General features: G+C 38.7%; 2 protein-coding genes and 1 long non-coding RNA gene across 6 annotated transcripts; 1 reads left to right on the forward strand and 2 right to left on the reverse strand.

Moving 5' to 3' along the window:
- Window positions 1-2,995: 2,995 nt before the first annotated feature.
- LOC125692778 (uncharacterized) lies at window positions 2,996-38,934 on the reverse strand. Its single transcript, XR_007376828.1, has 3 exons — window positions 36,456-38,934; window positions 3,843-4,053; window positions 2,996-3,719 (listed from the first exon to the last, which is right to left on the reverse strand). It is a non-coding gene; the product is annotated as an uncharacterized LOC125692778 (long non-coding RNA).
- LRPAP1 (LDL receptor related protein associated protein 1) lies at window positions 34,289-43,837 on the forward strand. The gene is made up of 8 exons (XM_048943711.1): window positions 34,289-34,498; window positions 38,957-39,101; window positions 39,437-39,561; window positions 40,850-40,970; window positions 41,844-42,002; window positions 42,396-42,478; window positions 42,657-42,833; window positions 43,161-43,837. Exons 1-8 carry the CDS (start codon window positions 34,331-34,333, stop codon window positions 43,224-43,226), a joined length of 1,044 nt encoding a protein of 347 aa, XP_048799668.1. The 5' UTR covers window positions 34,289-34,330; the 3' UTR covers window positions 43,227-43,837.
- Window positions 43,838-47,742: 3,905 nt separating this feature from the next.
- Window positions 47,743-114,454, reverse strand: DOK7 (docking protein 7). 4 transcript variants are annotated; one of them, XM_048942438.1, is made up of 12 exons: window positions 114,255-114,454; window positions 114,065-114,110; window positions 111,640-111,885; window positions 107,961-108,161; window positions 99,109-99,228; window positions 91,772-91,879; window positions 89,725-90,596; window positions 68,292-68,334; window positions 62,934-62,999; window positions 61,832-61,903; window positions 57,794-57,943; window positions 47,743-56,370 (listed from the first exon to the last, which is right to left on the reverse strand). In XM_048942438.1, exons 1-12 carry the CDS (start codon window positions 114,306-114,308, stop codon window positions 56,234-56,236), a joined length of 2,115 nt encoding a protein of 704 aa, XP_048798395.1. In that variant the 5' UTR covers window positions 114,309-114,454; the 3' UTR covers window positions 47,743-56,233. The 4 variants fall into 4 exon arrangements, with proteins under 4 accessions (XP_048798395.1, XP_048798396.1, XP_048798394.1 ...); XM_048942439.1 differs by having other exon boundaries at window positions 57,794-57,946; window positions 111,640-111,870; window positions 114,255-114,453; XM_048942437.1 differs by having other exon boundaries at window positions 57,794-57,946; window positions 114,255-114,453.
- Window positions 114,455-116,671: the final 2,217 nt, after the last annotated feature.

The raw sequence follows: 116,671 nt of genomic DNA on the forward strand, positions 1-116,671 counted from the left end.
CATTATTGCATTATATCTGCAACAATATTATCTTTGCAGGAAGAAAAACAGAAAGGAAGTCAGGAATATCTTTTGGCCATTCATGCGAAGCTTTAATAATTTTCTCTAATTTTTGCTCAGTGTCACCATTAAGAGTGTAGTTTCCTGGGTGTAAGTTTTTTTCCAGAAAACAAAGCTATACTTTATTACAATATGAGATTACAATTTATTTTCTGCTGTAAGTCAGGGCACATAAAATATTAAAAACATTTTTCCAATCTAAGCACTGAGGTCTTGTTAATCTTCTGCAGTTTTAGAGTGATTTTAAAAGGTCACAGTCTTCTTTGTAAACTTTATAATACACTGCACTGGCATCTTTCCATCATCCAACAGAAAGCAGCTCTCTCTGAAGTCGAGTGGAGTAACACCTATTTCTAGAGAGCTTTAGGGTTTCTTCCCCATGAGTGTTGCTGTTTTTATCACTCTCATTTGGGATGTTTGGGATCTCATTTTATTTCCTGCCTGATTTTAATGGAACAGTAAAGGAAGAGATACTGTCCATGCAGAATATTTCTCTACTAATAAAGAGAAAGCATTTGTCATTTTGGTTACTTTTTATACCTTGTTATTTCTGTGCCGAGGGAGTAATACCAATCTTTCCATATGGCCAAAGTAGATCCTTAAAAGAGATTTCTAAAGAAGAGAGCTTTGTCTTTCTCACTGGGATTATATTGCATTTGAGATTTGTTTTCTCTTTTGGTTTCATTCCAAGAACTTTTAAAGTCAGAGAAAAAAAAAATTAAGTGTATCTAACACACCCTCCATTCTAATATAAAGATATTTACAACAACAAACAACGTATTCAAGTAAAATGAAACTGTGTATGACAAGAGCATATGCCACAAATTAAGGCCTAATAGGTGAATTATTATGTTATTTAAATGCTGCACTGTCCGCCAGGGCTTTAGCACCTTTGTAGTGTGTGCACAACACCTAAGAGTAGCTCTAAAACCCTGCAAATGTTACATCAGCTTCAGTGGAAGAAGCAAGTAGACTTCTGGCCACATGACAAACAGGGCTATGCAGCTTGCTAGACCACACACATTTGGGTAAAGAGGAAGGAAGACTGTTTCGTTGCCTTCACGACAGCTTCTGATCTGCAGGAAAACTATTCACAGCTCCTACAGTCATAGGATCCCATGTGTTAGATGGGGCATCAAAAGAAGCTTAGTCAGCAGGGCAAGAGAGGTGATTTACTCTGCTTTGCTCTTATGAGGGCTCACTTGCAGTACTGCATTCAGATCTGGAGCCGCCATTATAAGGATATGGAGCTGCTGGATTGGGTCCAGAAGAAATCATGAGGATGATCAGAGCACTTCTCCTGTGGAGTCTGAGAGAGTTGGGGTTGTTCAGCCTGGAGAAGAGAAGGCTCTGAGGAGACCTTATAGTAGCCTTTCAGAACCTAACAATCTACAGGAAAGATGGAGAGGGACACATCATCAGGGAGTGCAGTGATAGAACAAGGGGCAATGGTTTAAAGACAATTGAGGGTAGATTTAGATTAGATATCAGAAAGAAATCCGTCATGATGAAGGTGGGGAGGCACTTAACAGGCTGCCCAGAGAAGCTGTGGATGTCCCATTCCTAGAAGTGTTCAAGGCCAGGCTGGATGGACTAGTGGAAGGTGTCTCTGCCCACGGAGGGATCCAAACGGTCTTTAAGGACATTTTCAACCCATACTATTCTATGATTTTGTGTCTGGTGGTCTTACTGATGTTCTGGGACTCCTCTTTTCCAGGCCTTCCATAAAAAGGGAAAGATGGTCACTGCTACAGAAATTTAGAACTGATGTGTTAGATAAGAGATGAGAAACAGACACAACCCTGCTACCTCAGCCTAACAGTGGTCCAACTATCATCAGCATTCAGGTACGTGCAGTTGAGATGTGTTCTTGAGAGGTCTCTTACTACTGCTTAGCTCAGCATAAGCAATGAATTCTGAACACCGTGTTAGAAACACTGTGAGGAAACTACCAGGCTGGCAAACACATGGCAATCAATGAGAAAAGAGTTTGCATGCCAGGCTTATGTAAATGTCTACAAAACATGTTTTCTGTGAAAACATTAATTAATTTTGGGGTACACTTCTCTGAAATGGCAGAAGGAATTGCAGAGGCTGCATTTCATCAACAAAACTTTTGCTTGTCCTTTCTAATCAGTAGATAAGAGAGGGGCAATGAGCCACATGAAAAAATATATATATTTGGGGATTATATACTCTTATAGTTAAATGTTTTGCTTATTGAATGAAATACTCTGACACAGAAAAGATGAAGTTGTTAGGATCAGTGCATGAAAGCAGGAATGAGGGAATTAGCATAGCTATTCCCTGACATTTTGCTTACTGCAAATTCTTAGTGCCACAGAAGGTAATGGCATTTTAAAGACTTCAACTGCAAATCTGAAAGAAAAAGCTATGCAGCAGCTTCCAGAAACAGCTGAATGAGATGTTTTGTGGGTGATGTGTGAATTCTGTCCCTCTGGATCTGTTGATTAATCTGAAAGATAAACTGCAGAACAGAATGAATCCTACAGAATAAGTTCCCGAAGAGCCTAATCAAAGCTTATCGAGGTGGCTATGAAAGACTGCTGTTTCCTTTAGCAGCCTTGCCATGTGGCACTAATTTCTTCTGTAGGCTTGTTTCTATGTTTGTCTGCTACAAACATTCTAGCTATTCTAGGACTGAAAAATGGGGTAAGTTCATATTCAGAGAAAGTAAATTGTGAACTTATTATAATATGGCTCCGTAAGTACTTAATTTTAGTATTAAGAATTATTTTCCTTATCACTGAGGAATGTGGAGATATTTCTGATAACTAGAAATTGTAGTAAGAAAATCAGAGAACATTTATTAGCTGCTTCTGGGTAAGACAATATTCAGCAAATTGTTTTGTATTTATATCAAGGCCAATTACATGTTCATGTACTATCCATATACACAAAATGAATTCCTGCTCACTCTGACCTACTTTCCTTCTTTACATAATTATCTGACCTGTATCTAGCATTTCAGTTTGTCCAGTATGACTCATACTAAATTTCCATGGTTAGAGCAATTTCAGATGTTGCTGTTGACACTTCTGGCCTTCCAATTCACACATACCCATTTTAAGACTTTCTTGCTGCAGCTGAAAAATAAAGGATTTACCACACCATGTGATTATGAACCCAAATAAAAATATACTACATGGTATTCCTTGTGAAAAGGGCACAGTAGAGATAATATACATTTAATGATAAAGAATGAGAAGGTGTTGGAATCTGATATTGAATAGCTTTTCTCTGATAAATACCTGTGGCAGTGGAAAGTCATTTTCAGTGTTACTGGCTGTAGAGTTTCACAAGTTCCTGTGTTAACATACAGTCAGAGAAAAAAAAAGAAAAAAAAATAGTGTGCCTTCTAGAATATTAGTGTTTATCCCTGCAAGAAATATGTGCCCAAATGCCAACATAAGTGTTCTCAGCTGATAGAAAAAGCACACTTACATTTCTATTCCAGTGTTACTGGCTAGGTGAGGGATGAAAGTTTGATCCATTCTTTTTCTATGGCAAAAACATTTGCATCACTATGTAAGTCCAATGGCCAATAGATCAGAGAACAGTTGTACGTATAGAAATAGCCTCTGTTAACTATTTGACTTCAGCACCATTCTCCATCCAGTTGGTTATTTCTGTGTTACCTGCAACATCATAATTCATTTGATCAGATCTTATTTTTGTTATTATGGAAATAATATTGGAAAATAATACTGAACATTTCCACTGCTTTGAGGAAAGCTTTGTGTAATACTGAAGATACCTACCAAGAACCTTGACATGATGTCCCATGGAGAACAGACTCTCTTCCCTAAGTCCCACAGTGCAACATGTACTGAAAAAGGATTTTCCAGACCATGGGGAAGGATGCTGAGTGTTGTTCATGTGCCTTTCCTCCTCCGCCTACCACACAGACACTGTTGACTGCATCCCATTGCACGCTTGGGTGAAAGGGAAGATTACTCATGTCCGCACCCACTTTGAAGTAATGAAAACATGAAAGAAGAAGGGAATTAGACACTTGGAAGCAAATTCTGTTAAGAAAATAGAAGCACCACATTTAATGAAATTGTATTATCATTGGAACTCTCAGAAAAGACATGAGGAGTCAGAGACTGTGCACTACTGCAGACTGCTGGAAGCAGTGAATGACAGTGAACAACATGCAAGAAGAAATCTTATGTCAGCTCAATCAGGAATAAAAAGCTATGTACAGAGGCCATATGCAAATACATTTTAATCTGGCTGTTCTTTATCTAGAAGCAAAGCAGTGGGGAAGCTTATCTACAAAATGAGAAAAAAATAGTAATAATAAAAAAGCCAACCAGAAAAATTGTCTTCTCTTTCATTTTGGTGTGAAAACCTTCTCCTAGAGAAGAGTCCACAGAATGGAGTGCGTCTATTTTAAGTACCTGCAGTGTTAAGGTTTGAAACTTGTGACATTTGAAAAGAAAAAAAAAAAGAAAGAAGGAAAAATTTCACTGGTTTGGAAAAGCATATTACATCTATCTATGCATTATTCATTATCAAGTGCTTGCCTTTCTTTGTGCTGCAGTGGTTTTAAGTGGGATGCTAATCCCATGCCTGCTACTATTTGTCAGCAAAATCAAAGGTCACCAGATGAGAAGAACAAATTAAATATCCTGAGTTGTCCAGGCAGAAGTAGAGGCTTTGGCAAAGGCAGGACCTCATTATCCCAGGAAGGTCTGGTACACTGGGTCCCATCTGCACTCTGGGTCCACAGCCATATTTCAGTTTCCCAAATGAACAGGCACCTGGTGGATGCCCCATCCCTGGAGACATTCAGGGTCAGACTGAACAGGTCTCTGAGCAAACTGTTTGAGCTGTAAGTGTCCCCCTTCACTGCAGAGAAGCTTGACTAGATAATTTTTAAGGTTCCCTTCCAACTCAAACAGTTCTATGATTCTAACTATATAAAACCAAAAAATTACTCTGCTCTGCAAAAAGCTCCTCCTTCTGGAATGCCCCAATCATGCACCTACTTTCCACAGCAGAACAAAATCCTTCTCACCACCTGCATAATTTTATCATGACATCAAGGTTTGGTGCCTGTTCAAACCATTGTGTAAGTGGTACCCTTCAGTCAGGCTGTCCTCAAGGATCTAGGTAAGCCAACTGCAGCTGCCACTTCACTTCTGTCATCCTTCATGTCTTAATTCTTCCTCCCATCTACATTCTTCTTCCAGAAAAAAATGCAGAAAGTTCTCTACAGGAAGAGTTCTCAAGGGATAGGATTGAGTGCAGGAGAACTGCTCCACTTGTAGCTTCCTGAGCAGACAAGTTACTGAGGCAAAAACAGTTTTCATTAAGGTTTTGCTAACCACCCCCGTAAAGTGCATTGCACTCAAAAGCACTGGATAAAATATAGGTGCCATTGCTACTATTTTCTGTTAGCTGTCTCAAGGTGAGTAAAAATGTGGCCCTAAATTTGTCAGGCACAACTTTATACCCTCAATATACCTTCAGTTGATGATACCTAATTTTTATACCTAAATACCTAATCTTTAGCAATTCCACCCTATGAGAGAACTTATATGAAGGTAGGAATTAAGAATGAAGAATAGTGCAGAGAGATACGCAACACATCACTGGCATAGACACAGATATGCATAAGAAAGAACTTGGTGCCTCTTATGAAAAGTGAAATGAATGAAACTCATACAGTTTTAACCCTACCAGCTGTAACATTCCTTTTAAACAGAATGTGTTAGCATGAAGAAGTGGAATCTTTGTGAGTCTCATCACTTTTTTATGGGGGTGGCTGACTGCAAGGCACTGCTACTCTACAACAGTGAAGTCTGAACACCTCTTCACAGTTACTAAAGAAAAAAATGCATTGCATTCAAGTACGATTTTACCACATTATACTTCAATATCTAGATATAACATGATATACTGAAATATAGCCTGCGGGCAGATATCTATCTTCAGCAAGTAGATAGCCAGCCCCAACGGATTATCTCCTCCTAGACATTTGTATAATCTCCTACTGTATGATGCTTCATTGCAGACTTCAGCAGGAAAATAGTAAGGAAAGAAGGAAGACTGATTATTCTAATTAGTAGACAGCCACTGTAGTGCCAAACCTTAAGATTTCTATCAGGATATCCAATATGGGAAAGAATTGGTCAGAATCTATGGCAAACAGAAAGAACAAAGCTTTGAATAATGGAGCAGCAGTGATGTCCTCTGCTGCATGGAAAATAGAATGGGAGTATTCAGAACTGCTGATCCACTTGCAGTGCTTTGGTAGCCATGGCCATAGGGTGAGCCTCTTCCCTACTACATTTCTACACATTAACTACATGATCTCAAGACATGTAACCATGAAGAACAGTACCAACCACCAATGCTTTGTGACAGTGTCACTCCTTGTCTCCTCATCTACATCTACCTTACCTCTGCCATTGTGTTCTGATCACAGTTTACTAATTAAGGCCAGTTCACTCCCTCCCTCAGTATATACATACTCAAAGAGCTGTGTTCTAAAGCATCCATCTTACTTATCCATACTCTGGATCTTGCTTACCACTATTTGTACTTGGCAGCTGTGTGTACATTTTCAAAATTAGTAACAAAGACCAATAGCTGAGACAGGTAAGTATCCTGGCAAGATTAAATAGGAAGAGTTTAGAACAAAGATGACATTGTCACAGGCTTAAAATTTTACTATGTTTTAAATATAATACAAAGAACAATCTGCAATTAAATCTAAGACAAAATCTTGGATCTTGTTATACTTTTCCCTGCAAGATTAAAGAATCACCTACAATTGGACTGCTTCTTACAAGGGTCCATCCAGACACTAATTAAGGCTTGAACCTTCTCCTGGATAAACTGAGAAGACTGAACTTTTGCATCGCTTCACAGTCATCTGCTATGAACCAGTATAATGTGAAACTGGAGAAGAAGATGAGTAAATGTGATTGCTGAAAATCATTGATCAGAGATTTCTAAGGAAACAAGAGCTGCCCCTTATCATCATATTTTCCTAATCTAGTGTAATATAGTCCCAGATCACTGACATGGCTTTAGCCGCGTAGATCTTTTTTGCCCCATTCCCACTAAAGCTGGCTTTGGCTGTAACCTATTTCCAAACACAGACTGACAAGCCCCACTCTTTTTTTCATAAACTGCTGACACATCACTATAGCAAAGCATTCCTTGCTTGTGATAAATGAGTGATAAAATCCTACAGGAGATGTCAGGCTTATTAATATACAGAAGCATCTGCAGTATTGGAAAAAATGTCAAAGGACTGTCAGTCTGTGCCACGCCTGCACATAGAATGCCTTGTATGAAAGGAGCATCACCTTGGTTGCTTAGCAGTCACAGAACCATGTATCACACCATTTCTTCAAGTTTCTATGTAAAGCACACCTATATGGACAATACGTGTCAGTGTGCCATATATCACTGATTCATCTCCCACTAACGTCAAAAGAAAGAATGCTTTAGGCTTGGCAGATCTCATAAAAGTATTAGCATTTGTGCACTTTGACCTGGATTCACATTCACTTGAATTCATATTAACAGAAACCAAAATTACACTGTGTAGTTCTGACAAAACTAAACAAAAATCTAGAACATGAATCTCTTTGAGAAACTGAAAATGATACCAAATGTAACGGAAGGCAGATGATTGTATGTACCTGAAAGCAGAATTCCCAGCCTTCCTAATATTGCTAAAATATTGCTAAGCAATTTAAAGAAAGCTTTTCTTTTACTAGCATTTCCATTTCTTTCAAAACATTTCAGCAAAAAATAGATGAACTATTTTTTTAACTGATTTTGCTTTATTTTAAAAGGATAACTAAATTTATAAAACACAAAAATAGAGGAATTTGTTCTCATGTATTCATTGGAAAATACTGTTTGCCAAGTAGTCAGGATTCCTGCTACTCGTGTCTAGAGTGCATCTAATACACCAGGCCCTGTTCCTTGACTGTATTACTAAGTGCTGCTATAGAACAAGCAATAAATAATAGCTGTAGCTCACTTTGCATATCTCTGTATGTTTTCATTTTACTCCTTTAACTATATAAATCATAGCTTTATGATACTGTGTAGAGGATTAACTGGAAAATTAAATTCCCACTCCGAGCACTCAAACACTCCTACATTTTCTTTTGATGCCAAAGCCCTATTTGGAAATTGATGTGATCTCATTACGATTCCATAAATTTTAGATTTTTACTGCAGTTGAGTCAGTGCTTTCTCCTATTTAGTGCCATTTGTGACATTTCACAGAATTTTGTACAGTATTTGCTCCCCAGCAATAAACCTACAGGAGGGAGAGGTAGTGTTTCGGTTGTATGTGAATTCTGTATCTCCCTTAGAGGGAAACTTGGTTAAGGCTCTGCTGGATATCATAGCTGAAACTGCAGTGATCAGTGTCAGAATCAGAACAAACATATGAAACTGTCCCACCTCAGAAACAGGGAAAGGGCTTTTAAAGCAAAATAAAGTGGAGCTTCTAATTGAGTTTCCCTGTACATAACACCATCTTATTTTCCCCAGTAAAACAATTAGCAGGGCAGCAGTGTCAGCTCTCTGAAAATAATTTCCAGAATCAACCGTCATTCTCTGCCCTAAACCTTTCACTTTTGACTCGAGTTGTGTGAAACTATTCCATGTGGCCTAATTCAAACCAGGAATAAGACAAAATTACCATGGCATGGCCATTTTATTTTCTGAAAAATGTTATTTCCAGAATGAAGTTTCTGGGCTCTCAGGAGAAAGTGTAAAACCTCCAAGTTCAAGAATGACAAATCATAACATTACTTTAGTTAAGTCCTTCCCTCTGACTGTCATTAGTCTGCTTGTTTGTTCTGAGCATTTGAGATAATCCAACTAACATTGTGTTGTATCTTGAAGTTTGCATTATCCTGGCAGGCTTCTCTGTTACAGTGTTTGCTTTGAGGACAATTTATTGCGGCTGAAAGTCCTGGAATGAAATGTCTATCTATTAATGTCAAGGAGTAAGTTGCTATAAAGAACTTCATACTGAAGAAGAAATATTGGTTGCACATGTAAAAAAAAAATAAAGCAGTATTTAGAAAGAAAAGTAGTTTTGGTTGACATCAAATTCCATGTGCCCCAGCATGCTGTCTCCACAGCAGCTAAAAGCAAAATTTGGTACAAGGATGCTTTCCCCTCACTTACCAGCTTCCAGCTATATTCAGTTCAGGGGATTCCTGGGCTGTATGTGCTTTTCTGTATATTTCATAGAATCATAGAATCATTTAAGTTGGAAGTCCTCTTTTAAGAGAGACCATCCAATCCAACTCCCCTACAATGAGCAAGGACAGCTCAATCAGGTGCTCAGAGTCCAGTCCAGCCTGACCTTGAACATGTCCACAGACAGGGCAACCACCATCCCTCTGAGAAGCCTGTGCCAGCGCTTCACTATCTTCTAGACTCAGTGAAGTTCTCTTTCATGAAACCGTCCAGTACTGCCCTGAGTCCATGGCAAATTCAAGCCCAAACTTCTGCTAAAGCAGCCACATCGTGGTCAATCATGTTCAAAGTTCTTCAACCAGCCCTGGGAAGAACTCTGCTTCCTTCTGTCTGATTGGAGTACAGTTCCCATAATTTTTGTTCAGTCTCCCTGCTTCCTTTTCATGGAGAGACAGAGAACAGTCCCCATCTAACTTCTCCAAATCTTCTGTGATCTTATGGCTTTCACCCCTATCCTGTTCTTTTATATTCAGAAGATTCCCAAATTATACCATTATTTTTCATACAGGACCCATTTCATGCCTTTGACTCTTGCTTGCCTTCTCTGAATTCTATCATGCCAAACTCTGACCTTCCCAATGAGTGCCAATGTTAGTTTGGAGCCCATTATGTGAAGTTCACACAACTTTTTTCTATGTTCATCAATTTATCTGCACTCATTCCATCTGACATTCTCTGACTGAATGACTTATTTGTTCTTTCTGCTGTTCCTCACTCAGCTAGCACTTCAATATTCACGATCATGAATAACTTAGTACCTCTGCAAACTTTGTGCCAGTATTGTTCTTGACCTTTTGGAGGTGATAATACCTCAGTGGCATTATGGTGAGAATGCAGAAACAATGGCATTTTTTCTGTCTGTGAATTTTAACATCCAAACCTTAAAGGCAAATCACAAAATTTCTCCTAGGAATTCCATGCACTGGATTTCTTTGCCTGCTGCCACCATATTGGCAAACATGCCATTAAGAAAATGTCATGTTGCATAAAGAAGAGAGTTGTGTATAAGGTGTGAAAAAGAAAACCTGAAAGGATTGGGGTGGTTATGTACACAGAAGACAAGAGTGAAAAAATATAATGGTCTTCTGGCACGTTAAAGACTGCAACAAAGAGAAAATAGCAAAATGCTACTCAAGTACACTGAGGATAGGATGGGTAGTAATGAGCCTAAATTGCTGCAGAGGAGAAAATGCTTTATCATTCAGGATAATTAAACACTAGAAGAGGCTGCCTGGAAAACTGTGGATTTTACATCACTGGAGGTTTTTTAAAAAAATTAGACAAGCATCTGCTAGGAAAAATGCATTTTTCATCTCAGCTTGGGACTGTAGATAGAATGGGTTTAAACAAACAGGCTTCCTAGGGATGAAATACAACAAAAGTGTTCAAATTTCCCTGGTTAACAGAAGAACTTAGGCTCTCTGTAAACATGATCTGGTTCTCAGAGCTGCTGAACTCCTTCAGCTCTCAATAGCTCATAAATAATGAAGGTATTCCCATCCTTTGCCATCCTAAACTTTTTCTGCTGTCTCTAGGTCTACCTAGACTTGATTCTACCATCAGCTACACAGGAATTAATTACTGTCTTTTACTTAACTGGAGCCAGGGTTTAGATTCAATACCCCCTGTGGGTCCCTTCATCCAGTTTGGGATGTTCTATGATTTTATTCTTTGAAACAAGGAACTCATTTTACCTGTGAGAGGACAACAAAAGCATTTCAACCTTTGCCTCATACAGTGCTTGGGGTTAGGAAAGAAAGAAGTATTTTCCACAGTGTCATTTCTGAGAGAGGACGAGGTTGCGGTGAGTTTTTGTCTCTTCCATTGTTTGGGAGAGGTATTTTTGTTATGTTTTTATCCTGTCTGAAATGTAGAGTATGAAGTTCCTTAAGAAGAGAAAGTAGCCTTTTTCTTATTAATCTTTACTGTCTGTGGTGTGGGAAAGCAGACAGCAAGGATATATCTGCTTTTGCTGGCAAATTACATAAATAATGCTAAACGGAAAATATGCTGATTGCACTGAACACTAACTAAACAAGGACTGAAAACCTCTGTGCCACCCAAGCACTTATTAGTACAAAGACAGGAAAACACAATTTCTTCTGCACTGAATATCCCAGAGAAATGCAGACACTCAACGTGGATATTTGTATGTTTATGCAATAATGATGAGTAAAAATTCACCTATAAATTTCAGACATTGCCATAAACAAAATGCAGCATAGTGTCCCCGCAGGGCACGTGGGGCACCAGGAGACACAGCGAGTTCTGCTCAGAGATTAGAATTCAATTTAAAGAAGAAAACATCTAAATGTAATTGCTACTTTTGAACACCTGCAGTTTCAGAGATGGAGGGAAATTTTTTAGATGAGGGGTTGAGATGAGGAAATAAATAAATAAATAAATAGAAGAAGTGCAATCAGAAGCAGAGCTAAATCAGTTGAATCATTGGAACAATGCTGCAGGAGTCACTGACGCTTTGACAACTCACAAAAGCCAAGATGCTGGTCTAGAATATTCTCTGAACATGAAGCCCCTTTTTTATTGTGCTGACTCCCATTATCAATGCAGAAATTGCTCCTACAGTCAGAAAACTTATTTGTTCTGAAACAGACGTGCTTCAGTCAGCTTTGGGAATCAGGCAAGTTCATGCCCTACAACTCTGAAATCCAGCAGGCTGCTCTTGATCCAGGAATATTTTATTTTTTTTCTGAAGCTGTCTTCATTGAGTATTAAAATTAAAACTTCTGACAGGTGTGTATGAGAGTTTGTGACAGCCCTCTGCATCAGTGAGAAAATTTGATGGTCCTATTGCTGTGATATAACTAAAGCATGTGAAATGAAATGTAACTTCCAGTTCATCTGCAGGCAGAATAGGAAAGGACTAAGCTCATACTGTAAACAAATGTGCTGTGGACACAGAAATTAAAGCCTGCCTTTTGGAAAGAATGAGTTAATCTTTAAGTTGACTTCAAGCATTAAACAGAAATGCTGTCTTGATATTTTTTCCTCTTTGCTGAGACTAGAAGCTGTAAATATAACAGAAGACAGGGTCCCTGACAAGATTTCAATCTTGTATAAACAAAATACATTCAGATTTCTAATAAGCATTTTGCAGCCTGATTTGAAAATTTTGGCACTATCTAAAAATTAATGTTGTCTTTATCAAACAGATTGAAAGCATTCAAATTATGGTTAATGGAGCCACCAGCACTTAAGGATGTTTGCAGGAAAGAGCCAAAAAAATAAATCCTGGACCATGCTGTTACTCATTGTAACAGCATAGAAAATCAGTAATAAGTAATAAGAAAGTGGCAGGGTTTATTATACACCAAGCCAAAGCAATTAACATTATAAACAATTACTTCATTACTGACGCAAAAATGGTTTAGCTTTTAACAATGAAGAAAGAAAGATGTTCCTACCTACCCTGAAAACTAGAAATGACATCCGTGAAATCCATTACTAACTTCCTGAGTAAGGCAGATTATCAAGCTTACTTCAGTATAATCATACCTGAAGCAGAGTACACGCTTTAGGTAATCTACATCCTTGGCTTACAATTGCCAGTGATAGAAAATCTATCAAACACTTCATAATTTGCTCTACTAATTGTTTTAATTTGTTTTAGTAAAAAACTAATATATATTCATTCAAATACAGCAATAGTTCTTTCATCTAGACTAAACGGAATTAGGTTCAGACCTCTAAGTTTCAGGTTTGGCAGCATTATTTGCCTACTTGACATAGGTTTCCTGGCTACAATTAATGGTGCTTCAGCAGAAGTGATAGAATAAGTAGAAAGCAGTGCACATCAGCCAGCATGATTCTCAGAAAAAGCGTCCTTTCCACTCTTACTGCCTTTTGGAAGACAAAATGGAATGGGGATGGGTCAATTCTACACTGTGGAGCTATGACACGTTTTCTAGAGAGGTGAGAGTGGCGTTACAGAAAACATCCACCACTGTGCTTTCCTCTGATGCAGAAGAACTAAAGGAATGAGAGTCAAAATACATGTTCACTCTTTGTAGAGTAGCATGTGCCAAAACAGTGTAAGCTTCTTAACTGCTTAAATTGTATGAATACTTCATCTGAAAGCATTGTGTAAGCCACAAAAAACCAAAATCTATATACTCATCTCAGAAAAGACATGCTTTGCCATAAGCCATCCTTTTTAGGCAAGGAAATAACAAATAACTGACAATTAAATACATTAAGCATATAGCAATGCTCACTGGGAATTTACTTACTGAATCTCAAGTTGGCAAAAAGAATACCTGCATTATAGGTTAAAAAATCTAAGATAAAGAGTAAACAGAATTACATTGTAAGTATTAACAGGAGTGAAGAATTTTATATTGCACATATGGATTTCCTGATTTGTTAACTCTGCCTAGTAGAACTGACAAAAATCATATTACTAACAGCGCCATCTCATGAAATTTCTGTGTTGCTTTGACCATTCTGCACTTGACAATTGCATTCAGTCTAACAACGAAAGGACTATTTATTTAAAACTCAAAATAACATTTTGACCTTCATCATACCAAGCTAAAAGAAAAAAATTACATATTTGTGAAGTATCATATTTGCGTATTTATTAATGGAAATACATAAGCACTCAGCATTTTTCTTTCCAAATTAGTTGAAAGCAACTATAACATATAATTTAAGCATTAAAGCACATTTCTGTGAAATATATTTAACTCTTAATGATAAAAAACCCTTTCATTGAGCACAGAACAGCCCTTGTTATCTAATGTGCTATTGCTGTGACTTTTCTATTGAAATCTTTAAACATTCCCAAAGGTCAAAATCTTTGACATAAATCAAGAGCACATTTTTTTATTAACTTGATTAAAGATCGTTCTTTTCTGTGATATGCAGTAAAGCCTGCTGTCTACTACAGAATACAGCATAAAACCTTATGAAGAGTTGAAATGTATATATTGAGTGGCAAAACAGTCATAAAATAAATTGTAATGGTCATTCCCTTTCTGGAACTGTGATGCATTTAGAATTGTACAGGTTGGTTTCTAAAGCTCAGATGAATTTAATAGACCCCATTTCTCCGAGTTGTAAAACCTCTGTCTCAGCTGATTATTGGCATGCTGTTCTGGAATGGTAACGGTTTGGCTGAGACCGAATACAATAAATGAGAAAATGCAGGACGTACCAGGAAGGTAATTGCTCATAACAGGTTAATGGATTCACTTAATATTTCCATAAACTCAACATCTCTTCAGTGCATACAAAGTGTCAGCAACCTATTTTTGCCACGCGGGATACAGGCTATGAAACTTGCTGTGGAAACAGGTTCAGCCTCGCTGCGGAAGCTTCGGCTGTATGAGCAGGGGATATTAACACATACACCTGCATCTCTCCTCAAGGGACTTTTAGATACAGAAAGGCAGAGGTGATTCAACGGTAGGCAGCACAGTGTGCCATGAAATACCTGCAATTGCCCATTCAATCAGTGGCTTGCATTTCTATCTGACTATACTGAAATCTTTAGGATCTTTTTCATGTGTTGTTTCATAAATCTGCCAAATAGCCTTTTTAAAGAACGTCTGACAGAGACATAGCCCTGACAAGAAGCAAAATGATTGCAGGTTTGTTTCTGTCAAAGGATTGAAAATTGTATCCTTGAAGCATCACAGGAAAAGCAATACATTCACATATCTCATTTTCAACACAGTTGAATCCTCTTTAAAAAGTCAATATGCTGTTTTAAAAGCTATCTTTATGACATTTTTACCTTCCTGAAGGAAACCTCCCTGCAGCTTCATGGTATCAGCGTGTCTTTTGGTCCTCCCCTCTAAAATTCATGGAGGTCACTCCTGACAGAAGGGTTCTTATGGGTGGATTTGCTATGTTTGATTAAGAAACACCATTCTTAGAATAACAGAATCATTAAGGTTGGAAAAAAACACTAAGATCATCTGTCCAACTGTCAGCTCATCCCCAGTATCCCCACTAACCACGTCCCTCAGTGCCACACCTACACATTTCTTGAACGCCTTCAAGGACAGTGACTCCACCACCTCCCTGGGCAGCCTGTTCCAATGCTTCACTACTCCTTCTGAGAAGAATTTTTTCCTAATATCCAAGCTGAAAATCCCATAGTGCTACTTCTCAAAAATATTGCTGATGCCTTTCCAAATTTTGGCATTTTCAAAACTGTGGCACACACAGAACAATTATCTTTAGGTGCTAACCATTCTGAAATAATGCCACTTACTACTAACTACTGCTCCGAAGTAAACTGAAGAAAACACACAGTCTGCGAGGAACTAAAAAGGTAATTTCTTGAGAATCAGATTTGTTTGATGGCCTTAAGCCAAACTCCTTATTTCACAACATCTTGGTGTGTTTCCTCACTCAACATTCATGCTGAAGTACAGGCATTGAAATTTGTTGTTTTCATATACAAGATTATTGCAATAAAGAGGCATTCATATAAACAGGTGGGGAAAGAAGCAGGAAAGCACTTAAATTAGTTGAATGCCAGCATACAACAAATAGCTGCAAAAGGATGAGATCAATTTGAATCTATTAAAGCAATCTTATAATAAGAGTCTCTAAATCACATTATGTTTCCTCTCAGTTTGGAGTTCTTTAGGACAATATGAGTCCTTTTGGAGGCGTTCATTGAAAGTTTTGCCTGGAGGCAGTCTTCAGACAAATAGGCTGTAACCCTCCATATTCTGAGCATTCAACTAACAATACTTACAAGAAGCTTTGAGATTTTTAAACAACAGAGGAAATCTAAATTCATAACAAGGGCCAACTTTCTTTTATGCTGTCTTTGTGAGAATCAGGAAGTGAGTACCCCTGAGTTCTTACTCACCAGCCCTCAGGAAAAGAATTAACAATCAGCCCAGTTTTGAAGATGAGAAAAAGAAAAAGGTGAGGCTTGGTTTATAATTCACTGATACCAGTGTACAAGCAGTTTACTAGCAAGACAAGAGCTTGCACAGAACTAGGATGGCTCTTTGTCAATGCTGTTATACAAGTACACGTTCAGATGAAATATAATCACAGCAGAAACAACAAGACATTTAAGCCTGAATTTCTCTTCTCAAATTTCAGAAAAAAATATATCCTCAAATTAGCTGAGTGAAATTAGAAACAATTGATTTTGTAATACATGCAAACAATTATTTCTTCCCGAATCTGAAAAATCTGGATTCATTTGTTGCTACATGAAACTAATTCTTCCGTGTTACCATTCTTGTACTGTATTTTAAATTCCACCTGTGCCTGCTTGTGTTTTCTCTCTTGTTTCTTAGCTTTCTCTGGCTTAGATTCTTATTATTACGCTGAAAGAAGCTTGGATTTCAGGAAAGAGGGCATTTTCAGCTATACCCATCATCTAGCATAGTTAATACCCCAAATCCACAGCTGGAACAGTTCCAGCTGGCTAAGCAGTTAAAACTAAATAATGTATCCTACATTATTCTCTCATCACAGAAAAGCAAAACTGTGTGATACTCATGTAGGACAAGGCCAATATTAATGTAATACAATTATTCATAGAGCTCACAGTTTTTTTGTCCAGCTTATTTTGCAGCTTTTTATGGACACAGTGTGCAGATTTTGTCACCCAGTTGATTAGAGAAACTGCAGTATTTGCTATGACAAATCATTAAGGCTACAGTTCCTGATTTTTTCACTGGGGTTGATTGAAGAGTGTAAAAAGCACACATTTCCTATCAGATTTGCACAGCTGTGGGACAATAACATATCTGAAAACTAGATGAAAAACAAACTCAGAATTGGTGTCGCCCTGGGAATTTCAAAAACATTGCCTATCATCTCAATTGGAGCACTTTCTTAGGAAAGCATTCTTCTCAAATGAAGTAAAAAGTATGAAAGTAGTTTCTACGAAACTACTTGCAAGACATGAACCATCACATGTCACTGTAAAATCTGTGACTGCAATTTAGGTTGAAGGGTTCTTTGATTGTAATTAAACTCCAGCTTCAAGACAGGGAAAGCAAATTGTGTTCTCCACATGGCATTTCATTTTCAGATGCTGTTTCTTTACCTTTTTCCTCTGGAGGCATGGCTTTGGAGTTCAAATTATCAAAAGTGAGCTATAATTTTGAATCTGATAGAAAAAAAAACTATGGGTGACTCACAAACGCTATGCATCTGTTATCGTAACCCTAAACACGTGATTATCTGGTGGATTGAACTTGCAGTTTCCACGTGAAAAAGATGTAATTTCTCCTTTGAAGAACACTTTGGCTACAATAAATAATCACAGGTGTTCTTTTTCAGCTTATGACTATAATCACAGTAAACCAAAAGTGGCAGGTGTTTTTTAAGGAATAAAGATGATATAGGCTTAAGAGCTAAGACCCAACAATTTTGCAATAAGATATAGAATAGATCCAATTTTTCAGCAAAGCACTGAGTGCTGCTCAAAGCCAGTAACACTGTCTTAAAAATCAAGTTGTAGAGATCCAGGCAACAATTCTAAGAAAAAGAACTGTTGACAAGGATGTGTGTTGACAAGGATGGCAGGTCTCTACTTTTGGAATTTTTAAAGAATCAGTCTTGGGACTGATATCAGATCAAGTTTTCATAAATTATATGATGGAAAAGAAAGCATGCCAATGAAATTTCCTACTGACACAAAATTTGGACACTATAACGAAGAGTACAACATCACATGAGAAGAAGAATAACATGACCCCAAGCAAATCAAGTAAAGCAATGAAATCAGTCAAAATACCAATTTAATTTTACAGAGAAAGGGATCTTAATTTTATCAACGGTGACAAAAACATAAAATTTTCTGAGATGCAGACAAAATAAAAGCAAATGACAGTTTGAAACTGATTAGTATAAATGTTGTGAAAGCAAAAACTTTCTAACGGTCTAGTAATTATTATTGAAATAATTTAATAATTTTATGCTGTGAATTGGTTGCCATAGCTTCATACACATGCACTGATTAGTGTTTTTATCCAGTTTTATAACAAGAAATTGTAACTTAAGTATTCTTAAGCACACTTCTTATCTATTTTTAGACTGATTTCCCCTGGAAATAAGACGTATCTGATCATATCATTTTATTTGCTTCCCAAAGAAACTCCAGTAAATTTAATTATTTTTTCTATTCAGAAAGTATTAGTTGATACTTCAAAGATGATAATGTTCTTACTCACAATATACATGGATAGAAAAAGAGCAAAGCTTCTGCAAGTATGAAACCATGATCTCACCCTGCAAGGCAGAAAATCTGCAAAGCAGCTGATAAAAATTCTCCATCTGTAGGAAAAGCTTCAGGTAGTACTTGCTACCAAAGCACCTAAGATGCTAATACTGGAGAAACTATGATGTAAGTACCCTACCTTCCTTCCTCAACCCTGCATGAAGATCCTAATGCACAACTCACCTAAAATCTGTATGGAAAGGAAAGGTGTTCTTACTAAATCAAGGCTTTTCAAGGAATCATTTAGAATTTAGAAGGAAACCATTTCCCCAGCACATGCTCTCAGTATTTTCTATTAGGCACTCAGCAACTGGAGTCTAGAATTGACCTTTCTCAGGGAAACACCACTGCTAGTAAGCTATAAAATCATTCTCATACTTATTTGCCATGGCCTAGTAAGCATTTCATTATTTTAAATGCAGTGGAAGTGCGACAGGAGGAATTTAGAACTGTGCCCTGTATTGGGGCCAGGACGGCTCTGCAAAGTGAACACTTCTGTTCTCACAAACTGCCTTTTCTATGTACTACAGCTTGAAGGAAACCTTCCAGCACAGTGAAAAATAGCTGTAGAAAAGTCACACATTACTCTGCACAGACTGCCAGTGACTCCAGCTGACTGGGCCATAGGTAAATGTTCCTATATTTGTTACTGCTAGCAATATATGCAGTATAGGTATTAGCCTCACAGGTAATGTCAGACTCTACTGGTCAACTATATAAGTTATGGAAATCGCACTTTGCACCAGAAATTTTTGGCTGGTGAAAGAAGTAAACTCCTTAATTCTGTCTTGATACATTCCCTAAGGATTCATGGTTGTTATTTTTCCTTCCTTGTTCAGCACAAGTGCAATGAATAGGCACCAGGCTGCCAAAAACCCTTCAACGCCTTCAGTAATTGAGTGTTATCTCTTAGGAACCTCGGTACCAGTCACCTTGGGATTATAACACCTATGCCACAACAAAGTAGCTGAACTTTAATTCCCTGGCTCATGTGTGTAAAGCCCCTGAGTCCATGATTAAATCAACCTGTTTTCAAATGCTCCAGAGCTGTGAAGCACATGTTCTGTAACAGCAGCCAACCAAACTATGCAAAGCTTTAATCTTTGGTTAAAGCCTCTGCAATTCACTTTTTCCCTGTGGGGGACTGAATTGCTAGTAATCCTAATGAAACTTTTCCATCTCTACGTAACTATGTCAAACAATATTTCTTTCAATTTAAAAACAATTGCAGTTGTGACAAATTTGGCAAATCTAATGACCATCCTGTACGTACCTCCTAGATGCAAGCTAACTAATTATTTCCTTTTTTTCCTAATGAAATACATCTATTACAAAAAGATAATTCCAACAATGCGAACTTACTGATAGATTTTTCTGTACTTGTAGATTCACTATAAGGCATATTCTTGCAAAATAATACTATATACTTGGTTGTGTCTTTCTATTTCACAAGGATCTATACAAACTGATTTCTGATAAATCAGAAAGACAAAACTGGAACTTGAAATGTATGGAGAGTTAATCACCTGTAATTGTAATCCTCTTCTACAGTGAATGTTTCCATTTATCACCGAAACCATATCCATTTCTACAACTCTAAACAAGCCATTCTTTTAACCAAAAATGCATAAAATGAAGTGTTCAGGAACTGCTATATTTGCAACGTGAAATTAGAGGATTTTCCAGGTATAAACAAAACTTGGTTCTTGGTCTTTCCGTTAATAACTCATAGCAGCAATTCAGATTTCAATAAAGCCAAACAGAATCTTTGCAAATGATGCAGACCTCTTCCCTAAAATGTTTGTGTTGGGATGCCTTTGTGTTTTCCTAATATAAGCTTCTAAAAGTTCTGCTTGTCTGCTCAAAAGCAAAACTTTAATGGTCTCAGAGATCCTCTGGCACATTCAATAGCTGAAATATGTTCTTATACTACGTTCTTCAGAAGACCTAATTTGTCCCTTTGTTTATTTTCAATAAGCAAAAATGAATAGCTTCTACTCCTTGTCTGCAGTTGCAACCCATATGCAGAGCAAGTACAGGAATTTCTTATCCATATCTTGCTGAAATTCATAGAAAAGCTATAAAGTGAATTTTACTGACTATCTCATACAAGGAATTTCACCAGTGTCTTTGGGTCTTCATTTTTAATGCATGTTCTGGAACTGTTTTTGGCAAAAACCTAATATATGAAACAGTTCATTATTTCCTTTTATGGAAAAAAAAAAAGACTGTGTTTCCCTAATGTTATATTTACCTACACAGTAAATTTCTGATACAGAGGAATCTTCTATAGGAAAAATAAAGAATAGCAAGGGAGTTCAAGCAATTAATTAGCTTTATTAGCCTGGACATTGTTTGGCATCTTATTGTTTCTTTTATTGTTTACAGAGAATACACAGCATGTGTTTCTGTGTACCTGCTTCTCCAGGGTCCCAAACTAATTGGGCTAGTGTCTCACAAATTGCCTAATTGGCTGAACATTCCTATCCCTCTGATTTTAATCAGTGACACATGGTGCATATCAATAGCCTGCTTCATTATGCCTGAAGAAGATCCAGGCGACTGTCCATTTTCAATTAAATTGTATTTAAAAAGAAAAGCAACTTGACCTTTTAGAATACTGCATAATAGGTTTAAAAACTTAAGCTGCTTTTTTCTTCTTTTTTTTTTTTCCCCCTTCCTGGAACAACTATCCAACAAAGAGAAATAAGCATCCCTTATTGCAGTATATCACCAAGGAACTGCCTTTGACGCAGCATTGCATCCATTAGCTACATTTTGTGACGATAATAACACCTGAAAAAAAAAATCAATTGCAAAAGAGTTCTGTCTCTCCACAGCCTGAGCGCACCCTGTTAGCATTTACTGTATAAACAGAACTAGAAGATGCAAAGAGTAGACTCAATCGAATCACAACTGGGAGAGCTCCATACCAAAAAGTTCATCCTTTAAAAAGAAACACTGAGAGAGAGAAGAACTTATGAAAGGCTTTGCTAAAGGTAAAGAGCAGCTCAGTGACAGAGATAGTAACAGAACACGCATCTTTTAATTTCTACAATGACAATCAAATGGCCAACTATATTTATTTCTCCTTAACTCTGACTCAGATTGAAGTATCCTTTATTCTAAGACGCTGGTGGCATCCCTGAAAGGCTGTGAGATAGCCAACAAGATTTTATCATCAAAATAATTTTCCTCCACTTCAGATTTTAGGAGGTTGTTTTTTTTCCTACCATGGGTGGCAGCTGTTGTCAATGTAGCTCTGCATATGATACAAAAAGAAAACTGAATTAAAGAGCTGTACATTAGATAGTCAAAGACATCGGCGCTGTGAAATACCTAGCTACTACATAAGATTTAAAAAGCATCCTGTTAAACAATGAATAGAAGACATGAGAAGTGTTTACTGTAAAACATCACTAGTCCTGCAAAGGTTGGAAACAAAAGAAAAATCGTGACCTTCCATTATGCACTGGCCATGTTGTTGAAAAGCTCTCTGCTTTTTTAAACTGTTGGGTTGTGTTGAACAACTGACTAACTAAAGCACTCTTTTCTTTGTAACAATAAAAATCTTTAATTCATGTGCCCCAATGTTCAGGAATAATATTCTTCTTCAGTTTGAATGTCACAATGGTTTGTATGAGTGAAAAGTGCCAAAGTGCCAGGAACAGTCCCACACATATTGTGCTTTTTCAACATTAAATGAGATGAAAGCAAGGCAAAAACAAACAACAATACAACTGAAAAAAGATAAAATTACTAACTAAGAACAATTGCCTTACTAAAGAGTGCATCACATCTTTCCAGATTGAGGTCAGAGGTGAGTTCATTTTATTTAATTGGCTACAGGAAACTTTCAGTGTCTCAACACAACTATTCTCTTAGGTAGAATATTCAAAAAGTACCTATTTATCCTCATCTAGAAATTTATCTGGCAAAGACAAGAAAGCTACCAAAAAACTGTACAATGTGGACACTACGGGACATTTATAGAGGATCTTCCAGGGCCCTGGACAAGGAAAAACCACTCTTCATTGCATGGATTGTCTCGGATAAAGTTGCCTTGGTGAATTCTGCCACCTCCCACTCTTCTTCCAACTCTAGAAACACAGACATCCAAACACCAGTGGATATAGTCAAGTGTGGTTTCTCCAAGCTTAGGTGAGAAATATTTGTGGGCAGTTTTGCTAGATTGATAAAGGCATCAGGACCCCAGGAGCAACAAGACAAGCTATTCTGTGCTGACATTCACAGGTATCCTCTTCTAAGCAACTAATCAGACACATCCAAAATCCATAGCAGCCAGCTGATTCAGGCTACATTCGGAATGGACAGAAGATGCAGTTTTTATCTGAAACTAATTAGGCATTCCAAAGACTGGTCAGATAATATAATGAATCCTAATATAATCAATATAATGTCACTAAAAGTCTAGAAACAAAGTGTGGCATCTTTCTAAAAGCTGTGCTCTTTGTCTCAAGAAAAGTGATACTGGGATTAGAGAGTTCTGTTCTCTGGTCTTGCTTACAGAATAGGTCAGGTGAGACTATCTTAATGGTCTCTTCTAGCCTTTGAGTCAATAAATATTTCCATGATTAGCCAGAAAAAAAAGGTTGATGCTATTAAAGCAAAAGAATAAAAGGAATGAAAGAAATTGATTTTGCTGCATTGCAAAGAACCGAACCATTTTCATAAGGTTCCTTATTGCTTTTTACCTCAAAAATGTTAATTTTGCTTCAGTTCCTCTTAGACAAGATAAAACTAAAAGCAATAAGACTTACTCTCCCTTGCAAAACAAAATACTATGTTCTGGGTATGAAAACACTTTAAAACACAAAACAAAGAAACTGGAATTTGAGACACCTGACACAAATGCTCCTTCTTTCCTTAAAAACACTGGAAGGATGTACAGCAACTTTTAAAGAGAAGCTAAAGACAGCTTTTGCAGGCCTATCAGAATTACTGTGTGAAGAGCATAGCTGTCTGAAAACAGCACTCAGAACTGTCTTTCACTAGAGGACCTCCTTGAGCCTTTGTACAGAAACAAGATAAAAGGGCAGCAGATTAGTAGCATTCGTTCTCTGAAACGTTTTCATTTCCAGATAGCCTAAAATGTTAGCTTAGAATCTAAAAATTTAGCTTTTATAAATATGCTTTTCTAACTTCTAATATGATTTCAACTTTTCTTGAATATCGTTACTGACAAATTAATAACACAGATCAGAGAGTTGGTCCTAAGAAGCCTTCCTGTTCTTCTCTATCACTTTAGGAATTTGGCTGTCTTCAAACTCAAGAGACACCCAGACTCAACAAATTACTTTCATTTTAATGTTTAACTTCTTGAGTAATGTATGGGACTTCAATATGTAAGTAACATTTTAAACATTTACTCACAGAAATGTTTAATTTCTAACTGTGATAAATGCTATTCTCACACTAAACTCTCAGACTGTGTAAATTAGTTGTTCCTATCACTTTAAAGGTTAAATCCACTAGTCTCAAAGCACAGATGACAGATTAACCTTCATTGAAAACAAAGTGGCAGATTCCATTTTCTTTCATAATACCCCGCAGTCATACCTCCTATTCATCTAAGAGCCACAGAAGGAGTGTTCAGCTCTCTTATCTGCTTTGGGGATTTAAAACCTGCAGCACTTTCTTCTCTGGAGAGTCCTCTAACTAATAAGCCTAGAGAACTTTCTAGGAAAGATTTATCTGGCCAGCTAAGAGAGAGTGAATCAGTAACCTATAATATTAAAGAGTCCTTTCGTATGTCTGGATTCTAATTAAGAAAAACATGCCCTCAGTCTCTGCTGAACACACTGAAAGTTCAAACTTTCTTAAGCAAGGGAAGAAAAATAAGACCTACCCTTTCCAGCTACGTACTCCAATCAGCATTAGCAAGAATCACACTCTCAAGCTCTCAGTATTTTCAGCTAAACACTCTCTGGGCAGATTGAAACAGGTGTAAACAAGGGGCAAAGAACCCTCCAGCAGCACCATGATGGGCTGCAGTACTCACTGCTGCTTGTGTCACCTCCTGATTCTGGCTTCCATTTCAGAGTGTGATACAAAGGAAGGCACACACCCATAGCAATCTCAGCCAAGGATGGAGAAGCAGCACTTCTTTAAAACTCATTGTAGCTCTCTAATTTCTGTGCTGCCATTTTCTCTTCTGAAAGAGGATGATATATTCACAGAAGAATTGGGCAGACTAGCTGGTCACCACCTGCAAAACATAGCTTAAGGCATAAATCCACGTGCTGATCAATATGGCTTCAATCACTGTTAAACACAGTCAGTTCCATTCTCCCCTCAGGTATCTGCTTGCAAACCAGATTTGCAGAGGATAGAGCATGCCAAATTTATTATAGAACAGTATTGCCCTCCTGTGGCCAAAGACTATTCTGAAGAAATGAATCTCATGAGATTTACTTCCCTTTTATTTATTTGCTTGCTTATTATGCAATACTTCAAATACACTGGCCAATCTTTCTGAAAAGAACTCAGAACTGGGAGACTTATCTCTGAACTACTACAAAATTTAGATTCAGAGCTGTGTTTGTTATGCTAGGGCACCACAGCTGAACAGAAAAAGTAAGAAGTAGATATTATGTGAGGCCCTCTGGCTCTTTACATTTCTCCAAATGATGTCATTCATATCAGAAATAATTATTATCTTTGCTTATCGTCAATGGGCATGTTTAACAGTCACACCTTTTCTTTCTGTGCACCATCAATTATTCCATCTTCTTCTACATTAGACTTGCTTTTTTATTGATCCAAAGTAGAAGCATATCCAGCCCTTTTCCAAATAAAGAGACAGCACTTTACCCATTCTCTTCTCCAGAGACCTTCCAGGCCTTACCCAAAGTCCATGTAAGCAAAGGGGTTCTCTTCAATTTTAATGTCGTTGGATTAGGTCCTTAGTGACTATGAGTCAGATGTAATCTATGAGTTTGCAGGCACACAAAACTGTGAATACCAAAAACACTCTGAAATCCCTGTGATTAGGGACAGTATAGTTTAACAAACACAAATAGCACTTTTCACAAGTAAAAAAACTTGGACATAGGAATTGGACTTCTAAAGTGCTGGATCAGCCATACAACTGGAGAGAAATTTGATGTGAGAAAAAAACTTATTTATGCAAGTGACAGTATGAATGTAGAATAAAGCAGACTAAAATTTTCACCATTAAGTCCAAGCACTGATGAAAGTTAAGTTACAGTGTCTGTGAAGACAAATTGCATTTGATGTATCCCATAACCTGATCTATTTTACTTGCCAATAGTCAGTTATTATGACTCAGCTTTTCTGTCCAGCTGTCAAGGCTGGAGAAATACAGATAAGCATCTCTATCCTTCTTTTACAACTGCCAGCAATGCTATGCAAAAATGATTTACCTTCTCTTTCTCACAGATGGTCATTTTCTGACAATCTAATCACTGACAATCTCACTGCCACAACGAATTTAAAGAGAGTATTGCAAGTAATTATGGTGATTTAATTCTACACTTTAAAATATGACTGTTCATGCTTGACCCTCGTGGCTCTTCTATGACATGGAATAGAAATAATTCCATGTGATCAAATACCGATATAGAAGAAACAATCTTATCACTACGCCTAATTTTAAAAAGTACATGGCTCAGATTGATTTTCTAAAACTGATTTACGACATTTTTAGGGTATGATGATAAGGAAGCAGTCTACTATGAACTTCAATAGACCAGAAAATTCTTTATGTTCTTTACAGAGAGAATGGCAAGGTGCTGGAACAAGCTGCCCAGAGAGGTTGTGGATGCCCTGTCCCTGGAGGTGTTCAAGGACAGATTGGATGGGGCCCTGAGCAGCCTGGTCTAGTATTAAATGGGGAGGCTGGTGGCCCTGCATGTGGCAGGGGGGTTGGAAATTCATGATCCTTGAGGTCCCTTCCAACCCTGGCCATGCTGTGATTCTGTGAGAAACAACTCCAAAACATCAATTTACAAGTGTTTCAGTATCTCCTCTCTCAGGATTTTTGTGTACTGCATTCAAGTTAGAAATCCACTTGCAAATAATCCACGCAGCCAGAGAAAGTCGGTGAATACGTCTGTATTTAAAACAAAAAATAAAAAATAAAAAAGGTTTTAAAACTTTTTTCTTGAAAACATACAATCAAAAACAGTATGAACAGGACATACTTACTCTGCCCCGGCTGTGAATTGCTTAACAATGCACAACCTATAAAAATTTTCTTCTGATTAAAATAAAAAACACTTTTCTTCTGGATAAGAATTGACTGCAAATTTTCCAGGCAACTCAATATTTATTTCTGATCAATGAATTTTAATGATCACCTCAAGAGAAACAGTATATGCCCAGCATGATAGTCCAGATGGGTACAAAGTATATGATGGGAAGATAAGGTTTACATACCCAGCTGTGTACATAGAGACAGAGGGCAGAATAACAAATAACTCTTACTCTGCCAAAAAGATCTGAAAAGGATTTTTACCTATGCTTCCCATCCAAAAATATTTTGTGCAGACCAAGCATGCAGAACAGCAGCCTGGAAGGAAAACATTTGAAAAGATTTGTCAAGGCCACATTGAACACTGCCCACTTATTCATTAATAAATGTTTTGTAGATATGTGCCACTGAGGACAACACTAGAGAAATTTGGTTTGTTAGCATTTGGTTTAATTGGGAAGATAACTAATGCATTTTGAATGAAGGTATAAAAACAACAGCATTTTTCCAGCTGCTGCTGTTTCAATCTGTTGCTGTGTTGCAGCAAGAATGGCCAGCAGCCACGTCTTTTTGTAAAACGTTCTGTATCACACGTGAAAATAGACAGACATTCATTCAGATTTTGTTCTGATAACCCTGAAGACTTCATCCATTTCCCTTTGTGCACATTCTTTCTAACATTAAGGCAACAAGGAAACAGCCATGTTTGGATCTTTTTACTCCTTCCCTAAGACAGCAGATTTTGGATTGTTCACTTTACATTTTGGTCTTTCCCATTATTTTATTTTAACTTTGGATACTATCTAGGAAAAAAAAAAAAAAAAAAAAAAAGAAATGGTTAAGTGGCCTGCATTTAGATTTCAATTTATTTCAATGTTTGGCTGGCAGATTTGTTAATTGAGAGCTCAGTGTTCGTTATTCCACATTTAACACTATGCAGAACAATTCTTTTTAATTAACCACTTTTCCACCAAAAATAATTTTCGCAACAGTACACTGATTTTGTTTCTTTGTTGATAGCTCATCTTGCAGAAGCAACAGAATCCAACTGAAACAACAGGGTGCAACAGCAGGATGCCTCCAGCTTGTGTAGTTTTGCCTGCCTCTCTGCCTTCTTTTTGATCAAGTCTATAGCGAAGAAACTCACTTCATCTCCCTCCCGTAGCTCACGCTCACCAGTTATCATGTACTTGTTAGCTTAGTACCTCTTAGTCTGTTCTGCAACCCCACCTGCACTCCTGCCAGCATTCTCCGCTTGGACTATGTATGTTTCAGACAAGGAATGAGTCTTTTTCTCTGTCTCAAAAGTTATTTTTTGGACTGCCATAGCACTATAACAAAATGAGGAGAACTGCTCTCAGTCTTCGGATTGGTGCAACTTCATCTCCCTTTACAATTATTGTCCTGCTGAGTTCACTCTTCCTGAGAGAATGTCCAGCCACGGCTACTTGGATACTTTTCCTTTGAATGCCTCATAGACAATAATGATAACAAAACACTCTGAAATCAGTGTTTGGCTTGTGGAATCTTTCTAGCTGAACTGCGGTTTCTCCCTCCTTGCATTATCTGTCCTTGACACCCATTGGGATTTGCTAAGATCTCAAACACAGCAGTGATTTATTAATTCTAGAATCCTTCCTTTGCGTCTTTAAGAGTAAGAAGACTTCTGTAGAAGATGCCATCTGTTTATTTGGCTCAGTTTTCTATAGCTCCCATAACCCCTCTTCCTCCTAAACAGCTGAAATCTCAGGAACAGTAATTAGAAAGAAAAACTACTCCTTTTACATTCTTGCAATGTTCATGCCAGTGCTTGTGACAGTATGAGATGCCAAGCCTGCTTTGAAGGCCACTCGCTAAAAATTCAATCCCGATGTAACAGTAAGTTGAAAATTACTGCTGCTCCACTTCAAGACAACAACTGTCTGACAACAAATATGCTACAATACAAAATGTTTATCATATGGCTAAACAGATACAAAAAAGATGCTGAGCTACATCTGAATAACAGAACTATGACATGTAACACTTTCTTCTGCATCTAGAAGAGTGTTGGCAGTTCAGATAAATTTTGAAAGGCAGTTATTGCTTGCTAAAGTTCAAAAAGTACATAGGCAATGAAGGGGAAATTGAAGGAAAATAAAGGGATGAATATAGGCATTATATGATTATAGTTTAAAAGTAATGATAAAAGAGAAAATAATGGAAGCTTCTGAATATATCTAAACAAGGAAATGACACAGCTGAAATTATATGGGAACAGGAATTAAAAAGAGAAACAGAGAAGCAAGATGTAGAAATGATCTGAGAAGGCACAACAGCCAAATATGAACACAAATATACATTTGCTCAAAATTGAAGACCTCCTGTTGTCACACCTCATAGTGTGAATGCGCACTACAGGATTAATCAGGGTTGTTGTCCTATATTTTCTGCAGGAAAAAAAAGAGATTTGGTTAAACTGCAGAGCTTTTAAGGAATCCCTAACAAAGTTCCAGACAAAAAAAAAAAAAAAAGACACTGTTGCTCTGACAGAAATCTGAATAAAGGAGCACATCTGTCAGGTTTGTTTCCACACTGCACTGCTGAATTCCCTAAAGGATCATTCAGGAGGAGCAGAGTTACAGTCAATTATTTGTTATAGCTTTATGAGAGAATAACACAGCACTTGGTATTCAAGGACATGACATTTGGCATTTTTCAGAGTCCTTTTGGTATTACACGTTCTGTTTCATTAAACTTTTCTTGCATTTTCTATTGAAGTAGACCAAAACATGAGTTGCAATGATGAGCTTCAACTCACAGAGCAGTTGCATTTCACTGGCAGGTGAGACACCTGCTAGCAATTATTTTAATTGTTTTTTTTTTTTTTTGCACTCATTATTTATTTCCATACTAATAATTTAAAAGAATCGCAGAATCACAACAACTAGAAAGACATCTGGAGACCTACGAAGTCCCTATTGTCCCATCAGCAGTTATCAAGAAAGAGCCTTTAATGCACTCACTGGGAAATGGATCAAAAGGAAATTTGGATCCACCAGAGCAGCTAGACATTCCCTAAGCAGGTGCACTAAAACAGCTAGGAATTTCAACAAGTAGTTTATTTCTTCCCAAAATAAATCAAATTTTCTAGAAGAACAGAATTTGTGACCTGGTTTTGATATACTCATCTTTAGTATCTACCCTGAACAGTTTAGCTAAGGAAGCAATTTCAGCAAGATAATTTCAATAGAAAACTGTTAACATGTATGAGAATCAACCGCTCCACAGAGATGTTGTACAATATTACCCCAATACTTGCTTCTTTTTTCACTCTAATTAAATTCATAAAATAAAGGATCCATTTTATGAGAATGCCCATTTAAAATAAATTCCAACCTGGTTAGTTTTCTCTGATGTTCCATTAATTCACAGGAAGGCTATAGGTAAGAAGTTACTGTAATAATACATTTTCCCAACTTACATTTTCTGCTCATTATGTGATTCATTTTCTTCACTTTGACATTGTTTAACTTCCCGCTTGAATGCACAGAATTAAATCCAATGAATAAAATAAAGAAGTCGTTTCAGAAAAAAAGTTACAAAGTTTAATTTAATTTAAATGAGCTGTGAGGCAAAAAAAATAGCTTCATCCACACTACAACAGAGTGGTTTTCCTATGATTCGAAACTGGAACAAAGCAAGATTAAAGCTTCAAAGACCGAACAAGGACACCTTATCTGGGTTTGCCTTTACAGGGAGTTGAGAGACATCTGCACAGAGAATCACAGAGGCAGATGCTGTGATGAGGACTGTTCATCTAATGGTTTTTGCAGAGAGAAGGAAGGCTTACAACACTCTAAGAGGTAAGAGCTATGAGGTTCCAGAGCTTCTGTAGATTGAACACAATGTGTTTTTAATACCACCATGACTTCCTATCACTGTCAGCTATTGCAGACTCTTGATGGGAACATCAGAAGAATCCTGTTTCTGGTGGGCCAGCTGAAGGAGTCAAAATGTCTGGTTGACTCTGACCCTGGTCACAGATTTGCAGAACAGCAGACAGTGAAGAAACCAGGCTTAATCTCGTCAAACAGGATTGTGCCTTTGATGAGAGATTTCTGCTCAGTTAGTCCACAAACTTATCTATGACTGCTTTTCCCTGGAAAACACGAGCATATCTGCGCAAATGCACTTTAAGGTGAATTAGAATATAAGGAACTAGACACTTCCATGAGAATGCACAAGAAGCAAGCATCTGGCACAAAGAATATCTTGGGTCACTGACTGAGCAAAGACCACAGGGAAACTCCAAAGCCATCCTGATTTGAAAGGTCCCTGTGACTTCAAATTACTACCCCAAGAGTGATTTATCAGCAAGGATCTGGATCTTTCTATGGCAAGAAAGATTTTAAACTACTAGGATTTAATCCTGCATAAAAATGAAATACTGCACAGACAGGCAGAACCAGTAGGATCATAGCAGAGTTAAAGGTATGCTTGTGGTTCACTTCACAAGATCAGGCTGCAACTAACTGCTGTGCTATCTTCCACAGGGAGTTTTGGTTTGCAGTCCCTGTTAGAATGGAATAGATGCTTTTATGACAATTTTACCCTTCCATCAAATTTCTTACTGTGCCTCCAACTGAATTTTGTATTAAAGACTACAGTTGGGGTTAGGTTTAAGGACAAGAGTAGGAACAAAGAGAATCAGGAAAATAGAACCCACTCTATTCTTCTAACCCTCAGAAACAAAGACAGAGAAAGGGTGTTAATAGAAGCTCATAATTACTTTAAAATCTAATAGAATAATAATTGATGTAACTTGGGCTTAAGGTAGAAAATTTCAACTTGTGAATTTAAGCTGATGGATGTTGCTCACCTCAGAAACTTATAAGGATGATGGAGCTGTGAAAATACTATTGTTGTTCAGAGTTTTCAGCTACAAAACAGCCTTCAGTCTACCTTAAGTGGTGATTTTTTGGAAAAGCAGCAAGAAACCTGGCTTAGAAGATAAAAAAGCCTTCTTCAATAAAAAATGCAAAACAAATCTGGTCTGTTTCTGCAGCATTGTTACAGTTAGGTTAACATTTCTAAAAGGAGAGTCATAAAAATGTTTATTGCAAGCTGCAAAGACTAATAAAATGAGGAATTTAGTAGGAAATTTGTTCCATAATATGGTGGTTAATCCTAAAACTGATGACTGATGGACTTGTTTTCCCATCACTTCACTAACATACTTTATATTTCAAAACATCAGCATATCCTTCATTTTAGAAATGAGGCAAGTCTGTGAGACTTTTGCCTGCTTCTACAATTCAGTTTTACAGCAACAGCTTCTAAGTCCATATGACTGAGAGTCTCAGCACAAACTTAGGAAAATGTGGAAGAGAAAAAAAGATGCTTATATTGCTTATGGAGAAGAAAAAAAAGAACCACAAAAAACTGGAATCCAGTAAAAATCCTCCTCCTCAGAGTGCCACTTGCTCAGAAATCTCATTATAGTTTGGGCAGTCTATTTGTTTTCTGATTTATAATGCATGAAGATTTGGTGTTGACAGTAGTACAGCACTACACTTTGCTCTGCTCAAAGTCACACACAAGGTCCGAAGTAAATTCAAAGTAAATTAATGCAGTGAACCCTTGGCTCCAGCCAGGCTCTAGTACTGTGCTAAATAAAATGCAATGCAGAGACGCCCAACCATGCCAAAGATCTCATACTACACAAGTTCTGCAGCATGCAAAGAACGATTTAGCAGGAAGACCAAAGAAAGAAAAAGTTTATTCTGTCTTTCCCTCAGAAACACCCCCGTGGAATATGCTCTGCATCTCAGTGTACATCCCCTGGTCTTCCATGATGGTGGCATTCAATTTTAGTAGATTTTTTAATTATTGGAGAGATATATACTGGCCCTGGATTAGTCATTTAACATTTTTCCCCAGTATTACGTATTTTTGCTTAATACTGTCTGACAATATCCTCCAAAAAACACCCCATGGCCTGCTGCACCTCCTGGCTGTGTGGCATGAAGGGATGTGGGCACCAAGAAGCAATGGACTCTCCTGTCCAGGAGCTTTGTTCAGCACGCGCCATTGACCTCAGGGTTGTTCTCATAGTCCACCCCTTTCACTAACAACCCAATCTACTCATTACTACATTTCCTACGGTCCTCCTCCTCTCCACACCATCGCACTCTATAGGCTGTTCTGGGCAGGGCTGTCTTCTTTCTCCAGTGGAGAACAAAGTCCTTGTCCCTCATGGAGAATAGAATCCTAGAATCATTATGTTAGAAAAGACCTCCCAAAGACCATCTAGTCCAACCGTCAACCCATCCCCACCATGCCCACTGAGCCATGTCTCTCAGTGCCACACCTACACATTTCTTGAACACCTTCAAGTACGGTGACTCCACCGCCTCCATGGGCAGCCTGTTCCAATTCTTGGCCACTCTTTCCAAGAAGAATTTTTTCCTAAGATCCAACCTGAATTTCCTCTAGCACAAACCAAGGCCAATACCTCTTGTCCTTAATGCTAATTTCCTGGGAGAAGAGGTTGACCCCCCCTCACCACAACTTTCCTTTAGGAAGAGAATCATTTAGGTCTCTCTTGAGCCTCCTCCTCTCCAGACTGAGCAGTCCTATTTCTGTCAGCTTGCTGCATAAGACTTACACTCCAGATCCTTCACAATATTGTTGCCTTTCTCAATGTCTTTCTTATAGTGAGGGGCTGAAAACTGAACTCTTTACTCAAAATGCAGCCTCACCAGAGCTGAATAGAGATGGACAATCACCTCCTTGCTCTTGCTGCCTGAACTCTTTCTGATACAAGCATAACAGCACCGGCCTTCTTTGCCACCTGGGCACACTGCTGGCTCACATTTAGCAGGCTGTTAACTAACATCCCTACGTCCTTTTCCAGCACACAGCTTCCGGTCACTCTACCCCAAGCCTGTAGCATTGCCTGTGGTTTTCGTAACCAAAATACAGTACTCGGCACTTGGTCTTGTCAAAGCACATTCTGCTGGCCTCAGCCCAGCAATCCATCCTTTCAAGGTTGCTCTGTAGAGCATTCCAACCCTCAGACAGATCAACATTTCCAGTGTCACCTGCAAACTTACTGAGGGTGCACTCAATCCCTATGCCCGCCAATTATTGTTCTTGCTTTCTGCTCTTCCTCAACTACTCTTTGTTTTTCATACATTCTTGCACAGGGTTCTAATATCAGAAACCTTAGTTGATTGAAGGGGCCGTGCCAGACCTGAAGAGTTGCCTTTTCCCACACAGCGGGTAAGGATAACTCAATTGAGGGTCACGCAGCACAGGGAGCAGCACACACTGGGCACAGAAGGAGAGTGCTTTATATACGCATCCATAACTGTATTTCCACATTTTGCGAAGCAAACTCTCAGAAAAAAAATTAAAAGATGCCGCTCCAACCCAATTCCTCTCACGCCAACAACCCCTCCCTCGCGGAGGAGGGCGCAGGGGCCGCCCCTTAGCAGCCGCCCGCCCGCCCGGCATCTCGGGACTCGTAGTTCCCCGCACGGAGCGACATGGCGGCGCCACGGGCGGCTGTTATCGCCGCGTTCCTCCTCGCCGTCAGCGCTCGGGCCAGCAAGTATTCCCGAGAGGCCAACGAGGGGCTGGCTGACGCCAAGAGGCGGGAGGCCGGGGAGTTCCGGGTGGTGAGGCTGAATCAGGTCTGGGAGAAGGCGCAGCGGGTGAGTGGGGCAGTGCGGGAGGAGCTGCTGTAAGGCGGAGGAGGGCCGACCCGCGCTTCGGCCCCTGGGCAGCCGGCCGAGGCGGTGCGTGGTCGGCAGCGGTTCGTGCACGGCCAAAGCACCGCGTTACCAGGCCCTAGCGCGGAGTTAAGCCTCCGATTAAGAGAGTTTTTGTATGAGTTTTTAGGCCTGGTGCCTCTGCCGGGCACCTCACGGGCCGATCACACTGCCCTGCTCCGTGGGGCTGCCAACCGTGATGCTGGGAGAGGACCCTCAGAACGTGCCCCGTTCCTCTCTTCTGCTGTATGCACTGGATTAGGAGAAGCGTATCTTCCCATAGTTATAACCAACAGTGAAACTTCGTGCTGAGGAAGCAGAAAGAGAGTGTGAAGCCCCTCTGGTATGAGGAGGGTCAGAGGCTGACTCCTGCACCCACTGCTTGAAGTGCTTCAGCTCTGTTCAGTGGCAGCAGCCATCATCCCTGCTTTGCTTATGGCAGGAACTCAACACTGTAGGATAAGAAACCCTCCATCGTGGTGGTTAGATTCTCTCTGGTGAGAGACACTAAGTGATGTAGTCTCATGGAGGTGAGCCAGCAAATGGGTATTGCCATTCTCAGATTGCAGAATCAAAGCGGCTTAGATTGGAAGGGACCTTAAGGATCATCAAGCTTAAAGATAATCGAGCTCAACCTTACCCACATCATGGCTTCCAAGTCAGCCATCCAGCCAAGCCACAAATGCCTCCAGTGACAGGCTACTCACAACATTCTGCACAACCTGTGCCAGTGGCTCACCTCCCTCTGAGTAAAGAATTTCTTCCTAACATCTTAAGTCTCCCCTTTTATTTTAGAGCCATTTGCCACTGTCCTGTCACTATTAGTGAATGTAAAGTGTCAGTCTCCAGCTTGCTTCTAAGCTCCGTTCATGTACCAGAAAGCAGCAATAAGGTCTCACCAGAGCCTTTTCTTCTCCAAGCTAAGTAAGCCCAGCTCGTTCACCCTATCTTTATAGGAGCCCACTGATTATCTTTATGTCTTTCCTGTGGACCCACTCCAATAGCTCTTCATTCTTCATGTGTCAGGGACCCCATACCTGGGCACAGTATGCCATATGGATCAGAAGGGAGATAATCACCTCTCGCCCTGCTGGCCACAGCTCATTTGATGCAGCCCAAGATGTAGTTGGCCTTTCAGGATGCAGACTCACACACATATGATAGCCATAATTGTGACTGTTACCTTAAAATTCATTATACTCTAAGCCAAAAAAAAAGCAATTACAATGCAGCAGAACAACCTCTACTCTGCTCTGCACACCCATACTCATGTCCAGAGTATTGTGAGAGCTCAGTTCTTCCAGGCAAAAATAAGTTAATCCTGGATAGGCATTAATCCCATCTAAGCTACTGAATTGAAACTACGGTATTCTTCCTTGGGCTACACTTGGAATTTGATAGGGTTTAGTTTTGTTGTTGTTGTTTTTGATTTTTGTTTGTTTGTTTTTTAAAAAAGCACCCTGCCGTACCACTGTGGAGCTATATTCATTGCCCAGCATGTAAAAGAAAAAAAAAAAATGTTCCTCTGCTCAATGGGAGACAGGTGGAGGACAGGGCAGCAGCATGCAAGCTAGCAGCTGAAGAAGAAACAGCACTGAGACTAGAATTAAACTAGTATAGTATTGTCTGTTTCCTCTTATCCTCCCCCCTGTTGCTCCATCTCTCTCTTTTTTTCTTTAATTTGCGTCTTCTGGAATTCAACTTTGAAGCTTCACATCATCAAGATTAATTCTTGGCCAAGCAGGCTAACATAAAAAAATGGAGACAAGCCTGTCAGGATAAGCTAAGTAACAGTAACTTTCATGTGTGTGATGCAGATTTTAGAGAAGCAACATGTACTTGAGCTGCACTTACTACCATTAGGCCAATAGTCCCATACAGAAGAAAGAACTGTACTCACCCAGCTGGTGAACAACTACACAATACCCCCTCCTCAGAAAGCAGCCTGGACCCAAGATGTCCTGTCCTTAATGGCTGGCCCTTATTTTAGCCCAGGGTTGCTCCATCCTGGATCCACCCCTTCTGGTCACGTGGGGGCACAGGTGCAAACAGTTTAGTAGCGCTGCCTAGACCAGCCACATGCCATCACCAGGTGCTCAATCACCAGTTCAAACCAGGACCTAACCAGGAACAAGGAATGTGCATCTTGACCTCAGTGTTTTGTTGTTTAATCATTAAATGTAGCTTTCCATCTCTGCTCTCAATTAGTCCAACAAAGACTGACATTGGTGTGAAGTGTCATCTGTTAACACTTATTTTACCTGATGTTATTCAAATTCCTGCATGAGATGATCTTGAAGGAAGCAGATCATAACCTATATGCTTTAAATTGCCCTACTGTCTTCGCTTTTATATTATGTAATTCGGACAGGCAAGGAGATTCCAGCAGAACATTTCAAAGAATTTGTGTTGTTCAAAAGTTGCATACAAATTATAATGACAGTCAGAAAAATATTCTTGGACTTGAGAGAATTTTGAATAGAATCTTCCTTTTTCTCCTTAGAGAACAATGGACTTAATTTAATTACTTATTTCTCATTGAGAATTTAAAATGTTTGGTGAATGAAGATGCATCCCCAAGCTTTCCATTTAGATGATCTGATGTGATTCTCTGGTACTTTTAGAAAACCCAAAACTATGTCCTTATGAGGTTGTACTAACTGCAGTGGATGTCTAATGTGAACTGTATTGTGTCATCTTTTATACATTAGGGTGTATCTGATGGCAGTTGCACATTTAAAAGGTTATATTGTCCTATTTTGCAGTATTTGTCTGAGTTACTGATGGTGACTTTTTTATCCTGGATTTGCTCAACCTGTGAACATATTATGGCATTAGAGTACAGAACTGCCAAGTAATGATGAGTCATTTCCTTCACAATTTATAGCAAACTTCCTCAGTCTTCCTCTCAGAACATCAAGACACAGTTCTGCTGAGCAAAATAGTATTACTTGGTGCCACCACAGCACTGAAGCTCTGGCTGTCCAGGTCAGCCTTCTCCAGAAAAGTAAATAAGTAAATAAGGTTTTCATTATTTTAATGTACAAAATTCATAACTAAAGTGGTTTCTGCTAAGTGCTTAGCTTTCATCAAACAGTTCTCCAAAGGCAAATGCTAAAGAAGATTACAGAGAGGCTTTAGAACTAGAGGGATCAGAAGTTTTAATACATTCTATAAATTACTTATTTATCTGTGATTCCAAGTACTCTCAATTTTGGTAAATTATTTCACTAGGCTAAGTGCAAGACACAGAGAAAAACCTGGTTTAAAAATTGCAGTAATTAAGTAATCTTGTGTCACTGAATGTAATAGAAGGATTTACCTTGAAACCAGAAACAGTAACGTGCAGAGGTTCCTGAATACCCTACAATTTAGTGCACTAACTCAGAATAATTACACTTTTCCTAGTAATTTTCAAATAACCTGCTGATGCTCAGATGAATGGCTGAGTCTTTTCAGTACCATCAGTTTAAACATCAGTTTCTGATGTTTGAAAATTATACCGAGATCTGAATCTGTGTATGTTAAACATACTGAATTCTCACTGAAAATGCAAGTTTTTGTAATCTTTTATCTTATTTTAATGACAGGGGGGGAAAAAATGGAAAAAAAAAGAAAAAACATCCAGTCAGTAAATTTGTGCTATAGAATGGATGAACCCAGCTGGTCCAGGGGTGGATCTGAACTCCCAGGAGCTGTTTGCTCAGCAGCCTCAAGTAGGACAAAAGAAAGCTCAGGCAAAACTTCACTGGAGGTCACACTGCTGGCACATGTTTTGATTACCTCTCTACTCTGGGCTTTTCTTCTTGTTATAGACACACATGCAAGAAGTTCTTAAGCATGAGCATGATTTGCTTCATTTTCTTGTTTCAAAGAATAACTAAAGCATCTAGAATCTAGAAATTCAAATGTTTGGGCTCATCTTGCAGCAGTGCTGCTTAGCCAGCTGCATGTTAGCTATTGTCTTTGTTCTTGTTTTCTCTGTGTATTTCACAAAATTTCAAGCTGGCTCATTTAAATCCTTTTTTTTATTTATAGTGTCAACCTCAGTATTTTCTCTTTTTCTTCCATTATGTAGGACAAGAATACTGCTAGGTTTTTATGTTTTTAATGCACATAAACCATGTTGAGTAGTGGAATCTTTGAAAACTGTGTACTTTGTTGCTAGTAAAAATTGCTGATAAATGGGTTGTGTGACCAGCAAGGCTGTGCTCAGCATCCTGGTAGTCTGCAAAACCATACTGACAAAAGAAATTTACCAACTCACTAAGATTGTGTGGTTAGGTCCAAAAGAAAGCATACGTGCTGGCAAGGCACAACATTTGAGAAGTTTGGCCATTATTGCCTGTTGTATGTTAGTAAAACTGAATGGAGTCACTTCCTTCTTCTGTTTTCATTTAGCTTCATCTCTCTGCTGTGAAACTAGCAGAATTGCACAGCGATCTGAAAATACAAGAAAAGGATGAGCTAAGCTGGAAAAAACTGAAGGCTGAAGGGCTGGATGAAGATGGAGAGAAAGAAGCCAAGCTTAGACGCAACTTAAATGGTAAGGTACATCTTTGCAAAAGAGATTGAAACTGCATGAAACATTTGTTTAGACACCTCTATGAGTGTTTGAACCATTTAGTAACAGATTGACTTTCAAGTCACTAAGACACTCTACGCAGGAGTTGTTTGGAGATCAGCAGGGATGTCAGGAGGCTAACAGCCTCCTTTGCTTCTGATGTTTTCAAAAAAGATCATTAAACTCTTCATCTTAAACTGTTAACCTGCCCACTGTGAGCTGCAAAATCTAACTCTGAAAGTCAAGGATGCAGCAGCCAGCCTTGTGTCCATTCATAGCAGATTCTAATGCATCACTATCTTCTATTTTCCCTGCAGTCATTATGACCAAATACGGAATGAATGGAAAGAAAGACTCCCACCTAACTGATAGTAACTACATTAAAGATGGTACAGAAAGTGATACACTGGATGACCCAAGACTGGAAAAATTATGGAGCAAGGTGGGTAAAATTTCCAGGATTGCAGTGTAGTAAACCAGTGTTTCTTCTCTTCTGAGAGTCTCCAATCTTGGAGCCTGAATAGCTTTAAGCTATACTGATCTATTTTTTAAACACAGGACAAACTGCTGTGCTCCATAGCACATATCACTGTGCACTGTGGGCATTCCATGTGCATCCAAGTCAGTAGGTTTGGCAGCTTATCTTTGCTAAAGAAAACACACCACGGAGGCTAAGATCTTCTATCCATTAAGACAAATAGAATCTTTCCTCAAATGTCACTGAACACATGATTTTCTTTTGTTGTTTTTCATGTTCTTCTCGTTGTTCTTTCCGTGTTGGTTTGTTTTCAACTTTGCATTTAAAATAAAACTATCTCATGGAATATTTAGAAAGGAGAAAGAGGATGTTTGGGGAGATGTTAGAAAGACATTAAAGACATTCCCAACAATGTTGTCAAGTGAAACTTTCCAGGATTTGCATGAAAAATAAATAGAAAGTGTACTGTCTGGGCAGCTAAAACTGGCAAAGTAGTAACCTTAAAAAATGAAGTAATTTGTTTTTTAGAAACAAGTAGTTGTATAAAGCAAAGAGTTCTTAGACAATCTAGTGCAATGGTAAATAAAGCAGAGAAAAGTTAGGCTGTGTTTTAAAGTGTTACTGTAATCAGATGCAGCTCTGGCAAAGGATACATTGTCATGTGCTTTAGGGACTAGTTAAGTTCATCACTCAAAGTATTCCCTAAGGCTGAATAGGTGTGAACAATTTTCAATTTTGGTCGTGCCATTGCAAGAGGTAAGTCTGGTGGGCAATTAGGGCTTCAATAATTGCTGAATGTAGACCTGTGAGGAACAAATCACTGCATGGCAAATAGAATCATAGAAATGCACAGTAGTGATACAGCCTTCACTTGCCAGTAGAGTGTGATTTCTTGAGTAAAGATTGTGCTTAATATTGGGCTACAGCTATCACACAGACAGTTCCCTTTAATTTGCCCTTGAATCTCTATGGCCCTTCCTTCTCTATCAAATTATTTTCCACAGAATAGAAAAGAGGTGTTTTTCATTGGGTAGTCTGTAGCAAGCCAACTTCAGTTTGATATGATTAAAGTGACCATGTTCCTGAATGTCTAGTTTTGCCCTCAAACTTATATCATGGGATTCAAAACAGAAGATCTTATGGAAGAGCTGGGCTTAATCATTTTCCTAATGTAGCAGGGAGAAGTTTCAGCAAGGGAATTCATGTAATAGCACTTGGCCTGGGAGTCATAATGAGCTCATGTTTCTTTCAGGCCAAGACCTCCGGGAAGTTCTCAGATGAGGAGCTGGATAAGCTTTGGAGAGAATTTAAACACCACAAAGAAAAGATTCGTGAATACAATATTCTGCTTGAGACCGTGAGCAGAACTGAAGGTGTCCAAACATTTTCCTGGTGTTTCTAGATCTCTGTCTATTGCCTCCATTGTTTCCAAGTCTCTTTGAAAATCCCTCAGTCTGACGTTCCTGCTAGAACAGCTTGCAGATGCTGACATTCCCAGATACTTGCTTGGTTTAATTCCACATTAGCTGCCAAAAAATCATGCCAGCTAATGAAAGTGTTGCCCTTTCAGTTTTCTAATTCTTGCTTGTGTTTCAAGCAGTGAAGATACCATCAGATTACTAACAATGGCTTATTGGAGTTTAATGGAATTTATGCTGCAAGCACAGATTTACTGCTGCAGATTGTGGTTCTAAAGTCTGCAAGACATGGTTGTGTCATCTCATCAGTGGAAGCCCAAGAGGATATGTATCTTGGGCTCTGATCCTGAGGATCTGTATGCAGTTTGCTGTATTAATCCTAGTTAAAGTTTTGTTAGAATCAAACTGTTCTAAAGCTTGCAGGCAGCTTGATGTTTGCATTGCAAAGTCCAAGCTGAAGCTGCTGAAAGTTATTTCAACATTGGATCTCCTGACTAATTCATGAAGTGCCTGAGAGAGGGTGATAGGATTTACCAAGCATCCCTATTCCATTTCCTCGAGGTAATGCTAACCAGGGAAATTAGAACGTTCCCTTATTAAAATTTCAGCTGATCACCAGCAGGAGGTAAAAGGCATTTGTGTAACATCACCCTCCAGAGCACTGAGGAGCATCAACCTGCAAAAGGAGTTACTGCTTTTTAGAGTATGATGTTAATGTTTTACTGATTATAAGAACTGATTATATTTTATCCATCCCAGATTTGAGGGATTTCTACAGCTTCTTACCTGGTAGGATTTGGCCCACAGTCAGCTTTTCTCTTTCAACAGATATTCACAAAAATGTAATCAACCCATCTGAAGAGAACCTGGTGAAAGAAGAAATCTTGCACAACAAACACAGAGAACTTAAAGACAAGCTAAGAAGCATCAACCAGGGGTTTGAGCGTTTGCGTAAAGTCAGTCACCAAGGATATGATGCAACCAGTGGTACGATTCAGTGGTATTTTTTTCATGTTTATTTGGTATCAATTTTATTAAACAAAAGTCAGTGAGCAAGTTAATTCATTTAATCATAGTAAATTCATTTAATATGGGAAGGGATATTACACTTTCTGCAACAGAGGGCTGTTAAGTTAGGCAATGTGCAGGGCAAACAATGGCATTGATTAGTTTGGGGGATTTTTTTTTTTTTTTTGCTTTTAAATCATCCTTTTAAATAAATGGTTGCTACAATATATTGTTTCAAGTGAAGTACTTGGACTTTTCTCCCTTTTTATCTGAGTAGATCTATTAGTAATATATTGTTTGGTGTATCTGCATGCTTATCTTGCGTAAAAGCATTATGTCCAAATTTTCATTTGGTGATATGTGTTTGTTTAGAATTTGAAGAGCCAAGAGTGATTGATTTGTGGGACATGGCAAAATCAGCCAATTTCACTGAAAAAGAGCTAGAATCTTTTCGGGTAAGTACAGTTCCAGTAAGATCTCCCATGGAAAGATATTTTCCCACATAAAGAAATACTCCATGTTACTCTTAGGGCAGCCAATTCTATATTGCTTTTCAGGCATCAGAAAAAAAAAAAGTCATGATTTAATGTTTCAAATATATACATATATGAAACTATTCATGCATTTTCCTAGGAGGAGCTGAAACACTTCGAAGCAAAAATTGAAAAACATCATCACTATCAGAAGCAATTGGAGATTTCACACGAGAAACTGAAACATATAGAGGGGACTGGAGATAAGGAGCATCTGAACAGAAACAGAGAGAAATATGCCATGCTAGAAGAAAAGACAAAAGAGCTTGGATATAAGGTCTGTATAAATCCAGTGTACATACCTGCTGAAAATTAGACTCATTAGTGGAGGGAATGTCAGTTACACAGTGCTAATTTTTTTCATGCAGGTAAACATCTTCTAGAAGAGGAGGCTAAGGCATGCCTGTGCTTCATGTTTAATGCAGAATAGGCATGATTGGTTTTTACAGACCTAATTCTAAAATGCCCAAAAATGTCCTAGTCTCAGCTCTTCCTAAGAGCTGCCACATGTACTAATAACAAAATCTGAATATGTTAGATTGATTCATTTATTCTTGTAGCATCATTTGTTGTCGTACTGAAATTTGTTTCCTTTTTCTGCTAGGTAAAGAAGCATTTGCAAGACTTATCCAGCAGAATCTCTCAAGGTCTTCAACACAATGAGTTATAAACATCTGTTCTCCTTCATGGGATCAATTTACGAACATAAAACAAATTACAGAGGGATTTTATGAACAGGGTTAACCAAGCAGTCCTTCTGAAATGCTAAGGATTGAAGAGTTGTCCAGTAAGAAAACATTCTGTGGTCCACTTAGTTTTGTATATTTGCACTATCACAATAAATGATTACATTATAAATCTGAATCAAGTAACAGCCTTTGAAATAAGTCATGTCACAAGAAGTGTGAACTCTCAGAAGATTCCTGCTAGTAAAATTAATACTGATCTTATAGTTAGTCAAAGTATTCTGATCAATGAAAGCAAACACCTGAGGTGCAGGTTGTTAAAGTTAAGAGAAGTTTAATATTTCGTTGTTTGGTTTGATGCATTTTCTACTGAAGGTAATTAAAATGTTTGTACTTGCTGAGCATTGACTCAGAGCTGCACTGTATATGAACCTTTCATGTGAGAGGAGGAAGACGAATAAGGAAGGAATAAGTATTGTGGTCAATTCACAAAACTTGCAGACTAACACATCTGAAGTTACTGAATGTGTGTACAATTGTGTCATTCGTAGTTGCTTGGTTTTGTTACACTTAGTCATTAAAAATTAAAACAAGATATCAATGAGGTGTTTTTTTCTTCCCTTTTGTTGGAGGACAAGTAACCAGATGGAATTTTTTTGAGTATATATGCTTATTGGAACTGAAGTTAACTCACACATATTTTTTTAATACAGAAGGTTAGTTTTCACAAGAATGTGATTCTGTATTCTGAATAGAGAGAAGGCTTTCTAAAGCAGCTTGTCTCTGAGTATGTACTCCAGTAAAACATTCCGTCAAAGTTTCTATTGCTTTCTTTACAATACCAGCTCTTCCTGTTGCACATCAGAACTTTGGCCACTTGGATTGAAACTTTCTATAACAGTAATGATGACCCTTTATTTCTAAGGATTTTTTCTTATGAAACTGCCAGGAGCAAGACAAAGGCAAAGGTCCAGCGTAAGTAAATCATTACAGCTGCTTGGTTGCAAAGCTCTGTCAATCTCACAGAGCTGTAGCATGCCAGTTTAGGAAACTGCCTTCAAGTCTTGCTTGCTATATCTGTTCTGTGAGAAGCAGTAAAGAGAGACAGTTTGTCAAAATCAGCCACTGTGTACATTATTTATCCAGGTCCTGAGTCCATGGTGGGTTGAAAGTAATATGATTCTGCACATAGAGACTACTTCATAACACGCAGGTGATTTTAATGAAAACAGTGGTAGAGTCTTACCATGAGATTTTGAATGCCTTACATTGCAGCAGGAAGTAATTTTTTACTGGTTTTGTTTTAATGTAAGCTGTTATTTATACTTCAGAGAATCGTTGTTCATCATTAGAAACGCAGACCACAGTGAGTGAGAGTAAATCAATAACAGTTCTTAAAAATAATATGATTTAGATGTCTCCAGGGAATTGAGAGAATATTGGTAGCTTTCTGATTCTGGGAGCACCACTTGTGTCTGCAGTGACATTGCCAGCGATGTTCCAGACCTAGACTTCAGCCTAAGCACCACAGTTGATTGCCTTTGGTTGCATAAGAGACTTGAGCATAGCCACATTCATGGTGCTAGATCTCCCTCTAGCAGCTGTAGTGCCAAAGGTAGCATTCAGTAAGTTTTACAGCAACCTCTATGTTTTCAGCTCCAGGATTTCATTAAGAATGGTCTGAAGCAAAGTTAACTGATGTACTGTTCCATAGATTTTGTAGATTTTGTACATAGAATTTGTAGAATTATTTCTACTGTAGCTAGAGGCAACTGAAAGTTCCAGTAAAAGTTCATCATAGAGATAGTTCGTGTCATTTGTGGTGCATGTCTCCTTCGGTTGGTAAGCTAAAAAAAAGTAAACACAAAAATAGTGTGGCTGATTCTAGTTAAGAAAGAGAGATCTGTTTTTTTCTGTTAGCTGCATGCCATGCACAAGAGCATAGAGCACAAAGCTGGGTGTGTACCTGGAAAAGAATATGTTTTGTGAAGAATTCCTGAAATGCTGCATTCACAGAGCGCATCCAGGTTCAGAGCAACAATAATAATGCTTGTCTCACAGTGCACAGTTGCTTCAACACAGCCTCAGCACTCACAGAATGGCCAGGGTTGGAAGGGACCTCAAGGATCATGAATCTCCAGCCCCTCTGCCACAGGCAGGGCCACCAACCTCCCCATTTAATGCTAGACCAGGCTGCCCAGGGCCCCATCCAATCTGGCTTTGAACACCTCCAGGGACAGAGCATCCACAACCTCTCTGGGCAGCCTGTTCCAGTACCTCACCATTCTTCTCTGTAAAGAATTTCCCTCTGACATCCAACCTAAATCTCCCCTCCCTCAACCTAAAACCATTTCCCCTTGTCCCGCAGTTATCAACCCTTTCAAACAGTTGATTCCCCTTCTGTTTGTAGGCTCCCTTTAGGTACTGAAAGGCTGCAATGAGGTCACCCTGCAGCCTTCTCTTCTCCAGGCTGAACAAGCCCAGCTCCCTCAGCCTGTCCTCATAGAGGAGGTGCTCCAGTCCCCTGATCATCTTCATGGCTCTTCTCTGGACCCTCTCCAACAGCTCCCTGTCTTTTTTGTACAGGGGGCTCCACACTTGGAAGCACTACTCCAGATGGGGCCTCACAAGAGCAGAGCAGAGGGGGACAATCACCTCCCTGTCCCTGCTGGCCACCTCTCTTTTGATGGAGCCCAGGATACCATTTGCCCTCTGAGCCGCAAGAGCACACTGCTGGCTCAGGTTAAGCTTTTCATCCATCAAGACCCCTAGGTCCTTCTCCACAGGGCTGCTCTCAACCAGTCTGTATGGATGCCTGGGATTCCTCCGGCCCGAGTGCAAAATTCTGCACTTTGCCATGTTGAACCTCATCAGGTTCACCCGAGCCCACCTTACAAGCCTGTTGAGGTCCCTCTGAATGGCATCCCTTCCTTCAACTGTGTCAACCGCACCACTCAGCTTGGTGTTGTCAGCAAATTTGCTGAGGGTGCACTCGAAGGTGTTAAAGAGCACCGGTCCCAAGACAGACAGACCCCTGGGGGACACCGCTCGTTACCGGCTTCAACCTAGACACTGAGCCATTGATGACCACCCTCTGTCTGCGGCCTTTCAACCAGTTTCTTATCCATCAGGTGGTCCACTCATCAAATCCACATCCCTCCAATTTGGAGATAAGGATGTGGTGGGGGACCGTGTCAAAAGCCTCTCTCAAGTCCAGGTAAATGACATCGGTCGCCTTTCCCTTGTCCACTGATGCCATCACTCCATCATAGAAGGCCACCAGATTGGTCAAGCATGACCTTGCCCTGGTGAAGCCGTGCTGGCTGTCTCGGACCACACGCCCATTCCTCATGTGATCAAGTATGTTATCTAGGATGATCTGTTCCATGATCTTCCTAGGCACAGAGCTGAGACTCACAGGCCTGTACTTGCCGGGGTCCTCCTTGCTCCCTTTCTTGTAAATGGGAGTGATGTGACCCTTCCTCCAGTCATCCAGGACCTCACCTGACAGCCTTAAGCAGAGCTGAGGGTTGCACCAGATCTTTACCCAACACATCACAACAGTAATCAGGCTCAAACACTGGCCAAGCTCCAGCAGAGTGGCAACTACTTCAGTGTACAGAGACTGACAACATATATTTACATGTTGCAGTAATTTAAAATTAGGAACAAGTCACAGATCATTAGTAAAAAAGGCTGGAAGACTGGTTTTAGTGCAGTCATTAACTTCAGTTGTTGAACAAGGCTGTTAATGAGTCATTAGGTACAAAGGTTGTTCATACAAACAGAGGAGAAAATGTTAAGCAGCATTGTTTGCTCCTCCTAAATTCAGCTTCCTCCTGAAAGCCTGAAACACTCCAGCAATTAGATGTTGCAGTAGCACAGAGAAAACATTAGGAATGACTTCCATTGCTGCCAAGGCTCTTTGCTGCTTTTTTTGAGATCTGGAGAGAGTGCACAGGCTGACATCTGATTACACTGCTTTGAAAGTCTATGCCTTTTACCCAGCAGTATTTGTACAAGTCATTTTATTGAGGTTTTAAGCCAGAGACATTTCATACAACCAAAATAACACGAGTGAGTGGGCTTTGAGATGTTGCTTTTAAAAATTGCTTGAATCGTCCAACTCATGTAAAAAGCAACAAAAAATCAAAGCCAAGAAAAAGGATACTTGGATTTGTCTATAGTTCATGTATACAGTCCTGTGCCTAGAGCAGGTTGAATTACGGAGGCCACAGATGAGACTGCAGGGAAATGCTGACTGAATAGAAAAGCAGTAACAGCTTTTCCAGGGTAGCTGAGGCTTCTCTTCCTTAACGGGTAATTTATCTGATTTATCTTGTAATTACTTAAATTATAGTTTTTCAAATCACTCTGGAAAAAAAAAAAAAAAAAAAAAGGAAATACAAAAATAGGAGCAGAAGAGGGAGGAAAAGAACTGTATTTATTAGAAGGGGGAAAAAAGATCAGAACGTTTTGTGCTTTATACAGTCTGTCAAACTCTTCCCTAAAAGAAGAACCTCAAATTTGTTTGTGATTTCATACAGCTTGGGGGGTTAGAAAATTAGAGGTAAATATACACAAGGCACAGCATACACAAAAATAACCACGTCTTTCTTAATGGAAACACCATGTCCTACGTACAGGTAGGGGAGCATCATTCTACCCTGACACATACGGAACAACCATTACACCAAATGGACTGCAGTACTGATATCACCTTCACCCCCTGCAGAAGCAGCAAGGGTATCTAAATTCATCATGTGGAGACCATTTATGTTTTGTGAGATGCATCTGAGGTGCCACCATTTCCCAGCCCCACCTCCCCATCCAGTTCCAGCACATATATACCACAGCACCAGAAACCAGAGCATCACAGTGGGAGCTGTGCTGCAGGGGACCTGCTGGGAAGCACAAGTGCAGTGTTCAGCTCAGAACTAACCCATACAGAGTTAACACACAGTTCTCAGTTTGCAATATATTCATGATCCACAGACCTTCCGTCATCATTTGGAGCTTTGGAGATGTATTTAAATTGGGTTTTTCTTTTTCTTTTTCTAAAGGTGCTCTTTTATGTACAAAAATCTACCAGTGGTACACAAGCAATTTTGAAATCATTTTTAAACAGAACTTTTCTTTCCACAGCACTTAATTAGAATAGAATAAATAAATTAAAAAGTCACAAAATAAGTCAGTAAATAGGCTGTTTTTCAAAGCAAACTTATCATTGTAAAGCCAAACAGCGAGCAGGTCATCAACCTACAGCAAAAAAAAAGAGTGGATTTGTTATTATTATTATTATTACTAGTAGCAAGTCATAAAATAGAAGTGCAAATTTTATATCTGTCCAGTTGAGCCAAAATAAGTTCATAAACTTTCATCCAGAGAAAATATTTTGAGCCATAGTGTACAGTGACAATTGTCACACAAATGCTATCAATATTCCTTAATGCATTCATAAATCCAAATCCTCACAAGTATTATCCTACACTCAACGAGCTCTCCTAAATTAAAAAAAAAACCTGTACACAGATATTAATGCTTCACATAGGGACATAAAAATGATGGGTACATTAATACAGCATGTAGCTGTTTTGTTCTGCCACTGATGTATTAACTTATCAGAAAGCTGCACACGTCTGCTTTAATAATAACATTTTGCCAGCCTCAAAAGTTGCCAGTCAAGAATTGATCTACCGTAATTTAAACCTGGTGGTTTTCAAAGGGCAAAGTGAGTGCTGAATTTCTTTGAAATAAGTCTCTGACTAAAATAAATGTCTAATATTTTGCCATTATAGTTTTCCAGGCCACTTATTTTAAAAAGGGAGGGAAACACCATTATTTTAAGAAACCTGCTGAAAACTGGAAACCCGCTTATGCAACCCAGCAATTTGCAATGCTTGGCATCAGATCCATATCCAAATTAAAATCTCAGTTTCTAATTCAAGGTACGTTGAACCAAAACCATTGATTACCAGAGAATCATTCAGGTTGGAAAAGACCACTAAAATCACCTAGTCCAACCACTAAATTGCATTTCAACGGGGAAAGAGTTCATTCTCCACCCTCAACCCCATGTTCTGGGACTCCATTTATAATAGTGAACATGAGTATAGAAACTAGAGCCATCAAACAGTGTAAAGACATTCCACATACCAGCTCATGGGGCCACTGGTGATCTCATATTTTGTTCTACTGTGAAGTTCAAAAATCAAAATGGGAGAGAACAATGTAGAAAAACAGGCATCTCCAAAAGAAGAGGCTTCTATGGCAAGAGTTTAGGTGCCAAGAGTTACTGCTGATTTCAGTCCAACAGCAGGTTGCTGGCACCTCATTTTTGTTAAGAACTTTTCAGATTATAGTTTGTTCTTAGTCTGCACCAAACTAATGCAGATTCTCACACAAAATAAAACACATTCCAACCAGACAAGTACATAAATATTGCCTGGAAGACTGAAGGAACCTACCTTTTTCCAAGCCCTTCTTCAAACAGCTAATAGCCAGAATCTCTACAGAATGTATTGACGATGTCTGCTTTAGTCTCAGTTTGCCAGCATTGCTTAACCCTTGCCATTACCAGTCAATTGATTCAAATCTTGTGCAAACTGATCTTCATTCCTCTGCAGAGACTAAGTTTGCAGAACTGCAGAGCCTTCATTTATGAGTTTCCAGAGATCTGCTTAGGGGTTGTTTTCCTTTTCATTTTATTGCGATCTCTATAAATAGCTATGCTGGAATTTTTGGAGTAGTTAAAAAATATGTATTTATTTATTTAATTTAAAGTAGTTCTGCAGTATATATCCAGGATTACAGAAGAAACAGGAGTGAGCATTTTTAGCTACATGAATATAACAGGATTAAAACCGTGTTCTCTTTAGCTCCTTCAAACCAAGAAAAAGAGCAGCTCACCCTACTCAGCTTTGAGCACTTACCACTTTGCAGTGGAGACTGAGGGCAGGGGGTAGCTCAGGCTTTTTTCCTGCACTGGCAGCCTTTCTCCTTGGCCATCAAGTTTAATTTTATCTGCTTGCTTCCAGCTCTTCTGTGCTGTTCAGGGCAAACATCTTGTCCATATATGCAATGGGTTTCCTGTGAAAACCCAAACTGAAGATGTGGCTGCAAGCCGTAACTTGCATCTTGACAGCTCCCCAGTCAGGTAGAGGGTCTCAACACGTTAAATTTTGTCAGTGTGAAGGAGGGTTTGGCCAGAAATACACATGCTAGAAGATATATCTTGTGGCAGCAAATCCCAAAGGCAGACCACCAGGGGCTTCAAATCTCATTAGTGCAGAAAATGCATTCTCAGCTATCACTGATGGTCTCTGGCATCAGGCACATACTTCAAAAAGCACAAAGAGAGCAAAATTTCAATAAAGCCACTTCATGGGCTTTCAGCAGCTCTATTCCCTCTCTAGGAAATCTCCCAGCTATTCTAAACTGCACTGACACAGCTGAACCCAGGGTTGGGTACACCTTAGTGCCAAGCCAGACTGCTGCTTCATAACAGGGCCCAGCAGAAGCCACCACTCACCCAACACACAGACCAACGCTTCATAAGCTTTTCAGCAAGGAGAAAAAACAGATACTGAGGCTAACTACGCTTCCCAGGGACCAAACCAGTGCACACTGAATCATTCAAAAGGCTGATGCAGGGTCAACAGGACACACGGTACCACATGGGCAGCAGGTCAGCCTGGCATTTAATCACTCCTCTGCCTTTGCTCCATTCCTGCTAATGAGGTTGTGGCAGATCTGTTTGAGAACACAGCAGCACCTTCAGCCTTTTCCAAGAAACCTCACATCCTCACTACAGCCACAAAGAGGAGACCAGCACTGGTCCAAACACCACATGTTACAGACCCAAATATTCTTCAGCTGCACCCTCCTCCTCACAGTACACTCACCAGCAAAAAACTGCTGCTTTCCCTGGTGACACTTACCTACTTCTCTGTCAAACCCCCAACATGACCATGATTTTTTCCTGTGCTTATGGATTTGTAGCCAGTGCTGCTAAGCATCTCTTGTAAGAGGACCAAGCGTGTGCAGCAGCAAATGGCACTGCACAGGGTCTGTCCTGCAGCAGTAATAGAGACAGACATTGATATAGGATGAATCTGAGCAACTCCATATAAAACAAAACTCCGGTATCCGAAGGCCAGGTTTGCTACTGAGCACAGCCTCCTCTGTTTTCTGTGTGCTGAGCTACCCTTACATTTCCAGCTCAGCCTACAGATGAGCGATATTTAACTTATACAATAGCAGGTGCTAGGATTTATTTTTTTAAGGAATTCACAGCAGTATAATGTAATGTAGAGATAAATTACTGTCATGCTAAATCTGCTTTCTGATCCCACCCCCCACCTCACATTCCTCAGATAAACTGACACTTATTATTTCAGTAAAACGGTGATGTTACATACGCCTCTGTGTATACAGTGAGATAATACATTTGAATTATTTCTAGATGCTCTGATGCAGAAAAAATGTATGAAAGCAAGTAAATTTCAAGTTAACTTTCCCTCACTCTGAAGTTTCTACTGAACTCAAAGCTTAGCTAGCAACTCTGCATTTTCCTAAGCCTGCCCACTGCATTATAAACGATTTACTGTATTATAATGCAGCATGGGAATTACAGATATTTTGCTGTCAATTACATGCCAGTCTCCCACAGATAGTCTACAGAAGAACTGTTTATGACCTGTATCCACCAGATCATCACTGACCTAAGCTTCAGCATGAGACTGCCTAAAGGCAGATGTCTTTCAAGGAAAGCATGAAGCTGAACGCACTGGGGGAGAAAAAAAATCTATATATCTATTTTAAACGGCACTTCCAGAATCATGGAATCATTAAGGTTGGAAAAGACCACGAAGATCATATAGTCCAACCACCAACACATCCCCACCAACCCATGCCCCTAATTCTACCCACCTACACTGAAAAAGGATATGTTTACATAGCTAGTCCTTACAAATTTCCATTTAATAACTTCTAAGTCTTCCATCTTTATTTCATATGGCTTCATTGCTGCACAGTGTTAAGTTAACATTTCCCTTCAAGCTCAATTGCAAAGCAATGTGACTGGCTGAGGATCTTTCCAGGGAAAACAAGATGCATAAATATAACAACGTCATCTGAAAAAAATGATGAATTATAATTGAAATCAGCAGCTAGAAATCTAAAAATCTGTATTCTTCTTGCAATAATTTTAGCAAAGGATGTATATGTTATCCCCAACAAACTGGAAACGGTACTTAGTGGAGCGTGCATGTTTCAGCACTATTTAAACAACAATGTAATCACTCATAATTTAAGTACAACTTTCCAAGCTACAATAATTAAAACTGTTTTGTTTACCTCTATGGCAGAGAAGATGAGAATTTTTTCCAAGATATTTGCTATAAACAACTGATTTTTATGCACATTTAGACACCTGCAGGCACAAAATGGCATTTCACCAATGAGGTATCACAATATGTCAAAACCCAGGCAACTATTTGCCTTGTTTGGTGAGTAAGCACCTTCAAACCTTGGTCTTCCCTCCTGCAGCACTTTTTGACTTGGAGAAATTCCATTATCCAAATAAAAAAAATGTTCTGCAGCAGCTTACAAGCAACATCATAAAAAAAACACTGGAGCAGTATTTACATTTGGCAGCAACCTATGGAGAAAGGCAATGGGAGTGAAGAGGCATCACACGTTGCATGCAGATGTGCAAAACAGATGCATGGTGGAAAGCGTTCAACCCTGCTATGTATAGGCTGGTTCAGACCAAGTTGCTACGCCCCATCACTTCACTTTCTTGCAGCCTGTTTTCTCATCCCTGAGACGTCTCCAAACTGGAACTTCTGGCACATTGAAGTACCTTGAGAACATCACCAGACCAACATCATTTTGTCCATCTGGTAGTTAATACTCATTCTGCTCGCTCACTGACAGAAGAACACTAAATTAAAGATGAACAAATCTCTTGTTTGTGCCAGTAAAAGTTACGAGTCATGTGTATGATCAAAAGCTTCAGAGATTTCTCATTTAAAAAAAAATTTTTTTTGCAAAGAGCTCAGAGTCTTACAACAATCACAATCACTTATGCAAGTGCTTATATATTAACTGCATTGCTAGAGTTGGAGGTGCTCAAGGATGGGTTGGATGAGTTCCTGGGAGCCTGATCTGGTGGGGGCAGCCAGCCCATGGCACAGGGCTTGGAACTGGGTGATCTTTAAGCTCCCTCCCAACCCAAGCCACTCCATGATTCTATGACCAGAGTTAACCCATGGAAGCTACGTGGTAAGCACGAGTCTACTCAAAGGATTGTAGCTTGACTTTCTCCAGTTCGCCACTGGAAATGGAAGGCACATTATTTACTTAGGAAAAAAGGTTTTGCATTTCTGTGAGTTCCTGCAGTTCTAATGAGAAAACTAATTTTTTCAACAGAAGCATCAAGCTTATAGCTCCACAGGGGGGTGGCTGCAAGATACTGTAAAAAAAAGCGAGCTATCAGTTTTTAACAGATGCAACAGTAAGGCCTGACTTGCTGCTTCAGCCTTCTCAGCATTTTGCAACACAATTTCTTGCATGAGGAAACAAATTTTAAAAATAAGAGAAAGTCATCTTTCCTATTTAACATATTCAAGCTAAGAACAAAAAGAGAAATAGATGCCTGAAAAGTAAGTTACTTCATTTGTGGAGATGTTTCTGTTAACATTAACAAGACTATAAATATAAATCTATATCCAGCCATCTAGCTAATCCTTGCTGGAGTTATTATGACATACGTAAGTAAATAAATGCACACGGAGAACCACGTGCAGACTCATGCCCTCCGTTGAACCTGGAAAACATTTTTAATGTTATGACCCCTCCTGTAAGGCCAGTAGCACTCTGATGGCAGCATCACTGCATGAAGTCTCTGTCCATGCTGCGAAGTCCCAGCTGCAAGCAGTTTTGAGCAATGTATAGAAAGGCAGCCCTCTGCAGAGAATCTGGGTGGTTTGTTTTCCTTATAAATACGTGTTTTTTTTACAGTAGAAATATTGCAGCTTCAGTATCTGTCATGATTCTGCAACACTTACAAGCATGGTCCTGTGTATGGTTTGCTAAAGGCTGAGTCCACGCAGATGGAAGGTTCACTACTGTGCAGAGGAGAGATCAAGGCCAGTGGCTTGTGGACTGTGAATCAGAGCATTGCTCCATTCTGTTGTCACACATTCCAATACCACAATAGGAAGAAAGAAACTTACTGCATCAAGAAAACAGTTCTGCACTGGCACAGAGGCTATACAACAGCACAAGGAAATCCACTACTTATGTCTAAACTCCAGCCTTCTGAAATCCCAACTTTTTATTCATTATCAGAATACAGCTCTGAAACAGTGGCTAAGCAACAAATGGAACTGGAAAACACTGCATTTCAGTACATCAGGCTAGCAAGACTCATTTTAAATATGAAATATAAATAAACACATCACAGAAGTTTCATCCTGCAAGCCCCGCAGTGGAGAACTTGTGATAGAACAACACTGGTTGGTCCTGGTGAGCACTGGGTCCTAGAAAACCTGGGCCCAAGGAGCTTCAAGTTCAGGGAAAAAGTTCATGCTACTCCCTTTGTACCAACCATGTGCTTACAGAGTAGATCACTATGGCCTGTTTGTCAAATAGTAAGGAAATATTTTAAAATGAGAGTCTCGTAAGAAATATTTATTTTTTCACTTCAGAAATAAGCTAGGGTAATAAATAATTTCTACATACAGAAAATATGACAATGGCAGTTATCACCTCCCAAATGCATTTTTTTTTTTTTAATTTGAGAGATGTCTGATATTTTCCATTATGATTGAGGCTACAATAAAATAAATTTATAGGTCAAATTCTGCCTCACACAACATTTTGGAAGACATTTTGCTCTAACCCAGGACTGGTTTAATGCTACTTACATATATCAAAGAATTATTCCAAAAAAAAGTGTTCATGTCAATGTGGATAATCCCATTTTTATGCTGGTACTTCAGGCATAGCTTTGGAGAGATAAATCAAGAATTCAAATTTCAAATATTTGTTTACGTATATTTCTTTTGAATAACTTAATTTAATCTATTCTGTGTGAGAAACCTGGCATCTGATTTTGTCAGTATGTAATGTTAAATTCCAGGTGATAAGAATTGATAAGAATTACAGGTACACAGCAACTATGAAATCAAAGCCCATTGTGTCTAACACAGGGCTTTTAAGAACAGAAGCATCCAAAACATCACTACAAATTACTTAGCTTTTCAGACATAATTAAATTAAACCATTTGTATGTGTGTGTGCTCTTGCCTGTATGCATCCCTACGACTGCAAAATGTAAAGCACAGCAATTTTAGCCAAATATTGGTGAGGTATAAAACTTAATTACTCCTAGATACAGTTAAGTACGTCCTTCAATGAGCATATAAATTGAACAAAACCATGCCTGCAAATAATCAGGCACTGAGTTTTCTGGCTTTCATAAGATTTCATTAATACATTAATAAAGGTTTTACATAATTTATACACTCAGACATATACATATATTTTATCTGTGATGTGTGCTTACATACAAACATACATATGCACGCGTGCAAACATGTGTACACATACCACACACACTCACATCCCCTTATCTGCACACATTCAAATTCTTTAAAGAAAATGCCACCATTTAAAAAGCACTGGAATTGGTTCCAGGTTCCTACATGACTTTAGACTGATAGAAAAAGGTAGTTTACATCTATTGCATATGAAAAAGAAAAGGAATTTACAGCCAAAAAAATTTTTTTTAAAAAAAGAAAGAATGCACCTCCTCCCCCCCCCCACGTTACCAGCTTTCCAATTAGGAATCAAAATATTGGAATGAATCTGGTATAAATACAATATGCAATGGCAGCTTTGTATTTTTTTCAAATAAATTTCAATCTTTTGGAATTTAAATTAGTACCAATTTATGGCAAGCAAAAGTTCTTTCATAGATAAGTCACTGCTGAGCTCCTTTCTTCTTCTGCTCCAGCTCCTGCAAGCGTTCCTCCCGGCACTGCGCATGCTGCGTTCCCACTTTGTGCGCTGTCTCGGTGGCTGCAATGTCAATCTGTGCATATCTGGATGATCCACTCCCTGAAATGCCAAAGGAAATCATATTGTAGTCCATAGCCTTCATGCAATCTGAGGTAAAACAGACTCAGGTTGAAGCTATTGCTAGACTTCTCCCATAGATTTCCTAGGTGATCTTCGTCTGGTATTAAAATAAGCTCTATAAAGGAAGTAAGATGATAAGTACGACAAAAAACCTCACAAGCTTGGTTATCTAATTATTTTAGGTATCTGATTTTTTTCAAATAAGCACTTGAATCACTTGTATTTATGCTCCACATTTCAATCTCCACACCTCTTTCTCCCAGTAGAAGACAAAATTGAACAGAACAACAATTTAGTCCGATATTAGAGAATAAGGTAGACAAAAGTTGCTCTATCTGTTCAGGAGCAGAGCAGTTCTGTATTGATATAGATACACCACTCTTGAAGAAGGAAAAACTTCAATATGAAAAAAATATAATACTTACAATCATTAGGAGCACGTCCAAAGTTCCACAGCTTGAGCATGGATGGTGTTATACAAACAGCAAAATTAATGACAGTTTACAGACGCAAGGCTCTTCACTTTTAATGCCTTGGTTCACTGTCTTTAAAATGAATATAAAACATGACTTCCACATCTCAATGGAGTGCTATACAGAGACCCAAATTTAAGGTCTGGGAGAAGCTTAGAATTACTTACCTAAAGTTATATGGCACTGAACAACAACACTAAGTAAATAAATAAAATAAAGGGAAAAATTGAAAGATACTTCAATAGCAAATGCGTTGAATTGATTGCCAAATCCCTGCTAAGAGTTTTCTGTAAGGGGGGATGAATCTGTAAGTGACTGTACACAGTAGCTATAATTCACACTTGTGGGCTAATTCTCCAAGACAAGCATTACAAGAAAAATATCCACAATATACATAGGGGGAGGTGAGGTGAGCGGGGGGGGGGGGATGTAATCAAGTGCTTCTACTTTCCTGCAACCCTCATGGAAAGCAGACAGAAAACACCAAGTTCTATTCTTACACATTTGCCATGTGGCTCTAGAGGCATTATTTTAATATCGTCAGAAGCAAGCCCAGTACACCTACACCTATGACCCTTCTGCTCAGTCCAAGCAAGAAAAGTTAAGCAAGTGTAGTCTTAATGCATGCAATGAAAATCTTGAGAAAAATGAAAGAAATTACTATCTGTCAAACTTCAGGGACATTCAGTTTAGGAGGAGTTCATATACAGTGCAACATTCTAGAGAACTTTGCTTGTTATGTCTTCTCCAAAAGAGTCGACATTTACAAGAATTAGTACAAAGGTACACAAGTACAAATTCCTCTGTTAGCCAGAGGCTGTGGGCAGATGAAATTAAGATATGGACAGAGAAATTAAGATTTTCCATACCACATATAGTTTGTAACGCTGTACCCACTGCTGTCTAAATAGTCCTGTAGGCTTTCTTACCTCTTATGCTTGTGCTGGCTTCCTGAAGTTCCAGTTCCATGTAATGAAGTTGTTTTTTGGAAGTAGGACTGACAGGAATATTAACGTAGGTGGCTGTCTCACTGTGGGGTCGATCTGATGTAGGGACATCAGCTGAATAACCTACAGCCCCTTCTAAAATAAGTAACACGTTATTATAGACACTGTTTGCAATGACCAGTGAACCATTTCATAAAACACACCATTCTGTCAAATGTTCTGAAAGCAAACATTCAGCAGTAAAAACTCAGGTTACCAAACAGCGCATTCTTCAGTCCTAAACAGGACATAAGGTTTCTACAGAAAATATCCTCAGAGAATGACCAGGTCAGGATCCATGCAGAAGGCCACAGACCATTGCTAGTGATCTCATGTTGTGACTAAAAGCAAACACTACACAGAGATTCGCTAGCAGACACAATGTATGCAACACTATTAACCTGAATTGGAGCTGAAAGCACCTGGGAGTAAAGCCTTACATGAAATTATCTGTCGTAGGAAGATGTGGACTACTATAGCATCCAGAAGAAAGCAACCAAAATCATTAGAAGTTTAGAAAGTCACAAAAACAGACTGAAGACAGCTTAATGCTTGGGGAAAACAAGTTTATGCAGACATTCCGATCAGAAATCACAGAATGGTTTGGGTTAGAAGGGACCTTTAAGATCACCTAGATCCAATCCCTCTGCTATAGGCAGGAACACTTCCCTCTAGACCAGGTTGCTCAAATCCCCATCCAGTCTGGCTTGAGTGCTTCCAGGGTGGGGGCATCCACAGCCTCTCTGGGCAACCTGTTCCAGTGCCTCACTACCTTCACAGTAAAGAATTTCTTTCTAATATCTAGTCTAAATCCACCCTCTTCCAGTTTAAAGCCATTTCCCTCATCCTGTTTCTACATGCCATTATAAGAAGTCCCTCCCCAGCTGTCCTGTAGGTCCCCTTCAGGTATTGGAAGGCCGCTGTAAGGTCCCTCTGGAGCCTTCTCCAGGCTGAAGAGCCCAGCTCTCTCAGCCTGCCCCAGTAGGGAAGGTTCTCCAAGTGGGAATAGATCATCTAATAAAAGACTTATATTTCAGGAAAAAAAAGGTAAATTAAATGTGGGAAAGTCTTTCTAATAGTAAGGAGCAAAAGAACACCGAAGGAAATCTCACAAAACGTGAAGAATTTCATCATCTAGAAATTTCTGAAAAAGAGATAGACTAACATCAACCAGGAAACAGTTCTGTATAAAGTGATTCTGTCTTACAGAAGATTTTGTTATCTATTAGATGGCTTAGCAAGACCTTCTCTAGCCAAATTTTCAGTTATTCTAATTTTGCCAGAAGTTAAATACAGAGAGATCTTGGTGGCTTCATTTGTCCATGTCTCTGTTGTACAACTGAGTCCAGAACTGGACGTGGCAGACCAGATCTCACCAGTGCTAAGTAAAGCGGAAAGTTCATCTCCCTTGACAGACTGGCAATGCTTTAACTAATGCTGGCCATGATTCTGTCAAATTAATTTCCAGAGAAGACAGGTTTTCACTGTTGTTACTGCATGCATACTATCACTCATTTCATTTTGGTTTTCTTTTGAAAGCTTGTTAAATTTACTTTAAAAAGCTATTTCTCATTTTCTTCCACATTTATCTTTGGCAAGAAGCAATGTTTTTTTAAAACTTTTTGGCCAATGACTAAAGCCAGCTTTCTCCAGAACCAGAATAAAATAATCCCACGACCGTGTATTTATATATATCTGAGTAAACTGGTAAAAAAATAGTTGTCATAGGCAAACAGAAGATTCAGTGCCACAAGCATTGTCAGTCATCGCTTAAAGATGTACTAAATTGAAGAAGAGATAAAAAGATGCGTATGTGTAGTTCACCAACTATTATGAGGGGACACAATCACAAGGGATTTCCATTTGGAAAGTTCATCTCAAAAGGAAACATAAAATCCAGTGTGAAATAAGGAAACATAGCACAGTTTTTGAGCGCTAAGGACTAGAGAGAGATCCCCTCGGAGCCTGCTGTTAAGATGGGATAGAAGAGTGCAGAGAAAAAATGCTATTTCTTTCTGTTTCTTCCTCTCCCTAAAGTTCTCCCATTAAACCCTTCCATAACCACACATAAAACTCACACCAAAATTTTACTTTTCCAAATCACTGCTTTTCTTTTTTCTCCATTCAGGCACTGTTGGAGTGGGAACAGAAAGGCAGTAGGTGGTCAAGGCTTTTCAGAGTACGGAAGATAATGACTTCATCCAAGGATCCAAGGAGAAGCAGCTGTGAATAACCATAAAGGGAAACTTTCTCTTCTTTTTGGATGGCAGAGAGAGCTTGTACAAGTTGGGTAACATTAAGAGAAGCTACAGAAGCTACATTAAGATCCAGGATAATGCAGTCTCTCCAGACACAAGCTATTTAAGTCAAAGCAGACTACACTGTGGTCCAAGATTTTAAAAGCCTTGAAAGCTGACCAACTTTCTAACAGATATTCATTAAAAAAAAAAAAAAGAAGAAGAAGAATAAACCACTACCATCAGAGGAGAAATCTAACCGTACCAAATTACCATTCTCAGAAATAGGTGAATGATTCTGTCTAATGCATGTCACAGAAACTTGGCCTGACCATGCCAAAAGGATTTGGCAGAACAAGAGCATTGAAAATCTGCATCCCAAATAATTGAATTCATGAACAGATCACAACCTTAAGGCTGATGTGGAGTCATGAGGAATCATGAAGAAAAATGTTTTTGAAGTCTTTCCATTCATCGTTAAAGTGAAGTAGCAGGATTTTAAGTAAAATGTCCTCAAAGTTACTGAGCATGTAAGCTAGCAAAATCCTCTATAAAACTAAGCAGCAGGAAGGCAAATCTTATGCCTGGTGATTATCTGAAGAACTGAAAAAAAAAAAAAAGAACACAAGGAGAAAGAAACATTAATTAGTGGATCTTTGTGCAAGAAAGAAAAAAAGAAAGCCCTGGAAAAACTCAAAATTTCTTCCTATACCTTGACATAAAGAAAAATAAAATTCATGTACAAAATTAAGCAAATTGGAATAAAAACAAGTTTCTCTTGTTTAGACTATGCTGTTTTAACAGAAACTTTGATTTCTTTGTAAACTTGGGTTTTCATTTTTTCTTTGCATAAAAATATCATTAAAAATGAAAAACTGGTTTATCTTTGTTTGCAGAAAAAGGTTTATTTGAATAGAACAAGGGAGTTAACATCTCAAAATAAGAAATTAAGGCATGCAGAGTGCTATGGACAAAGATGATGCTTTCTGAGGTCCTTTCTGGATGGACTGAGGTAGAAAATCCTTATGAAAAGGTTCAGAATACAGGATTTGTGTGGGATTTGTGGTCATTATGGAGGGAGAATTTGGAAGAAAAAAAAAGACCTGAATTAGCAGTTACAGTCTGGAGACATTGTGAAAGAACTGGCAGGGTATCATGTTTGAGGAGAAAGGGAGGAAAAGATAGAAACAAAATTGATAGTTAAATTAGTAGTGAGAAGGGTGAAACAGGAAATGAAGTGGTACTTAAAAGAACTGGGGAGTTGGAGGAAAGACAAGGAAAGGAAAAGATAAGAATGACTGGGAAGGGGAGAGAAAACATATTTGAAAGTGATGTTTCAGTCTTACGGTGTTTGTTGCTCACAGAAAGAAAACACTACAAACTTTGCTTGGTATGTATGTGTGTGTGTATGTATATGAGTGTGTATGAGTCTGAACACACTTGCAAAACTAACATCTGCAATGATCATCACTCAAAAAAATCAACATTTAGAAGACATCACAGCATAAAAGAAAAAAAAAATAAGCAGAAGTTAGCTTCCTCTAATGCAATTGGTTGCAAAGATCTTTAGAATCACTGAATCATAGAATTGCCCAGGTTGGAAAAGACCTTAAAGACCATCAAGCCCAACCACAACCTATCCGTACTATCTTCATTCTAACAACTCTCCACTGAATCATGTCGCTGAGCACCACATCCAAATGGTTTTTAAACACATTCAGGGGTGATGACTTGGTTTACTCACCAGGTTCCTCAGAGCTAGTAGGAGTTCCAGGTTCTGCAGGTAGTGTCAGCACCTCATAACCACCTTTAGGACCTACAAGAGAGGAACGCCATCAACAGTTTAGAATTCAGCAATTTGCACAATGTAAACAAAGCATCTGATTTTTCTGGTTTAGACTCGTGATCTGCTAGTCTAAACAATCATACCAGGAGAAAAATCTCAGGAAGTAGCTAGTGTTGACTTTTTTGGTGGTGATGTCAATGTTTTTTAATGAGAGCGAGTAAATAAACATGGCCATTTTTACATATATATATACATAGAAGGGCACTAAAGTCAACAGTGTGTTTTGCTATACATCAATGTGGGAGCAAAGCTGTCTTGAATGTATGAATCAGGGAGAAGTGGGTGGGTGATCTTGGGAGCATTTGGAAGACTCTTGTTAAAATTCCACCTCCAGCATGATGGATAACTTCTTGATTTCTGACAAAGCATTGTAGAAAGTGCTTAAAGTGTCCCTTGCAAGGACGACTTTGCATTTCAAGTGCAAATCATCATCCTTGCAAGAAGCCAAGCTGTGCAACATCACTGGTGCTTCCAGAGCAATAATATGAAAAAGATTCCCAGGTTCCACCATGATCATGGACTCCACTCAGTTTCACATAAGATAAGCTAAAACACTGTGCTCTTAATATGAATACATTGGTATTAATGTTGAATGACAAACACAAATTTATCTGCAGATGTTTTCTCCTTCATTATCATGAACTATCTTTAAACGTGCTGTTTTTTTCCCCATCGTCTCATTGCTAGGATTTCTCATGGCCTAAGGTGGGTTTTTTTGGTGAGTACCCTTTGTTAAAATGCTGGCAGCATTATACTGCTGTGAATAAGATTGCTGCCTATGCTCTGACACTTGTCTCATCTGTCACTGTCTCTTCTAAACTTATCCCATCTGTCAATGTCTTTCTAACAAAACCCTGCGCATCAAAAAGCCCAAAGATATGTAAGTGTTACAAAAGGGAATCAAATCATATATTAACATTTCCTAAAGTTTAAAATATTTTAAGTCTAAATAAATTTAAACTTACATGCACACACATACTTCATAACCACTTATACCTACCAGCTTGGAGACTGTGCCCTCTCTGTAGTTTCAGAGACCCAGAAGCTGCCATGACAGAAGAAGCACCTGTTTCCAAAGAGAGAAAATCATATTAAATCTAAATATCTTCTGCTATTGTTAGATATCTGCTGTGCAACAGCAGCCTTAGTAAATGTTTCTGAAACATCAAGAAAAATTTCCATAAGTATTGTAAGTCTTTGGCACTTGCTCTTGTAAAATTTCATGCAGTTGCTAATTGCCCAACCTTCTAATTTGTCAAGATCTCTCTGCAAGAATTTAAAGCTGTCATTAAATTCTTATCAGGTGGATCCAAAACCTTCTAAAGAGAACTGTACTACAGTTCAGTAGTCCACTGTCCAATGCTAAAGGATCTAGCTTCAGAGGGGTTTGAATCTGGGTCACAGCTGGTTCTTGTGAAATATTATTCCAAGTGTTACAGCCAGAAAAGCTTTACCAAGGACATATCGGATGGCTAACTCTTCTTTCCTCTGCTCTATTCAGATCAGCATGAAATTCTTGAAACAGCTTTAGATAAGGAAGTGTAAGGGAAGATGAGCTGGAAACTTGGAAACGTACAAACAGGTACACACGTAATGCAATTTGTCTACATCCATATATTCAACAGGCAAACTGAACAGCATTATACTCAACTTTTCATTATCATTAGCTGGCCATGAATTTCTTGTCTACTGTTCTTACAGTGGGCACCTTAATCAAAATGAATGGCATTTGCTTCCTGAGATGAATCATTTCATGGGACCTTCTTGTGCAAGTAATTGGTACTTAACAGAAATGAAGTAGGAGGCTCTGCTTATGAGCAACCCTGCCACTGGTGACAGGGCAGCTGTACAACGTGCTGCTGGGTGCTTGAGATCGTATAAAATTAACACTGTCTTCTAAACCAATGAATAGTCTCTGAGCAGGTGAGACAATTCTTTGCAAATTGTTTTTAAAATAGCAACCAAAAATTAACATAATTCATATGTAACACAAAGACATTCTGTAAGATAAATAGCAATCTTTAGTACCTAAGAAATCTGCATGACCTGGGAACGAAAAAGGTACTTTCTTCACTTCTTCCCTGCACAGAGGATACACTTATAAAAAATAATTTCTAATTCTAATAGTTTTCATGCTTGGAAAATTATTCCTACACTTTTATAAAATAAACAAAACACATCACTTCATTTGATAAGGATGATAGATTAAAAAAATAGCAAATATCTCAAGAATGCATAACTGAACTAAAACCTCTTATCTTGCAGGGGGTTTTTTGTACTTAAAAGCATATCTAGTGTAATCCAAGGTTACAAGAATGACAATGTGACACATCAAGAAAACTGTATTAAAAAAATGAGATCAGATTGTAGAACTTTTATGTAGCCTGGTGAAATCTTAAGCAACAAAAACCTTTTTATTACACTTCTGTCTTTAAAAAGACTGCTAATATAAATAAATGCAAGAACAGGACAAAGAAGTATGACATCCCAGACTAAGTCATTCATTTATACTTCTCATCACTGAATATCCCCTTCCTGCATTATTAAGGACATCAGAACATGCTTTATAAGATTGAAAGTCCCATCTTACTTTGAAAAGACAACTACAGCTTTATGCTAAATGTAGTTTCATCACAAACTGATTTTTTTTGCCCCTCAAAAGTTTTTTGTAATTCAGTAGGAATTGTTCTTCAGGAAATTGGGATTTTGAAGAAATGTTTGTAGGATTTGTGAAAAGCACACAAGAGAGGGAAGTAAATGTAAAACCATAAAGATTCCAGTCCATTTAATGTCAATTTGAAATCTTCCCCCATGGAGCTGCTTTAAAACAACCATGTTAATGCTTCAGGATTTGAAGTATTGCATTTTCCTCATCTTCAAATCAGGCAAATAACAAATATTTACATAGTCAAATCGCTCATGGAATTTTTGTGAAGCTTCTAAATGTATTATGTTAACACATATCAAGAGAGATTGACCGATTTTCTCCCTTCTTCTTCATGGTGCATAGGCATTTCTTTATGCCCATTCTTCTAGAATAAGCACAGTTTTCAGTACATGTACCACAAGAACCAGCCATGGAAAAGAGTACAAATGAGGAAACCTGGAACACATGTAATAAACCAAGCCCACGTAGGCAGGTTTTCAACTCTTGTCACCTACTCTTGCACAGTCAGTAAGAAGACACATGTAATATGCAAGCAAACACCTCTTACTGCCCAGCCTCTCTACCTTTATAGAGTAGGTCACAGAACAGAAGAGTGTCATCAAGTCACCCTAAAACAGGGAACAGGAACCTGCTGGATCTGCTCAGCCCAGAGGGTGAACCAGCAGCATATGATTTTGTGGCAATGACTTTTCGTCCTTAGTCAGGCCCCTAGAATTCAGATTATTCTCTAAGGCCATGGTTTGGTTTGCAGGTGCAATTAGCAATTCTGCCAAGCTTTTATTTTTCTTCTGCTATGGAATTATTTTAAGTGCACTTTTAAAATAAAGTACGATCAAGAAAGAGTGTGGCATATTATGGCAGGGTTTTATTAGTCAGCTTCTGATAATAATAATGCTGTTCTGTTGCAATATTTAGCCCTGTGACATACAGCTTATTGATGATGGACACTGTTGGGCACACTTTACTGACTCAACAGCAGTATCACTGTACACTTTGCCTTCATACATATGAAGCACTGTTGACATGTATCCTTTAAAATTTTTCAATTATATATTATTTCCAGCCCAAGCAGTGTGGGCCACATTCTTCTCAAACAGCACAGTCAAAAAGAAAAGAAGAAATTTAAGAACCTCAAAACATAATGATATTCAACTATACTGCTTCCAACAGAGGATGTTTCATTACTTCTTGACTTAATTTCCCATTCAGCTCTTGATTTTTGTATTGGCAGAGCCTGCAGCACAGAAGCACAGACTGATCAGAGTTTCCAATACAAATATTTCATCTGGATGTTAAAATGCCAAAGTATTTACAAATACTTTTTAGCTTGCCATTTGAACTAGGTATGTTCCTTTGAAGTTGCTTAGTTGATTGCTTAGCATATGTAACTAGCAATAGAAAGATAACATTATCACCTACATTCTCTAGCAATAAACTGAAAAACATTCAAACAATTGATCCTGACTAACCCCATTTGTTGATACAGAACTGAAGCATTCAAAAGCAAAAATTGTTGAACAGAACAGGGGGCACACAGAGCAGTGAATGAGGTGAGTTTGCATTTGTATGTTGTATTTGAATGGAAAAGAAAAAAACAATACAATCATTTCTGTGCTAAAAATACGAAGTATTTGTGACTAAGTGGATTGGTACAGGAGCAAACAACCCTACTGTGTCAGGTCACTGTAGAATTACGCACATTAGTATGCATATCTTGCCACCAAGCCACATTTTGAAAGTAATTACCTCAAATTAACAAGCTTCTATGTTATCTGTGAATGTGGATTAAAACAGCATATAAGAGAAACATAGAGAAGTTTTAATGCTGCTCCTTTAGTCCAGCAGAACTGTTCGAATTACTGCTTGGCACCAAGGGACTGCTTGGTACAAGCCTAGAATTAAAGACAGTAAAAGCAAGGAATTGAAGGGCTACAACATTGTTTTAAAGCTTTGTGATACCAAGTTTAATTACACTTAAAACGTTCACGTATCTAAAAACAATACTCCCAAATGAAATATCTCAGGATAATAAAAAAGGAACAGAGAAAACGTGGGTTTACTTTGCATTGTGAAGAACAGTACAGTATTGAAGAATGAAGCACAAATATATAATCATAGAATTACATGTAGCTAATGAGACTATCTGAGAGATGAAAACCCTACAAAGATGGCTAAAAATTTCAGTCACTGCCTTTAGATGCTTCATCTGTCTAATGCATTGTATACTAAATACAACAAGTATTCTGTTTTTGCAGTGTGCAAAAACCCACCCAAACTTTTACCAGTGTAGTCTCTTCCCTTTCTTTTGATCCTAAAATCTGTTCTTTAGTTGCTTTTCCAGATTGTTTAATGATAGATATTAACAAAATAGCTAACTCCTTCACCTGCATGAATAGTATGAGATCAAGTTTTTGCCAAGTAATGCTTGCACCCACGCTTAATTTGCCACTGAAATTAATGTAGAAATATACCCAATACACACAGCTATAGAACCCTCTGTATTTACACACATTTCCATTATAAGAATTTCTCTGGTTTCCTTGGGTTGGTTAGAGAACTAAAAACCTGTGTTATTAGAAGTAAGGAGAAAATCAGAGGTAATGATACAATTTGTGCTTCTATTTAGACTTCTATAAATCAATAGAAATTCCACTGACTCGAGTGGAATAACTAGGAACAAGATCTGCTACATGCTTGTAGATTTACTCCTGCTAAGACAGACAAAGGAATAACTTATGACCTTTTTCAGAGACATCACCTGATTCTGCTATCTCACTGAATTTGCTCACACAAGCAGCAAGCAGCTACAATTCTTTCTGTATTTGCTAAGATTTTTAAAATTCATAAAGAATCCCAAACATGAAATGTTGTTCTGTTGGGAGCAATGTACCTGGTATATTAAGTGAATCTACTGAATTATCAAGTGAACAGGCAAACAATATAAAGGCATTTAAGACACTATACAACATCCCTGTACAGATAACCCAAAGGAATGAGATGGGCACAGTACATAAAGCCAAACATACTTACAGACTTGTGAAGTATTATCTATGTAGTAAAATAATGATAATAAAGAAGCCAGACCACTCTGACTAAATGAAACAGCAAACTCCAGATGATCAACACCTTCCACTGATAGGGAGATTTACAACGCAAAGACAGTGTGTTACCTTTGCCTAAATCTTTCAAGGCAAGATACTCAGCTTCCTTCCTTTACTGATTTATCTGTCAATTAGAATTTCTGCAGACAGGAGAGAAGCAGCTCCATGTTTTGTCTGGTAAGGATACGCTCCTGGGTTTTTGTGCTATTTAGAAATCATTGTATCTATACTGAAAATACAAATCAAGTTTGCCCTTGGTGTTCATATAGCCTAAAAAGAACACCTTGACTTTGGGGACATAAACAGAAGAAGCACTGCACAGTTTGATAAAGAACCCAATAAATTCAAACTTCTTGATTATAAAGGGAAGGAAAAATTCAAATGCATTAATCTTTGCAACTAAAGACTCTATAGATTACAGACTACTTCATAAATGCCAGTCTCATGAATTGCAGCAGCAAAACCAACCACAAGCTTCTAAATTAGGGAAGTTCAGTTACTCTTCCTTGAATATAATGCTTTGTTCATCACCATTTGGGTCTTAAGCATCAGTATGTACTAACAAAGTAAATAATTAAGTGGTTCCTACCTGGTAGAGCTGGTAAGACTCCTGGCTGTAATATTGCTGATCCCTTGAAAAAAAAAAAGAAAAAAAAAAAAGAAAAGAAAAGAAAAGAAAGAAAATTTTAGAATCTTTACAAGAAATAGGAACTGTACAAAGTATAGGAAGAATGACAGAGCAAAGCACTTCACCATCACAAAAGCTTAACACATGCTTTTCAAATCCAGAACATGGGCAGTGATTTTTCCAACCTGAAGGTGTTTAGAATATGCATGCACACCTTAGCAAATGCTAACTTCATTTTGACTGCTTTACAATTCCTGTAGCGCACATCATAAGGCTTAGGACAATTGAATTGACTGCAAAAAGCAGCAAATTTGATTTTCAGACAGAGATAATAGCAAGCTGGAGTAACAGGATTAACATTGTGAACTCAGGGTGGGAGGCGTGGGCAGACCAAAGCCTGGTGCATTTGTTTGGTTCCATAAAACCAACACATCCTAGCTTGCAGCCCAGACTGACTTCAGGCTGCCTACAAATCCCACCTGAGACATAGAGGTCTTTGTATCAAAGCTTTGTGTCATCTCAGCTACTTTACCATACTGGTATTGTGGCAGCTGAGGCACTTCAAAGCAGGCAGCTGCAAAGTACCAGTGCCCAGTCACATCCAACAGTAAGCAGATTTCAGAATGTGCAGGCCAGGATTCTCCCAAAACACACACTGTCATTCAGAGATGGTCAGGAACAGTGACACTTTGATCACCTCCAGACAGCACCGAGGCCTTTCATGGGCTGCAACATCAGGGTAGGCTGTAAGGTCAGCCTGCTCTGTGCTGCTGATCCCCATGCTGCCAAGGAGATCTCTTATTTCTGGGCTCTTGGCAAGAGCAAAAATTCATCACCACAATCTATTCTTTTTGATTAATAAATGCATCTTCTGAACTTTGAAGTGAAAAACACTATCTGGCTACCAGAACTGAGCCATAATGTTCGGTTACACTGAAGTAAAATTCCATTTTATGCTAACACCGGACAGCAATTTTCTTAATTTAAATACACACACTGTGACCTCTGACCGCTGTTTCCTAAGCTTTCCTAAGAAGTGGAAGCTTTTGAGATATATATATACTCAAGATATACAGGCATCTCTATATAGGCACCGTGTTTACTTCCCCAAATTTCTTAATAGGAAACAAAATAGATTTTTGTATTATAAAGCTCAAGTCATACTAATTCCTACACAATATTTTCTTAGGGCAAACATATGGAGATGTAACATTAATTACATAATGCACTGCTTAGCCCAGAACAAGGTGACACTATGCAGCAAGATGGAAGGAAAAGAAATTCACAGAAATACCTGAAAAAAAATGTGAGCACTGAACCAACCCAGACATAGCATTTTCTGTGAAATAATCTGTCAGGCTGCTTTCAAATGGTGCTGCAGTTTCTTAATCAGAGATTATTTTCTTGATGGTATACTAATTATTTTCCCTTTGTTTACTACTTCACAATCTCTTTTGCTGAGATGCTTTCTAGATTTCAGAAATTATAAATGTAACATAGAAGAATAACTGTCAGTTAGCAACTGGATCCAGCTTCAGTTGAAGTAAGTGAAAAGGCTCTTTTGGATTTGATGAAACTTGCATGACATGCAAAACAATAAAAGATTGCAATGATTCTTTTTCAGACAATAAAATATGCATTGAAAAGAGCTTATTTGGACCATTTGGGGTATATTTTTTAAAGTACAGTTTTAAAATGTGTAACACAACCACCCTTGAACAGGGGGGTAACACACATCATGGAAACTGATCTCTGTGTTTACGGAGATTTTTGCAAGCTGTAAGCTTAACATGAGAGACACTGAATATGAGCAACTGTTCATATAGAAGGGGTGGGGTGGAGAGAAACAGAAAAAAGAAATCCCACAATGTTTTATTTAAACACATATATCTGTATTTGTTTAACATAGCAGATGTTATTTGTTTCTATAGTTACTGTATTGCACCACAGAAGATATGGATTTCAGTGGGGGACAATGCATAATTACCTGTACAAGCAAAGTACAGAGAGTTTTGGAAACTCTTACGGGTATTATATTGTATATTTAAGCATACGTTTCCTTCTTCCAATAATTTATTAGGGAAATATATTAATATAGAATATAAAATATCTCCCTCACTTCATGACTGTGGATATAAAGCAGAATATGCTGTCCCAGAGTTAATAGCTGCTAACCCAGCTAATAGAATTGAAAGTGGCAGACTGCAGCATCAAAATGCACAACATTCAGATCTTACTACTGAGGAAGGATCTCATAACGTTCAGGTAACTTGTTTTTGCTTTTAAAAATAAAGAATTTTTTGTGTTTGTTTTTTGTAACCAACAGGTTTGGAGGGGTGGAACTGTATGTTACTGCAAGGGCTCAAAAAAAAATTGTTTGAGGATGGGGACAAAGTCTTCATCTTCCGCCCTTATGTCTCTAGAACTGGTGCAGCTTTGCTGCCGTTCAGGGATTGTGGTTGGTGCGTGAAATTAGACAGCAAGACAAAAAATCTTTTTAGAATTTTTTTTTCCATAGATGTATTGCAGACCAGAATATCCTAAACTATGGTAAAAGCAGGGCTAGAAATAACAGACAGAAAACAGAAAGCCTGTAAGGAAGTTACAAGTTCTTTAAAACAGAAAGCATTTGCATTCTCTATCCATAGCCTCCAGACAGGAGTCCTCTTTCAACCTTAGATCTTAGAAGCAGCAGTGATGCACATAAACAAGTAATAAACTGAATAATTTTCACTATAATTGGTTTTCTTCTTAATTTCTAGCGAAGTTATTTATTGCAGCATCAGCTACTATGTGCTGAACGGCACTGTTCCTCCTGTAAATCCAAATGGTAACTACTGGATTTATTTGCAAATTAAGTTCAGTTATTTTTTTCCTCTTCCCAGCATTGCGCAGGTAAGAACCAGGAGGATTAAGAAGCCTTCCAGTGCTGAATGCTTCAGTTGCAGAAATTTTTTTTGCAGTGTGCTGCTTAATTCAACTTAAAACCTGTCAGCAGGGTCTTCCGACTTCTGCATGTGAGCACAGAATTCAAGCCTTCATTTTCTGTTTATTCTGCACAGAAATAACCAAAAATTAAATGTGTCACTAACTTAAGTACAGTTTCTTCAACAATTGAACTTATTTGTTGGCTTGAAATCCTAGTCAGTCTTACAAAATCAATTCTAAATAGCCTTTCATTTAAAAGTACAGGTTAGGTGATTAAGGTATTAATAGATGAAAGTTGGACAGAAAAATCACAATTAATACTTTCAAAGCCATTCGAAGGAGATTAGATGATACCTGACAAAAGAAACATAAAGGCAAGCAGAAGTTTGATGTAATTTCACACATCTGATATTGGGCAATGATAAAACATCATTGGAATTACAGCTAGATGTAAAGAGAAGAGCAAATAAATAGAAAAAACAAATATGATTACATATAAATGAGTCAGAGATAATAACAAAATAAAATGAGCCTTTTGTTTTCAAGTGATTTTTCAGACTATGAAATCATTGTTTTCATTTTCGTTTCACTGAATTTATTCCATTATTTCTGCAACCATGAAGTCTCCTGCTCTGACACTTTATGAGAGACTTTGCTAACTTACAGTGGCTGCTGCTGAGGCAACTCACTGGACAGAATGGGATCAGTGACTTTAAAGCTTTTTTAATTCTATATGCCTAAGACAAAACATGCTTTTGTCAATAGGAGGAAGTTTTATATTACTGTGGCATAATGTAAACACACAGTTTTCAAATGTAAAGTACAATACAGATCTCAAACTGCCATTATGGCAAAGAAAAAAAATCAGTAGGTGACCTCACTCCTGTAATATGCTTTTGTTATGACTGGTATGATATTCAGACAGTAACTAATGATGTGTTTATTTAAATCACACAGATCTGCTGATACTTATAACATAATTTAAGTCAAATATCTTTCAAATGTAGTTTAGTGCTTTCTTATTATCTCTGACCCAAGAGCTGAGTGCTGAAATATGTGATGCATGGTTAGTTCAAACAACTCCACCACAACACCCACAGTAAGTGGATATGTACCACTTGTATATCACACATCATGAACTATGTGTGCAGGGCTATTTTAACTCTGACAGTGATCTGGCTGCTGTCAGATGACACTCATTTTTTAAGTTCTGCTTCCAAACCTCTTGGGTAGGGTTCAGTGATGGATGTTAGGAAAAGCACTAGTTTGATACGCTGAATCATTATTCATAGATTAGTTTCACTGCCTTAAGCAGAACCTAAACTTTAGCATTTTTGTCTGTTTGCAAACAACCACCATAATACATAATTAATTTTACAATTTAAAAAAAAAAAAAGATATCTTTTTCCCTGATTTGTTACATTTTTTTCCTCTCTCTTTCCTTTTCATTTTTAATGGTTTTATTTTATTTCGTTCACTTTAAATTTCATGAAATATATAGCTTACCAAATCAGTCTTCATCTGAAGAACATTACCATACACAAATATGAAGCGCAGTCTTTCTCTCTAAAGGGCAAATCACTTTTCACCTTGAGGTTAATTCCTCCTCCTACTGGCCCCAAGGGTATAAAACATACACTTTCAAAGAACAAAAACATTTTTCTTTCAGATTTTTAAACATAGCTGATTAAAAAAAAGAAGAAGAAGGAAACCACTCTTCCAAGAAAGAGACCAGCTCAGCTCTGCTTCTCTAGATTGTAATATTGAGCTGGGGTCCATCATCACTGGCAAGAGGAACGAAATGCCATTTGCCTGATTACTGTCAATATTTCAAACACACATCATCAGCCCACAGCTTACGTCATTCCCTTTGGGCATCTTTAGAAATAAAGCTTTTCTTTCAGCTGAGCTACATTTTTTTTTTAGTAGCTCCATAATTCTGAACCTAGTAAGAGCCAGATGTACAGTCTCTTAGGTGTCATTTGCATTTGTCTAAGCAGATGCATGAAGCTTTGTCCCACTCTGGATTCTCAGAAAGACTTAACAAAGATGAGAAGGTTTAAGCTTCTTTCTCTGAAAGAGGAAACAGCCATAGTAGCAACTGTTGTCACCACACATCAAAAAACATTATAAATGGAGAGGATGCGTTGCAAAACTGTCCAGCTACTTAATTTTCAGTAAATCTTCTCTCTCCTTCAATTTTAAAGCCACTGTGCAATGTCAAGGACATGCAAAACATCCGTTTATTCAATTGAAGACCATCAAGATCATCATGACCTCTGAAGAAAGAAAAAAGCAGACTTCTCCAACAATACATGAGCAAATATTCTCATGCCTGCTAAACTCAGCTGATAGCTCTTCATCAGAATCCTTATTTATATGCAAAAAGAGGCAGCAGATTACACTTATGTAGTTTATGACTATAGCATCTTGGACCGTGTGCAGATTCACAAAGGAGCAAAGGATTCAATAGGAAATCCTGAAGGAAGACTTTGAAATTAGCATCACAAAAACACATTGCTTTTAGAAAACAGAAAAAAAAACAAAAACTTGAACATGCACAAAGGTTTGCAAAGCTCAGATATTTCAGCATAAAGAAATCAGTTCCTAGTGAAAGTTAATGTATATTTATCATAAAGATGAAAGGCTATGACTTATTCTTGGAGCAAAGCCACAGAAAAGTTTAAAGTTGGAATGCCCATGCTGTCACAGGGAAAAAAAGTTTTCAGGAAAGGTCAATAAATACAGACACAAGGAGCAACCTTTAATGCAACACTTTGATGGCCTGATTCACAATGCCCAGCAGTTGATCAAGTTTGGAACAAACAATACAAAAGTATTAAATTTTCATAATATTTCGTAACAATTCCAAATGAAACAGAAACCCCTGACCATGATATGCTTCAGGTGCAGTGCTCCAATTTCAGCCACAGACTTCTGATTACTCAACTTCATCTGTCACAAGCCAGCTGCCAGCTAACAGAAAGATTGCTGAAATCAGTTCAGAAACACCTCAGTTCGTTCAACAAAACCCAAATATCAGCTATTTTCTGAAGCGTGAAGCTGATGATTTTAGTGGCACTGGCAAGACAAGTGTCACACTAAAACACACCTCCTAAAACCCGCAAGTAATTGCAGCTCAACTAAGCTATGAGTGATAGGTGTTGTTTAAGCAAAGAGATGAGAAAGAATTTAAAGTATTGTTTTATTGTCCAGATCTGTGTGCTGTTCTTATTTTGATAGAGGAACATCTCAGTGGGGACTTTGAACTACCATGCCCAAACTACCATAGACCAGAGGGAGTGGCATAAAACTGCGACAGAGGAGGTTCAGGGTGGATACTGGGAGAAGATTCTTCATGAGATGGTGGTAGGGCTCTGGAACAGATCCCCAGGGCAGTGGTCACAGCAGAAAATTTGCTGGAGTTCAAGCATCTGGACAATACTCTCAGACATATGGTCTGATTTTGGGTTGTCCTATGTGGAGCCAAGACTTGGACTTGCTGATTCTTATGGGCCCCTTCCAGCACAGGGGATTCTATGATTCTATGCCAGTTATGTATGCTTCTGTTTTTCTTCTTGCCATGGGCTTCCTTTCAGACATGAGCAATTTGCCAGAATATGACCAGTAACCTCACACTGGAGCTCCGAATATGACAAAATTAAAAGATAATTGATCCTTCCATTCACTTCAATTTAGGTAGAGAAAGGAAAGATGGCTGGACTGAGCCTTCTGGAACAGCCACCACAAAAACCAAAGTACCTGGCCCTAGCTAACATCTTAAAAGGAAAGTCATTTACAGTTAGTAGCCAAACTCCAAAATTCAGATGGTAGGAGTCTTGGTTGCAACACTAAAATGACCAATTTAATGCCCTACACTGATAATAATATATAGACACGGGGGAGCTGACAGAGTGACAAGCAACATGATTTGTTCTTGCCTTTTGCTCTTCAGAAATGGACCCAGAATTGCTCTGTACCAAAGAGTTACACCAGGATTGTGTAACTGCAGGATATCCAGTTCTGCACTGTCACACACTGCTTTTTATGCTGGGACATCTGTCTCATTCATTGCCCTAGAGGGACATACACGTGGGCAAAATCAAGACAGCATGAGCAACTGTAAATCTGTCAATTCCTTAACAGTAAGGGGCTTCATTTTTCATCCTAAATAACTTCCTTTTTACATCACACACATATCTTGATATGCACAAAAACGTTTGGGCAGATTACTGAAGGAGACAGCTATGCAATACAATCCAATACGTATTAAATGTCTGGCATAAGCACATCAGTAAAGCTCGTATCTGTTTCCAAGCACTACTACAAGTCAAGATTGCATGCTTCTAGACTAGAACAAAAATAAAAAATAATAATCAAGAGCAGGAACAGCTGGCCCATGCCTATAATAGCTCACCCCTGTAGACAGCAAAGTCTGAAGGTACACAGCAGTGAACCAGCATAAACAGTCACAGCACTAGCATCAGCTAGACAGTTTGCAGTGCTCATGGTTACAGAGAAATTCCCCAAACCACAAAAACTTAAGAAACAACACAGTACCTCCCACAAAAACACGGATCTCGACTCTTTTGTCTTAAAATTTGTTTTAGCTATTTTCACAGGGTGTTTTTTTCTCATGGTTCTTCAAAGAAAAAATTGGTATGATTTCCAGTTCAGACAAGATGAAGGAATATGTCTGCGAATTTGAGTATCCATCCTATTTAACCACAGGGGAAAATCAGAAGCACTGACTTGTATAGAAGTGGAAGCACTTAATTGTTCCATAGAGGTACTGCAAGGTACAGTGACAGGCCATAGATAAAAACACTACAGCAGCAAGTCCTCAAGATGGGTCAATAAAAGCCACTCCAATGAAGAGCCAGATGCAAATGATTATTAGCATTCATGAACAGAGGATCTCATTTAAGCAGCTTGACAGACCTCACAGCACCAAGATCCTGGAGTATGAACAGAACACTTCTTACTCCCAGCTCATAACAGAGGTCTTTCAAAGCAGGAGCTATGGATAGGCTAAGGGTTCCAACCAGACAGAAGAAATAGCTAAGCCAGACACAGCAAATTGCCTCAGACACTAATTGTAGCTCATTGTATTTGACAAACATGCCTTGAATTGATGCAGGAATCAGAAGGCAGGAACTAAAACCAATCCTTTACAAGAAATAAAAAGAGCATATGCAAATGTCAAAGGGTATACTTGTCAAACATGACAACTGGAGCATAGCATCTCCTGACTTCAGAGTACAGAACTTTGAACAAATACACTTAAGAACTGATGCTAGATACAGAATAAAATTCAATTAACATCAGCTTTCACTGTCTCGTCTTTCACCAGATGTATCAAATAAAATCATTCTGACATTCAGGACATGTAAGGCTCCTTACACAATTGCCATTAAAATAAACCATCGAATACGTTCAAGTTCAGAAACGTCACTTCTTTTTCTCCAGTTATGATAGTTCTCTTAAGAGACATTCAGGTTTAAGATCCAGGGCAGATACGTCTCCTGATATAATGTTAAATTCATCATATCATATATTCCTAGGGCCAAGTTGGTAGCCAGCTCCTCCAGGCAATAAAAATCATGTACACTACCTTCCCTCCAACTGCAGCTCAGCTGTTGTGCTTTACAGAAGCAGATGATCTATTCTGAAATTTGATGAAAATAATTAATTTTTAAGCTTAGGACACTTGGGAGATCTCCTAACTCAAGACAGTGCTGTCAACACTTTAAGGAGGCTTTCATTATAACATCCCATTCCCTTTTCCCCTTCTCAGAGCCTTGCTCAGTCAGTCTCATTAGTCAAGCCACCTCTCCTAAAAAATCCAGCTGCAATGATTAATCAAAAAAGTTCAAATATGCATTTGCTCTGGCTGTTGAAGGCATGGCAATGCAACCCACAGCACTGGTTTAACCATTCATGTTTTCACAGGTGAAGATGAGTGCTGTTATTCATAACACTGCTGAATAGCGTACACAGCAACTTCAGCCACGCAAAAAAACAAAACAAAACAATGTATTTTCCTTTCAAAAGAAGCAAAGACTTTATGAACAGATAGGTGTTTATGAGCAATAAAAATCAGCATTGATTATAGGGGGCTATATATTGGTATTCTCACAGAAAGACAGTAAAATTGCAACCTTTATGCCTACAGCTGTGTCTCAACATGAAAAGGAGATTGTTTTAAAATCAGTTACGATAGCTCGGGTAAAAAGCTTTTCTATTTACACCAAGCATGCCCTTTTAAATAGACTGACATTTCTGAAGTCCCATCCGTGTACAGTGGAAATGAAGGCATGCATGCGAACAGTTTTCACTTCCCTATGTGTTCCAGTTTATACTCCAGATATTCTAATTTCCAACAGAGGGTAGCATTACACTACTGCAAGAGCATTCCACCTTTAAAATACATTCAATTTCCCCACATCTGCTGGCCTGAGCTTCCTTGTAAAATAGATCCATGAAATTCCACCCTTTCTGTACAAATGAAATCCACTCAGGGCAGAGACTCAGATAAAACTACTGTACCACTGAAAATAAGGCTCAGATGGCGGTAAATTAAGTATGAGTAAGAACAGAGTTCACTCTGTAGATAATTAGCAGCATGCTGTCTGCATCCCATCCTTCTCACTCTGCATGTAAAAGAAACAGAAGAGGTAAAGGATAGGACCAGATGCAGCACCTCACATGACCCCTTCCTTTTGTATTTTCAAGTTCACGAGATTAACAGTGCCACCACTGAGCACCTCAATACCACAGAAATAGCTGTGCAGTTCGGAAGTCGTGACAAATGAGAAGTGCTTCCCTACACTTTCTTAGAAGAGCACATCCCAGAAATAACAGAATTCTGCTGCCCATACCAAGATTTTAGAAGTCAATAGAAAAATACTGTTCAACAGGGAGAGATTGAATACTAATTTAAAGGACAGTCGTTAACAGAGAGACATGCACACACAAAGAGAGATATGCACACACAAAAGGATTCAGATGTTTGATTAGGAAAAGGGTGATTTATGTAAATTTACACCTGAAGAGACATGTAAGAAAAAAATTCAAATAATTTATTGACACAGAACTATTTCTTCTGTGATGAGGAAATGAAATGAACCTAAACTAATTCATGTAAGAAACATCTAACATATTTCACTGAAAAATAGTTCTTCTGCAACTGTACTGAAAAGTATTTTACATTAGCAGAACTACGCTCGTTAAACAGTTCTCAATTAGCAGAAAATTGATTCCACTTCTTATTAAATTAAAGAAAGTTTTCCTTTTACACAAGTTTTCTCCTTGCAACAGGACGTTAAAACTAAGCCACCCACCTTGGAAAAAATGGGAAATTTTTGCAAATAAATAAAGGCAACTTGTGGATTCAACTGCACCATCATAGTTGAAGTGACAAACAAGGGATGAAATATAGGATATACCAAAAGCTAGCAAAGGAAAATCTCAAACATTAATAACAAATTAAAAATCTAAAAATCAAATCTACAGATTCTCAAGGAGAAAGAGAGAGAGAAGTTTACTTTAAGCTGTTATTACCATTTTGAAATATTTACCTAGCGACTGCTCTAAGAACACTCTGTTGCTACTACTTCCCTCAAAGAGTTCTGTTCAACACTGAGAGCTTAGCTTGTACTTGCTCTAAAAATACACTGGGGCCTGTTCTGCAGTCAAGGAACTATGCCAAGTTGCATTACATTAGCTATTTGATTCCCTCCTTCCAGCCCATTCCACATAAAGGCAGAAAGAAAAGAAACCTTGTGCATCCTGCTCCACACAGAGAGAACTAGAGTGGGCTTAATTATGGACCTATGAAGAACAAAGATCAAAGCCTTGAAATACCATCTTTGCATTCATTTTCCTTCTGTTTCAATTGCAATCCCATATTTACAGCTAAGATTAGTCAACTTTTCCCTGAAAAACGATTAACAAGATAAACAGTGATCATTATTAGAAAGAAATGGAGGGCGCTAAAAGGATAAACAAGGGAAAGAAAACTCAGAATAGTAAGATTAAGACAAGCTCAGCCATCACTGAAATTATGGTTTGTCAAAGGTAATGAAACTATAATTAAGCATCACATCTTCAAAGCATACAGATACTTAACTATGCATGGAAGCTGCTCGCAAACCTTCCCCACATTGGAAAGCACTGCTATAAATTATTAGGTATAATTATTTCTGTAGCTTTCCAAAGCTTTCTATAGCAGTTATCTCCATAGCACGTGTGTTCTGCTTGACTTTGAGTTTCAAGGAATGAGTTGAATTTGCAAACTTCATCCAGTAGTTTTGCTAGTTCTACAGAGGACTCAGGCATTCAGTTACAAGCCTTGATACAGCCCACTTAACATTTCTCTGTCCTTGCAATAAGCCAGGTCTGGAAAAGGCTTATATTTCCTTAATATTTTCCAGTGTCGAATTTCTTGTACATTCAAAATTGCTTCCAATCAACATTGAATTAGCAGAGGATTCCAGAGAATCCAAACTGCTGCAAAGGATGTGGTAGGGGAGAGGGAACACAGCCAGAGCTCATGTCCCACTGATTCCCAGCTGTTGAAACAGTCATTTCAATTGACTGACAGCTGGCTGCTGCAGTTTGTACTGTGAATAGTCCGATATCCTCATGTGACAAGGCTTAGGAGCACAAAGTCAATTTCAAAGCCCCTTTTATTTCTAACCTTTGGACTTGTGTGGGATTGTGATGCTGCAGCAAAGAGTTGCTCACAATTGGCTTCTTTCATCTATCCTGTTTTACAAAAGGGAAAGTGGAAATACATAAAAGCTAAACCAAAGGGAAGCTTACATGCAGAGCAAAAGACAATCTTTGGTACAGCCCAGAATCTGTACATAACACTGGTATTCACTCACCCCATCCTGGCTATCATTTATCACAGAGATCACATTAATAGTCACTTGTTTGGATCTTAACATCCCCACACACCCTACAAAGCCTTAGTCTAACTTTTGCAGACCAAAAAAAACCAGTGTGCACTGTTACAGACATCGATGCAGCTAATACTGTTGGAGTTGAAGCACAGAGGATGAGAATGGTATGGTAGCTCCACATAACATTTCCCCACTCTTATGTCCATGAATTGGATTACTCCCTGAAGCAAGTCAGAGTTTTTCCAAGGAATACTTCAACAGTCAGAATGCTATTACAACAGCAAGGATAGCCAGAATCCAGGAAGTCCCCCTTCCCACAATGTCATTGAGGAAGGGTAGTGAAAATGTTGCATGAAACTAGTAAAAAAAAACTAGTAAAAATTGGGGGGAAAAGCTATTTTTTACACTGTAAAAAAGATTGGCTCAACTGCTCAGATGCAATAATTTTAACATTTTTGGTGCCATCTTGATTCTGACCCAGAATTCCTACACTTAGGTCTGAGTTTAACCAGTATCACAGAAATTCAACAGTATCTACTTGTTAAGATGGGTCAACTGACAAGCTGAAATATTCAACTGCAGCTCTTCAGAGAGCTTGAGCTGCTACAGAAGTTCCCTGTGGCTACCTGCTCTCACACCTCACACAATGAAGAAGATTTGGAGTTTCACCTGTTCTCTATACAGGTAAAACTGCCTTTCACCTCAAATAACAACAAATAAAATGATTTTATTTATTTAAACAAACAAACAAAACAAGCACCCTTAGATTTGATGCAACAAGTCTCTCCATAGTAATTTAAGGGCACAATACATGCATTTGCAGATATTGAGAAGGCAAATTTCCTCAGAACACAGAAATTCTCTTTTTGATAAGCATGATGTCAGCTTTTATGTGTTTTTTTTTCCTCCCTCAAGCTTTGCTTGAATTTCAGTGCTGCCCCCTGGACATTTCTTAATGCTAAAAAATAGTTCAATTCCCTGATTAATCCCATGTTTATAAAGAACTAGTTTTCAACTGCCATATCTTCAGACTCTAAATCCACTGTGTGCAAAGGTTCCTTCATTACTAACTTCTTTTCAGTTCTGTTGTTCTTGACAGACATCAAAAAGACAGAAAAATTTTCTGCGAACTAGCATATCCATAGCATCAGCACTTTTCTGTCTTGAATTCACTGGGAGGTGGCTATTTGAAATTATAAAAGTTAGTGATAGGCTTCCCAGCAGTTTAAAAAAATATATATAGGAACTGCTCCATCTTAGCAGATTGATTTCTTCTTTAGTGACTCTTATTAATGAGTTCCTTACCTGTTCACAGTTCAAATAAAAGGCAAATGGCTTTCTAGCTCTCTCCCTGCTGCCTGGGAAACATCAAATTTAATAATCTATTTAGTACTTGAATAGAATTCTCCACATTCAAATCACTGCAGACAAACTGATCAATCCTGACAATAGACTTGGAAAGTAAATACTAATCTAGTAGGTATTATGGAGATGCACTGACCAAAGTTGGTTGGACCCATAGTATTAAGACCATAACCCAAAATTACTAGACCTGTCTAAATCTCCAACTTCTTATCTCCCTTGCATGTGTTGGGATTCAACTTCAGTTAAAAGTGAGAGATTGCCCAAAATGCTGCCATCTGCATTTCATCATCACAAGCTCTTACCGGGAGTCTGCCTTAAACAAAGCAATACATAAATTGCAGGACAAATTCAATAGTCTATCTTGGAAACTTTGTCAAACATGCGTTGGTTTTCCTTCCGTATCAGAATGCCTTACCCATACTGACAAGCCCTTCTGCTTAGTGGAAGTATTCATTCTGTTCTGAATATATAAATATGCTTCAACAATTCATTCTTCAAATGCATTTCAGTGAGATTTTTTTGTGGAACAGTTAATAGAGAATCTTATCTTCAGTAGGTTTGTTGACACAACTGCTATCTTGCTAATCAGCGTGAAAAACCACGCTGGCTACCCATATGCTGTTATTTACTAAGACAATATTGGAAACTTTACTAAGACAACATTGGAAAACATTGCTTGATCTTTATCACTAGGTGCAAGGTTAAATTTTCATATTAGAAACAATAAGAATTCATCAATAACACAATTTCTTCATATGACTGATACCTTATCACAGAGTCACAGAATTGTAGGGCCTGAAAGGGACCTCTAGAGATCATCTTGTTCAACCCCATATGGATCTAATCAGACTACAAATCCATATGGGATGTTATCAAACTGCCTGATGGTATTTCCATAAATACCTTGAAGTATTAAGCGTACCAGGCACCTTGCATTACCAGAACTAGTTCTTCTCACATGCAATGCCATAGATTGTGGAAAAAATAAAGTTTGTGTCATTTAGTTGGAACACATTTCATCCTTTTAAATTCATACACTTCCAGTTTTAAGTGGCTCTGTGAAAAAGGGTTGGTAGGAAAGGTCCTACACCTACTGAGCATCTATTTTTCACTCTTTCCATCTACTCACAGTAAGCTGCTGTCAAACCTCCAGATATCCCACCCGAATGATTGCTATCCTGCTGACATTCACCAATTCTTTCCCTGTGCTGTGCAATTTCTGTGGTATCAGTAGATTTTATTCAAAGCTGAGTATTTTCTGCATAGCCTTCTTCAATCTGTGATCTTAAAAATAAAATATTAGTAAATGTTACCATCATATTGCAGAAATAATTGCCAAGTGATTTTTACTTTTTTGTTTGTTTGTTTTTAAATGACTTTGTTTACCATATTACAGAAGGAAATAAACTATTTGGGAGTCAAATCTCAGAGTCAGTCTGGGTTGGTGCTGTAGTTACATTTGCTTCCATCTGAGCTTCCACCTATTCCTAATCTTTTTGTGCCTGCCTCTGCAGGTAAATTCTACTTTCTCTCTTTTTGAAAATGAAAACAGAAAATGCTGTCTGCTGATATTTTGTACGATTCTGTAGTTGTTGTGTTGTTGTCTTTTCCAGAAGTAAGTGGATTTCTAATTTAAAAAAATAAAAAGGGAGGGAAGAGAGAGGAAAAAACCTTTCCCTTTTCATTTTGGCCACACTGCCAGCAGTCTGATGAGTCTCTTTACAACTGGATCAAAAAACAAAACAGAACAAACACAACAACCCTACATTCCAAAGGGAGTAATTTTTCCAGCTTTCATTGTTGGAAGCCACCTCCTTCTTTCTCTCCTGAAAAGCTATTGCTCCCGACAGAGCAATAAGTAGTGGCCAGCTGTAGTAATAACAAAAGCTGTCATCCAGCTTGATTCTATTTATAGTAGGAAGTAGCTTTTCCTATTTATTCATACCAATGGATGAAAGGTCAATACTGTGGTTTATCAATGTCTTCACAGACTCTGACAGAAAAGCAATCCAGCAACGTTTCTGTGTGGTTCAAAAGAATGAGTTCTGCTGAGCTATGCTGTCTGCATTCAAAGCATGTAGGAAATATGCCATCTTGGCATTATTACCATTTCACTTACCAGTAGTTCTGAGGCAGGCACTTCCTTCCCCACTGCAGACACACGGTATGTATTTCATTTAATGTCTGATCTCAAGAAGTGCCAAGAGCAGTATTATTATTTAGATCAGAGGTAAGTGGCAAAAATAATCTGCACAAATGTTGTAGGATGGGCATGTCTTCTATTTCACTGCAATAATTCAAATCCAAAGTCACTTCCATTAGGTGACCTCCTTAGGCAAACATTTGGTCAACTGCATGAGCCCTTATCAGCAACAGCAAAGTAAAATGGAAGCTGGGTCTCTTGTTTATATGGGAGTAAAGCTTATTGCCAATAAGCATTATAGCATTGTACAAAATAACAGCAAGGAAAAAAATAATTCCTCCTTTGTGAACTGCTGATAAGCGACATCTCTAAACAGTGCATAAGTGGACTCAAAAGCAGTTCTGTAAGAGGAAGGCAGTAACTTTAGGGCAGCCCTAGCTAAAACTATGAAAAGGAAAATAAAGTCAGTCAATTTCTGAGTCTGCCACTCCTCTTACCTCTTTCATGCCCCTTTCCTCTGTCAGTTTAAACTGGAGAATATATTTTTGCTCCAAACTTTAGGTTGGATGGTGCTGGATGCATTTGTCAGCACAGACAAACAGCACCAAAAATGATTGCATTTCATTGTCAAGGACAGCAATGATCAGAGATAACTTCTATTTCAAAAAGATGTTGTGGGGAATTCAGTGTCTTTAAAGATCTCTTCAAATCTATGCAAAGTTAAAAAAGAAAATACAACACTATCACAAAAGTTTCAAAGTTGTTTACAATAACTGTAAACGAAATTACACAAAATGTAATACGAAATTATTAGCATGTACACTTCCTTCATTAAGCAGTGACACAAGATGGCAGGTGCACTTAACTGCAGGTTTAACTTTCACAGTCAGGACTTAAATAATACATGGAATTAAACCTAAAAAGAAAGCACAAAGCAAGCTTTCTAGTTCATGCCAAAAGCTAAGAGCACCCAGAATCAGCAGTCGCCAGAACATAAGAGAGCCTCACAAACACATCGTTGCTGAGGTCAGTAATGCCAGCTCTCCTGACTTCCAGATTCTTATGAGGTGTGAACTGTTCCTTTTATAGTTTTGACGGCGTTAGTTGCCTAACTGCCCAGAGCTCTGTGATTAAAACAGAAGTACAAGCAGGAACAGAAACATAAAAGATTATAAATGCATCTTTCTTAGCCGAAGATTTACACAGCATGGAGCTTCTTTGTGAAGGTGACAGGAGGCATAAAATGTTACAGCATCACACATCAATATAGATCTATATTTAAAAAAAAAAAAAAAAAAAAAAGCTTTGAAAATAAATATGAATGGTGTGTGATTATTAGTAATCAAGTTCCTCCACTGTAAGAGAAAGCAGGAAACACACTGCAAGATCAGCATAAGATGCTCAAACCTCGTGGAGAAAGAGGTAATGCCTGCAAGAGGAAAAGCAAAGCTGTGTTTGAGTGGTATATAGCAACAGTGTGGTTGCTTAAGTATCTACATTAATACTACTACCTGATTAAAAGCCAAAAAAAAAAAAAAAAAAAAAAAAAAAAAAAAGACCATTCTCAGTTACATGAATGTAACAAAGTAGCCTGCAGCTGCTGCCTCTCACAGAGCAGAAGTTTACACTTCACTGCTCTCAAAAGCAGCAGCATCTACAACGAAGAGAGAAAATCCAAGTTTGAGTCTTCTGCAAGATTAGGAGGCTGACGTGGCATTCCCTACCCAGTCACAGGCAGCTCACAGACTTGGTTAGATCAGTCCAGGCAAGAATGGAAAGCAGATCTAGCCTTCTCTATGCATCATCTCCCCAGTCTACGTTGCACAACAGAAACAGAGATATTCGTAGCTCTGGGTCTACTCACAGACTGCACTCAGCAAAGGTTGCATTTTATTAAAAAGCCCTGCAGGGACCTATAGTGCTGCCTAAGTGCCTGCTCAAGGATCACAGTACATACGTGCACATGCAAAGTACAACGCAAAATAAAGCAGTTTCTATAGAACAGACTAAATGAGTTATATTTCCTATCAGCTAATCAAAGCAGCACCCCATGTAAGTAGCAATCCACATCCCCCCAGCACAGGTGTCAGATCTCCCTGTGCTGCATAGGGAGATCTTAGCCATTCAGAGCTGTAGATTCTGCTACCTAAGAAAGTCCCTAAGTTCTTCTACACATGGTGACCACAGCATTCCTGTGTTTCAGCTTTCTGCAGACACACTGAGTGCTACAAAGTTTGAGGCGCAGTGGAAACATACAAACATCACAGAGGATTTTGGCAGATCTGCTCCTGATCTAAGACAACTGTCTCCAAGGAGAGTCTGGCATTTTTAAATGATCAACTAAAATATTCAGGTGGCTGAATACCAGTGCAGGTTTGATAATAAGAGATACATACAAACTGATGCTTTCCTTTTTCCTCTATCATGACAGATTTACTACTGAAGCTGTAAACAAGTCTGTACATAAGAACTCCAACTAATGTAAATATGAGTTTACAGTAAGACAGAAATGCATAAAAGTAATTTATACTGAAAGGCACGTTTTGAGCTGTCAACATTTCATTCATTTGAACACAACACTGAGCAGTAAGAAGAGACAGCCATAATCATCCCATATTAATTCAAATTGCAAGAAGGTGAAGGTCGGGGGACAAAAAGAAAAAAGAAAAGCAGTATTTGTCAGATGGAAAAGGACAAAACCAGTTGGAAAAGGATTTTATTTTTCAGACTTCTAAGAAAATTTACAAACAGTGGTGGTGTAAAAAAAAAAAAAAAAAGACACCCTATAAAAAGTGTTGACAGTTTCTCAAACTACAGCATCAAATGAAGTTACAGAGCAACAAACAGTACAGTATAATGCTAGTCCTCAAATTAATAGCAACTAAGTAGCTGAAAATTGAATAAGTCTAATAATAAATCTCGGTGGCTTACTTAGAAATCCCACAGCAATCCAACATTCTGAGCTTAAAATATTCTTAAAATACACACAGATTTCATCTGGGCATTAATCTATAGCACTGAAATCACCTAGGCAAAAATTGCATAGCAGAAGGCACGTCTTGCAAAGGTTATAAAGAGGGACATCACGTGCACACTACAGTCATATACAGCAGAAAGCAAAACACCCTGTATATTTGCTTATTAATCCCCGACGCATATTATGAAATACAATATAGAAATAAAAAAGCAAAATTTAGTAGTTTCATGCTTGTGCTATTCTTCATCCACAGTGAAACAGAAAGGCTCCCTCCTCCTTTTTTGTTTGAATCCCTCTGTGTTCATCGTCAACTTTGCCACTAGCAGAGCAGGTGCTTCCTAATCTAGACAATCCCCATCACCAATGCTACCATCACTTCCACATATGTGTGTTATCACCCTGCATCCTGCCTCCAGCTCTTCACATAGCTTCTCTCAGTTCCAAAACAAAGATGACATGCCCAAACCTAACCTTGATTTGCTATAGATTGCATCCAAGGTAGCAAACAAAGGCATACCTGTTTTACTCATGCTGCAGGCTTCCTGCTATTCACTCACTTTAAATAGTAGGCATGTAAAAAAACAACACCACAATTTAATTAACAGCTTAATTTGAAATCGCAAAGGCACTCCAAACACTGGCCCAGTAAAGCCTTCTGAACATGAATTCCAGTCAGTGTGAAACCTGGTGTCTCATTAATTCATAAATGAACTTCCCTTGGCCCTAACCATATCTCAAATTAATTCTGATCAAAGCATGAGAAACAATTATTATTTTTAGTTAGATCACGTAGATTTGTGCTTTCACTGTATTCAGCATGAGAAAAGCCAGACAAAGCATCCATTAAATAATGATAAAAGAACTTATTTTGACAGTTTAAGACAATGTACCTAAAAGTTACTTTTTCTTTCCAAAGTGAAAGTGAGTCCAATCATTCCTTTTAGTGAAAGTTCTTTCCCAAATACTTCCAGTCAAGTAGAAGAAAGGGAAAAGAAAGAAAAAATAAACAAGCATGCACATAATGTGAAAACACCATTAAAAAAACAGAGTCGGTAAGAATGTTCTATCAGTGTCTCTCTGTCACTAAATTTGCTTAAATAGCGACTATTCCTGACACTCTTACTAATTAATGTTAATAGGTAATTAGAATCAATGTGAAACCTGTTGGCTCTTCACCAAAATATATATATATATATATATGTATATATATATATATATATATATATATATATTTATATGTATACACACAAATATATATAAAAATAAAAAGATCTGGCTGCGTATGTCATGGAAGTGAACAGGCAGTTAAAAGAGGAGCAGCATAATTTTGCCTTTAAATGTTCTGACTAATAGAACAGAATCCTTACTTTCAGTTGCCTGTTTGCCACAGACTTCCAGGGTAAGTTTCAATAAATGCATATCTGAAGTGACAACTGAGATCACCCAGAAATATTTAGGCCATGTGAGCTAACTCCATGCCAGCTAATTCTCCCCTGCTACAACAAAGCCATCTTGGGGCTTGCTCTTCTCACAGTAGAGACCTTCTAGGAATCGCTTTCACGCATTCTTTTCCACTTCTTTTTGACTGAGACAGCAGACACAAAAAGCCAGCAGCAGAAACTGTTTTCCTCAGCTCAAAAACAGCAGAAGCTGGAGGCTGAACCTCAGCCCTTGCATCCAGTCAAGCTTTCAAAATAAGGCTGGGGGGCTTGCAAAGATGGCCTTGGAAGAACACTGTTCCTAACAATGAACGTAGACACAACCTTATCCTGCTACTCAAGCATTTTCCTGCCTCCCAAATGACACAAATACAGGGCAATGTCCAAGGTCCTCTCACACTGCTGAGACAGATGCTACACAAGCACCTCAGGCACAAAGGATTTTCTTGTTTTCAGACATGAACACAGCCAATGATGCAAATGCATAACACACCACAAGAAGAAAACTGCCCCTCAAGGCTTTTTATTTCTTTTATGGCTTCCTATGCACTCAAGTCCTTTTCATAGCAGTATTTATGTAATCCCACCAGCTGAATTAAAAAAAAAAATAAATACACAATTGAACCATAGTATTCAATCCTTCATACAAAAATCTTTGCTGAATCCCCACTTCACACATTCCTAATTTGAGCACACACTCTGACCTTACCATCATTTCAGCAGCTCTGACAGTTTTACCTTCATCTTATTTACCAAAACTAAAGTATTCTCCAGAATAGACAAAAACAAATATTTTCTCCATGCCTTGTAAAAACTTGCTGCAATCAAAAGCCAAGAATTTAACAGGGTTCAGAAAGAACTCTAGAGGGAATAAAGACATTTGACAATATCTGTAACTATGTGTTTAGAAAAGTGTATGAACCTCCATGTCTTCTGTGACTGGTGATCAAGGATAACTTTCCCTATAAATGCACTGCCCAGTAGTAGATCAGTAATGGATTTTTGAATAGATCCCCTAAAGCATCTCTCAGTGGTCAGTTATAAATACAATAAGGTGATTTGTCTTGGACTGATATGCTAACCAGACTATCTTCTCTTTCCCTAGTAAGAAGCTTCACTAATCTGCCTTCTTCTTGTGCAATATATGCTCACAAATTACAACAATAAAGAAAAACATGAAGAAAAAAAAAAAAAAAAAAATGCTACAGCCATTCCAAAGAGGAGCACATAGTACATAGCCTCAACCTTCTGTCTTTTGAAATACCAGCAGCAAGACAGGCCAGTGCTCTCCATACCAAGTTATTATCATTATGGGACAAATTCAGCCCTCTCATGTGCCTTTGTAATTTCTCTCTCTGTCACTGCAAGCTATTCACATACACTCAAAGAAAAAAATTGGTCAATGTAAAAGCAACGATTGATGGGCTATATTATTCAAGCGTTCTCTTGATCAGGCATAGATTTTGAGGAAATAATGTATGAAGCCTCTCCACTTGAGCATAAACAATACAAATATAATTACCTTAATTAAAATGATAAAGGAAATAACATGACTTGTAAGTTAAGCCATTTAAAATTAATCATGCTATATTAAGTAAGGCTTGTTAGCATCTGCTCAGCGTTAGGTATTTACCTTTAGTCCACCACAGATTGGACAAGCTGAAAAAAGAGCTCTTGTCATCCCAAGGTGGGGGCTACATGTGTCATAGGGGTCAGCTGAGGCTCCACTAGGTGGCGCTAACTCACTACTTTTGGAGTCTGACACCTGTCCTGGTGGTTTTGAATCTGACCACCTCGAAACAAAATCCACACACGCCTCATTACTTGAGTCTTTGGTGCTTTCTGGGAGTAAGGATGACGGTCTCCCTCTGTCCTGGCTGTGCTCTGGTGCCCTCTGTGCTTCTAAGTGTGGAAGGAGCAGTTTTGGATCATTAGCACCATGAGGCAGGGCCTGGTCCTTGGGTAGCGTGGAATCTGCACTCTTGGGTTGCACATCTTTAGCAGCTGCCTGTAACAAACTCCTGGGTATATCATAAATATGTCTGAGAGAGCTGGGAACCTGATACTCTGATCCCACACCTCTCTGAGGCTCACTGTGAGGACAAGTACATAAATTCTGATCCGAAGGAAAGTTCAATGGCAGGCTAAGCAATGATCCAAACTCATCGCCATGGCAGATGTCCAAGCTCCCAGCATAGGAAGAGAAGCTTCCAGAGTAAGAAGAGTGACTACCAGTAGCTATTCCACTGTCAGATGAGCTCTGACGGCCTATCTCTTGCAGTTGTCTGGACCGAAGGGGCTTTGGAGGCGGTTTAGCGGTGCCACGTGCCCCTTCGGGATGGATCTTTTCTTCCCCAAGATGAATGCCCTTTGCAGCTGCCAGTCCATGACTCTCTTGCGAAGTGCTGGCTGAAGACTGTTCAGGCCAAATTGTCAATCTGCTCCCAACGCTAACATCCGAGTGGCTGGTATCTGAAGATGAGCTTGAAAGACTTCGATCATCTCCTAAAAAAAGGAAGAAAAGAGATCAGCCCATGTTTAAAACACAGCACACAGAATGGAATCAGGGCGAGTACACACAGAAAGAACCCTGATATTCCATCTGCTTTGTAGAGGGGTCTTCTACTGGAACGCCATCATTCCTGCAATTATCCCTATCTCTGCTGGAAAAATAATGGGAAGATAATATTTTTAACACAACCCTACCACGCTGTGTAATACACTGCATTCAGGACTACATTTTTAGAGTTCATGCAGCCAGCTCTCGTCTTTTACATGTGTTTCACTACTGTACAGTTAACTAGCTTTATTTTAAATACTTCAGTCTTATATCACAGGGAATCGTCACAAGCTTTCAGAATAGCTGAAGGTGCTCTGAAAAAAAAAAAAAAAATCCACAAACTTGTTAATGTAATCCAGAAACATATAAAAGATTTCAAATTTCTATTGAAATTGAATGAACCAGAAGATTGTGGTACTTTTTTCTCAAGTCTTATCTGAATGACATCAAAATACATGTTAGAAACAGAAAAATAAAATCAAACTTGAGACTGTCCTGTTCTCTGCTGTCTTCTGCACTGTATTTCTCCATAATATCCATACTAAAAGACAATAATACAACACAGACACAAACAGAAGTGAGAATGCTACTACATTTATGTATCTATACAGGAAAAAGATCTAATGTGCAATCTGCAAGATTTTTTTCTTCAGGGCATTCGCAAATGACCTCCCAAACCTACAGAGACTCTTGGTATTATAATTTCTCACAAATGTTTAATTTTCCTGTGCAGAACTCAACAGAATATGAAAAGCTCACTTTGTGATTCCTCATTCAGCCACATAACTGACCACAGAGACTGGATTTAAAAAGCAAACAACAAAAAAAAAAACTCAGGCATGCTTTTCTATCGTATTACAATATTACATCAGTCTGGTAGCTCTATCTAACTAAGAGAGACTTCCACAAGGGTCAGTGGCATTTAGTCATAAACCACATTACTCAGCAGTGACTGAAGCGGCCAAGGACAAGAATACCCTAAATGAAACATGTTGACCATTATTTTATTTTATTTTTTTCCTCTAAAGCTCATCATCTTATAATTACGTATACACGGTTCATTGCTACAGCTTAGAAAATAAGGGAATACCACCTATATTTAATTAAAGAAGTTACTTACCTCCGCTGCCCTGGCGACTTGTATGAGACAGCAAGCTCAAGCGCTTCTCTAATTGCAAAGCTTCATGAGCCAATCTTTCTTCTGAATATGCCGGATTTGTAGTTGGATCTGTAAAAGGAACATAAAATGAATAAATCAAAAAAGACATGGAAAGAATACATGAATAGAAATTTAAAAGCATTTTTATGTTAGATACTCTGTTTTTGCGTTACAAGAGAAGGAAAACATTGATTGGAAAACGTCTGGGACATCCTTCCATCAAATAGAGAATCCTGAAGAAATGCAACACAGTCACAATTTTAAGTGTCAGTGACTTTCAAAATTGTGGTAAGCTCCACAAATTCTAGTTACAAGCCCTGAAAAGCACAGCATTAGAGGCAATAACTATTGGAATAATTAACAGGTCTAGAAGAGTTTAAAGCTAATAAATGACCTGTAAAATGTGTCCTGACTTCACTGAGCTCACTAGGAATTTCATCAAGACTACAATTGTTTCATCCTACAAATACAAAAATCATAATAAAGTTACAGTTATAATAAACAAACTATTTTATACCCTTATAACTGACCCAGATCAGCTATTCAGAAAGATACTGCTTTCAAGTTTGATGTTTAGAAGGCTATTAAGTCCAGAAGTCAGAGATGAAGCATCACAAAAGGACCTCTTTCTGCCTATTCAATACAAGATAAAATAGAAGTACAAAAACACTACTAAAATAAAATCATGGAATCACTAAAGTTGGAAAAGAGCTCTGAAGATCATCTACTCCAACTGTTGACCTGTCACCATGCCCACTAAACCGCATCACTCAGTGCCACATCTACCCTCTTCTTGAATGCCTTCAGGGATGGTGACCCCACCACTTCCCTGGGCAGCATGTTCAAATGCATCACAACTCTTACTGAGAAGAAATTTTCCTAATATCTGGCCTGAACCTTGCTTGAAGCAATTTAAAGCCATTACCTTTTGTCCTAACACTAAATACCTTTGGAAAAGAAGTCAACCTTCTCTCGCTACAATGTCCCTCTGGGTAGTTTAGACAGGAATAAGGTCTTCTCCGAGCCTCCTCTTCTCCAGTCTAAATAACCAGAGTACCTTCAGTCATTCCTCATAAGGCCTGTGTTCCAGATCCCTCACAGCTTCATTGACCTTCTTTGGACACAATATGCAGGGCCTCAATGTCTCACTTGTAGGGAGGGGCTCAAAACTGAACACAGTGCTATATAGGTGATTTTCCTCATACATTTTAGTAAGTTTGCCCTTCCAGCTAAAACTGCTTTAACTGAAGGTACTTTCTTTTCCTAAAGAAAGATCAACAGATATACAGAAGATGGAATAATTTTCATCAGAAAAACAGTATGGTCTCTTATAAACAATTTTGTTTCCAGCTGGGCACAGCAACAAAACCAGATAACAAAAGAAACCATCATCACAAGAGAAAGCTCACAGATTTCAAGTGGCACTAATAGTTGTGTCACATTCAGCAATTACAGAGGATATTGTCTGCTATCTTGCTCATTATCAGAACCATACAAAATCCAAGGTTGGAAAAGACCTCCAGCATCATGTTCCAACCATCCACCTACCACCAATATTTCCCCACTAACCATGTCCCTTAGTACAACATCTAAACATTTCATGAACATCTCTAGGGATGGTGACCACCTCCCTAGGCAGAAGTTTTAGTAGGGTTTGTAATTATCTAGAGAAAGTAATTAATAACAGATAAAACAGATTAGTTTCCTCACAACTAAAGGTTTTGCATATCCAATCAAGTTAGTCAACTTGATCAACACAAAAAATATTTAATCCCTGAATTATTTAATAAGGAGGGAAGAACGAAAAAGGCTACACGTTGCTGTGGTTAAGTTAGTAAAACAAACTAAAACAAACAAACAAACAAAAAAAACAGTTGATATGAAAGAAAAATTTTCCTTTTTCAGCCCAAATAATCCCATTTTTTAAAGACCATTTTGATGTTGGTAGTGCAGCATACAAAGCAAGCTCACAGTCAAAGGAAACAGCTTTTCCAGGCAAGCTGAAGCTCTAAAGGAATCCCTACATTATTAACTATCAGAGCACCTAGCTGCCATATTTATTCTCTTTGACTCCATTCCCCCTTTCTGAATGGTCCAGGATAGGTGGGAGTGTATCACAGCAGTAGAAGTGACAATGCTGAATTTTCCTCTGCACATAATGAAATTTTCCATCTTTAGCAATCTACAAACTGGATTAGACTAGCAGAACAAGCCAGGCATACACTCAGTCTTGCTATACCAGCATATGTTGGAAACGCTAACAGAGACAGGGCAACAATGCCTGTTCAAAAAGTGCCTGTGACCTCTGTGTATCCCAGCTCCAACAGTATTTGATATCAATGTCTGGCACCCTCTGAATCTAATTTTTAGAACAGAAAAGAGGCCTTTTTCTTCAGATTTCCATTCCTATTTCTCCTGCAATACACCCCATGTTAAGTACAGACTAGTTCAAACCTGTGTAATTGCTTACTCAAACCCAGTGCTTCCAGGTGGATCTCTGCCAAAGGTAGATACCAGATTTGGCCGCCGGCACCTATGCTGCAACTCAGACAGGTCTATGCAAGGATCACCTCGTTGGCAAACTGTTATAGACTGCTGCTTGGATCTATTTTCAGATGTCCTCTGCTCCAAATACTCTACTGTAAGTAGTTAAATATTCATATGTCCAAAAAGGTTCTATGACACTTTGAAAAGAAAGCTGGCATAACAGACCAGTAAACGAGTCAAACCAAAACGGGACACCAATCCTTGCAACAACAGAACCGCCAGTAGGAACAATCCTTCCACTTTCCTCAGAAATTTGACTGTTGATGCATATAGATTTTTCACATATGCAACTGCCAGCTTTTTAATAACTATTATCCCTTTTGAAGAAGGAGAACATTATTTATAATTTTTTAAAAAGGTCTAGAAACTGATCCTGTAAGAACAGCCTGGGGTAAACGTGAGAGAAAATTGTAAAAGTAAATCACCAAGTTCTGCATTTCAGATGTTCAACTGCTTTTAGAAACAATCAGCTCATACACAGCTACTGAAAGCAACAGGTTTCACCCAGCAATATGGAATCTCTAGGCACAATGTCTCTTCAATGGGTCTGATCATTCTTTGGTTAAATTTTTCCCCTTGATGTAGAAGTAGACAGGCTCATGAGATAGAAGCTGCCACCTGAACACTGGGTTTGCAATTATGTGCTCTGACCCCTCTTTGCTTAGTCTTATGAAAAACAGCTTGGGTTTTTCACTACACACTAGGAGACTTCTAGAGAAGAAACTTCAAACCTACCAGGTATATGTAAACTTAAAAGCCTTAGATGTTAATAACAACTGTTCATCAGTTTTACTGCAGAATTCTTGTAAACAAGGATAACACCCATTCCCAAGAAGAAGCAGGTTCTCACAGAAGAGTTTTTGGTTGTAGTCTATCCACTACTCTTGAGGAGGTTTTCCCCACAAGATCAGATCAAGGACTGAAGTCATTGGCAGTCACATTTTAGAGACCAGCCCTAACTGGAGGGCATGATCTATAACTCCTTTCATATCAGTCTATAAATAAGGTTTACAAAATGAAAGATATAAACAAGCTGTTTTCTTCTTTTGTCAACAGCTGTACCTCAAAGCCTCTAAATAACTGAGGAATAATTTGCCATGTTACTAACTCAGGAAGAGAGCAGCAATGTGATGGGTACCAAGACAGCTGTCCAAGGAAGTTTAGGCAGCTTCAGCCCACACAACATCCTGCTGCACTTTCAAAAACTTTAAGAGCAATTTGGTACCTTTATTTCCCAAATTCAAGATAAATGCATCCTATAACATAATTTACTTCTATGGAATCTAGGCAGTTAAATTCACTAGTCCTTCAGTTAAGAAAATGCTTTATCAACTGTATTTCTCAATGAGAAATAGATTCCATGCTATAAAGAAAAATCTTTTAGGCAATTACTGAAATTTTCCTGAACACTGCTTCAAGGCAAAGGAGAAGCTTTAAATCAAATTTGACTGGACTAAAACATCCCTGATGGAGATTTTATTTTTACATTACGTTGGTGGCTATTCAATACAGTCACATCAGCTGCTCATCGTGGGAGATTTAGAACACTTTGGTAATACACAAATAAATTGTCACCATAATTTAAAGCTCCAAGGTTCCTGGGGAAGCACCTGTTGGGAAGAACGTACCACGTCAAGTTAAATCAGCAGCTACCCAAGATAATCTTGGTCATACGCATCTTTAAAATGCAATATTGTTTAATTACTTTGGTAAACAAAGTTAGATAAGTTATGCTCAACGCCTGTCCTTTCTTCCTTTGTAACTGTAGTCAAATTTGCAAATCAGGCCTGGACCCTCACCTTCATGCTAACATCTCCACACCTTGTAAGATGTCTGGAGGAATGCAAAGGTGTCTCAAAGTTTGAGGAGGATCCACTTGGTACAGATACTGCTGAAGGCAGCCATAGAGCTGTCTTGCAGTGGTCGAAGGTGTATCAAGCTTCGACAAAAAAAAGAGCATCAGATAAATCCTCAGCAAGCAGCACTGCACATTCTCCAGTCAGTCACAAAGCAGCCTGAAAAAGCTTCCAGGATTAAAAAAGAACATCAAGACTATTGACATTACACTTGGAGTCTTTCCAACCTGCAAGAACTAGGCTGCCTTAGTCAAATTAACAGGGTACAGATCTCCCATGTAACAAAAGATATCACTAATAAACTGTTCAGCTTTCACTGTGTTCATGTTTGGAATTCAAAATAAATCTCGGTATTGAAAAGAAGGAATTCAACACACACCTGATAAGCAAACATTTCTCAAATAATATGCATGCAAATTTAGCATAGATTACAAACCATGCAATAAGTGATTCAGTATTCTGTCAATATCTAGACTTCTGACAATACAAGAAAACAGAATTCTATGGTTTGTTTTCTAAATATCTTCTCAAGGAAGGGAGGGAAAAAAAGACTAAGCGACCACAATTATTTTTCAACTAGAAGCTAGGAAAAATAAGCCACCAAAGAACCTCCTTTCACTCCTTTAGAGTCTTTATTAAAACATAACACTGCCTAAAAACATCTAAAGATATGTGCACTACCTTTGGATTCCCACTTAACATCATGTCTTAACTTTAAGACCTGATTACACAGCCTTTAACAAACCAACTGTATTTTGGTACAGTTAAGCTAAATTAGCGGGCACCCAAAATAAATGTTCCACTGTGTGGTGGTGCTTAAAACAACTAATGCTCTTTTCCTTTGCCATTTTATTTTCATTTTATTTCATATGTACCTATAATGGAATTATTTTCATCATGATAATACTCCCTATTAGTTGCATACCTGTATATTTGTGTACCATTTAACCATACTGTTAAGTCAGGTGTCTGTACGTACAAAGCCACTGGCTTCATTCATTATCCTGTTCTAAAGATTAACTAAGCAAATGCTGACTACGTAATTATATTTATTCTATGTGCATTGGAGCCCAAGAACACTGACTTTTTTCCGCACCACACCAAGTCATTTTCTCCACGTTTTCCTTTTCTGGGACTACTTAGCAGTTATTCAAGTATATTTCTTGCTTAAGTTAGAAAGTTACAGTTAACAGCAAGAAGTCAAATTCAAAAGGCAGCCTGCAGAGAGAAGGGCTCTCCCTATGAAAGCTTTTAACCAGAATATTGCATGTATAAAGCACAATTAAGGCTGTGTAGCACTCCTCACTGCCATAAATAAGATCACTTTCAGATGATATATTTTTGAAGAATCCTCAATCTGGAGATTTACACCTAGCTATCTGGGATGTATAGGTGACTTATTTAGCACATCAATTTCAAAAGGTTCTCTATATTCCAATACTCCTGCCAGATACAGCACGCAGCTGATAGAGACTTGAGCTTCTCAAGCAATATAGCGTGTTCTGTGTAACATTACACTTGATAAGAAAAGTCAGTTTATGAATGAATCACTGGTATTGTATATGTGTATGTGCCTTAGACAGGTCTGCACAAACTTCTGAATGGGACAATAAATAAAGGAGAACACCAGAGCTGAATAGGTAGCTAAAATGCAAAAGCAAGTTTACATCTATGTGACATGGTCCTAAAAAGCTTTTTAAAAGAATGCATCATCTTACAAAAAAATAAAATCAAATTTCTTATAAAATTACTTTCTGTACATTTTTGCTAAACAGAGATTTGGGGAAAGTTTTAGAAATGCAGAAGAACACGCATTCACTACCAAAGTTTTAAGTATCAGCAGTGTTTGGGGGAGGGAAGGTTCATTGTGGGTTTTTTGTTTCTTTCTTTGCTTTTTGAATACTCTTCTTAACTTTATGCAAACACAGATCGTGGTGTAAGAAGGATGAGGTGTTACTGCCTGCTCTGCTGTTTGGTTGCTTTGTTTACCTTAGTGTTGCAATTTCAGGAAAGAGGAGACAAACTGAGTCTTATGTCTACTGTGTTTACCTTAATAAAATTCTTGCACTTTAAAATGTTTCACATCTAGACCTAATCTCTTCCACCATGTTTCCTTTCCATATTGATTATCTTCATCTTACAGCAGCGATAAAACTCTGCCACACATCTGTTAACTAACACTTCAATTCAAAACATTTCGTACCAACCCTTCCTCATCCTTCACAATTCCTGGATTCTATTCCCATTATATCCCATTGCCAATTCCCAGATAACTTTCTGCAGTTTCATTTCCACTCTCTTACCCTGTTTGACAGTCACTCCAACTCAACATTTTATTTTTTTAATCTGCTGAAGTCAAAAGGCAGCAGGGCTCACTGTGATTCTGATTTCCTTTATTAACATTACAGTACATGCAATACTTACCATGAAATGGGAAAAGGAATTTAACCCTTGCACTCCAAGAAAAAAAAAGTCTAAAGCAAAGCTGAAACTGAGGCCTGACAAAGTATCTTTTGAGGTTAGCAAGGCTTTCCAAATGTTTGGGATGAATTCAAAATACCCAGTTAGTTTTCCCAGTTTCAACTAATTAAACTATCAAAAATATTAATTCAGACATCGATCTAAGTTGAACTGTACAGGTTTAAAATTGCTGTATTTTAGTACCATTAAACAAGAGAAGGCCAAAGATAGCAATATCACCAGAATGAGCCAGAGCAGCAGGGTGAAACTGGGTACATTCAGTGGATAAATCTGTACTGATAACGTCTAGAATGGAAACTGCTTTGCACTTTCCGCACCCTTGGTGTCTGCAAGCTGTTTTTAAAATCAGAGCAATAAGTGCTAGACATGGCAAGTTCCTACTTTGCTCAGTCACTCTGTAGTTCCCATATTAACCTGGTAGCACTGGACGCAAACCAAAAGGGCCTTTCGTCGGGGAGATGCCGCGGACGATACAGTCAAACAGAAAGCTGATCTGCTCTCCTTCAGCACAAGAGAGGAAGAAAACACCAGCCCCTGCAAGAAAGAACATACATGTGCTTTTCACCTGGATACATTAGAAATACATTTAGTTGAAGACATTTGCTATCAAATCAAAATACAGTGCAAGTCATGAAAAGAAATCGATGAAACACTCTACAGAAGAGAAAAAAAAAAAAAGAGTTCAGCATATACACTGAGTCAGGAAAATATACAAATTCAATAGATAACTAATAATGTATGCTAATTTTCTGCAACTCAGGCAACTAGAGCAATGACAAAATGCAAGCCATATGCTTAACAGCTGTCTGTCTTTTATTCTCATTTACCCCTAGAATTTTGTAGACTCAATCTTAGCTATGCAAGTATCATGGTTACTGAAAGTGTCTTCATTGAAATGACCCAGGTTAATTCTGCTTTTACCAAACTTTATCAAAGAACAGCCTTTTATATCCCCTATAGAGGTCAGGGTTTGGTTATATTGTTTGATTATAATATAAATTTTCCCACTTATTTAAACAGCCTAGACTAAGCCCTATGTGCCTATTATTAAACAGAATGTAACACAACTCCACAGGCTGTCATCAGATCTTTACCCTTAGCTCTATTCTGATATTTTGCTTTCCATTCATTAAGAATAGCCCCCAGCAAAATTAGAATGAGAATCACTAAATAAACAAACAAGTTCTGAGCCACCTGATATACAGCTATGGGGACAACACAAAACTAAAAATGTTCCACGTAACATTTGATTTGAGAATTTTCACCCTAAGTCCTACTCGCAACAGAAAAGCAGCACAGTTGGCCTTTTCAATGAACTAAAGGCATCAGGCAAAGTACCCCCATCCCAAGTTAACAGTGAGATTACTACATAGAGCTTTTAAGAAATGCTGTCAGTTCACCAGAGCCAAGTACACTACAAAACCAGATCACCACGTCAATAGAGTTTTACATGTATCTTCCCTAAGAGCCCTTAGTCTGGACATAAATTTGACTTCTTCTCATTTCTCTAGCTTATTCTGAGTTGAATGGCTACTTTTGTCCATTTTAGTTAAAGCAGCAGCACCGATCTTGACCAGAATGCTTACACCCCTATCACATCCCGTGCATACGCAAGTCTTATCCAACAGGTTTTCTGCATTTCACTCAAGCAATGGATCTGCTTGACAAAGGGCTACTGGATTCAAACAAAGGGAGGATAGGGGGTGGGGTGATGTAGATCACACATTAAATTATTTTAGAAAATTAGATACAGCTGGCAAGCGGTAAACTGATCACTTCAAGAGAAAGCACATTCTGTTCCATGCTCTTTTGTCACTCTCAGTTTAAGTAAAACTGAAGTCCCTGCCTGCTCTGTGTAAATCTGTTCCAGACTACACTGTTTGAACTAACTCCTAATTTGCTTTGTCAAACAATCAATTTTGTTCCTTTTCAGATCTAACCGATCAACAGTGTCCCACATTTTCTCACAGCAAATACACATGCAATGGCTTCAGTACCAAAAGCCATCTAGGAGATTACAACAGTAATCACACAATCTAACAGGTATGAAAGTTTCAGGTACTGACTCATATACAGCCTTGTCACATTTCCCTCTCCAGGAGATGCCAGAGTCAGAGAACTGTATTAAAAGAAGTTGGGTGCAAAATTTGCATTCAGAAGGTATTTGAAATTCAGCTCTCTCTCTTAGCTATTTTCTCCTTCCCCCATTCAGTACAGAATAGTTTCCCTGATGTTTAAAGGCTGTGACTCTTCTCCTGTGAATCGCACTGATGGCAAAGGACATGCCTTTCTTGAGGAAGCAGGGCAGCACAAAGCTCTGCAGGGCTCTGAACATGACCTTCTCATTCCATGAACAATAAGCAATCAAGATACGGAAACAACAGAGAACATTCATGTCTCAGGCACAGTGATGGACTACAGCCTGATAACTCAGTAGAAGCCTGCGCACCTGTGTTACCATTCAGGAAAAGATACCTCCAACCTGCCTGCACCTAAAGGTTACATCTGGACCACTTGCTTCGTTACTGTTGCAAAGAAATGGCTTACTTAAATTTCTAAGAGGCTCTGCTAGCCTGCGACTTCAGTGGAAACAAAGAAGTAAACATTTCCTGAAATTTGTTTCCACGCAACTTGGCTAATTAACTCAAAGAATAATTTGCATGAAAAATTATTCCACATTTAGAAATTAAAAATAAAAAATAATAAAAAAAATAATAAAAAAAAACCACAAACATGAAAGCTTTTATATAACTTGTGAAAACAGCTTACAGACGTGTGCCCACGAGTACAAACCCAACATAGATGTGTTCCCATCAAATATTTCTTTGTAGATTCTGTTATTCACACAATCACCACAAACACTGGTCAGCTTTATGGGAAATGTTTTCTTTCTTGTTTTGTTAGACAGAACTAGAACGCAAAGGATGAAGGAAGTTTAGGAGTCCTTAAAAATACAGCAGAAGAGATGAATAAGGTTCAACTGAGTTATGTTTTAAAAACATACATAAAAGCCAGCAATTGCATTTCTTTTCTGCTTTCTTGAGAAAGAGGATGAATTCACAACTGGAAATTGCACATCTGAGTGCTGGAATAGATTTAGTGCACAGGCATTTGGTAGCCCAGGAGTATGTGGTATACATCACTGTAATACCATGCAGCTGTTTACTATGACTGAAGAGCGCTCTCTCTCTTCATGGGGTAAGAGACTTGGTGAGAGATATTGCTTGAACTCAGTATGAAAAGTTTCCAACAATGGCAGACCAGAAGGAATATATACTGTTTGTCCTTTTGAATGTACACATGCAGGTGATAGGAAGCAAAAAAACCAGGAGTCTATGGCAACTGAAGTTTCTCAGCTCTCCCATGTATCGAGAAACACACCCCTTAAGAAAAAAAGAAAGAGTAATATAATGCAGAAAAATACAGAGGGATTCATTCCAGAATGCTTTCTAATTCTGGTCACCTGCAGCCAAAGAGAAGATTAATGCATACTGAAAACCATGTACACAAATGAGCAACTGCTGAGTTCTTACAGGGAAGACAAGACAGATGGGCTTGTTTAGCCTAGCAAAAGAAACCGAGTGCATAAATAAAGGTTCTGTAGGTAATTGAGGAGGTAAGCATCAGGGAGAGAGAGAGAGAAAACATTATGCTAAAGAACAATGCCAGAATAACAACCTTGGATATAAGAGAAAAAAATTAGTTTGGAAACCTCATAAAAGGATTTTAAAGGATCATACATGGAAGGATCTACAGGACTCAAGACCCTATGCTAGCCTAATATACATTTGGGTCCTTTTTAAAGGACTAGAGTCACGACAACATCAGCATTCAAACAGTGTTGAACTTTCAGAAATAGTTGACAGACACTCAGAAATCAGATTGTTTATTTCCGTATGCCTCACCAAAACTTCAAACACCACTTCAGTCGGTGGTATACCAAGAAAGGCAGAATATCTTCCTGAAAACTGAAGCGTTTCCCTTGAAAGAAAACGCATCTCATTTTTTCATCTTTATCACTTTGACATGCATTGCTGGGGAATACTCTTGATTACTGTAGTATGGAACACTACAGAATACACCACCAGTTAAAAGCAGCACCCAGAAATTAGGATAAGCTCAAAGGTAAGAGGGGATCCGAGGGAAGAACTTCAGCATAACAAGTAATTCAAGTACTTCAAAGTCCCACAGCAAATCCATCAACTACAGGTTCCCATTTGTATCATTCATTTACATTTCATATCACATATTCTTTACACAACTGGCATCCTGGCCTATGAAGTAGACCATTTAGGTTTCATGCATTGAAGAAATAAGATGCAAGCAACAATTGATTGAAATTCTCAAAATATAGAAATTGCATCAAATCTGGAATAAGTCACACAGGATCTGCAACAACTTAACTAAGGAATCTAAATGGAAGGCTATTTATATAGCCCATTACTTTCTTTCTGCTGTCAACAAGCACTTCTCAGTAGGAAGCAAAGAAAGATTTGAAGTCCTGAAGGGTGAAGGAGTCTAGGAAAACGTTTCCCACTCTCATAACAGCATAATGACCAGAAGAAACACACAGAGCAACACGGCTACCATGTCATCTTTTCTAGCGACGTTTCAGAGTGTCTTCTACAGCTAGGCAACTCAGAAAAAAGATTCCAGTTTCGGCTTTGTTTTTTGAATGCTTACCTAGGCACCCACAACATCTGCACTCCCACTTCCCAGAATCAGTCAGCAGGAGCATACTTTGGCCTGTTCAGGAAACTACTTGGAAGCATCCCAAGGTATCTGGTCCTGGAGAGAAGACGGATCCAGGAGAACTGGCTCATTTTCAAGAATCACCTCCTGCAATTTCAAGCCAAGCAGAGGTGGCAGGAAAGCCTACACAGAACTCCATGGTCAAACATAAAGAGGGAGCACACAGGTAATAGAACTAGGGTGACCAAGATGATGCAGGAGAAATACAGACACACTGTCCAAGCACACAGGAATGGGTTTAGGAAAGCCAGTCTCTAGCAGGAGTTGAATCTGGACTGAAGAGCAACAAGAAGGGCTTCTGCAAGCGTATCAGCAAAACAAGGAAAACTTCAGCCTGCTGCTAAACTGGGTGGAGGACCTGGTGTCAGAGGACATGCAGAAGGCTTATATACTCTAAGTCTTCTCCATTTTGGTCTTTACTGATAAGATCCAACTCCTCTGTCAGTAATTGCAGACCCTTCAAACTAGTGGGGAATGAGGAAGACTTTCCCTGTGTGGATAGGAGTGGGTTGAGGTGGTGAGGGAGTTGGTCAATATCATTGCAAGGCCACTCTTGATGGGCCTTATTTTCCAGAAAAGGACTGAGAAAATTTAAAAAAATAAATAAATAAAAGTAACAAAAGCAAATAGATGCTCAAGAAGGACAAGGAAACAACAGGCCAGGGGAGGTGATAGCACCAATAATCCTAGAAAGCATTTCCAAACACACTAAGGACAAGATGATGACTGGGAATAATCAGCATGGAATTTACAAAAAGGAAACAATACCTAAACAAACTGATATTCTTCTCTAATAAAATGACTAGCTTGGTGGATGAAGCAATAGATGTCTTTTGTTTTAACTCCAGGAAGGCTTTCAACACCATCTCCTATAAAATATATACTGACAAAGTGATCAAGTGCAGACTAAACAAGTGGACAATAAAGTGGACTGAACACAGGCTAAACTGCCAGGCCGAAAAGACTATTATCAGCAGCACAAAGTCCAGCCAACTACTACTGGTGTATGGTGGAGCAAAATTTTGGGCCAATGATGTTTAACGTCCTCATTCATGTGGATTGTGGCACTGAGTACACCTTCAGCAAGTTTGCAGAAAGTAGAAAACTGGGAGTAGCAGCTGATGCACCAAACTGCAGGAAGAAGTTGCTCACAGAAGTTATGGAGTACTCATCCATAGAGATGTTCAAAACCTGAATGTGATCCTGGGCAAACTTCAGCAGCAAACCTCGCTCTGAACAGGGGGCTTGAAGTAACTTCCAGAAGTTGTTTCCCAACTCAAACATTTTGTGATACTTAGGCACTGTTAGATCTAAACTTAGTTTCTTTCCAAACTAATTTATTACTTTCATACTGCAGCATAGAAGCTTCATAATCAGCGTTATAATGCTGCAGAGCAGACTGGCAGTGTATCATCAACACTTTAATAACACAGAACCGCTACAGCAATTTCTCTGTACTAAAACATCGATTTTTCCACAATAAATCACAATGTTTTTATCTGTGTTATCAAACAGCTAAGGGAAAACTAACACAGTTAAAGAACCACAAATACTAATCTAAATAACTAGACAGTTTTCAAAACTCAAGGATTTCTGTGAACCGATGGTGCTTTACACATTTGAAGCACAGAATATTCTTTCAGATCAGTTAAAAGTGAACATAAGTTTCTACTATATTAGTAATGCTTTAATATGTGTAATATACGTATTTTTTACAAATTCCAGTGAGAATAATAAGACATTCCCTAGATACTGTAATGAAAATGAAATGTACAAACAGAAGGCGATCAACATTCACATACAAGACACTGTACATATTGAATACTACATAAAACTAGCTTGTATTATTCACTGCTCTGCTTCTAGTTAAGAAAACATACATCTTTAACAACATAAAATAAGCAGTGCTTAGAACTGTAGGGTGATACAATAGTAATTGAATACATTCATTTCCAATTATATGTACAGATCACAACAAATACTACATAGTCGATAACAGAGATCTACCCTATTTCATAATAAAACCAAGGAAGAGAAGAGATACTCACTAATTTAGGGCTGATCTAGATCCTATTAAAATGTACCTTCAATCTTTATGCCAGTATCTTAAAGTGCCTTATTGCTGAATTCTCAGAATTTAGGCAGCCTCAAAACACTACGTAGAAGTGCTTGACTTGCATTTCTGGATGCACGCAACTATCTGATAGCAAATGTAAGATGGACAAACACAAGACCTGGGTAAGCTGAACAAAGGAGGAGCATGTACTGCACACCTCAAAGCAAGGTCTACAAGAGTTCATAGAAAGGTGTGGTAAAGACATGCCCAACCAGACAAGACCCAGCCTTCAAATCTCTTGTTTTGATGGCTCAGCCACCAAATTTCTTGTTACTCTACTCTCCTCCTGCAATCCTCATGCAGGTTGCAAAAGGAGTATCAGTGATACTGACACCCTCAAGGAATCTTTCCAGGGAATAAAGTACTGAATACTAGAGACATCTCCTTACTTATCCCTCATCCCTGATGTATTCAGAAATCCAGCCTTACCCTGTGCACACTCTGTGGCAATATGTGCTAAAAACCTCTGTCACTCAGTGCTGAACAGTCACTGAAAACAAGCATGAAAAAGAAAAGATCAACTGTTGTGGGGTTTTTGTTTAGTTGTGTTTGCTTTTTTTTTTTTTTTTTTTTAATGAGAACATACAACCTACCATCCATCCATCACTATTTTCTGCTACTCATTTCTGCTTGTGAATAGTCATTTCCTTCCATACACTAATGTATGTCAGCATAAAATACATACTTGAAATCTACAGATATTCCATTTGCAATCAACTATGTATTTCAAAAATCAAGCTATTAATTGAAGGCCTTATTAGTAAAAAAAATTACTAATCTTCTTTCTTGAAGCACCCGCTTATAAATATAAATAGATTTCATATAAATGATATCTATTACTCGAGTTATCAACCTGTTGCTAATATTAAAGATTAGCATTTCTATTTCAGCTGTCTATACTTCTTAAATACAAGTTTTCCACAATTAAATGATTTCAGATTTCATTAGTTCAAGAACTGGTAGTTCTACACAAGCTTCCCAGAAAGCACAGCTGTTCTGAAAGCACAAAGAACACCACGCTTACAGGTTAGGAATGTTTCTCTCTGAAAGCATTCTGAAAGCATAGCCTAAGATTTCTATGTTCGGTTAAGAATCCAAAGAGTGGATCCAAATTATGTCTGCACAGAAATGCATGCATTTAAATACAGCAATACAATATTTTATAACAAGTTATCTAGCTGACATTCTGAACTATGGTACTAAGAAACAATAGGCCTCACACAACTTCTTAACCAAAACACAATAATCTTAACTAGAAGCATTTGTTTTCTTACAGACTATACCTATAACACACTCCTTCAGACAATGAAAACACCTCTCTGACCCCAACATCTAAATTAAGAAGTGAAGGACTTGAACTAGAATGTTCTGCAGTGCAATCCAGTGCCCTAGTTCAGAATTGAGGGTATGAATGTCAAGTTCATACTTACCACCACTTATAACTCAGCTGTGCTTTTCAACAGACAAACCAATAAACTGTCATTATAAAACAGTCAAAACAATTGATTTTCTCTTCCTCTCAAAATTTCATTAGAATTCCAAAGGAATATTTTTTGGATTTCTGTCAACTTGGAAACCTTTTAGCTCAGGTAATTGAAGAAAACAATTATTTTCACATTTCAGCATGCAAATGTCACACAACTTGCTATCCAATTTGGCAGTAAACACATCCATTTCCACTCACAGACTGTCAATACAGCAAATTCTGCTACTGAAGTTAAAATTCAGTGCATTCAATTGATGTATATGATTGCATTAACCATCTTTCCAGCTCTCACGTAGTTTTGAACTGAAAACATGACAAGCCATAAGCATAACATCAGAGCAAGAGATTCTGCCTTAGTAGCTAAAGAGTACCTTAGCTTCTAGGCTACAAAAACCAGCTTGAGCTTGCTTTCTTTCATTTTGACCTCATAAAACCTGTGGTCCTACAGCATGACAAATCTAAAAGTTCCTAAAAGTAGGAAGTCCTCTCTGTTGGATTTAGCAGCATTTACACAGTGAGAGCCTTGGTTCTACTTCAGTATCAACTTCCTTCTGCAGACAACAGAAATAATAATAATTTAATAATCTGAACATTAAACCATTTTGCTTCATCTCTCACATGACAGGCCTTAACCTTCATTACTTTATTCTTGTTCTGAGTCCACAAGCAACCGAGTGAGCATCTTCTGGAGAGCCACATGGCAACGTTCAGACATAGCTCCACATTTTTACTGATTGTGAGGGTTGAAGCAAGCAGAAACCTACTCGGCACAATAGAACAACTGATATGAAGCTGATTGTATGACAAAGCTGCATAGCTGTTTCCAGAACTTCCACATTGATTAAAAAAAAATTTACATTCCCACAAACAGTTTCAAACATCTTTTAGAAGATAGGTTCTATTTGTACTTACAGAAGCCACACCTTGTACCCCCTTCAAAGATGAATCCATTTGGGACAGCTCCATATCGACGCAGATCTGAGAGTTTCCATTGCCCCATAACACTAGGAGGAAGGTCTTTTGCAAGGACGAGAATGTCATTGCAGAAATGCAGCGTAGCAGGCCCGCTCTCTAGTTTAGTGCCAGGTGCTACAAAAACTTGAAATCTATGAACTATCAAATAGGGAAGAAAAAAAGCATTACTGTAGAAAGCACGAGTAATGTACCGTAACTTACGTAAGTCATTCTGCACAGCTGTGGTGTGTAGACTGACCCTACCCACATCACAAGGCTAGGATAGGGATTCTAGGTAGGGCCCAGATAGCCCCATGTGAGTAGCTAATGTTTCAAGTTATTAGGTTGTAATGCTACAACTTAATGCTACATTAATCCATCCGAACTCTTACAGAACAAACCCCATATCAAATTAGTCAGTTATCCAGCCTCCTTCCATATTTGCATAAACACAGGGAGTTCTTTCTGTGTCCTCCTCCAAATAGCCTTTGCCCAGCCTTTCTGAATTGCATGCACACAGACACACAACACAGCCCAACAAGGCCAGAAGTCAAGGCTCAAAGAAACAGGCAAGTTCTAACAAGAGGTCTGTCACTGACTGTTACAGCCTTTAATAATCTGCTTCACTCCCTTCCACACGTTGCCTTCCCTAACAGTAAAATGAGGAAAATTACAATTTCCCACCTTTGTGACTCTTTCGTGAGCTGATGAGGCTAGATGCCCTGATATATAAATTGAATTGGAAATTAGTGATTCATTGGTAATGTACATTCTTTAGATGTCAGTTAAGTCTTTATATTTCTCAGCCTAAACTCTAGAAGAGCTTGGGAAAAGGGAAGACACCTCTCTCATTAAAGTTTATGAAGTTCTTGCAACCAGATACACACACACAAATCTGTCCTGGCACAGAGAAGCATAAGGACTATCACATTTTCAGAGGGATTGATCTTCAAGGAAACATTTATCAGGAAACACGCAAATTTACATTTCTTGTTATCCATTTAATATCATTTAAACAGCTTCCTGCCTATGATATCTACACAGTAACTTCCAGGTACACTCATTTCTTATAATTATTCTTCCTTACCTCTTGCCTTTGCTCCTTCAAGCATCATTAATTTCAACCAAGTCTGAGCCTTGTTTCTTGTTTAAACAGTTGCTATATTAGTTACCATCTTAGCTGTAAGTCAGCTCCTATGACGTACATTTGCAAAGTTTCCTACGGCTTCAGCAGAATTAGCCACAAAGTCATTTGAGGGAGATGTGTAAGGAGCCAGAGATAGATCTTTAAGCAATCACAGCTCTACTTACAGTAGTACTGCTAGGGTGCAAGTCAATAGACACAATGTTCCCTTCCATTCAATTACTTTACACAACCTAACAATAATGTAAAATACGAAGGAGATGACAAAACCACCCTGACGAATAACATTCAGTAAAAAATATTTCATATCATTTGGACAATTCTGCACAGTTAACTTCAGAGGTACTTTGACATCAATTAAACTATAAGAAGCAGAAATATCAGCATCCTTCCTGTCTCATAAATGGAAAAAAAAAGAACACTTTAACACAAGAGGTTACAAGTTACCATAGCTGCCAAAACCTAAGAGTTGCAACTCAGATTCCAAAACGTTGTTAGGAAACAGCACACAAAACCAAAACAGAGGCAAATTCAGGTATGGACATGAAGGTTTTGCCATATTTTCCTTTCCTGGTAATGTGTGTGTGTGACTTCTCCTAAAATTCTCTCCATGCATCTACTGTTCTAGCTGGGAGGGGGGAGGAATAAATAAAAGGCAAAAATGGAAACAAAATAATCAACAAAAAGATACTTAACTGAATACAACCATGAGCAAGAAATATTGCTAAGGTTTTTAATTTCCTTTAGGTAACCTTTTTCTCTTCACAGCTGCTCACTGACCTGCACTATGCTAACTTCCTCAGAATAAGCTGTGCACTTGAACACACTGTTCTCACAAATGGCCTACACCTCATTCACTTAATTCCACTGCTTTCTCTAATTCTCTAATCCTGAATGGTTTATTCCCTTGAGCTGCCCTGGGAATTACACTCACCTGACCTCCAAACCAGAAGGAAAACACTGGGAACCTCAGTGAACTCCTTCCACTCTATGGTCCTCACTTAACAGCATCAACTTGTTTCACTTTTTTTTTTTTTTTTTTTTTCCCTTTCTGCTTCCCAGACTCTGAGGTCATTTGCCCACAGCCAATTTTCAGCACCCAGCCATGTTACTTCCAAGGCACACAAAGGCATCCTTACTAGTCTTTAAGAAAGAAACACCAAACAGTCACCAATTCCTGTTTATATAGTAGCCTCCTCTTTATTCTTTCTATCTACTCAGGCTAGATTCTATTGTTCCTTTACACTTCATTTCTTCACCTGCACACTACCCTCATCTGTCTCTGATCCAGAGCTACCTTCATCTCATAGACTCTATCCCTACCTTATTCATAACTTTAATAAATTGCTCACTTCCTTTGAATTTCCTCCTACCACTATCATAACTCTCACATTCAGATTAAGACCAAACATTCTCTTTATCCCAGCACTGAATCAATGCAAGACCATGAAAATCAGACCAACTCTGTCAAATTCAAATTCTCTTCCAGCTGTCGTACATTTGTCCTAATTTGTCCTAAAGGACAAATCTGTGCTGTAGAGAGATCCCAATGCTAGTAAAGAAACAGAAGTGGAACACAAAACAGCCACACTGTCAGAGCGTACTCACTACTCCCTCTGTATCTGCCGATGTTGTTCAGGGATCCCCTCTAACCTTGGCCCTTGTGCAAGGCTGATAGCTCCAAGCAATAAATCTGTGTCTCCATTCCTATACTGCTACATTTTGTAGCGTAAAATTCTCAGACCATCTTTGCACGTATATACTGAAAAGTAATGAGTCCATAGCTACAACAGATGGCAAAGCATATGTAACAAATGATTATGATAGCTAATGTGTCTTCCACACACCTACCCTCCTTCCCTAGTTATAACTAAACAGACATAAAAGCTACGATGGATTTTCAACATTATCACTCCTTCTTCATCGCTATATACTTTGCTAAACAAGAAAAAAAAAAAAAAAAGAAAGATGTATGAGTAGATAGCTGGAAAGACTTTATCTACTGCTATTGAGAGACGTCTCGTCTTGAAAGGGGACACCAGCAACAATGTGAATTATCAAGGGCAACACCTGGTATGCTTATACATAGCTCATACAATTGGGATCGAACAAGTCAACTTCTAACCTGGGAGCTACTTCTCTTAATTCAGACTCTCTCTGAATTCTGTCATCCAAATCCCCAAGTAAATTGCATTACCAGAGGAACTAAGATCACTTTGCTTCATAGCTACACACTTTCAGTGGTTAAGTCAAAAACAAAGTAGAGAACTTTCCTTGTTAGTGACCAATATCCGGGCAACACTGTAATCACAGCCTACCAGAAGGGCCAGCAGCTTTAAGACATAGGGGAAGAGTAGTCTTTTCACTCATATGAGTGAGCCTCTTCCCTAACTTACTTTTTAATTTGCATTTTAGTTATGGCTTTCTTTAATTTTTTTCCTGTCGAGGAAAAAAAAATAGGAAAAAAAGGGAGTATGAGAAGACAAAGGTTACCTTCCCCCAAACTGTAGCGGATTCGTATATCCCATGCATACATTGTTTCCTTGTTCTCAAATCCTAGCATCACGACTTGAGAAAGACAGATGATTGCAAGGGTGTGATTCAAGCCCTCATAGGAGAGCCCAGGATCCAAGCCACAGATGTCTTCTAAGGTCACGCTGCTTCTCTCCTTGTGCCCTTTCGCTCGTTCAGATTTATCCTTGTACACCAGCATGAGCAAACAGTCTAAAAGAAGCAAAACTGTCAGAGATGATGAGGCAGAACAGAACACAACACATTTGTACCAAAGCAAAGAATTAAGAAAAGTGCTTCAGACAACTGCAGGGTCAGTCTGATCAAGCCAATACTAGAATGCAGACTCCTTCCCCCACTCAAGTAGGGGGAAGGAAGTAGGCTGCAGTCCATGTTCAGAAAGCAGACGTGTTTCAACAGTCATCTGTGGGATCAGAAATATGAAGGCAAGAAAAAAGTCTTCCCAATTACTTTGCAAAAACACAGTGATTTTTGGTATTGTCTCCCTAGTTTAGAAGGAACTGACTCATTAATTTTGAGCATTAGAAGCTGGAGTACAATAGCTACCCACATTACAAGTCTAAGGACTGAGAGGCTATTGTCATCTTTATTTCCATGAGAACATGCTGAACCACAAACGAAATTCTTACAGTAGTTCACAGATTACTCAACTACTAAATGGTGAGCAGACTGCCTGCACTGCCAGACATTGTGTCAGCTCAGGTTTCCCAGTGAAATGTTACACAGTAGCCATGCTCAATAATCATTATGTGCCACACCTCTATTTATTATTATTATTTTTAAACATGTCACCTTTTGTTTTTAGCCCCTTCCTGGGCATGTTTACTATAAAGTAAATAAGCAATGAAAGAATGTAACTCAAGCATCACAGTGCTCTAGGAAAAGCACGTTTCAAACAACAAACAAAGGGAGCATCCCTTTTCCATCTTTTGCATGTAATAACAAGAGCATTCATTTTCACCCAGATTCCCTTCCTATTGCACAGCACTGGGTTATAACCTGAATTAATGGTGCATAGCAAAGCTGCAACATCCGCAGCTGCAGCTGACCTGCGTGCCACCAGGAGGAAGCCCCTGTGCACTATGTCATGAATGTTGGGGTGTGGTGCTTCAGCCCTGGCAAGGTGCCCTGCAGCACTCAGCTGGGCAACAGCCTGGCAAAGCTCCAAAAAGGTGAAAAATGACTGAAAGACTCAATGCCTGCTAGCCAGTGCTCTACATGCCCTCCCAATTGTTTTCTTGCACCTGTTAGCAAAAACAGCTGCCACTATGACACTTTCTGCATTCTGCTGTGCAGTTGTGTATCTGAAGAAAGAACTGCTATGGCATACAGACCAAGTGAAGCAAATCTTGGGGGAGGGGAGTTTCTGGTAGATCTGACTAATTTTGATAGAATGAAAACAACATTTTTGAGGAATAACATCATCAGTAGGTTTTCTTTTAGAACTTCCCTATCTTTCCCCTTTAATTTGGTTACAAATCCAGGCCAGTATTGGCATGTCTAGATGTCAACTTTTACAATCTGGAGTTGCCCATTCGTGGAGAAAAGTTTAACAAATGCAGTAATTAAAATACCAACATTTAACTGTAACAACTGAGTACCAAAGAATCGGCCTAAAGAACAGGAAACATTCGCTCTCTCATCTAGAAAGGGCTCGGTAATGGGTTCAGAAGCACTGCAGATCCATGTTTGGACAATAAGCAACAATTTGCCCTGGAAATAAGTACTTCTGGGACCAAATGGTTTTCCCATCCAAAAAAAGAAGAAGAAGAAAAAAAAAAAATTGGGAAACATGAAGCCTACTTTTCCCTCTCCAACATTAAAACATCAACTCTTCATAACATTTTCAGTTCTCCCTTGCAAACCGTGGAACTGAAGTTTTTAATTCAAGATGACATCTTATTTTTAAATTGAAATGCTTTATGTCAAAACACAGAACAAAAATAACTACAGAGCTCACAATGGCAGCCTTTCACAGCCACCAATCACCCTGAAGAAGTAATTTCTAAAGCAAGCCTCTTAAACGGGAACTAAACTCTCGTGTTCGTTACGGGTCTCCTTTGATATCCTCTTTCTATTTCTGGCCGCCTGGCTCTCCGCCAGCTGAGCTCAGAAAGAAAATAAATATATATGCATATATATATTTATTATTATTTATTTTAAAGAAGGAAAGAGCAACGACGGCTCGTGGAAACCTCCAGCCGAAGGGTCTGCCCCTGCAGCTGCGCACCCGACGGGGCGCCCCGTAAAGAGCTTTTCTCCCTTTCCCCGTGCCCCGCACCCTCCGGCGGGCGGAGGAGAGGCCCCGCGGCCGCCGGTCTTCCTCCCTTCCCCCGCTCCCCTCGCTCCCAGGCACGGGGTCCCCTCCGCCCCGCTCCGTTCTTACCTGCCACCGGGGAGGGCTTGCGCAGCACCAGCCACCTACTCTTCCACTGCAACGAGAGGCAAAAGGACAGGGTTAGCCAGGGCCAGGCAGACAGGGCTCTATTCCCCTCGCGAGGAGGGGGCGTCGGTCGGAGACCCCCGGCCCGTGCCTGCCGCGCGGCCGAACCGAAAGGGCACAGGCTAGCTCGGACCTTTTTTCCATCTCTCAACTTGACGTGACCCTCCACCACCACGGAATCCGTCATCTTCAGTCATGATTCCGGACAGCTGCGCCCGGCTCGCTGCTCCCTCCCCGCGCTCTGGCCGAGGGGTCACTTTCAAAATAGCTTTAGTAGGTCCCCGCTGAGGCACAGCGAGCGCGGCGGGCGAGCGGCCAGCGCTGCCCGGCCCTCCCCGGCGCCCCCCGCCCCGCCGTGCAGGGGCCGGGCCGGCTCTGGCTGAGGGGTTCTTAGAAAGCCCCCCGCTATTTCTGCATTAGTGTATTTTATTGCTATGTAGAGTTAGTGCTTGCTTTTATTTTATCGCTTCTTCGGGGTTTAAGTACAGGCAGGTGCGAAGCGGAGCAACCACAGCCCGACGAGGGCCGCCTCCGCCGATCTGCTCCGGCCGCGACCCCGGGAGGCGCCGAGCTTTGCGGGCAGCCCGGCTCCTCCAGCGCCCGGGGCCGGAGCGAAAGCCCGGAGCGGATCGCCGCTGCCCGGCGGCCAGAATTCATGGAGCCACGCAATGGTCTGACCTGGAAGCGTCTTAAAGCCCATCCGCCCCCATCCCCTGCCGTGGGCTGGGTGCCCCCCACCAGCTCAGGATGCCGAGAGTCCACCCAACCCGACCTTGAGCACCTCCAGAAATGGGCTGCCCACAGCTCTCTGGGCAGCCTGAGCCGTGCCCTGCTGCCCTCTGAGTGAAGAATTTCTTCCTAAATTTCCCATCTTTTAGTTTAAAGTCACCCTCCCTTGTCCTGTTGCTGTCAGATCATGTAAAAACTCCATTTCCCTCCTGTTTATGAACTCCCTTCAAGTACTGGAAGACCACAGCAAGGTCTCCCTGGATCCTTGCCTTTTCCACTCCTCTTTCAAAGTGTGATTACCCCTTCCCTTGGCTCTCAGTCATACCCCACCTCTAAGAAAAGCATTTATTTTTTTTCTTTTGCAATGCAACTGCCATGAGATAACAGCCCACTTACCCCTAACCGAAGCTGCTACAATTAATAGAATAAGATGTGTTAATTATGTCTTTAAATTCATTTCAATGAGAAATGGACTAATTAGAGTCCATTATTCTAAAAATACTCCTATTGCATCTTATTTGATGCTAATTAGTCCTTCAGCTTTTTTTTTTTTTTTTTTTTTTTTTTTTCCCCAACAGCAGCACAGCACATTTTTCTTTCAATAGCACAATAGAAGGGTTTTTTTAGATGTTTGCTTTTATTTCTTCTCTTTGAATCGGTCAGTTTGCATGGAATAACCTGTAATTTAATAAAACCATCCTTAAGTGTGTGTCGTAATGAATCGGGGACGTCATTGTTCAACTGGTTTTGCATTCTAATCCTATTTCAAGTTAAATGCTAGGGAAAAACATCAAGGAAACTTTCCTGGTAAATTTTAACTCTATTTCATTTTAACACAGGCGATGAGCATTTAAATAGAGCCCGGCAGAACAGGGGAAACATTTCCACTGGGAAATGCTCAAGAGAAAGACAGGAGGTGCTGGAGTGGCCATATGGATGTGACCAGCCTTCTCAGAGGTGTGAGAGTGAAGGCAAAAGTCTTTTACTAACCCTGGGTGTTTGCTTGCCATCCCAGTCTAGGACTATGGATTTAATGTAGTGCTGTTCAACACAGCAGAGCACCAGATCATGACATCGCCATCAGTGCAGTGCAGTGGAAGGAGGGAAGGAGGGAAGGAGGGAAGGAGGGAAGGAGCTACTTTGAAAGCCACAGATTCAGTGTAGTGAATTCACGTGTGACAATTCAATGAAGATTTATCATTTAAGCTAGTAACTGCAGGAAATAGAAGTTTTGCAAGTGAAACAGTCTATGTGCTTTTAAAAATTATAAGTTAATGATTATACTAGCTTTGCTACATCTAGAAGCAGCATGCATTTTGAAAACAAGAGAGTTAAAAATCTCTGCACAAATCGTCTGAAACACCATTCTATCACCTTTCTTACTGAGCAGCCACCATCTTTATAGCAAGAGAAGATAGAGAATACATACAACACAAAACTACCATATTAAAAGCTTGAGTAGTGTGGATGGATATCAATTTAGAAGTGAAAACAAAAAGTCACAGAAGAGGCATAGATGTTCAAAACAGCATAAGCTTTGCGTTGGAATCTGTCCCAAATGAATCACTTCCAAAGAAAAGTAAATAGTTCCTTCAAGCTGATTTAGTACTTGTCCTTCATCAGTAGGTACAGTTAGTCTTGTTAAACAGTCACATTCATTTCACAACGTTAAGCAAGCCAGACTCGTACTGCAAATGGCCAGAAAGGCAAACTCAGACAATAATAGTCTTCAGACAGTTTTGGAATCAGGAACTTGGGACTTTCTTAGTGTTCACAGTATTTACGACTGAAAATCTTATCCAAACTTTGTGACTCATTTTT

The sequence above is a fragment of the Lagopus muta genome, chromosome 4 (assembly GCF_023343835.1).
Source record: "Lagopus muta isolate bLagMut1 chromosome 4, bLagMut1 primary, whole genome shotgun sequence".
NCBI lineage: Eukaryota > Metazoa > Chordata > Aves > Galliformes > Phasianidae > Lagopus > Lagopus muta.

Excerpts from the sequence above, each read along its gene's own strand:
- DOK7 (XM_048942437.1), bottom strand. The coding sequence starts at position 114,308 with ATGACGGATTCCGTGGTGGTGGAGGGTCACGTCAAGTTGAGAGATGGA. Across the intron at positions 114,111-114,254 it reads AGTTGAGAGATGGAAAAAAG|TGGAAGAGTAGGTGGCTGGT; the intron begins GTCCGAGCTAGC and ends CTCTCGTTGCAG. Across the intron at positions 91,880-99,108 it reads TTTGCGTCCAGTGCTACCAG|ATCCAACTACAAATCCGGCA; the intron begins GTTAATATGGGA and ends TTCCTTTTACAG.
- LRPAP1 (XM_048943711.1), top strand. The coding sequence starts at position 34,331 with ATGGCGGCGCCACGGGCGGCTGTTATCGCCGCGTTCCTCCTCGCCGTC. Across the intron at positions 42,003-42,395 it reads AGGATATGATGCAACCAGTG|AATTTGAAGAGCCAAGAGTG; the intron begins GTACGATTCAGT and ends GTGTTTGTTTAG. Across the intron at positions 42,479-42,656 it reads AAGAGCTAGAATCTTTTCGG|GAGGAGCTGAAACACTTCGA; the intron begins GTAAGTACAGTT and ends GCATTTTCCTAG.